The sequence below is a fragment of the Gastrolobium bilobum genome, unplaced genomic scaffold (genome assembly GCF_033153095.1).
Source record: "Gastrolobium bilobum isolate Gb01-03AN ecotype WA unplaced genomic scaffold, APGP_CSIRO_Gbil_v1 utg3672, whole genome shotgun sequence".
In the NCBI taxonomy this organism is placed as follows: Eukaryota; Viridiplantae; Streptophyta; class Magnoliopsida; order Fabales; family Fabaceae; genus Gastrolobium; species Gastrolobium bilobum.
Genome location: NW_026897371.1, coordinates 84,942 through 229,120, shown reverse-complemented (window position 1 = coordinate 229,120; position 144,179 = coordinate 84,942). Strand labels below are relative to the sequence as shown.

Below are 144,179 nucleotides of genomic sequence, written 5' to 3'. Positions count from 1 at the left end.
TTCAAGAACTCTACCCGGGTACACCCCTACATACTCGGGTAGATAAAAAGTTTCAAAATTTACCCGGGTAGGTAATGGTGTACCCGGGTAGGCTTCGCGGTCAACGGTCAAACAGGGGCAGATTGGTGTTATGTTTGTTGGGAAGGGTAAATTTTCGAAATAGTTTTGAATGAGGGACAATTTGGTAATTAATTATTAATTAAGGGGCATAAGGGTCAAAAAGCCCACAATCCTCACATCCCTTAGCCTCTTAGTTGTATACAATAGCGGAGCTAGAAATTTTTTTTTTATTGTCTGCACACTTAGAATAAAGAAAAAAATGTAAATAAAATTTTAAATATATTAAAATACTTTAATTTAATGTGAAAAAAGTAATCAAGAGTCAATTAAACTGTTAAAATAGAACATTTGGGTCCTCAAGAAAAATTACGGGCCTCAATTTAATCTCTTAGGAAAAAAAAGTCTACTCGTGATCCTTCAGAATTCAAAAATAGACTCACATAATCAAAATCATGGTCCTCCGAAATTTAAAAAGTTCCACATTAATCTCTCAAAAGGACTAACATGGGTCTATTTTGGAATTTAAAGGGATCACAAGTCGACTTTTTTTTAAGAGATTAAATTGGATCATGTAATTTTTATTGATAACCCAAAATATATTTTATTCTCTTTTTCCCCAAAAAATTTGTCTGTGCTCTTGCACACACACATGTCTGCAATTGGTTGTATAGGTAAGGCTTAATGCATTGTTCACTTTTCAAGCCAAAAAGACTCTTGTGCGAGAGGACTTATCAGTGAGATAAAATATAATGAATCTTCACTTACAAGCTAAACTTTTAAGTGAGATAATTGTTTATCATGGTATCAGAGAACCAAGGTGACCATGGGACACGAGTTTGATCCTCACCATCCTTCACTTTCTAATGAAATTAAGTTAGCACAAGGTAAAATAAAAAAAATAAAAAATACAAAGGGTGTGTTAGAGAGATACAATATAGAATTATTGAAGATCCATCACTTACAAACTTAAACTTTTGGATTAAAATGATTCTTTACATGATGTTAAGCTATTAGGTGAAATTATATTAATGATTTTAATTTACATTATATTTTTCTAACAATAAGAAAGAGCGTTGAGTAATAGTCCAAGAAAAGAAAATTCGTGGTTTAAGGAAAAAACATAGGGGTTTGATTTTCTTATGTTGTAGAGATAAAAAGCATGTGAGACCCATGTGTTAGAAAAAATTATATGTAAGACTCATATCAGCACGAAAATCAAAAGGTGTGTAGAAAAATTTTAATTCTCATGTTGAATGAGAATTATAAAACCCAAAAACATATTGAATGTACGTCATGCTATAACTTTAGTGGCGGAATTTTTTAATATATTTCAGGATTACTGTGGTCCTTTCATTCAAATATTAATGCATGTATTAATTTTTTTTCCTCTTTTCTCTCTCCTCAACTTTTTCTCTCACCTTAGTCCCATCCAATTTTTTTTTTCCCGAACCAGAGTAACTTCTCTCTTTAGTGGCCGTTAATTAGTAACTATATTGGAAAAAAACTTGAAGCAAAGTTCGTCAAGTGCTTGTATTGTTGTTTGATAAAAATATAACATTATCAAAAAAAAAAAGAAATATAACATTATTATTGTTTTTAAATCTTATTTATGCAAACTTTAAAAGAAAGAGTGAGCTAATTATAAAATAAAGAAAAATATTTGTCCTTTTAAATGACACAACTTGTGTCATTTCACTTTCACAAAGTGGTGAGACCCACACTTTTATTTTTTTATCCATTCTCTCTCTTTCATAATTTATTTCTTTCTCTCATTTAAAATGATGCAATTTTACATCCTTTAAAATGATACACATTTATTTCTATAAAATAATACACTTATTGTGTTTCATTAGAATAATTAATAACACAAGTATCTAGAAAACTTTATCAAAGTTTTGTTTTCTTTTTAGTAATGTCCACGTCTGACATAGTAGTTACGTACAAGGCAATAAGGAAAAAGTTTCACATAGGGCAGAAAATTAATAACAAAAAGAGTCGTCGTATATTGACCTAGGGTGACGCATGATCTATAAGGGATGTATTGGATTATGATTTAAAAAAAAAAAATTTAGATAAATTTTTTATAAATTTTAAAAGACTATTTAGAATTTGAAGGACTTTAAAGATTTTTTTAAAATAGTTTTCTTACAATCAAAATTTCATAAGATTGAATTTTAAAAATTTTAATAGAATTTATAAGATTTGAAAGGATAATATGGATTTATAAGATTTTAAAAAATTATATGAATTTTTAACAAACATTCAAAATTATAAGAGTCGATAAAAAAAGAAAGGTTATACTTATAACCTATTTTTGTTTACAATATTTTACAACCATATCTTAACCGTTAATTTTCGTCAATCAACGGTTATCATTCATTGCGAATTAAATATTAATTAATAATTTTAATTTGCGAAAATAATAATCGTAGGTTGACAAAAATCAACGGTTAAAATTTGGTTGTAAAAGATTGTAAACAAAAAAAAGTTATAAGTATAACATTTCCCATAAAAAAATAACAAAGAAATTCAATGAAATTAATAAAAAAATGTAAAACCTAATATAATTTTCTCAATTAGTAAAACATAATATAATTTTTAACAAACATTCAAAATTACAAAGCAATAGCTTTTCACATATCTAAAGTTATACTAGTCCTCCATGCATTAGCATTTTTTCATTCCTGCTCTTGGGTTTGACCAATGGGTTGAAAATAATCTTCTTCATTTGGTATCAAAGCTATGCATATATGATTATAAGACCCAACTTTTTTAATTATTAAAATAATTCTGAATTTGCATATAGAACCTAAAGTTCATAATAAAATTTAGTTTGAAATATTTTGCAAATGATCTTGAAAGCCTTGGGCGTTTTTTTTCTACGTGATGAGAGTTTTCTAACCATATATCATATGTATATTTTCATTGAATATTCTAAGAAAATTTCGAATATTAATTTTTGGGTTTTATTACATGAAAGTTTAGAAAATTCCTCAAATTTTTTTCAATCGATACATTGAAACCTTAAATTGCTTTGGGGCTTTTGAGAAACAAATTTTTAGTTATCCATTGACACAAAAATTGTTTGAAATCATTTTCTGTAGTGAAGAAATTCTGATCATGAATGTATTGTTACAAAATATAGGGTTCATATTATGAAAGTTTCAATCTTTCTTTAAATTGATATTGTTTCATTGATGTAAAACGAAAATTGGTTTGAGAATTTTAATTCCCCTGTTATTTTCCCATTGTTTTATGTTGTTTTTAATACAAAAACACACATTTTTGTGCTAAGAAAAACCGCGACCCATAGCTTGAAAATTCACTTTTCAAACTTTCAAAATTTCTCAAAAATGGCTCAAAAATATGTTGTTTTTGAGATAAATTATATTAAAATCTTGTTAGTTTGTTGTTTCTAAGTTGTTTTGTGATGAAAATCGCTAAAAAATTTGCTATTTTCGAGTTTTGACGAAGCTCCCATGGTGGAACCCAATTTCGAGAGGGTCAACCTGCCAAAGAAAGAAGAAAACACTGCAATAGAGAAATCTCAAAAAATCCTAAGGGTTAAGGTGAGATTATGAGAGAGCAACCTATTTATCTTTCTTACTAAAAAGTCTCACGAAATCCACACCAATAGAAAATTCATTAAAATCGTTATATTTTTTAATACCACAATATTATTTTTCCATTGTTTAAAATCTTGATTGAATACCAACGGATTTGGATGGACTCTAAAATGATCTTTTAAAATTCTAATCGAATACCATGTGACTTTTTTTCAATCCATTAAAATCCTAATTTTGTCCAAAAATAATCCATTAAAATTCTTTGAAATCCCAATCCAATACACCCCCCTTAAGTTTAGGCTATTGGGTTAATAGATGTAAGATTCGTAATATATAATTAAAAGAAGTTTTACTATCAATTCAGAGTAGGAACAAATCATGATCCGATCATATATATATAAATATAACTATATAACTCTTCTATTGTTAGAGAGTTATTCTTTTCTTTCATTTTTAATAAGGGATGATTCCATCACATGTTGTGTCTGTAACAGCAGACAAAATATCTGCTGTTGCAGGAGAGTCGGTTACCCTATATATATAAAAGAAAAACAAAGAAAAATAGCATTAACTTCAGCAATTTCATTTAACATCCAATGATTGAGTCAGCAAATTTTATGAGAAGAGACGAGAAAATCAAAATTCACACTAACTCAAACAGGACAACATGTGGTTCGATAAGTAATTAGATTTTAAGAAATTCAAATTTTGGATTTCTTAGAAAAGCAAAAGATTTTAAGAAATCCAAATTTTCTTTCATACATGAAGAACAATAAAGACGAAAGGAAGTGAACTTATTGTACACTATGTACCTTTATTTTAAGTTGAAAAATAATATAAAGGGTCATTTGATATAGGAAACAAAATTTGTATCTGGGAATCATGATTACTGGGAATATGGTTGGAATATTATTTTTCCGGGAATATTACCAAAAAGCTGTTTGGTAGGCCAAATATTACCGGGAATTTAGCTAACTTTCCTGAGTGTATGTTTGGTTGATAATAAAATATTGCTGGGTATATGAAATGAATTTACGAAAATAACATCATAATGTGTAACTTCAGCAACCATCAAGATCTGAAAGCAATTGCTAGGTTTCAAGCGTTCTCCACCACCAACTCGGGCTCCGAGGTGGATGACTCGGTCTCAAACACCAAAACTTTCGAGTTCGATGCTCACTCAGTTGAGTCTTCTAAGGGAACTTTGTCTATGGATGCTGTCGTACAAAGTTCTGATAAGGCCATTGTTGTAGCAGGTTGTAACGCCCGACCGCTTCAAGAATCAATGACTATCCCCACATACTAACACGAGACTTTTCAGTGTGCTTTTTCCTCACTCGCACACTTCCCGGGAAAACTTCCCAGGAGGTCACTCAGCCCAGAATTGCTCCAAGTCAAGCACGCTTAACTATGGAGTTCTTTCGATCCGGGCTACCGAAAAGCAGATGCATCTTGTTAGTATAGGTAGTACCAATTAATTCTTATAAGCTATCCCAAACTGTGCAGTCTCATACTTGCACAATCTTTGGAATTCCTCTCTTTCGGGTGTCAATTCGATTCATTCGTTCATGTAACCCCCCGCTGGAAGCCTGTCAGGAGCCGCTCCTTGTCCATGCCCTTTCGCACCGACGATCACTCCCCGCCCTCGTCAACGCTCGGGATGTTACATGCCCACCAGCTTCCGCTTGGTTCGTCCTCGAACCACACCGTACTAGAAGAGAGGCCCTGCTCTGATACCACTTGTAATGCCTGGCCGCTTCAAGAATCAATGACTATCCCCACATACTAACACGAGACTTTTTAGTCTGCTTTTTTCTCACTCGCACATTTCCCGGGAAAACTTCCTAGGAGGTCACCCATCCCAGAATTACTCCAAATCAAGCACGCTTAACTATGAAGTTCTTCCGTTCCGGGCTACCGAAAAGTAGATGCATCTTGTCAGTATAGGTAGTACCAATTAATTCTTATAAGCTATCCCAAACTGTGCACCCTTATACCTGCACAGCCTTTGGAATCCCTCTCTTTCGGGTGTCGATTCGATTCATTCATGCATGTAACCCCCCGCTGGAAGCCTGTCAAGAGCCGCTCCTTGTTCGTGCCTCTTTGCAGCGGCGATCACTCCCTGCCCTGGTTAGCGCTCGGGATGTTACATGTCCACCAGCTTCCGCTTGGTTCGTCCTCGAACCACACCGTACTGGATGAGAGATCCTGCTCTGATACCACTTGTAACGCCCGAATGATGTATCCGAGAAAATTGTTGTTACCTTTGGCCAGCGAACTTCAATTTACAGATGAGTCACAAGGTAACACCATTTCATTCCATTCTCTCATTCTTAATTTTTTTTAAATTACAATAATTTTTTATTATTTTATTTTTTCTATAATTGTGATCTTCTTTATTTTCATTTATGAACCTCTCTCTTTTACCCTGGAAATGATGCTAACCTTGCGGCTTTGTTGTCATTTAACGGCGAACTTGAACTTATACGAGCTTGGGCAAGTTTCACACACTGTGTGATGAACCACGGTGGAGAGTTGGTTACTAATTTGGTGAACCACACAAAACAAAGGCAACAAACACAACAATAATCGTGTGAACCTACCAAAGCCAAGTTTCCGTGGAAAGATTTGTTCGAGAGCAACAAAGTGATTCACAGCAAAACCATTTCTTCGCACAAATGATAAGTTAGAGCTCAGGAGGGTAATTTAGTCTGAGAAATATGTGAATGCTTTCCCAGGAGATGGGAAACAAAAAGTACCATGTCCAAGATGGTATTTTGAATTGGTATTTGATAGTGTAAAATGAAATCCAGAGAGGATAAAATTTTCCCGGACAAATTTTCTATTTTTTTTTTTACCAAACATGGGAATAAAAGATTCCCAATTCCACTTTCCTCTGGACATCCAAAATATTACCATGTACCAAACACACTATAGATAAATATTTAATAAAATTGAGGAAGATAATCATCCTTCCTAACCCCCTCCACTACTGAGATCGGATGGTTCTTAATTTGCTGGGGGGGCATGTTGGCATGATTGGGATATTGAAATTGAGTTCTTGTCACAAATATCTTTTCAGTGAGAACTTAAAACTGAGAAGAATATCTTATTTGATCATTCATAAAAAAGTGAAAGTTACATGACTAGGATCTTAGAAGTAGAGATATATATCAAGCAACTTTAGCAAGTAGCCGCAGCCATATTGTCCCAATAATTCCTACTTGAAACCCAAAAGCACTGTCCATACAAAGATCAATAGATTTGGTTTTAAATCGTATATTTATGGGTCCCTCTACGCCGGAATTTCCTTTCTCATATTCATTCTACAACTTTGTGATCTCAACTATGGAAAATGATCATATAAAGGGCAACTACATATGACATATACTATATGAAGGGATTAATGGCCTCTTTATTAGTATCTCAAAGAGGTGATTATAAAGGTGATCATATTAGTGGAAATCTGATTACTCCAACCCTGAAATTCTGCAGCCTTTCATTACTTTTGACACAATTAGGCAGCCTCTAATCCCAATTAATTTTTCTCTAGAAAGTTGCTTTATTTTACATTAAAGAAGTCACTTTCGTTTAACTTTGACACTTTCGTTTAACTTTTACACGCATTGGTGTAATTTACTTAGTTTCTTCCTTAAATTCAGCTAAAAAAATCAGATTGTGGGCTATACCGCTATGGTTATCTAGCTAATCATCTAATGCGCTATTAATAAACTCTTACTTTTGCATTGACTGATTTAAGTGCTATTTAATTAGCTAATGAATTTACCACAAAATAAGCGCTTATATAATCTTTTGGGAAATGTATCTCTTATGTCACTCCAAAAAAAAAAAAATCATCTTCTGCAATGCAACTGGCTTTTACTATATATTCCTGAAGGTACATAGTGAAAATATTGAAGTTGTAAAAAAATTTTCTCTCCTTAAAAGTTGTTTAATGACGTGGAGAGAGAAAAAAAAACGAATTTCATATTTTCATTATATACTTTTGGAAATACATAGTAAAAATCGGTGCTTGCAGAAGATGATTTTGTTTGCAATGAAATGAGAAAATTTGAACCCATAATCTTTCTAGAAGTTAAGAATGATATCTCATAAAAAAATCTTAATTATTAGACTTTAATTAAGTTATTTATTGTAACTTATTTTCTAAGCTTGGCCAAAGTATACAAGTAAGGAGCTTAGATTCTAATCTGGTTCTGAGCTTGGTTCAAGTGAGAAAGAATTGGTTTCCCTTAATTAAAGGTTTATAGTTCGAGTCATGTAAAAGGAAAAAATAATCTTAGAAGAGCCATCTCTTATAATGGATTTGACAGTTCTTGAACCGAATCAATTGAATAATCGATCAACCTTTACATATATTCAAACTATGAGATGGCTTGGGCGAATTAAAATTTAAATCAGAAATGAAAAGTTTTCTATCCAAACCCATTTTTGTGATTTCTTAAAATAAATTTTTGGCCCACTGATTTCTTTCATTCTTTGGGGTCAAGCTGGTGAATCAATTAATTCCCCAATTAACTGGTCAGATGTGAAGGCATGCTGTCAAGCCCAGGTACCCCATACGTGATAGTTGGTGCTCCAAGACATGCATGAACGACAAGAACCTCAATACAAAATCTTACCATAATTGGGCATTCTTGGATTTTGGTGACTGGAATTTTGAAAGAGTTAAGAGGAAAATTTCAATTTCACTAATTACCATAACCTTATCCCCTGGGAAATTTGATTATTAGCCAAGCATTCTAGTAACTGTCGTATCTATCAAGAGATAATCAATCCATTGCACAGACCAAAAAATAATCACCATCATGACCCAAATTGGTAGCATTATTTTACAAGTACAATGATAACGCATCCCAAAAGTCGTTTTAACAGGCAAATTATATGTTACAAGCCAAGCTTATTTTTCTTTGACTGCTAGTAAAACATGGGTTAGTTAATTTGTGATGAGGAGACAAACAAGAAGGTGCAGATGAAAGATGCTGAATCAACCAAGCATATTGACAAGTACGTAGGATGCAACTTGGCCACCACACATCTTACCAATAACATAATGTCCATTCTTTATGTGATATAGTACAGTACAACCCGCGCATGCCTTAGAACATTTGCATTAAATTCTTCAATTTTCTTCCTTTCTTTTTCTTCTTTATTTTCTTTTACTTATCTTTTAGAACTAATCATAACTAATCTGATTAAGGGAGGAAAATATAATGTACACAGATAACACGTAAAATTACAAACAAAAAAATTATTATTCTATCTTAATAATTTACTTTTAAATTTGTGTAATCACATTGGAATATCAACATTCTTCTATTTTTTTAATCTTTTTTAACTGTTATTCCTTTGTTTTCATAAACACTTTGGTTTTATAATAAAGAGATTAATATTTCTCATATTTTAGGAGATAATTTTATCTCCTACAAACACATAAAAGTATGTGAGTTCCTATTTTCTTTTCTATTTCTTCTCTTTACACGAGCTCTATATATTTTTATATGTATGTAAGAGATAAAATTATCTCTAACAATATGAGAAATATTAATTCCAATAATAAATGAAATATGGGCATGTGAGATGATTCCGTAGAAATATTTTTTTGGTTGTTGATTCGTATTTATAACTAAGGCCCAAAGGTCAGTAGAGGCCTATATAATTAACACAAAAGATTCATTACCGGATAAAGCATAAGGGCAAGTGTTTTTTTTTTTTTTTTGTTGGAATGAACACAAGGGCAAGTTTAACTAATATGAGATGCGTAAAGCCTGCCAATGCGTTATTTTTTCTCATTGGGCTAATAAAGCCCATGAGCTAAATACGCTCCAAAAGCCCATCCATTTTTGTGCGAGCACACATGATAAGGTAGTTAAAATACGTAAAATCCAAAGAAGAATAAAAAATCGTAAAATATAAAATCATAACGTAAAAAAATCATACAAATGTAAAAACCTTTAAAATATTGGTAAAATTATTTTGATAAAAATATCATAAAAAACATACCGTCCTAGTGATAAATCAAGATTTTAACCAGTGAAAACATCCACTTCATTTTTTATAATTTTTCATCATTAGTGTGAATTCGGACACACTCGTCAAAAGTTATGGCATTCCAAAATTTTATAATTTTTTTTTTTAAAATTTTGTAATGTCAATAGGTTTTGTGATACTCACAAAACTCTTTCTCATGTTACTTGAATCAAGTCCAATATTACGAGTAACCTGAGGAGGAGGTATCACATAAACTATTGACGTTATAAAATTTTGGAATTTTTTTTATAAAACTTCGGAAGGTCATAACTTTTGACTCGGGATGTCCAAATCAAGTGTTTTTTTTTATTTCACATCACTTTTCGAAAAGTTATGTTCCATAGAAGTTATGTAGAAGTTTTTTTTGAACATATACTTGAGTACATGCTCATATATTCGAGTATCTAGGTCATATACTCGGGTATATATGTTCATGAAGCTTGATATACTTGAGTATATGGTCATATGCTGTATATTGGTCAAACAAGGGCAGATTAGTGTATAATTTTAGAATGAAGGCAAAGTAGTACTTTTTAAATGAAAAAAAGGGCACATTGATCAAATAACCAATATAGTACATGCCTTAGATTTTTTGCATTGAATTTTTCAATTTTCTTCCTTTTTTCTTCTTCTTTATTTTCTTTTAAATATCTTTTAAAACTATTCATAACTAATCTGATTAAGGGAAAAAAAATATAACGTACAAAGATAACACCTAAAATTACAAACAAAAAATTTATTATTCTATCTTAATAATTTACTTTTAAATTCGTGTAATCACATTGGAATATCAACATTCTTCTATTTTTTAATCTCTTTTAACTGTTGTTCCTTTGTTTTCATGAACACTTTGATTTTATAAGAAGGGGAAGGGATGAATGTTTATCATATTGTAGGAAATAATTTTATCTTCTATATACATATAAAAGCGTGTGAGGTCTATGTAAGTCCTTATGAAGAGAAGAGAGGAAAAAAATATGAGTCTCAAATACTTTTATCTGTACGTAAAGATAAAATTATTCACTACAACATAAGAAATAGAAATATTAATCTCTTATATGGGCATTGGAAATATTTTGTTGGTTGGTGATTCGGATCTATAACTTGGGCCCAAAGGTGAGTAGAGGCCCTTATAATTAACACAAAAGGTTCATTACCGGATATAGCATAAGGGCAAGTTTGACTAATATGAGATGCATAAATGCGTTACTTTTATGTGTACGTAAAGATAAAATTATTCACTACAACATAAGAAATAAAAATATTAATCTCTTATATGGGCATTGGAAATATTCTTTTGGTTGGTGATTCGGATCTATAACTTGGGCCCAAAGGTGAGTAGAGGCCCATATAATTAACACAAAAGGTTCATTACTGGCTTTTTGACCATTATAACTTTTTTTAATAATTAATTACCAAATTGACCTTATTTATAAACTATTTCAAAAATTTAACTTCTCCATAAAATATAACACCAATCTGCCCCTGTTTGACCGTTGACCTTGAAGCTTACCCGGGTACACCCCTACCTACCCGGGTACACTCCTCCCTACCCGGGTATATTTCGTGAATCTGGAAAAATGTTTGAATTATTTACCCGGGTAGAGAGGGGTGTACCAGGTAAATATTCATATCTACGCGTGCACTCATTGCTTTTCAAGCCACAGACCTATTAGAAAGTCAATGGCTACTTCACCTTTTAATGCTGTGTTGGGAGATGTTTATGTTGATGACTTTATCTCAAGTTGCGGCAGTGTGCTAGGCTTCACAAAACCTTCTGGTGTGTACTTCAAAGATAGAACTCATAAAGGTTGCCTGAGAGCTAGTGTGAATCTAAGAAGACCACAACCTTTGTGTGGTCCTCTGAATTTTGGATGTTCCTCTTTTCATGGACCATGGCTGAAGAATTTCTCTACCCCTTCTTCTGCTTGTTGTTCAGCTGGGGCTGCACATGATGTCTCATTTGATGGTTGCACTCCTGATAAGCAACTTGCAAATTCCTCCGTTTCGCATGACCAATATGTGATTGTTATTATTTATTTTTTGAAATTCTGCTTCTGCATGAATTTTTTCACAAAACCTTCTGGTGTGTACTTCAAAGATAGAACTCATAAAGGTTGCCTGAGAGCTAGTCTGAATCTAAGAAGACCACAACCTTTGTATGGTCCTCTGAATTTTGTAAACTTTGACAGTAAGGGTGTTAGAGAAGGCTCACTCAAGTACAAAGGCCAAGGGTTCATCAACCGCTTGTATCATTGCCCTTACTGATAAGGTATTATATTTTTTTATTGTAAACTTTGACAAGAAAAATAGGTTTGTCCATTTGTGGGTGATCTTAATCTTGGTAGCACGTTTCATGTCTACTGAATATTAGATGGTTTGTTTTCTTCTCATATGTATCAACAGAAAAGTTTTCTACAATTTCACTTACCTACATCTGGAATAGTGAAAACCATGATCATGAATTCATGAACCACAATATAAATCTTTGGTTGACTTAATCAATATTACTTTAGATGTTGCATAGCCCAACACTTTTGTGTTTCAAAATGCATGCTATTTGAAATTTCTCAGAAACCAAACTAAGTACAGTACATGTAGAAAGTAGAAACTGCAAAAAAAGGTATGATTATTTACCCGGGTACACCCCTCTCTATCCGGGTAAATAATTCAAACATTTTTTCAGATTCAAGAAATATACCAGGGTAGGGAGTGGTGTACCCGGATAGGTCAAAATTTTCAAAATATACCCAGGTAGGTAGGGGTGTACCCGGGTAGGCTTCAAGGTCAACGGTCAAACAGAGACATATTGATATTATATTTTCTGGAGAGGTTAAATTTTTGAAATAATTTATAAATAAAATCAATTTGATAATTAATTATTAAAAAAAAATTATAATGGTAAAAAAGCCTTCATTACCGGATATAGCATAAGGGCAAGTTTAACTAATATGAGATGCATAAATGCGTTATTTTTTTCATTGGGCTAACGAAGCCCGTGAGCTAAATACGCTCCAAAAGCCCATCCAGTCTTTTGTGAGCGCGTGACAAGTGACAACATCCAAAACAAATTTTTTTTTTAATTTTTTTTTAATTATTATTCCACTTCGAATCTGCTCCATAATCATCTTCAGTGTGAGTTCGTTCTGTTTTTGCATTGAAATGGCGTTGTTCCTTTTCTACGAATCTGCTTCAGGTTTTGCACTGTTTGAGGCTCACGGAATCGACGAAATCGGTCACAACACCAATGCCGTTCGTAAATCCGTTTCGGATTTGAACAGGTTCGGCAAGGTCGTCAAGCTTCGCTCCTTCAATCCTTTCACCTCAGCACTCGATGCACTTAAACAGTGCAACGCCTTCGGAGACCCTAACCCTAACCCCTGTAAAGAACAACTTCAACCCAAAACCTTAAGGCGTAAAACCTTAATGTGTTGGGTGAGGGCATTTTTTTTTTTTTTTTGAAAATATTCCATCGGTTCATCGCTTCGCGATTAGTCCGATTCGGGGCGGGTCCAGGATTTAAGGCTTTAAATCCCTCCCAAAGGTGATACTGGGAGGTTCGAACACATGCCCTCACCCCACCTGCTTAGCTCCCATGCGCCAACTGAGCCACCACCATTTGGTTACGAGGGCATTTTTTAATGATTTATATTATATTCTCTAACACATCCCTTCACGCAAGAGCCCTTTGGACTTGAAGCGTGGATATGACACAAGCCTATTATTGGTTTGCCTTGTGCTGCACACTCGTGACCTCATGGTCACTGAAGCTCTGATATCATGAAGCTCTGATATTAGAGCGATTCTCACGACTCCCACTTTCAAGTGGAATTAAAAATTAAAAAATAAAAAGGCACAAAAAGGTAAACAAAAAATGGGCCTGTGCAATTTTTACGCTTCTAGCCTAAAGAGCTCTTCCGTGAGGGGGCGTGTTGAGATAAATAATCCCACGTTGATTATCTGGGCAACTAATGTGGCCTTTATAAGGCCTTAGACACTCCCACCCCTTGAGCTAGTTTTTGAGGTGGTGTATTCCAAGGTTCTTTAACAAACCCTAACCCAAATACAGTCTATCTACCTTTGCATGCAAATTGTTCTGTGCTGAAATTGTTGATTATATTTGGTGTTCAGGCTTATTGACTGATGAACTTAGAATTGTTTTGGAGACTAACTTGCCTAAAGTGAAGGAAGGTAAGAAGTGCAAGTTTAGTTTAGGTGTATCAGAACCTAAGATTGGATCACAGATATTTGAAGTCACTAGAATTCCTTGTCAAAGTAATGAGTTTGTGCATGAACTGCTTCGTGGCGTGCGCGTACATTTTGATAGGTTCCTTAGTGATCTCAAGGTTAGCATTTACTTACTCTCTCTTATTGTGCTTCTCTTAACCATGATTCCTTTGTGCTTATAGGAATTGGGAGAGATCCTTACATGTCTCATTTTAATAACATGATCACGCCATTTATAGTTTTTAATGACAAATTAACGGTTAGTATCGGTTTAGGTTTGCATAGAATCTTGATTAGTCTTAAGGATTAATTTTTAATTTTTAATTTTTATTTTTTGTGCTATTAAAATGAAGTAGAGAAAATAATAATTTCAATTGCTGATGATCATTGCTTTGTCATGATGTGGTGATGTTAAAATGAGAATGAGAGGATCCTCTCCCCCTATAGATTTATATTTCTCTCATTATTTTAATTAAATTAATTTTTTTCCCTAATTGAATCCCATAGTCAGGGGATATGTTAAAGGCACAACTTGGTCTGGGGCATAGTTACAGCAGAGCAAAGGTGAAATTCAATGTTAATCGAGTTGACAATATGGTCATTCAAGCAATATTCCTTCTTGATACACTTGATAAGGATATCAATTCGTTCTCCGTGAGAGTCAGGTAGCTTGTTTTTTATATTGAATGGTCAAATCTTAAATATAGAATTTTTGTGTTTGAAATTGTTTACTTCCTTTAAGAGAATTGTTAAACTTGAAGAGTTCATTTCTTTGTTGGTTTGTCAATTTTGTGCAGAGAATGGTATTCCTGGCATTTTCCGGAACTGGTGAAGATTGTCAATGATAATTATCTGTATGCCAAAGTTGTAAAATTTATTGAGGATAAATCAAAGTTGTCTGAAGACAAGATCTCTGGCTTAACTGATGTAGTTGGAGATGAAGATAAAGCGAAGGAGATTGTGGAAGCTGCCAAGGCCTCCATGGGTAGAATTCTCGTACTTGTATTGCATTTTAACTTAAGTCTCATTCTCTATCTAAATCTTCTTTCTCTTGATTTTCTTCAGAACAGGATTTGTCCCCAGTTGACTTGATTAATGTGCAACAATTTGCACAGAGGGTAATGAACCTATCTGAGTACAGGCGGAAGCTGTATGATTATCTGGTTGCTAAAATGAATGACATTGCACCAAATTTGGCCTCTTTAATTGGTGAAGTTGTTGGTGCGCGTCTAATTTCCCATGCTGGTAGCCTTACAAATTTAGCTAAATGCCCCTCTTCAACACTTCAAATCCTTGGTGCAGAGAAGGCCTTGTTCAGGTTTTTAATTCAACCTCCTGTTTTGAAGTTGTTCTTCTCATATGTTATATAGCAACTGACAAGGTTTCATATGTAAAACTGCAAGAAATTGTTATTTTCCATTATGGTAGGTCAGGTTCTTTCAATGGAAGAACTTCATTTGGGCATAGGGGGACTTTTGTTTTAAACCTATAAATGATACTCGATGACTTAGATGTTAATATCACATCACCAGCTTATGAATTCCTTTTATCAAGGTAGCAGTAGAGGAGAATAAGAGTACATTTAGTAAATGTGTTAGAACAGGACACAACATGACATGGGGTTCTATTTTATGTTTGGTTCATTTTAAAATAGAAAAAATTAAAAAAATAGGACGCGAGGTTAAAAATGTGGTAAATTTTGGTTCTACAAAAGGGGTGGAACCAAGGTGAAGAGAACATAACCTTTTTGTTCTATTTCGTTCTGTTGCGCGCCAAATGTTACCTAAGTAGGCAGGGTCCACATTTCCCTGCAGTCTTGCTCACTTATTCCACTCTTCCAAATCCTTGTCTTCGATCAGCCATATCCATTGTCTTGTCTAGCTTAATCCAATCTTTTATACGCTTGAGAAGGCCACCATTACCATTTATGTACAGGACAACTGGTGTTTCAGGCCATTTTTTCTTGACTAATGACATAAAACAGTAAATAATTCAAGACTTTGCAAAGTTCCTTTTTTAACTACAGAAATGAGGATGTTCTAACGTAAGTGAAGGTTTATGACCTGTGTTCCCACAATAAGGTAATAGTTGTCCATCCCTCAAATCCCCTATCATTCGGCCCCAAACTTTTCTGTCAATCCTCCCTGTGTTTTTTGTCAAGAAAATGATGGAACCTACTTTTATAAATTTGAAATTACTGAAAATATAAATGGAGACAAGCTCCTTATAAGGATAAAATGCAGAAAATAAACCCAGAAATCTCAACTCCCAGAGATCCCCAATTTTCCCACTAACCAATTCTGAATACATGCATACCTCACACTCCCACACTCCCTTATATCCTATTATTTGAGAATATTCTACAATATCTCCCTAACTAACTAACTAATTATCTCAACCCATCATTAATTATCTCAGGCCCATCATTACTCCCCTTCCAAAACTTACCTTGTCCTCAAGGTGAAGAAAGAGGATAGGTGAGAAAATATCCACCCGGATCCCATTGTTTGAAGAACATTGATCCCGTTATCTTGAAATTAACACGTTGCTTTTGTATCGCGTTGCACTATTGCAAATTGTTGTGCCTTTGTTGTCTTCTAATGCTAAGTTTTCTTCTGCATATTTGGGCACAAAACATGCTTTGTTTTCTCTGGCAGCTCTGGCCATGCAATAAACCCTAATTGAAGCATCATTAACCTCTTTGGGCCCATGCAACTCTTGGACCTTTATTAATTTCAGGACCCAGATATTACATTTTATCACTGCAAGTTTTAGGCCTTGGTCCCGTATACCTGTTGAAGTAATTTGAATTGATTGGATAAAGCCTTCTATTTTGCTTCTTGTCAACCACCATATCTTTTGGGCCAAGCCCAAAACGTTAAAATGGAAACCCATATGGCAGAATTCCAAGTCTTCCCTTCTTCTCTTTCCATCTCCTTCAACCCACTCAATTCTCGTACTATGAGTGGTCCTATGCTTCCATTCGATCACTCCATCATCCAGCGGCCACTGCTGTTGCAAATTCACGAGAATCAGATTGCCGTCTGTCGCTTGTGGGCTTGCTGGCAGCGACTGCAGTATAACCTCCTTCTTTACGCCGTTTTTACGTTGCTAATCTATTTCTTCTGCACCTTCTTCTCCTTCTTCGTCTTCTGTTTCTTTGGGGTCCTTGGTCAAGCACGTTCGGCCAGCAGCATATCTTCGTCAGTGATCTTCTCCGATGAGCAGCAAAACTGATGGCCTGAACTCCTTGTGTCGCTGCCCATGTCTCCGTTCGTGGTCGTTGCCACTATTCGTGTGCAGTCTCCCTGCTGGTTCCAGATCTGTTCGTGCTTCGTCTCCTTGTTCCATATCTGATTTCGTCTTCTTCTTCATCTTCTGTTTTTTCTGATCTGGCATCTTCGGCTTCTTTTTCTGAGCTCAGATCTGCTCCTTCTCTTTCTTCGTCTTCTTGCGTTTCTTCCTTTTCTTTTCTTTTCTTCTCCCGTTTCTTATGCACCTTCAACTTCGTTCGATGCTTCATCACTATGTCAATTTATTTCTTCCGCCTCTTCTACTTCTTTTTCTTCTTTGTCTACTGATGGGATGGAAATTTGTTCCTATTTGAGCTCATTTTGATGATAAAATTTCATCCGTCCGTTAACTGATGACCAATTTTTGCCTTAAAAACACGTTTCCAGATCCTGAGAACTAAAGCACCAGAAGGGAACGGATAATGATTTAATCAGTTGAGAATGCCAGAAAAGAGGAACAGTTTGACTTATTTGCATACCTGCTCCACTAACCCCCCTCACTGACCACTTTGCAGGAAACGTTAAAAAGAAGCTTCCAAAAAGTAGAAAGAAGTACAACAATCAAACAGGAAGAAACGTGTACAGAAGAGAATAAAGAGCAACCATTGGATTAGAGAAAAAGCAAGCATGGGAGATTCAGAAGAAAAAGGCAAATCTCAACCTTAAGTTGTCCCATCCAACAACTTGCTTCACATATCAGAGCACTGTTGCACCGCCTCTTCATGCAATCAAGGAACAACTAAGGTAGAATCACAAGTTTGCCATCCACTTTTCTAGCCTATAAATAGGACGTTCCAACACGAAGAAATCATCGAATTTTTTAAGAAGAGATCACCTAGGGTAGTTTAAATTTATGTTTTTCATTTGGATAGTTTTAACAATAGTTAAGTGACAACTCTTCCTCCATTTTCTATCCACCATTTGAGACACCTCACGAACACTATCCATACTTCTCCAGTTTATTTCCTTGTAATATAAACTTATTTCCTATTAATATATGTTTGTTATTTCTCCTCTCTTCCACTCGTTATCTTCATACTGAATCTCGGGTTTATGGGATTTCAGGTTGAAATAATTATGTTTATGTTTTCAGCCATGGGCTAAGTTATTTTAGAATGGAAAAACTGTGAAGTTCTTAAAGAACTATGCTCAAAACTTTTGTACTGAAGCTTTTGTATTTCTGTGATTTAAGTAAACTTAATTCTTTGGGTATCAATGGAAATTGAACTCATACTGAGAAAGGAATTTCCTTAAAGAAGGAATTTCAGACAACTTAATCATATGAGGAAGGTAGGATTGTGGAAACAATGCTACTGGTTGTCTTAGGAATAAGGAGCAACCTCGGTCTCTGAAGGTTCTGAACTTAGTAACTATTGGAGTCAAGGGAACCATAGGAATATGGAAACTTGTGAGCCATTTAAGTCCATGAGCTGAGGAATCAGAGTTGGCATTGAAAAGACCTGAACAAATTCAAAAGGGTTAAGTCTTAAGTTGAGAGTATAGCCATTTAAGAATGGAACAATGGATCCATTCCTTGTGTTAAAAACTGCTTTATTATCCATCCATTTTGTTGTCTCTTAAATATTGTTATCATTTAGTTCCTTGTGACAATATAACCAAATCTCCAATGAATTTTTGTCGTTCCTTCTTACATCAGGAAGGAATTAATACATAACGACGCGAGGAGTTGTTAAGAGTCAAACTAAACCTGCCACCTTAAGGGAACGTCCACAAGGCAGTAGGGAACGAGAGACCAAACAGTTCAAATACTGTATTATCTCATATTTAAAACTCTTTTCAAAATAGTATAAGGTATTATTTATCGTTCTATCCTCGTGGGAACGATAATTTGGGCACTAATAATCCCACTTATTACTTGATGCATGCACTTGCGCGACTGAGTTGATATCTAGAGAACGAATGTGCCATATAAATCTCGGGTAGATATTTATTTATAAATGCTCTAGTAAAATCCCACAATTTTGCATTAGGATTGAGACAATTCCAACACCTATACTAGTAGAGCGCTCATCCTCTAAGCCCACTCAGAGTTTCTGCATTTATTTGCTTTTCTTGAAAATGTTGTTCCATAGCAATTTGCCATCCCCAAGCATCATCTCCCTCTCCTTAAAATTTTGGAACCAGTATAAATCTGTATTCTTCTTCTTCTTCTTCTTCTTCTTTTTTTCCATATCTGGACCAGAAAGCACCCCCTAGATTGGAAGTGCTCTGATACCAAATTGATGGAACCTACTTTTATAAATCTGAAATTGCTGAAAATATAAATGGAGACAAGCTCCTTACAAGGATAAAATGCAGAAAATAAACCTAGAAATCTCAACTCACAGCAATCCCCAATTTCCCCACCAACCAATTCTGAATACTTGCATACCTCACTCCCACACCCCCATCCTTATATCCTATTATTTGAGAATATTCTAGAATAACTCCCTAACTAACTAACTAATTATCTCAGGCCCATCACTAATTATCTCAAGCCCATCAAAAAAGAGCTAATTTTGGTCTGCAGTTTCGGTGCTACTATTTTTGCATGCTGTTCTAAGTTCTAATTTATAATGTCTTTGCCTTTTCTATCCAGAGCATTAAAAACAAGAGGAAACACTCCCAAATATGGTCTGATATTCCACTCTTCTTTTATTGGTCGAGCATCTGCTAGAAATAAGGGCCGAATGGCTCGATATCTTGCAAACAAATGTTCCATTGCTACACGGATTGACTGCTTTTCTGGTTTCTTTCTTATTCTTTTATCAAATCTTATGCCTTACTTAGCACCTCATTGCATGTGGGTTGATTTTGTTGTACTGTAATGCAGAACAGGGTACTACTGCTTTTGGAGAAAAACTCCGTGAGCAAGTTGAGGAGCGACTTGACTTTTATGACAAGGGAGTAGCCCCTCGAAAGAACATAAATGTAATGAAGTCTGCTATTGAAAGTGTTGAAAATAAAGGTAGGGATGGAAGGAGGAGAGCTATCCCCTAGTCCTCCCACCCCCAATCCTCCTTGTTTGTTCCCTTAAACTTGTATAATATGCATTTGGTTGTGATTATACCTATATCTCAGGATTTGTGATTGCCATCATATGGTGGAATTTTTTTTAATTTTATTTTTTGCTGAGGCTATACGGTGTAGAGCTCAATTAGTTTTAACTTTAGAAGTATATATATGTTGTATTTCCCAATGTAATACATGTGTGATAGTGGAATTTTACTGATTTATATTAATTGTTCCAGATACAGAGATGGAAACAGAAGAAGTGCCTGTTGAAGTTTCAGGCAAGAAAGCGAAAAAGAAAAAGCAAAAAGCTGCTGTTGCAGATGAAGGTGACGACATGGCTGTAGGTAAGGCCACATAAACTACAAATGGTGATGCATTAGAGGATCATAAATCAGAAAAGAAGAAAAAGAAAGAAAAGAGGAAATTGGACCATGAGATGGAGCTTCATGATCAGGCTGTAGGTGATGGTGGCAATGGGGTTACAAGTGAGCATGATAGAGCAGTTAAAAAGAAAATTTGGTGAATTGAGATCATATAGAAGGTAACCTTTTATGCCTTCTTTATAACCAATGAATACAACTTTCCTGGCTCTTGGTGAAAATTTGGATCTACCCGATTGAAGTGTGGATGCATAACAAAGGCACTCAAAAACTTTGAGATGAGTTAAAGTGGGAGAAGTGCCATGTAGCAGCTCGAAGGGTGATTTCTGGGCAAGATTGGGAGAAGGAATTTTGTTGATCAAATGGACAGCGTGAGTAACAGCATAACTCCATAAATTGGTAGGTAGCTTGGCTTGAAAGTAGAGGGCACTGGCTGTGTTTAGGATGTGTTGGTGCTTACGTTCAACAATTCCATTTTGTTGAGGGCACTCGACGCAACTTGTTTGGTGTAAAATGCCTCTTTGAAGAAAGAAATCACGCATGAGAAATTCTTGTCCATTGTCACTGTGTAATGTCTTAAGTTTGGTGTTGAAATGGTTTTCAATGAAGGCAATAAAATGCTGCAGGTGCATACGCGTTTCTGTTTTGGTTTTCATAAAGATAATCCAAGTAAAACAGATCATCTACTAGCGTAAGAAAGTATCTATGTCCATGAATTGAAGCTATAGAGTAGGGACCCCAGATGTCAGCATGTAAAAGCTCAAATGCTTTGCTACTTTTATTGGTACTTGTACAGTAAGGCAATCTTTTTTGCTTAGCTAGATGACATATATCACAAGGGTTTGTATGAATACAAGGTATGAAAGAAAATTGCTTAGACATAGTACGTAAGACTTCTTCTGATATGTGACCCAATCGGTGATGCCACAAAGTTGAGTCTTCTTTATTCAACACATTGCATCTTGTTTCATCAGCAGCATAGCTTTGCTGAACTTTGTCAACCACGTTGTTAACTATCACATAAAGGCCATTTCTGAGCTCAGCAGTACCAATCGTCACTTGGGTATTTATCTGCTGAATCAAACAACCATTGTCAAGAAAATTTATGGAGCAATAAAGGGAATTGGAAAGTTTCGATACAGAAATAAGGTTCACATGGAACTCAGGTGTATAGAGTACATTAGTAAGGGTCAGTGTAGATGATATTGCTATTGTACCAGGATAATGGGCAATTATGCGTGAACCATTAGGCAAAATTATAGTAATTGGATTAATCTTTTGCAATGAGGAAAACTGAGATTTAATGTGAGTGATATGGTCAGTTGCACTTGTGTCGACTATCCACTGCACACCTAAAGATCTCGGTTGTGAAACTGTTTCTGCATTTGAGACTATAGCTGAGTTCATCGCATGTATTGCTTCATTGTTCTGATTCACATTTGAATTCTGTAAAAGCTCCATAATTTGCTGATATTGAGTATGAAAGAGATTGACTCCCGAGTGAGAATCTGTGTTCTCTGGTTCAGCTGAATCATTTTCTTGATGGATTGCTGCATTCGCTTGATTCGAAATATTGTTCCTTGTTCTATAGCCTGGTGGAAAGCCATGAACGTGGAAACAAGTATCAACTGTATGATTTCCTTTACCACAGTGCGTACACATGCGATTAGGAGCTGAGTTTCTTCCTCCATAGTTGAATCCTCTTCCACGATTAACATATCCTCCTCTGCCTGATCGACCACCATTGTTGAATCCTCCTCGATTTGCAGCAGCAAAGTTACGATCCCTAGTTACATTTAAAATTTGAGTACTGACAGAATCATTGGTATGATTTTCAGTCATGTATTGCCTTTCTTGTTGCACAATCATGGAAAAGACTTTGTTTACATTTGGTAAAGGATCTATCAGCATGATTTGAGATCGGACTGGAGCATATTGCTCATTCAATCCCTTCAAGAATCTGATGGCATGATCACGTTCACGGTAATCTCGCATCTTGGTGATTGCTCCACATACACATGGAATTGGACAACTACAAGTTGGCAATGGCTTGAGATTCTCAAGCTCATCCCACATGGTTTTCAACTCGGTGAAAAATTCAGTGACACTTTTGGATCCTTGTTGCAGTTTGTACATTTCTTCTTGAAGATCTGATGTTCGAAACAAATTAGATTGAGAGAAGCGTTCTTGCAGATCTAACCATGCTTCACGAGCACGTTCAATCCAGATTATAGATCTTGCAATTTATTCCGAGATGGAACGGTGTATCCACGCCATAACCATATTGTTACAGCGCTGCCACACTGAAAAATTTGGATCTTCTGCGTTTGGAACTTCAATGGTTCCATCAATGAACCCAAGCTTGTTCTTGGAGATTAAAGCTACCTTCATACCTCGCGCCCAAGTATGGTAGTTGGCTCCTGTTAACGGAGGAGAAACTAGCACCAATGAAGGACTTTCATTTGAATGCATAGAGAAAGGACTTGATGAATCTATGGCTTGATTCGCCATGAGAAGGAAGAAATTTTCAAGAAAGAGAGAAGCAAGAAAGAAAGATGGAAAGAAAAGAAATCTGAGACGAAATACCAGAGATACCATATTGAACTTGAGACTTTCCATTGAATTCTCAATTATGAGCAATAATACAAGACTTAAGTCTATATATACAATGATCGAAATAACTAAATACTAATAAAAGAGACTAACAGAAAACTAACATTCTATAACAGATTCCAACTAACTAACTGCATCAGTTTCTTCTCTTTGATGATTCGTTGGGCCACGTGGAGAGTGAGTTGAAAATGGAGCTTGAGTGTTGCATGGCTTTGTTAAGTGAGGACTTGCGTCCATGTGTAATATTACAAGTGAGCATGATGGAGCAGTTAAAAAGAAAAAGAAAAAGGATAAAAGGGATGATAATGGAGAAGTACTGGAGGCTACTAATGAGAGTAAGAAGAAGAAAAAGAAATCGAAAAGTAAAGATGCTGAGTAAACTACGCTGTGCAGTTTTAACTTTTGAAATCGTATTTGTCATGTTATGGTTTTGGATAATGATAGAAGTTTTTTCTGCTTTGAACTTGTGCCAGTTGTATATTGTTGTTGCTTACTTTTTATTTGGCATACAAATTTTGTCCTAGCAAGTTTCGGCATCATTGTATTACTTGGTAAGTCCTTATCATATAATATTTTTAATTTACTTTGTCTTTTAATTTTTTATGCCGTAACATAAAATTGGTCATGACAAAAGGCAAGTTTTAGAAATAGACCAGGGATGCAAAAACTTTATTTTTATCATTTAATATACAATTTATATATCTAATATTATTTTGTCTTTTCACTTGTTCTTGGGACTAGTTTTTTTTTTGGTACATGTTCTTGGGACTAGTTGATTTGCCGATCAACCGGGTTGGGAGAAAAACAAATTAATTTGTCAAAAGTTGTGGTATCTGATGCTACATTAGTCTCTGAATGGTAGAAATTATGTCTGAGGTTTGGAAAGAGCATTCCATAAAATTAGTTCACACATTAATTGACATCAGATAAAGATATTAGAGAGGCATGGAAAGTTTCATGCACGAGTGGGAAGATAACTTTCTTCCGCTCCTTATATGACGAATGTGTCTTTGGAGTTGGAGAGTTAGGAAATCATAAACTCTCATTTTAACCCATCTCAATTTCCTCTCGTTGTCCCCCAATAAATCAGAACACAACCCTAAAATCAGTTCCCCAAAATATGTGTTGAACTCAGTCAATGTTCTCATTCTCCCAAAATATAAGAGTTTGTGATTAGAAGCTTATAACTTTTGCTGAATGTCTAAAAATATGGTTTTCCAAGAGCTTATTCACTCTTCTAGCCAAAGATTCGAGACTTTTGTCAAGGCAACTTGCTCAGTATAAGGAATTAAGGGAAGCACAAGTATAAATAGTAACTAATTCTTGATGTCCATATATATGGGACATGATTTTTTTACGCAGGTGGCAAACTAAAAAGTTTGACATTAAGTTTTAATTGTTAATATCCATTAATTTAACAGTTATAATTTATTGAAAATTAATAATTAATTAATAAGTGTGATCCAATAAATTATAATTATTAGATTCACGAAATTAGCTATTAAGATTTGGTGTCAAAGATCTTATCTCAATATATACCTCTCTGTCTCTCTCTTTATATATATATATGGAAGAGTTATATTGATAAACAGCAAACACCACAATAACATTTACTTGTAAAATTCTCATTGAAATATGATCCCATAAGACACAGGCTTTCATTTTTTTGGAAGTTAAGACACAGGCCTTCTGTTATTGGTTTGTTCTGTCTGCATACTGCTGTACCTTCTTTCTCCAAGCATGCATGCATTCATTATTTGGTGGAACCTCTGAATTATTTGTACCCCACAGAGCAATGCATGTGATGCTCCTAATCGTGCATTGTCCTCCTCAAGTCTCAACCACATTATTGAGATACCCCTTTGGATTCTGATATTGACATTTTTTTTTATTGTAAAGAATATTTTAATATAAATATAATTGTTAATATCCACATAGAGGGATATAAGTACCGTAATTCTTGAACTCGCATCCGAACTCTGAATTAGTCCCATAGGCGGCTCAAAGAGTCGAACCCGTAGGAATACCAGATGGTTCTGATTCGCCTCAAAGAGGTAATTAGGATCAGTTTCAAAAAAAAAAAAAAAAAAAACACTTTCTGCTTTCTTAATTTTGTTTAAATAATATTAACTCACAATCTATTCACGAACAAGAAATATAAACAAAAATAGTAGTGAATAAAAGTTACAATATTATAGTTATCCATGAAGCACCGACACTTCAAAAACCCTGACGTGTCGTGTCCGACACTTCCCGACACTCTGACACTCCCCGACATTTCAACGTGCGTTGAAAAAATTCAAAGGTTGCGTTGCATTTTTAGTTCTATCAATTAGATTCGTTGGATTTTTATTATCATTTTATTGAATTTAATATAAATATTTATGATATCTTATGTATCTTTGCAAAATTAATGGGTATTATAAGTTTAGCTTTATTTTTTTATAAAATTATTGAATATTAAATATAATATACCCAACATATATTAAAAATATTATTCAATATCAAAACGTGTTCTAATGTGTCGTATCGTGTCTCGCGTCGGTATCAGTGCTACATAGATGGTTATTAGTGTTTAAATTTTATAACTGGCATCTTAAGGGGTGATACTAAAATAATTTAATTCATTCAATTTTTTCATAAAAATTAGTTTAGATAATTGAGACGGTATTTTATAAATACATAATTATCTTGAATATATTAACTATTTCTTGATTTTAAAGTTTATTAAAATTCTTAAACAAGACTAAACTGTTAATTTATTAAGAGTTTATAATAGAATCTTAAACCAGAAGCGATGAGACTATCATTGAACCACATCAGACCATCCGGTCCAATATATTTGATCGGAATATAATTTAAATTTGATATATTATCTCTGTAAAAAGTCTTACAGTTATATCCAATGATATGTTGCTATATCATTTAATAAAATTGACATAAATTCATTAAATAAAATATCTACACAATATATATTAGATGATTGCGTAAATTTTTTTACTAAATGTTTTTGTAACAAAATTAAACACTTTGTAATAAAGGATTTAAAGTTTGCAGGAAATAAAAAATTTAAACATCAGCATGCCATTATATAAAAAAAATTATAAAATTGTAAAATTGATATTCTAAATTTAAAATTGCAAAGAATAAAATTAAGAAAAAATCTATATGTGTGAATCTGTAATATATCTAGGCCTTATAGTTTTTTAAGTTACTTGAGATAATTTTATCTTCGACTACTAAATCATAATCGTATAAAGATGGATTAATGGTGATAAAGGAAAAAAGATAAAAAGAGAATTATAACTATTCAAAGGTGAATCAATTAATATAAGAAAATAAATAAACAAAATAACGTAGTTTTTGGTAGACGAAGATAAATATATCTCAAGCTGCTTGAGAAATATTTTTTTTCATTTATCTATATCTATAATGTAATATAAAAGTTATAGTATTTCTATAGTCACGTGGCAGCGCTTTCATTTGGTGTTGTGGCATCTTAACAAATTCATTCAACGTACCAATTCTTTCGCAACTGTTGTGAAAACTTCAATTGTCTAAGAAATGATGTTTTTTTTTCTTCAACTTCAATGCTTTTAGGTATGTACTGAAGTTGGAAGGCAAAAACACATAGTTAGAAAAATGAGTATTTTTATATGAAATTTAGCCTTTGTAGTTTTCATTTAGGTATAAATACTTTATTACATATTATGTATAAAATATTATATGTAAATGATATAAAGTTTTATATATTTTTAAATAATAAATAGATAGATAAATAATAAGACATCATAACTTCAATAGACAAATTTAAAGACTTGAAACTTTAACCTAATTAAATGAGCATTTTAAAATCTAAATCTAACTTTCTTATTTAATAAACTAAGTTAAAGTAAGCTTAAAAATAAATAAGTTGAGCCATCTCTCCATATTCCCATGCTTAATTAATTAAAAGAAACAATTAATTGTCAATTTGATTTTATATTAGTTTATATAGTTAAATAATTATCATAGTTATATTTATTCCCAAAGAGGATATCATGAACATTATACAGCACCATTGAATTTGCAACAACAAAAAAATGTGTATAATCTTACTATATGAAAAAAAAAAGGTCTACAATGGGATTATGAAGTCAGCATGAGAATATGTGAAGCTAGAGTTACAACATAAAAAAGTGGGAGGCATGGTCATTATGTAAAGAGAGAAAAAGAAAAAGAAAAAAACTGTTCACGTGAAAGTTAACAAGAAAGAGGTTTCTATAAATGGAGAAGAAGTTGGAAAAGCTAAGATGAAGTTGGAAAAGCTAAGTGAGAAGGGTAATAATGGAGGGTAGAGGAAGCTAGCTAGAGCTCATAATTAAATGACTTGTCTTTGAGGCTACATTCTTTCATTTTCCTCTTTCTCTCTATCGTTTTTTCTTCATTCTGCCATGGCTTCGGTGGTGAATGCACAAGGTGATCGATCATCTTGTTAATTATACTACATTATTTTGTATATATGCTTATGATCATCATCTACATGAGTTACACTACAACAACACTTGTTGGTTGTGTCTAGTTTGTGTTATTTAATGAATATTAATTAACGTGAGATATTAATTATTACATTGTAATGTTGTTGTTTGTTGTGAATATAATGTGTAGATGAGCGTTGTGTTCAGAGAAACTATTGGATTGAACATTCCTCGGAGTTATCTGTTGAGTCCATGATGCTCGATTCCAACGCCTCTGATCTCGACAAGGAAGAGAGACCCGAAGTGCGTTTCCTTTTATACCCTCTTTTTATTATTATTATTATTATTTGTTTTCAAAAGTTCGATTCTTAAGTTGGATGAAAATATGTGTTCGATCAGTATTATTTTTGGGAAGGGTTTAAGGTAGTGTTTGGTTTGGGAAAATATTTTTTTTACTAGGGAAATGTAATTGATAGGGAAATGGTTAGAAAATGAGTTTGGTAGGAAAATGTAAAAAAAGTTGTTTGGTTGACCCAAATATTATCAGCGAAATTTATTTAAATATGCAAAATCTATGTTCGAGAGAAACTTTGCACCTGTTTTTTCACTTCCCCAGTTATCTCAAAATACCACATCTCAAGTGGTATTCTGTAACAGTGAATTTCATCTAAAAATCAACACAAAAGTCATTTTTCCATCTATCCTATTTGCCTGGTATTTTTTGAAAAAATCTGAACCAAACGTGATATTTTCCAATATCCACTTACACTTTTCCATCAATTCCAAAATAAACCTTCAATCAAACACTACCTAAATCTTTAACCCTAGACTCATCTGAACTCCAGATTAGTCCAAAAGAAACATATGGAATTTTCGGAGAAAGATTCTCCAAAAAAAATAAAAAAGTTGGATACTTTGTTGTTATTAATTTTTATTATTATTATTTTGGATGGTTTCTTATTACCGAAAGATTGTGGGTTTATAAGAAAAATTATATAGTTATCATTATAAAATAAGTATGGTGTTACGAAATTTCCGCTTTCAGGGAAGAGTTAGACTCCCTATGAGATTTTATAGTAATCTTATAACTATAGTTATTGGTTGAAAATTAAGAGTTAAAATTATAATAAAATACATAAATAAAAATAAAAATAATAAATTTATTTCATTACATTTTTCATTAACAGTTATAATTTTATTTAATTTTTATTTTTCTTTAAAGTACATCAATCGTTTCAGAAGACGGATTGGCTTTCAAATTATTTTATTCTTAGTTCAGCTGACATTATGAAAGGCAACAAAGTCAAATTGTCACACATTTATTATTCATCTAGTATTTGTAATATATCGAAGAGAAAAGTGTATAACATTTTAAAGGATTTAAAATTGTGTCATTTTAAATAAGAAAAAGATATAGATAAAGAGGGAGAGAGAGTGGACAAAAAAAAAAGTGTGAGTCCCACCTTTTTGTGAGAGTGAAATGACACAAGTTTTGTCGTTTAAAAGGACAAATATTTTTCCCTATATTAAAATATAATAACTACTAGCCTATAAAATAGGTAGAAATCAAAAAGAAATTTATCCTTATCCTAATGTAAATCTAAATTATATCTTATTATTATCTCCTTAATCTGAACAATAAAAGAAACTAGGAAGGTCAGAAAAGTTGCATGTCGCATTTCTGTATTTACTTTATACGTGAATGTATATTTTCTCTTATGATTGTGAATTTAAACCACTATATTATTTGTCTTTCTGATACTAGAGTCTAAAAATTTTCCTGTGTGTACCTTTTTCAGCATTCCTTGTTTTCATTCTTTTTAGTCAGAATCAGTGCTTTTGTGACTCTTCTATTTTTAACTACATAGGTACTCTCTCTACTACCAGCATATGAAGGAAAATCAGTTTTAGAGCTTGGAGCAGGTATTGGTAGATTCACTGGTGAATTGGCTCAGAAAGCTGGCCAATTGCTTGCTTTGGACTTCATTGAGAGTGCAATAAAGAAGGTAACTACAATAATCTCTTACATGTAGAGATATAATATAAAATTATTAATATAACATTCAACAATATAATAGCTTAAGTTTTGGGGTTAAAATGATTCTTGATATGGTATAAGAGTTTTCGTGACCAAAGTGGTCATGGCCTATGGATTGTCCGTCCTTCAAATCCAATAAGCTCGTATTAGAAATACATAATATAAAACCATTAATATGGTTTTTATCTAATAGTTTAAACTTTTTGATTGAAATGGTTCTTTATATCATTAATGGTTATGTTTGTCAAATTAACAAATCTTGGTTCTACCTGTTGTGAAGTAGTAGTTACCTGAATCTAACATGTCACATAATCTTACTGCAGAATGAAAGCACTAATGGACACCATAAGAATGTTAAGTTCATATGTGCTGATGTCACATCTCCAAACTTGCATATTTCTGAAGGATCAGTTGATCTGATATTCTCAAATTGGTTACTTATGTATCTTTCTGACAAAGAGGTAAATTTTTATTTATTTATTTATTTTTGGTTAAACTATAGAAATAACTATACAGCATGGAATTCTCATGGTTTTGTTTTCAGTTTAGATATGTTAAAGGTAACAATATGTTAAAGGCTTTTATTTTTCCCTTGATTCATTTCAGGTTGAGGATTTAGCTGAAAGAATGATCAAATGGCTAAAAGTTGGTGGATACATATTCTTCAGAGAATCTTGTTTCCACCAATCTGGAGATTCGAAGAGAAAATATAATCCAACTCACTACAGGGAACCCAGAATTTACACTAAGGTTTGTTCTTGAGTGTGTATACATTATTCCCTCTTAGTACATGTCAAACAATAGCTTGACTAATGATACTTATACATGACATTGATGAGCTTCTTATTGTACATTTTATAAGGAAAATAACACCTTATTTAAAACTTGATTTTGGCCAAGGAGGTTGTAGCTCAATTGACAGTGATTTAAGTCTAAGTTTGATGCTTATATCAGAAATTCCATTGAAAACAAAGAGCTTTGGTTTTGATTATCCTTCCCATTTCCATGAAGGTATTTAAAGAGTGCCATATGAGTGATGTTACTGGGAATTCCTTCGAACTTTCTCTTGTTGGCTGTAAATGCATTGGAGCTTATGTCAGAAATAAGAAGAATCAAAACCAGGTAATTAAACAAAGGGGCTTCTATATATTTCTTTTAATTATAATCTCTTATTTCAGCTTATTCAATTGAATGACAATATATGATTAAAATAGTAACTCTGTCATGCAGATTTGCTGGACATGGCAGAAAGTTAGATCTCAAAATGACTGGGGGTTCCAGCGGTTCTTAGATAGTGTTGAGTATAATCATAAGGATATTTTACTATATGAGCGTGTTTTTGGCCAAGGCTTTGTGAGCACAGGAGGACTTGGTATGTCTTACCATTTTCTTTTCTCTCTTATTCCTTGTTATCCAATGGAGTATTTTCCTTTCATTTCAATTGGGCTTTTTGACCCTTCCGATACAAAATCTAAGACATATTATAGGTATAATTCTTTTGGCAAATTATTTACCAATTTCATGTGAGTGGAACACGAATGGGAAGTGTGCGCGTTTAAGTCGCACATCACCTCATGCGCAACTTGCGTAAAAATCAAAATGTGTCTGCCACATTTCGCGCTCTGTAAGACACGCATGGGGTGCGTGTGTGACTTGAACGCATACTATTAGGATGTGTGTTTTGCATTGTGCTGATTTTTGCACAAGTCGTGCATATAGGTGATGCGCAACTTAAACGCACATACTCTCCACGCGCGTTTCACTGGCATTAGATTGGTAAATAGTTTGCCAAAAGAATTAAACCGGTGATATGTTTGTATTTTTACATCAGAAGGGTTAAAAAGCCTCTAAATTGAGATGAAAGAATTATCTTCCTCAATGATATCTCCTTATCATATACCTGAGCCATGAAGTGGATGAAAGGTTTGATGTGTGCTTTCTAAAGGTAACATGAAATCATTGTAAGGGTTGAGGGAAGCTGAAATCCATAAATAACAGATTTACTAAGACTTAAATCCATGAAATCATTGTTCCCATATTGATTATTTCTCGTTCTTAGACTGGTTGATATACTATATCATACTATGGGACACTTTTTTTTTTCTAAACAATTTCATGTCTGTTGTACTAATTAGAATCTTGAAGGTGCCATTTGTTTGTCTTTGGAATAAATCATAGTAGATTTCAGATGTTACTAACGTACACGTTCTAATTGCTTGAACAGAAACAACAAGGGAATTTGTGGCAAAGTTGGGACTAAAGCCTGGTCAGAAAGTACTGGATGTTGGTTGTGGTATTGGGGGAGGTGATTTTTACATGGCTGAAAATTTTGATGTTGAGGTTGTTGGCATTGACCTCTCCATAAATATGATTTCTCTTGCTATTGAACGTGCTATTGGACTCAAATGCACTGTAGAATTTGAATGTGCAGATTGCACTAAAAAAACATATCCTGAGAAATCATTTGATGTAATCTACACTCGTGACACCTTGTTACACATCAAAGTAAGCAACCATCTTTGGTTTTTCAATTACTGTGTAGATTTTAGCAAGCTTTATAGCTTTTGAATTGATAACTGTTGATCAATTTTTCGTCTAATGCCACACCTTTTCCTGTCTGTAGTTCATTTCATATTTAAATTTTTTTATCCATATGCTTGAAAGATTCTTTCCTTTTGTTTTAAGATTTTTTTTTCTTCAATCTTCTGTGTATTTATACAGGATAAACCAGCACTGTTCAGATCATTTTACAAGTGGTTGAAGATTGGAGGAACACTTTTAATTACTGATTACTGCAAAAGTGCTACAAGTGAATCATTAGAATATGCTGAGTACATAAAAAAAGGACGATATTATATCCATGACATGAAAGCTTATTGTCAGGTATGTTAGCATGTACTATTAGTGTCATCATCTGGCTTCTATTATTCATGTTACCATTTTTGTTTACATGACATGCTCCTATTATTCTAAATCATCCACAGATGCTGAACAATGCTGGATTTGATGATGTCATTGCTGAGGATAGGACTAATTTGGTTTGTAACAGCCTGTGATTTACTTTGCTTGGCATTTACATTTTACTGTCCTTCTAGAGTTCTAACAAAATTATTACTTGTGTGTGTGTTTCAGTTCATAAAAACTCTACAAAAGGAGCTGAATTCCCTTGAGAACAATAAGGGCGATTTCATTGATGACTTTTCAGAGGTGGGCTTCTGTCTAATAAATATAAAACCATTAATATAGCATTCATTGAACAGTTTTAAATGACTGGGTTGAATTGATTCTTTATATAATTTTATATTTCTCTAACAATGACTATGTGCTACTTATTTTGAGGTACTTGTTTCTTTTAATCTTAAAGCATTGATTAGTGGAATCATTACTTTCAGGAAGACTACAATGAAATTATTGAAAGGTGGAAGGCCAAGCAGATGAGAGGTGCAGCTGGTGAGCAGATATGGGGCTTGTTCATTGCCAAGAAAAAATGATGTTTCATTCTCATGATATGTCTTCTTGTGACTATGTTTAGAGTTCAGTGTGAGCAGTTTTCCAAATGATGGTTTGGATAATTATTCTGTTGTTGTTCATGCCTAAGACTACATATTTGTGTGTTCTAGCACAGGATGAACGAAATTTTCTATGCATCCTCTTCTATTTGAATGTGATGTTCACTAATTATTTTGGCATCTATGCTCAAAATTGATTTCATTATCCTGTTATTGATGCTAATTAATAAAAAATGAATGGTTGAGATATCAAAAAAAAAATAAAAAAAATATGAATGGTTTAGATTTTAAGAACTGCTTACTCTATAATTTTCAAGAACTCTAGAGGATTTTAATCCTCATAACTTTATTAAGGTCCTCGATTTTAGATCCAAAACAAAAGAAGCATCAATTTTAAATTCATTCAATATAAAACAAAGGAACGGTGTTGTTTAAATATTATAAGAAGCGATTTGCATTTATCATTTCATATGACACAAGAAAGTTTTCTACACATACAATATTTTGTGGAACCCACACTTTTTGAAGCAAAAAAAAAAAAACTACGGCACGCAAAACGAATCTCTATAACATTACACAATCACTTTTCCTACAACATAACTTTTATAAAACCCTTATAAGAATTAAGAAAAATTTATGGATAGAAAAATAAAATATATATTTATTGAAAGAAAAATTTATAATTTTGACTGAGCCAATAATTAAGAAAATATATAATATTTAAAATTTAATTTTATATTAGGATAAAATATTATGTCTATCTTTTTTTCATACTTATTCTATTTACTTTTCTTTAATACTGTTAGATCAGAATCTCAACTAATATTTACTTATTTTATTTACTGTTGAAATTTTTATTTAACGATATTAAAAAGAAGTATATAAACTAGATATAAAAAAAATAAATATAATATTTTATCCCTATATTTAATTATCACTTATAAAACTAGTAAAATAATACTTAGAACTCACCTAAGAACAAGACCAGCATTTTTAAAAATAAAATAAAGGGGTTTATACTCCTTGTTTAACATAAGAAGAGTCTTTTTATAACACATATATTCATTTGGACTTATTAGAAAAAATAAATAAATAAATTTGGCACGAAAAACAATGTGAGATTAACGTGAGAAGAGTCTTCTATCATGTTGTATGAGTTGGATAAATCTCTAAAATAATACTCAATAAATTTTATGATGTCCTCTTTAGTTTTAGCAAATAAAAAAGTTATTTATGTTCCCTACGAAATTCAAAATGGATTCATTTAATTGAAATCGTAATTCCTCACAAATTCAAAAAAGATTCACATCAATCTTTACAAAGATTAAAATGGATTAATTTTGAATTTTTTAAACACCACGAATAATTTTTTTATTTGATAGAAACTAAAGGGGTATCGTGACGACCAGCGAAAATGGTATTTACTGCAAAGAGAAAGTGGTTAATGAAACGATGAATGAATGAATGGTGTGGAATCTAACAAAACAAACATAAAACACTGCAAACTCAATTAGTGACTGTGTCTCTGTTAGTTATCGTTGGTTGCTATGTCCGTTGAACTCAAACTCTCTCGTTCCAATCGTATCTATCGCCCTTCAGTAAGTAAAACCCTCACTTCTCTCTCTCTCTCTCGTATGTGAGTGTGTGTGTGTTTGTGTGCAATGAGACCCCTCAAAACATTCTTGGCGATTTGAATAATCAGGAAGTTCTGGAAGGCAAAATCATCGTCAAAACACAGTCTTCAATTTCCCATTATGGAATTCGCCTTACTCTCAAAGGATCCGTCAACTTGCAGGTGCCACCCTCAATGACCCTTTTGTTTCCTTCCTCAGAAAATGATGAAAAGATGTAAACTTTATGCTAAAAGTTATTCCTTTCCACCAAATTGAGCCAAAGGGGGGGGGGGGGTTCTGATTGGATTTTAGTCATGTCAGTTGTTCTGTGTTTGGAATTTTGAAATTTCTTTTTGCTGATTTTGCTGCCATGTTGTGTTGTCTATGAAGGTTCGTGGAGGATCAGCTGGGGTTGTTGAGTCATTTTATGGTGTTGTTAAGCCAATCCCAATTGTGTAAGTTTACCTATTTTTGTCTACTTTCTGATCCTGCATTATTGTATAGTATGCCCCCAAGTGACATGGAAGTGAACAAATTGCTTTTCAACATAATTGCTGTACATTCATGGGGAAATTACTAATCATCCAATTTCTTTCTTCTTTTTTCTTGTGTTAACTGATTAGTAGAATATCTTAGATTCTTAGTCATCCAAAGATCATGCTATGTTGCCCAAAAAGGGCCATGCTAATTCGATATTGCAATGTTGTTGATCCTATTTCTTCTGCTAGTGTTACACTGTTCACTTTATTACTGATTTTCTTTATTTCAAATTTTGGCCAAGATGTGTCTAAATATTTAACAATGTTTTCAACCATATTCAATTGACCCAATATATAGTCTTTTTGGATGAGTGAATTATAGTAGTTATCCTTATAATTACATGTTTTGTAGATGACTCTGCATTAGGATTACTGCACATGATTCTTGTGATTGGCTTGTAAGCAGGAATAGGACCGTTGAGGTTAAATCTTCTGGAAAGATTGGTTCGGGTACAACAGAGGTAGTATATCAATAGTGAATGAATGGGAATAGTGTCTTTTTAAAGCAATTTAATATGGTGTAATTACTTGTATAGAATTCTTTTCTGGTATTTCTTGAAACTAAATCATTTTAATGCATGCCTAAAATATTAAAGCACCAATTCTTTTATCTGCTGTCTACTGGATAAAATATTAAGCAACTCAAATGGAAGTTTTATTCTTGTGGTGTTTTGTTAATTTTGTATCTTTTCTTTTCTTTTCTTTTTTTAGATTTTTTTCTTTTATGTTTCCCAACTGATTCATTCTTCGGATTACATCCGGTTCTAGCACTTGTCAGACCCTATTAAAGGAGGCAGCTTTCCCAAATCTTTTTTTTCATTCCCAGGGCTCAAACTTGAGACCTCTGGTTAAAGGACCCAGACTCCTTACCATCTGTGCCAAGGGTGTTTGGTTTAATTTTGTATCTTTAAAGCGTCTAAATAATAAATTCAAGCTAATAAGCGGATAGGCTTAACTACTATATGATTCTTACTGCAATATCTGATATCTAGACAGGCATCCAACTGTAAGACATAAGCTTTTAATTGATGCTTTAATAGTTGTTTCATATATTACATTAAGTAGCTTTCTGTGTTACATTACATGATTTTATCCATTAAATGTGTGTTTTCTCTTCTAAATTTTTCTCGGTAAATGCAATGAAATTTAGGAGGTTTAAGCATAAAGAATTACAAGTATGTAATTTAGCATACAAATTACAAAGTATGTATCAATTTTGATGCCTTTTGGAATTATGTGTGCGTATGCTATTAAGTGGTCTGTAATGCTCTGGATTTGATATCATAGTTTTTGCTAAAAATATTATACCATGCCACTAAACTATTTGGGATATCTGTCTTAGAGTTTGAAATAGCATATCAAAATTTGTTTATGTAAGCTATATCTTAGTTCCTTTCTTAAATCTTTTCTGAACTTTAATAATTTACTGTTCTTGTCGCCAAAGCTTAGGTACTATATTTGGTCAACTTCTCTGTTTAATATTTGGCTTAACATGTAGATATGACCTATTTTCTTGTGTTCATATTTATTGTAAGTTTTGCAATCTTTATGGCAGATACCATTTTCATTGAATCTTAGACAGCCAGATGAGAATTTAGAAAGATTTTATGAAACTTTCCATGGAGCAAATATTAGTATCCAGGTAAAATGCTCTTATGCAGCTGATCTTTATTATGAAATTATTATTATTCTTTCTATTGTTTTTTTATCTCTTTTTTTGGCATTTAGTAGAGAGTTTACATTTGATCTACTTTGAATTAAAACTTTTTAGTTGCACTCTCACTGAACACAAAAGTGTCACATTATTATAGTAACCAAGGTTCGGTGAGGCCTGGCATAAACATTTTACGTTGTCAAAGGATCAAAATTAAATCATTTTGTAAACCTATTTTTCTCCATTTTTTTTCTCTCTGAATTTTCACATAATTTAGACGGTTGGTGATTGATAGCCTCTATAGTATTTGGTGTGTGTAGATATATCTCGTGGTTACTTGCATAAATCATTATCAGCAACTATGGAGTTCATTGTTGAAAGTGATAAAGGTATAATCTAGTTCTGTCCAATTCTTTACTTTTATACATTTGTGAATGATTATACGAAACTACTAGTGTCCCTCTTTTTTTGTTTGTAAAATTTCAGGTGATCTTCTACAAAGACCAATTTCTCCAGAGATGGTAATCTTTTACATTACCCAGGACACTCAAAGACATCCTCTACTTCCTGAATTAAAATCTGGTGTGTTGATTTACCTTTGAAGAGTACATATGTTCACTCAGTCTCATTAGAAAACAAAGAAGTAAAGAAAAGAAAATTTGTGCAATTTTTTCATGCCCTTAAAATCTCACAAATTGTAACTCATCATCTTCTGTGGTAATATTAAATTTGTTGTTTTATATGCTAACTGTTGAGACATCAAGGAAAAATTTCATCAGTATTACACTTGAGATTATTGTATGAAAAATGTTCCCGTGGCTCATGAAAAGATATGCTTGAGTAGGTGGATTTCGGATGACAGGAAAAATCTGCACTCAGTGTTCTTTGTCTAGTCCAATTAATGGTGAGCTGACAGTAGAAGCATCTGCGGTTCCAATTCAGTCAATTGACCTTCAGTTGTTTCGCGTTGAGTCCATTCTTCTTGGGGAGAAAATTGTGACTGAAACCTCTCTGATTCAAACAACCCAGGTAAGTGATGCTGGATTTGTACAAAGAGCATGTCAATTTAATATAAGCTGTTAATTCTCTTTTTATTTAGCAGATAGCAGATGGAGATGTATGCCGAAATTTGACTCTGCCTATCTATGTTATACTTCCCCGTCTATTGACCTGTCCAACAATCTTTGCTGGGTATGTGTCCTGTTCATGATAATTCTCCTCCATTGTATTTTGTAAGGGTGACGGTACATCCAAAACTAAACGCACATTACCCAAAATCCCCTCCCCCGATGCACAGGACTCTCCGACTTACGAAAGTAGGATTGAGGGTTGATTATACACAGTCTTACCCTTGCATTTTTACAAAGAGATTGTTTCTCATACTCTTAACTGTTGACCTTTCGGTCACAAAGAGCAACCTTACCACAGTTTCAAGACTCGCCTTTTAAACACATACTACACATGCATAAAAATATGGGCAGGGCTATATTAGCAATTTTCTACATAGATCCACATGTAATCCAATGATTCTACAATGTGTGACCTTTTTGAATTTGCACCTTTTTTGAATTTAGCATCCGTCATTTATAAATATCTTCTCATGAATTACTCTGTGCTTGTTAAAACTCGTGGATACTGCATACAGAATTTTAAGGACTCAGTTTGTTGTTTATTATATTATTACTTTTCATGCAGTCCCTTCTCAATTGAGTTCAAAGTTGCCATTGTTATATGCTTTCAGTCAGAGCTATCTAAATTGCATAAGAAGTCTGACCCCAAAACTCCGAGACTCTGGGTAGGTGCAGGTCCATTTTCCCTAGATGGCAGTTAGATTTAACATCATTTATTAATCTTCATTTTGAAGGATCATTTTGTTTTTAGCAGGCAGAGACTTATTCCTGTCTAACTATTTTCTTTTTTCTGAACTTTCAGTTGGCAATGGAAACATTACCGCTTGAGTTGGTTCGGACAAAGTAAGATGATGCATGGTTTCTCAAAATACGACTTGACTTGAATATGTGGGATAATTATGGCTTTAGACATGCAACATTTCAGATAGGTTTGAGTGGATTGGCTATTTGGCTTTTTAAGTTTCACGAAATGTAGCTCAATATTTATTCATGCAACATTTCAAGATGATCTAAGGCAACATTGGAAACATTTTAAGCCTCTTTACTCATGCAACATTTCAGATATTATATTACAAGACTAATTAGTCTCTTTTGGTTTCTGTGATCCGTTTAATTTTGCTTGGGTTACTGGTTCATAATTGTCGGATATTTTGAGTTAGCAAGCAAGGACCGTGCCATGAAGGCTGTTTAACAATAGAACTTCTGAGGCGTTTCACTCTAAACAATAATGTGACAAGAGTCAAATCTGTAGTTAAAAATTAAAACGATCGATGTCCAACTGTTTCTTAGAAAGCGGCATTTGTTATGTGATTTAACGTCTACATTTTGGAGTGATAAAACAGCACTTAATGTGCTCTTGAAACTTTTGAGACAAAACAACTCATAAAATTATTTAAACACAAGTAATTATTTTAGGAGAAACCAAAGTTCAGGTTATAACTCATAATATGCAAAACAAGAAGGCTACTTCATCTCAATACCACTCCCAACAATATTACTTCACTCAACTGAAAACTCAAACAACATGGAATGTTGATACTTCTCACCAGGTCGAACCACAACAGATGGGAAATTTGGCTGGTTTATGGCATTTGGGAAACCCTGTGTCTCCAGACATAACCCAGCATGCTTTCCATATATAGCACCTTCTTTTCCAGTAACACCATTAACATAGTTTGCTGTGTAAAATTGCACACCAGGGGCGTTTGTCCACAGGTTCAGTACCCTTGAACTTGATGGGTCTCTCACTTTTGCAGCATGTCTCAAAGCTTCTTTCTCTTCCCCACAATCAAGCACATAATTGTGGTCATACCCCATTCCAACCTCATTAATGGTGTTGCCTATTCTCTTCTCAGATGTAAAATCAAAAGGGGTACCTCTCACTGACATGATTTCACCAGTTGGCACAGTATTCTGATCCACAGGAGTGACATGATCAGCCCATATCTGAATTGAATGATCAAGTATATTCCCTGAGTTGTGGCCAGCTAAGTTCCAGTAGGTATGCTGAGCTAAGTTGATTATGGTGGGCTTGTTCTTTGGCACTCCTTCCATGTCAAGCCTAAGAGTTGTGGTTGAGGTGAGCGTGTAAGTTGCAGTAACAGTGATATCCCCAGGATAACCTTATAATAATAGAAAACAAAAATCAGATAAAGGGAAAGGAAGAGCATGATGACTGCAATATTTAAAAGTGAGGAAGAAAGAGAGAATCAACACTACCTTCCTCTCCATCATGACTTTCATACTTAAAAGTGATTGATGGGGTTTCACCTTTTTTATATTCAACTACTTCCCATACCTTCTTATCAAACCCAACGTTTCCACCTAAAATTTGGAGAGGGAAGGGATCAGGATAACAGCAAACAAAAATCATATATTATTACATGAATGTGATTTGTTTTCTTTAGAAAACACTAGAGATTCAATGCTATTTCAAATTCCATTTCAGAATCATGTTATTAATGAAAAGAGTACAAGAAGATCTATGCATAAGTTTTAGATTGTCAGTCATTCTTGAGAGTAACAGATAACATTGTATTGGCGAAGTCCATGTCAAGTCCATTTTCAAAGTCAACTTTTGATGGAATGGAAGAAATGGTCAGATGGATATGTTAAAAAAGTCATAGTTCATAACCATTTCAATATGACCCTAATCAAATGCATATATTTGAATATAAACACTCAATGATCCAGCACTTTAGATGGCAAAACCTATTTTTATGTCAGGATAAATGGACTGGAAGATCTAAAAGGATTTGTTTCACTCCACAATCCACAATTTACAATTTCAACATCCTGGATAAAGCAAAGCATGAATGAAGACAATGCCAACATAGATTTGATACCATGGAGACTGTTTGGGGGTTTGTTGATAGGAAGAGAGTACTGAACCCCATCAAGCGTAAACTTGCCATCCTTAATTCTGTTTGCAACCCGACCCACAATGCAGCCAAAAAAAGGAGCAAGACCTTTCTGCTTGCAAGCAACGTAAATTCAGCAAATCCATCATCAGAATAAAACTGAAAACTATATACATATAGCCTAATTAAGGTGACAAAATCTAGTCTTAACCATCCATATAAGATTGAATGGTCAAGATTAGATCTTCAAGCTCTCACTTGAATGGTCTCTCTCTCTCTCTCTCTCTCTCTCTCTATATATATATATATATATATATATATATATATATATATATATATATAGGGATAGGATCAACTTACACCGGTGTAAGAATAATAAATCTTACATCAAATCTTAACCGTTGATTTCCGTGCATCCCATGGTTGAGATTTATTGAGAATTAAAAATTAATTAATGAGTGAGACCTAATAAATCTTAACCGTTAGATGTAGAAAATCAATGATTAAGATTTGGTGTAAGATTTATTATTCTTACACCGGTGTAAGATGATCCTGCCCCATATATATATATATATATATATATATAGAAACATCAGCTTGGGTGGATAGGGGTGGACAGTTCGATGAAGTCATATAAAAGTATGATCAGAATAAGAAAAAATTACTAATAATATATAAAATTATATAATGAAAAACAATAAAATAATGCTAGCTATTGTTCAAACATGAAAGGTTGAATTTTGAAAAGGGAAACATAATACCCATCACTCACATAAGCGCTAATTCATACCAAAACTAAACCACCCAGTACGATTAACGCCCGAAATTAGAAAAAGGGAGGGATTTTGAGTAATTTGGACCTGATAGGATTCAACAGAGTCGAGGCCAAGAACAACGTCAGACAACACCCCTTTAAAAATGGAAACAAAGCCATCATCATCATCATGATCATCATGTCATGTATCAATAACACAAAAAAAAAAGAGCAATGAAATGAAAAGGAGAAAGAGAATGGAGATTGAAGAAGAACAGTACCATCTTTGTTGGGTACGGATAAGGAGGTGATTGTGCAGCCGAGATTAGTGATGAGGACCTGCATGCTCCCATTGTTGAGCTCAAAGATCTCCGCTTTTTGGCTCAGATCAGCCATTGAAGATAAAGGGTATGTGAATTATGCGATTGAATCGCCACTTAGTGAGTAACTCGTGATTCTAACTTATCTAAAAATTTCACCTATGTTCTTTCTCTCTCTCAATATATATATATATATATATATATATATATATAGTATAGCATTTGACTTTGACCCAAAAAGTCAATCACACCTGAAAAATCAAGTTATTATATAATTAATGTAAAGGGTTCAATTCTATATATATATATATAATTAATATTTTTTTATGCCGGTGTCAAATTTTAATTATTGATTTTTGTCTTAACGATTATCATTTATTGAGAATCAAACTTATCAATAAACTATTAATTCTCAATAAATTATAACCGTTAGACAAAAAATTAACGGTTAGGATTTGATATCAAATTTTAAAGTTTGACAAATGTATCAAAGAATCCAATCTTTTATATATATATATATATATATATATATATATATATATATATATATATATATAAAAAAAATTATAAACTAAGTAATTAAAGTTACGTAATAAAAATTATACTTGTATTTTAAATATGTATTTTTTATAATTTAATAATATTTAGCATCAAATCTGTAAACAGAGAAGTAAACAGTTACTTGTTGCTATGCATTTAAATTCAAAACTCAAGGGAAATAATCGTATGCGTAATTAAATGACGTGTCATACGTTATTTTATAACTGAAAGATGTTATCGAAATCTCGTGCGCGTTCAAACTTCAAACTTATGTTAGTGAATATGAAGTGAATTAAGTCAATTTTGTTGTTTTCAGAATCTAAACTTTAATTAATATTAAATGAGGTAACCGATGAAAGTTGAACGTGGTTAGACACACTTGTTCTTTCAATAACGTGATCTTATAATAATTTTAAAGAAAGTTATATTTTCAATAAGTATTTAAGATTTCTCATCTCAAATTAAAATGGATACAAATAGTAATAAAAGTTATATTTTATAAAATTTATGGTCATTTTAGTTAAAATTAATATTTTTTATTTAAAATTTAAATTAAAAAAATTACTTTCTCTCTCATAATTTTTATTATGTATCTTTTTTTCTTATTTAAAATAACACAATTCTATGTCCTTTAAAAAAATAAACACCAAACCCAATTTATAAAGTAAAGTAAGATGCATAAAGTTGTAGCTTGCTTTCTTTCCCTTTTGGAACATTAATGTAATTTTCTTTAAAATTATTGGAAAACTAATTTCAAAATATTTTTACTTTTAAAAAGTGGATAAGATTCTTGTCATAATTTTAAAAATCAGACAAGTCAAACCTTAAAATTAATTTTATATTTAAAAAAAAAACACTAATTCGTCCAAAGCCTATGAAACTAGTACACCTCAATAAAAACAAAAAATAAAACTCAGTGGCGCTTCGCAAAACTAAGATTATAAAGAAGGTAATTTGGGTTCTGCACGATAGTTATCACTGTTGATCATTTGTATAAATTTATGCAACTCAAGTACAAGGCAAGTAAATAAGAAATTATGAATTCATGATGCAATAATATTCCTTATTAGAAGATAACTTAATAGCATTTACACCAAAAAAAAGAAAAAAAAAGATAACTTAATAGCAAAAAAATATGCAGTTGACAGTCACACCAATAATCCTTGCTAGTAAATTTGCAGAAATCATGCCCTTCCTGCTGAACCAAAGAGATGCATCTTTTCTGCAACCACAGCTTTCATGGCTTCCTTTGCAGTAGCCATAACATGAACTAGATCTTTCTGGGGAGTAATGAGGGAGTCCATGTATGCCTTCCTTACTTCGGTGTTGACATTGAACTTTCTAACGCCAAGATTTATGCATTCCTGTCAGGAATCAATAAGTTCTTATGAGGTTAGCAATATAAACTGCAAAATATGTGATGTATAGCATTTGTACCTTGAGCTCAATGCTCATAACATGTGAATGCTACTTTGACAGACCAAAAAGGGTAATTTCCAAAATCTGATATGTATGCAACTGTACCTTAACAAGTTCTTTGGACAAACCAGACGCACCATGAAGCACCAGAAAAACTCCTTTCTTCAGGCTCAAATCATGCAGCTCCTAAACGTAGTAGAAGTCAAAATTACAAAACTGAAAAGAAAACCTCACGTATGGGTTAAATGACTATGCATCGAGAAATATTAGGCATCCCTCTCCTCCCAAACCCAAAAAAAAAAAAATTAAAAAAAAAAAAGATAAAAGAAGGAAGACTTAAAAACTAAGAAAATAAAGCAGCTTCAAGCAAAATCAATTCCATTGAATGACAATTCAGTATCATCAAACTTGTATGGATGTTATTCCACAAATACAGATTCAAAGGCCACATTGAACTAACCGTATTGAAGAGATGGTTAATTTATAGAATATATTCAGCAACCAAAAGTGCTTTTCACACACACTTCAGAGGTGGGAAACACAATTTGTTATCTCTTTTATAATCTGCCATTTTCTTTGTTTATCATTCAATAGGGACACTTCTACTCAAGTTGAATAAGGAACTATGAGAATTTTCTTCTTTTAGTATAGAAGAAATTTTATTAGATAAAAAAGAGAAGTACATCTAGGAGGGAAGATAAGATATCCTCCCAAAATACAAGAACTAAAGGAAAGCAGAGAGCCAAAGAAGCTAATATAATGCAACAAAGGTGTCCAATATTTCTACATGTTAGAAACGGAAACAGCCTTGAGCAGAGCACCAGTTTTCGTAGAGAAGTCATGAGCACACTCCTATCATAAAACATATGCAGGGGTAAAAAGAAGCCCTTCAAAATGCAACCCTAAGTAAATGAGTAAATGAAGAGTTTTTAAATACCTTTTGAAAGGAAAAGAATCCAAGTTTGGAACATTGAAAGGTTAAATGCAATCAATAACAACAACATTTTCTCAAAATATCTTACGTGTCCATGCTTCAAAATACAGAATAAAGATTTGTAAAGTATTTATAAGGATGTAAATAGGTAAATTTTTTAAAATATTGAAAAGACCATGCAGAAGTAGTATTCTCAAAATGTTTATAGGTCGCAGCACTTAAAGATCTAGAACATACAAGCATACTGCAAACAATATATATATATATATATATTGCAAAACAGGTTGAAATTTTTAAGTAAATAAGTGGTTAGTCCGTATTCCTTAACCACTCTTTGAACATTCTTCACTAATTGTTCTTAAATTGGAAATATTTAATCATGAAGTCTGGTTTTTGCAATTTTCCCAAAATTTATGGTCTTGAACTTTTTATTTCGGTTTTTTGTTATATATAAATTTATTAGTAAAATGCGTAAAGATCACAAACTGAAATGTACTATTACCTTAAGCAAATCAAATCTGAGATTTGGACCACTTGCAGGGTACTTTCCATGCACATTACCAATACACACTGCCAAAGCATCTATGCGAGTCTCATCAATGAATTTTTGTGCCTGAAATTAATAAGATCAACAGTAACAATATGAATGTAAAGCACAGAAGAAAATTTTGTGTTATTAGCATAGGGGAGATAGCAACCATATTAACATCTGTTAGCCTGGCTTCATATTCTTCGACAGTCAAATCATCTTCTGTCCCAGACAATCTTCCTAGCTCAGCTTCAACCAACATATCTTTTGAGTGAGCCAATAATGATATAAATTCCGTGTATGCAACATTTTCATTGAAAGAAAGATGTGAACCATCGACCATCACAGAACTGAATCCCTGGAATCATTGCATTCAACATATGCAGTTTTAGTTTAGAGAAGTATGAAGATAAAAAAGCAATAACTAAGTAACTAACCACATATGCATGCTGAATAATCTTTGAGATTGAAATGGTTCTGTAAGTATGATTGTTATGCAAGTAGTAAAACAAATTACCAGCTCAATTGCTTCCACAAGATCTTGCTTTGAAGTTCCATGATCAAAATGAACAGTAATGGGAACCTGCCACATATGAACGTTCATAAGCAGTGAAATTTAAATATACTCAAACTAATGGTTACCTAAGCCAAATAAATACCTCTGTGATGTCCTCACTCACACGTGTTCAGTGTAACTATTTACCAGATACTTAATAACATACATTTTGTATTAGCCTATAAATAAACATATGAATTTGAGTATTTCAGCATTAGAGATGTTTAAGTCGCGCTTGTTCATATCTTGCGAATAAATAAAAAAATAGATAAGGATGAAAACATTCAGCTCTTGGAGTTACTAAAATCTTTCAGAAGTGATTCTTTCCTTTACGTAAAACATGCTATTAATTTAATGATAATAGCAATGGTTAGCTCCAATACAACACCCTCATTTGTTTTATTAACAGATACTAGTTTCTTTGGATTAATCCTCATTATTGGAAACACTAATCTTAAAAACTATACAAATTCAGTTTTTAAGATTTTCAAAATTAAAAATTCAATATTGAATTTCAGAGATAAACTTTTTCAGTTTTATCAAACATCCCCTTGTTGCAGCTTGACACAGAATTTCGCATTCTTATTTAATTTAAGATCTCCATTTGCTTCATATAATATAATACCACTTACACTGGCTTGCTCTGCAGCAGAAATGCAACAAGAAACCAAGGGAATTCCTCCCTGCTTCAAGGCACCGGGGTGGATCTGAAAATTATATAGATAGTTCAAAATTAGTTTAGAGGAACCAAGTTTTTATAAGAGAAAATAATAGAAATTTGAGTCAACTAAAAAGCCGTATTTAACACGATGCGCATACACACAGAACAAACATATTAATATGAAACAATCAATCAAGAACAGGATGAACCTTAGTTGCTTCACAAATAATCCAAAACTCTTCATGAAATAAGAAAATATGAATAAAAGGACTTTGGATTTAATGGAGAATATTGGGCGGATTTCTATTATTTCCCCAAACTAGTTTGGTCACAGAAGTGTTATAGCAAGAAAGGCCAACAAAATGAACTCTACAAGGATCTACATATTAGCTAAAGAGCCGAAAGAAAATTTTCATAAGATTCTAACCCTGCATAGAGGAAATCAGGAAACAACCTAATCCCATATATGGGTTTATGTTTTTATGATCAACCAAATATCACAAAAACTTAAGTTATTAAGTGAAGACACGTGAATGGTTTTATATTATATTTCTAACATGACCCCTTGTGGAGAATGTACACTTGTACTAAAATTCCTTTTTCTTTAGAAGGATGGCGCAGCAAAGATCGAACCCTAGACCACTTTGTCATATAGATTCTGATACCATATCATGAACCAACTATTCAAAAAGCTTAAGTCGTCAAGTGAAAACACAAAAATGGATTTATATTACATCTCTATCAATTTCGAAGTTTTCTATGGTTCTCAAAAAAATTTGTTACCGTGCTAATTCTAGGATGAAAAGACACCACATATAAAATACAAAAAACAGCCAACTGAAACAATAAGGTTGTTTGAAAAGCACAATTAGGCATTTGTGGGCACAAATGAACAGGATCTATGCATCAGCCAGAGATTCAAAAGCAAATAGTGGAAAAAAAAAATTAATCCTCTATCTTGGTTTGAACTTTGAAGAGTCTATTAGTCACAAGTGCTCACCAAGCAGCAGGTTCAATTGTTTAGAAAATGGAACAGAAGCTGTCCCTTTAGACCTGGATCTCAATAGCCACTCTATCTAGTCTTTGATCTTGGATTCCACAGCTATGGACATCCAGGCCCCTTACTGTCTATATTAACTAGGTCTGTCAGTCTGGTAGATTCTCTTATGCATAATGGAGAAGCATATTTAAGGATTATGTGTTATGTGGGGATTATTATATTATTCTTAGGAATTTTAGCATTTCCTCTTATTTAAGAGACCATTCATTATTTTTTCTTTAATAAGTTATATGTTGTTAGGAATATATTATCATGTTAAGATTTCCTATTTAATTCATATTTTAGGAAATTAATATTTGATCAGGATTTTATATTTTATAAGGATTTATCTAAGAATTTTATTACCTTTGGCTTATAAATACCCCCTTTAGGTGCCTTATGTCATTCAAGCCTTTTCTTCATAATTATACAATATTGAAATTTCCTTTTCCTCAGAGTATCTGAAAGACTGCAACCCCAGTCAGAGGAGCACTCTACCACAGAGAAGTGTTCTAGATTTATTTTTCTAGTCAAAGGAGTCCTCTGCCCTAAAGGAATACTCTAGGCTTATCCTTCTACATCATTCTCATTAACAGGCAGAACTCTTGATTTACATTTAGCTTTACGCTCGGTCTCATCCACCCTCTCTTTTTTGAGCTATCACGTTACTAATGTTCACGACAAAGAAAAAGGGATACATACAATCAATATTTTGAACTGACTGTTTCTGACCTGTAATATAGCAGGACTTTGTTCTTCCTCTGCAGCAGAAACAACAGCCTCAACTCCTTCCAAATTATAGACGGTAAATGCTCCAACAGCATATTTACCCTTTTCTGCATTCTTTATGCCACCCCACCCCACCCCAAAAAAAAAAAAAAAATATCAGCATTAAAGGAAACTCAGTGGCAAAACCTTGAACCAGATGATCCTTACGTTAAGAATCTCTTTTGTTGATGAAAGTCTTATTGGACGAGTCCAGCACTTCACAACTTCTGCTAATGCTCTGCTGTCACCAACATTACCTACCAAAGGCAGATTATCTTTGACAGGTAAAGATGAAATATATTGATGAATAAAGGATGACAGAATTCACAGCACCAGAAACTCAGATTTAGTCAGAACTGTAATTAAGAAAAAAAAAAAAAAGGGAAAATGAAGATTACAGCAATTTTACCAGGGAATACGATGTAAGGAACTCCAGGATGTCTACTTTCAGGGCCTAATTGCCACAAGGGAATACCGGCCAGTGCTTGTCCAACTATCTTGGCACATCTTGCACCAAGGGCTTTTGTAGCAAGGTCTGAAGAGGTAATACCACCCTAGAAAAGGTAATATTTGTCAATGTTTGATTCAAAACTTGGGACAGGCCAAAAAAGAAGGATATGAGACCAGGTTTTATGGTCCCAAGCTATGATTTTCTGATTAAGTATCAAACAAGCATGAAAATATATTATTTAGCTTGTGAGAAGGAGAAGGTGAGATGGATAAGCAATAAAGAATTTTTTATTCATAATAAAGAAATTTTAAATATTATCTCTTACACAAACTCAAGAAACATATTAAACAGCTGAAATGTTTTTAAAGGAACAAATTTCTTGCATTCTTGAGCTTGAAACATAAACTTGTATTTGTGTCCCTCTGAAATTTTTTTAATGAACTTATTCCTCAACAATACATTTCTCATGTCAATCAACCTAAAGATGATGCATATCTAATAACATGATCTTGATGCAAAGTGTGTCTGAATGTTAAGCTCAAAAAGATAAGAATAGTGCGACTATGCTGGTGAATGTTTACAATATTGACCCCATGTATAAACTAGTGCCATTTTTCAAAAAAGATTAAATGACAGTCGGACAAAGTAAATATCACATTTTCCATGTCAAAATGCAGGTTCACTGAGTCATTTAAACATAGAGTACCTTTGCAATTATATAACGAGGTTTTGTAGTTATTCTTTTCACTATTTCCACCAAAGCAGAACTCACTTTGAAGTTAATGTCCAAACTTTCAGAGGCAGCTGCACATTGGAAAATAAACAGGAAGATTAGATTGAGGGACATAAAATTATATTACCCCCATTTAAATGCACTATACTGTTCTTTGAATGGTCAAAAGAAGAACAGCAGTAAGCTATCTTAGAGATGATATTGAATGCTAAATCAGCTCTAATCCCCAACGAAGCAAGAGGTGGAGAGAAGAAATAACAAGCAAAATAGAGAAAGACAAACTTTTTCCAGTTATGAGATTTCGGCTGGTCATTATAAGAGTATCTTTATGAGCTTTGAGATATATATCGGCTAATTCAGCTGTTCTACTGATTTCCTCATTCCTCTCCTCAATAGGCCTCATTGCAAGTTTTTCAACAGATACCTATTACAAAGAAGCTCTTATCAGACCAGCAAATCAAATTTGAACATAAAAGTATTTGCATAAGGCATATTAGCTAAAAAGAATTCATTGTCATTCTCCCCATGAGAGGACTAAAAATCAACAATTGAAAATGATGAGAAGAAATTTTGGGATGTTGATCACCTCAATGCTTCTTAAGAACTGACCACACTGTAATTTAAGCTCTTCAACCTGTGGATTACAAGCATGAGATGAGCCAAATTGAGAAAATGGTAATGCTTGGTAGATTTGATTTCAGTAACACTTAATTTCATTTTTCACCTGTTTTGTTGTTTTTGGAACATACGATCCCACAACTATCAAACCACCATTTCTTTCTCTATCTATTCCTAGATCCTTTGGCAATATTGGAGGCTTAGAGATAATCCCAATGCAGGCAGAAACAAAACTAGCAGCAGTGCGACACAAGAAACGTTTTCCCATCAATTCGGCCTGTTAATAAGAATAAACAGCAGAAGAACATTTACATCTGTAACAAAACATGCAAAAAAGGGCCAAAAAAGCACAAAGGCGGAGGAGGAAGTTTTGCCTTGATCATTCCAAGTGCAAATACAGTCATGTCTCTTTCACTAGCTGCATTAACTACACATATTGACCCCTGCTTAATACAATAGACACAACCATAGTAAGTAGATTGAATAAACCTACTTTTTCATAATATCTTTGATAAATTAAAGCTACATGTTCTCTTCTTAGAACTTAAAAATATAGAAATTAAAGTGCACAAACTATATCTTTAATTTTGTATACCTTTTGCAAACTGCATAGATGCTGACAAACTGCATCTGGGCCCCCTTTCCTCAAAAGTTGGATAGAAATAGATACAACGCTGCTTGCAAGTATTTGGCCATTTGTCTTCTCCTCTACCCACTATATTTGGATAAAAAGCATCTAAAAAGTTTATTATTCTTACAAGACATGAAAATATAAATTACATTGATCAAGTCAAAAAAAGGGATAAAAAGTTTTCACATCACGTAGGTTTGAAGATTTGTAGCCAAAGGCAGCATCTTTGGCAAACTCTGTGTCCCCTGCCGGAACAAGCCTGCAGACAAAAAGTTAAATAAGCAGGACTCTAACTTCATAACCATTTGTAATTCCTTATAGCTAGATCATGAATGGCGAGACACACGTATCAGAATCAGCAACAAAGTGCACGTCTTCGATAGTGTAACGGCCTCCTTGAAGGAAAAAGGGACAAATTATCCATGCATCCATTTCACCCAATACTGAAACAGCAGCATCTGCTTCCTGTACACAACAGTCTAGTGTCATTTTAGCAAATTGAAGCATAAGTCTCAAGATCATTGATTAAAATATAATTATTTAGCTAAAAAATGTTATCCTTGCCTCTGGAAAATGACCACGCAAAGTTGAATCCCCCCTTAAAACTACTGTATAATCAATGTTGTCAACTGATTTCGCTGCAGTATCTAGGTTTCCGCAAATCTCTTTTATCAATGCACTGGCCTGTCAAAGATCAAAAAGAAACTTACGAAATCAATGGAAGTTGATATTACTGATCATTGAAATATCCAATAGCTTGAACTCTGGATGGGACAAACAGATCATACATCAGTATCCTTTGGAGGCATTTTATAGGACGATACTTGGATACTTAAAGTGCCGCAACTATTGCAGCTCAAAACGTTATTCAGCTCAAATCTTGCATGTCACTAATGAAGATACTATTTCTTTGTATTTCAATAGCATGCCTTTTCATTTACAGGGCAAAAATAGGACTATATGTTGTGCTTTGTAACCCATAGACTTGGCCTATTACACCTTTGAATAGAATTCAGAATTTCTCATTCTTGGTCATAAGTGGATTTCATACAAAAGAGAGATCAGAAGAGGAATTTTTCCCTCTCTAGCTGAATAAATTTATGGATTTATTGGTGAATTTGGGTTAAGATCTTTACCTTTTCAGAACTAAGTGACCTTGAGTTCGTCAAAATGAAAAAGCATTGTGGACTTTTTCTAAACTGCTCTATCAGCGACTCAATACTCCTGAAGAAGAACATGTCCAATTGAGTAATAACTTGAGATTTTTCTTCAGGAAGAAGATCTAACTAGAAATTATTGTTAGTTTGGTTTGAGATAGAATTGTATGAGATATTATTAACAGTATCATTGATTCTGCCTGGCAATTAGAAAATGAAATACACTTACCATTCCGTTAATACCTCAATATCATGAACAGTTTGTGTTCCTGTAGGATCATCATCTAGAACAACCAAAATCTTTGAATTGCCTTCTTTCAGTCTCTGTATATCAAGAACAGGATCTTGGGGCCACTCAGGTGGAAGAGAATGCAACACGACATCTTTCTGAAGAGCCTGGAGTTTTCCTTCAACTTTAACACCAGTTAGTGTCTCATAAACCTGTATAAAAGTTGACCCAGCCCTTCTGAATTATTCCAGTCCTCATGTTACCATAGATTAAAGAAATTTTGATCATATGTAAATAGGGTGTGAACAATCTTAAGATAGGAACGAAAAGACTAGAATCTTATGTTTCTTAATTTCTTGACAATATGATCTTAGAATTTCAGAAATTTAATGTTTAAAGCAGGAACAAAAATTATAGCCGATGACTATAAAGTTGTAATTGCCAATGATTAGGGGGGGGAAGCAGAGGAGAGGGGGAAAAAGCGAGAAGATACCAACAAATAGACAAACTAATGTAGAATAACACGATATCCTTCTACCAGCAAGGTTTCTATTCATATTATTACTAGGCTGAAAAAAACCTATAGCTTAACAAACCCAAAGAAGCATCCAGCTCTACACATTGAGAAGGAAGCAGCTTTAAGAGCAGTTATAGAAATATTTCTTGTTAAGTTAATATGTTTGACATCTGATATAGTATCCAAAAATGTTTTCTCAAAACCAACAAACACAAAGCACACGCAAAACACTAGATAAAACAAAAGCAAAACTAAAACTGAGTTTACGTAACTGCCAGACAAAGCTTTTATATAAGTAAAGCCGAAAGCTGATATGTCCTCATATGCACCACTAAACATTCTCTAAGATTATTTAGAACCTATATCCCCAAATTACGTTACTAATTTCCTAGAGCTCCTTACGATGGCAGAGCCTAAATTTGTTGTTTTTATTATGCTAATTGCATTCTCATTAGATTTCATGGTATCAGAAATAACTAAATATCAAACTTTAGAGTTCTGCCAACCAACACTAGTTGCTCATACCTTGACCACACCAGCATCATCTTTCCGTCCCCAACCAGCAGCAGAACCTGTACAGCAACATTACATATTTGATTAAGCAAGCACTTCTCCTTACAATTTTCTGAAAGTCCATTTTTTATTCGCCGCTATCTTCATTTTGTATAATTTGCTGAAAATTATATATAGTTAACTTCTACCATTTGCATGTTTTTTAGGTACCATAACAACATAAGCATTTGAGCTTAAGACCTTCTGCAAACTATTTAAATTAATTACCAGTAGGCAGTAGCCCACTCCTAGCGGTGTAGTATTTACTTATCGGAAAAGATGCATCCTTCAGCATGTTAAGATGCATCATATGCAGAAAAACATCCACAAGTTGTCCAACTGTTTTGAGATGCCAGGATCTCAATTTAAGTAACATGAGGATCATTTGAAAATAAGAGCTTAAATAAATAGATCCTACATGCACCATCATTCGTCCATCAGATGGACAAGCTAATTTCCCTCCCTCTTTTCCTTCGTCCTTTAGTTTAATATGATTTAAAATAAGGCTTCCTATCCCCTCCCCCCTACCCCAAAATAGAATGAGGCTTTATTTGAATTTCCTTTTTTTTTATTCAGTCAATTAAAATCTGCAATAGGAATGAACAAGTTGAAGCCAAGAGACAGTATATATCATAAAAGATTTAAAATAATATATAGCACCTGACAGATACAGTTGGTGAGCAACTGTTGATAGGTGAAGTGGAACTTTCAAAGAAGATGATTCACGAGTAACAATTCCCTGTATATGAAGTTAGATATAACTAAAACAATATTTAATGTTTATTTAAATAAATTGTCCCCTAATGCCCCAGCTAAACAGAGAAAAAATAGATTCATTCTGACCAGGTCCTTCACGAAGATATCAAGTGCTGAATAAGGTGTGTAGTCATTGTCTAGCATGTGTGGGACACGATTTTCTAACATCCTGAAACATAAGACATCTTTTAAGCTTAGCAGTTACATTTTCTATTCAAATCTATGAATGTGTTTTTTGTATAAAAGAAGAATGTAATACAAGAAAATAAGAAGAGAAAGGAGTCAAAGGACAAATTGAGGAAGGACAAGAAATGCTCCAAAAATAAGAGATGAAAATAAACAGCAATCTGTGACAGATATTCCTTTGAAATAGCCATGAGCGGAGCACTAGAGATAAGTCATAAACACAACCATAACCTCAAAAGATGGATTATGAACTTAACAAACTGCTCAAAAAGTACCAAGAAGAAACTCCAGGTGACTTAATTTTACTTTTCTCATTTTGTCAGGGGAAGAGGGGAGAGGAGAGAGCGATTGCTTCATGGAAGAGACATACCAGGATGTTCCCCCACTAATTGTGATAAACTCAAACAACAGTCTTGTATTCAAACCCAACCGTGCTGTAAATGCCATTGCCTCAGCAGCTGATGCTATATGAACTCCAGCAAGCAATTGGTTAACCATCTTTACACCACTAGAGAACAAAATAGACCAAAATGATATTATTATACATTATTCAAACTAAAGTTATTACATTCACTCAATTTCACTGTCACTTCCAATCAGATTTAACATTGCATTACCTGTTTCATGCATGTGGAAAGAAGTATTAGTATTAGCCAAAGGACAAACAATGGATAAAGAATGATTGACTTATAAATTAAAAAATACCTTCCAGAACCACAACCACCTTTGATAACATAAAGCTTCTCGCTCAAGGCTGATTTCAAAGAATCAACATCAATTAACTAGAAAGTTCTTTCAGAAATCACTGTAACCCCAGAACTGGAATTAACATTATTCACTTCTATGCTAATTTCTTATTACCTGCTAAGACTAAACCAGCACTCTTAAGAGCATCATCAGTTCCTGAAGCCATTATCTGAGAAATATACATGACTTCAGTGACTCAGTCCACAAAATCTGAAGACAAGTTTTAAAATAATAGCCAAAGATGTATTTCACACCGTAAGTGTTCCCATTGAGGCCCTCTTAACACCACCAGAAACAGGGGCATCCACCAACTTCAAATTCTTACCTTCATCTGCGTTATTTTCATGACAATAGTTACACAACCACATCCTTCAATAAAGGCATAAAAACATGCTGTCGAATAAACTCTGTAAGGCATTCAAGATGAAGGAATAATATTCCTTACAAACATCTTGTAATAACTCAAGAAAAATTATAATAAAAAAATTAATAAACATAATAATAATAATAGTGTATACCCTTATGTGTATCATTATTTGAAGCCTTCAGTTCAACATCACTAAGAAAGTATTTCCATAAGTTTTTCAAGCACAAACCTATTTGCTTAAGATTTTGAAGACAAAATAGTATTCCTTATTTAAAAATGGAGGTAAAATATACTTCGACTCTATCTAGTTGCATGCACTTATCCATTTTGCATGACGCAGGTAATGCAGAAGATAACTTTCACCTCTTCAAGATTTTATAAAACTAACATGCCTTCATACCTCTTGCTTGACCAGAAACTTTACCCAATTAATGAATTATGCTAGTTTGCCATGTACTTGAAAGAGGGTAATCAGAAAATATTATTAATTGTGTAAATAATCTGTACAAAGAGGTCTCTATTTATAGAGAATGAAAACCCTAATACTTGACCTAATACTTGATCTAATGGGCTTGGCCCAATACAACAAATACTAATAATAATAAAATAACAAATATTTACAACACTCCCCCTCAAGCTGAGGAATAGATATTTATCATTCCCAGCTTGCCAGTAAGTTCTTGAAATCTGTCTGAAGGAAGTCCCTTTGTCAATAGATCAGCTAACTGACCCTCAGTGGGAATGTATGGAGTGGTAATCAACCCGCTATCAAGTTTCTCTTTGATGAAATGGCGGTCGACCTCAATATGTTTAGTCCGATCATGTTGAACCGGATTATAAGCTATACAAATAGCGGACTTATTGTCACATAGCAGCTTCATAGATCCCTCACATTTTATTTTGAGATCATCAAGTATAATTTTCAGCCACAGTAACTCACAAATGCCTTGAGCTATAACTCGAAATTCAGCTTCTGCACTTGATCTGGCGACCACATCTTGTTTCTTACTTCTCCATGTCACCAAGTTACCGCAAAGAAACATGCAGTAACCAATGGTAGAACGACTGTCAGTCACAGATCCAGCATAATCAGCATCAGTGTAAACTTCTAAAGAGAGATTGCCATCACGTCGGAATAACAATCCTTTACCAGGAGTAGCTTTAAGATACTGCAGAATTCTCTCTACTGCCTGCATGTGTTTCTCCTTTGGATCGTGCATAAACTGACTGACAACACTAACAGCATAAGCTAGGTCTGGTCTAGTATGAGCCAGATATATCAATTTCCCAACTAGCCGTTGATATTGTCCTTTATCAACTGGAGGACTCTCTTCTTCATAGCCTATCTTGTGATTCTGCTCAATAGGAGTATTAGAGGGTTTACACCCGAGCTTTCCTGCTTCTTTGAGAAGATCAAGAACATATTTCCTCTGGCTAATAAAAATTCCTTTCCTTGAATGAGCTACTTCTATCCCTAGGAAATATCTCAGTTTCCCAAGGTCTTTGACTTCAAACTCAGAGGCAAGCCGTGTTTGCAGAATCTGTTTCTCCACAAAATCATCACCTGTAATAATAATATCATCAACATATACAAGGAGCACAGTAATGGGAGTGCTTGAAGAAAAGAGTGTGATCTCCTTGATTCTGTCTGTATCCTAAGGTCATCATAACCTTAGTAAACCTTCCAAACCACGAGGTGACTGCTTCAATCCATACAAGGCCTTTTTTAATCTACAAACTTTATTTTCTCCCTTCACAGAATCAAAACCAGGCGGGATTTCCATGTAGACTTCTTCTTCTAACTCACCATTGAGGAAAGCATTTTTCACATCACATTGATTTATATCCCAATTGTAATGGGCAGCAAGGGATAACAAGACTCTCACCGTATTCATCTTTGCAACTGGAGCAAATGTTTCTTCATAATCAATGCCATAGGTTTGAGTGTAACCTTTGGCAACTAATCGAGCCTTGTATCTCTCAAGAGTTCCATCAGAATTATATTTCAGGGCATAAACCCATCTGCACCCTACTGCTTTCTTTCCATTAGGTCTATCAATAACCTCCCATGTTTTATTTTTCTCCAACGCATTCATTTCCTCTTGCATGGCTTGAGCCCAATTCCCATCTTTCAAGGCTTCATGTACTGATTTTGGGATTGCAATAGAGTCTAGTGCTGAAACAAAGCTTTTGTGCTGCACAGAAAGATTAGCAGAGGAAACAAAATGGGAGATATGGTATTGAGTACAAGAGGGACAGGAGGGACAAGATTTCTTTGGACAAGCTCTTTTTCCTTTTCTAAGAGCAATGGGTAAATCATCAGAATCAGTAGTAATAGGTAAGTCATCAGAAGTATTAACATCATGATCAAAAATATGAGATTCAGGACTTACCAGTGGTTCAGACGATTGAGGTTGCTGCTGAGGCAATGTGGGTTGTTTCCTTCTTTGATATACCAACTCAGGTGTCATAATCTTCCGTATCTCTGGTGTACTTGATGTATCAGTCACAGGAGGATTACTCACAGGAGGATCAGACACAGGAGGAACAGACATAGGAGGAACAGGACCAAGAGAAGGATACACTGACACAGGTAAAGGAGTAGACACTGAACATTCAAACTCAAAGAAGGGAGGTGATGAGATTTCTGGTTCCCCCTGAAGATGAGAACCTTGGAAAAAGGACTCAGATTCCTGAAATGTAACATCCATAGAAACAAAAATATTTCTACTACCAGGGTGATAGCACTTGTAGCCCTTCTTATCAGGAACATAACCAAGAAAAACACATTTAATAGCCCTAGGGTCCAACTTACTGCGATGATGTTTATGAACATGAACAAAAGCAACACACCCAAACACTCGTGGAGGAAGACTCATAGTTGGAATAGAAGGGAAAAAAGAAGTCATAGAGTGAATAGGACTTACATGGTCAAGTACCCGAGTGGGTAAACGGTTGATCAAGAATGCTGTAGTAAGAATAGCATCTCCCCAATAGTATTTGGGTACATGTGTATGAAACATTAATGCACGAGCCACTTCAAGAAGGTGACGATTTTTTCTTTCAGCAACCTCATTCTGTTGAGGGGTGTCAACACAAGTAAGTTCATGACTCATACCTTGATCTCGTATAAATTGGGAAAAACTATGATTAACATATTCAGTACCATTATCTGTTCTTAGTCTCTTGATTTTTTTACCAAATTGGGTCTCAACTATTTTATAAAATTGAAAGAACAGTTGTGGTACCTCAGATTTTTCACGCATTAAGTAAACCCAAGTTATACGAGTGCAATCATCAATAAAAGAAACAAACCATTTATTTCCAGAAGCATGAGAGACTTTAGAAGGACTCCAAACATCAGAATGAATAAGATCAAAAGGTTCAACACTCTTAGTATTACTAGAAGGAAAAGACACACGATGATGCTTAGCAAACTCACAAACATCACAATGAAAAGACTCAACAGGTTTAGACAAAAACAATGACGGAAATAAAAACTTGAGTAAACTAAATGGAGGATGTCCCAAGCGCTTATGATGAAGCCAAATCAAAGAATCAGCAGTTGATTGACCATGAGACATCAAGATGTGATTTGTTACTTTATTTGCGGGAGGTTGTGACACCAGATAGTACAGCCCACCTTGCTCTTTAGCACTACCAATCGTCTTCCACGTGGCGAGATCCTGAAAAACACAATGGGTAGGGAAGAAGGTTACAGTACAATTCAAATCTTTTGTGATTTTATGAATAGAAAGAAGATTCGTGGAGAGTTTAGGAACACGAAGAACATCTTTAAGATGTAAGGACTACTGTAGGTTTATGTCACCAGAACCCACAACTGATGTATGTGAGCCATCAGCTACGGCTATTGTATGAGTTCCAATGGTAGGATGATAAGAAGTAAAGGAGTCAGCACAACAAGCCATATGATCAGTAGCACCAGAATCAACAATCCAAGAATGTTTAAAATCATTACATGAAGAAAGGAAAGAATAAGTTTTGGAGCTCATACCAGTCATAGTCAAAGCACTAGTATCAGATGTCTTACTTATAGAATCAAGAATGGTTCGGAGCCGTTCCAACTCATCTGGACGAAATGCAGGTTGGGTCTTATTAGGTGTAGGAGTTATTTCAGAGGAAGTAAAATGCGCTTGACCACGCAACCTTGCCATCTTTACTAAGACAGTTTGCTTTCCATGGAGGCGAAAACATAGATCCTTGATATGACCTGTTCTTTTACAATAAGAACACCATCGATCATCTCTTCTAGAAGATGCACCATCAAAAAACTTGGTAAAGGAACTCCTTTGAGAAGAGGCCATACTGCACAAAACTTGTCAAAGAATAGCACCAAGTATCCAAAAAATACGGAGAAAATACCAAACGACGTCCGATCTGAGAAAAAATCACAGATCCAGAAAGAGGATGAAGAGACGATCAGAACACTGTTGACCAGAGCTGGAAAGAAGCAGTCACGCGCCTCCACGCGCCGGTGGAGGTGTCTGCGAGTGGGCCTCACTCGCCGGGAGTGTGGCAGCGCGTGGGAGCGCGTGCGGCGGCCGCCGGAGCTGGGATTTTAACCGTGAGGTCGTCCGGAGGTGGCGGTCCCTTCTGTGGCTGAGCGGAGTCCAAACGGTCACCAGAAAGTACTGTTCCAGTGATGAACAGTAGTGGGTTTGAGTCGTTCTTAAGAGATCCGGCCGTCAATTGATTGTAAAAGGTCCACAGACTGATAGATCAGAGAAAAAAGGTTTGAAAACAGGTCCTCTTGGTCCAAAAAAGGTCCCCGGAAAAATTTCCGGTGGCGGCTGATTGGCGGCGAGAGGAGGAAAGGAGAAGCGGTAATTGCGGAAGCAGAGCCCTCAGGATCGAGAGCTCTGATACCATGTAAAGAACCTTGGGATACACCACCCCAAAAGCTAGCTCAAAGGGTGGGAGTGCCCAAGGCCTTATAAACTCCACATTAGTTGCTCTTCAACCAATGTGGGACTATATATCTCAACACGCCCCCTTGTAAAGAACCTTGGGATACACCACCCCAAAAGCTAGCTCAAAGGGTGGGAGTGCCCAAGGCCTTATAAACTCCACATTAGTTGCTCTTCAACCAATGTGGGACTATATATCTCAACATGCCCCCTCACGCAAGAGCCCTCTTGGCTTGAAGCGTGGATTATGCAACAGGCCCAATCTTTGGTTTACCTTTTTTGTGCTTCCACTTTAAAGTGGGGGGCGGTGAGGATCGAACCTCAAGCTCTGATACCATGTAAAGAACCTTGGGATACACCACCCCAAAAGCTAGCTCAAAGGGTGGGAGTGCCCAAGGGCTTATAAACTCCACATTAGTTGCTCTTCAACCAATGTGGGACTATATATCTCAACACAGGTCTTTATAGGATTTACAACTAGGCAAATCAACTTTGCGATCTAGTTTTCCTTCAACTTGCATGGCACACAACTCTCTCATCAAAATTTAAGCCACATTATAACAATAGCAAACTGACAAGCCTGAAATTCAGTTTGAACTTGCATAAAAAAGGAAAGGAAGAAAGAAATTCAGATACTTGATAGAGAAGAGAAAACCATCTCATTGGAATAGTGACATACTATGCAATCTGCGCTCTAGCTGACTCATATATGCAGGAGAAACAGTAGAAGAAAGAATGATAGATGCTCCCGGAGGAAGAACTACATAGAGCAGAAAGAAGAATCAGTACAATTAAAAAAATACATAACAATGTACAAAAAAAATACGTAACAATATGGATAATTTAGATACTTATGTGCACCTGAAACTGCACCATATTCTCCATATAAAGCATTCTCTGCTTGAGCTTCGTTCGTGACCATGACTATTAGAACATCAACATCTGGAAGCAGTAATATGTGAATAATTTGTTGTAAAAGAGGGCTCCAATCGTGCTTTAGATATTTCTATTTGTAGGAATGTAGCAAGTTCTCTTATATAACAAAAACATACATCAAAAGACAAAATGAAAAAAAAAAGTTCAATATAGAAGGCAAAGGCCACTCTTTTGCCTTCTGCTCACACACACAACTAGTTACCAGAAAAGATCATTAAATTCTCTACGTGCTGACATAGAATTGCTTAGTTCTAATACATAAACTGCCAAAGTTTTGTTTTATCATATTCCCAGTCTGTTTCTTCATTATTTGTATTGCAAGCAGCTCATATCAATCCTGTTAAATGTAATTGAGAATATCAACACACAAAAAGGCCATATGCAGGACCAAGAATGTAAAAACAATACAAGAAATCTTGAGGACATTCTTGATCCTAAAATAATTCAGCTTCCAAATAAAACAGGTGTCAGCTTCCAAGGAACTAAAGACCAACCAGGACAACTGATACGAGAAAACTATCTGTCACAAAGCTCTGATTAACGACTAAGTAAATGATTGACTGGTTCATCAGCCTACTTTCAGTGGCAACGTCAGCACACAACAATGATAAGCTATTAGCTGTTATGATTGATCTATTGAATCTCTCAATAAATTTGTCTCTTCATTCCTGAATGCTACAAATTTTCTCTTGTTGAATTCTACATTTACATCTAATCTAATCTTTGCCTGTCGACCATGGGTGGAGACTAGAAAAGAAATAACAAATGAGGGAAAAAATCATCAAAATTTAGACACTATACAATTCATTCATGCATCCTTTCACATTATAACTGTGTTCAATAATATGATTTGAACTCGCATACTAAAAGACATAAGAACTTCTCACCAAGTCATCAATTTTGAAATTCATCATAACATGGGGATTCAATAATAGACTGCTTTTAAGCAGTAAAGAATGCACTAAGAACAAAAAATATGGTATACTTTGACTTCATGTACATGATGTACCAGTTGGAAAACAATTCCTAGTGCCATGACCAAAATCATGGGCTTTTTCACTTTTACACCATGGAAGACAAAGCCCTTAAATCATTCATCTTATTACTTACTACTGTACCAGGATATTCACAGGTTATAAGTGTGTATCAAGTTTATTCTTTTGGGTACATAGTGTGCATCAATTTACCTTTACTCACTTCTGCTGGAGAATTTCCAATCAAGCCACCGGCATTTGCAAATCGTGTTAGAGTTGGTTTATACACCTAGATATAAAAACAAAAACAAAAAAAGGATTTGTAAAGATTCTAGTAGTGGTCTTTCTACACTCTACAATGATATTCAAGTAATAGTTTGATCTTTCTGTAACATCCAGATTCTAGACCATATAGAAATATGCAACCCATTCTGCATATATAAATGTATATCAGTATCAATATACCAACATAAACACAAAAGATGACAAATGTAAAGAGACACAGTGCATGCTGACGCATAAACACAACCATGTATTCTAAAACATCATTGTAAACAGGATCAGGTAAGAACCAGCTATAGTAAAGAAATCGGTGCTCATCCACCTTGGGCCAGATGAGCTTTAACATTAAACTTTGATGTATGTTGCCACTTCACTTACTATTTTCCTAAATAATTAAGAAAAAAATTCAGGTACCTCATTGTTTTCACTCAAATCCCTAACAAGAAATATACAAATGATATCAATTTCAAATATAACTCATGTCAACGTTTCTAAGTGCTTCCAAAATATTATGCTTGGACCTGACTTTTGATTTTATGATTCCTAATATGTAAAACAGAAAATTTATTAGTGGATACCAATGTTATTAACAATGCAGACAAACTTTTGCATTATGGGCGAAGATTATCACCGACTAACCACTATGGTATTATCATCAAATTCCCAAGAAAATTTTCCATTTATTTAATGTAATATAGCTTAAGATTCTAAAGTGAGAAATTACATCATAACCAACAACGCAGAAATTTGAACTCAGCAAATGAGTTGCCATGCCAAATCCCATAGCTCCAAGGCCAATAAAACCAACCCTTCTCCCACTCCTTGAAGCAGTAGTAAATTCAGATGCCAGTTGTTCAGGGTTATATGCATCTGCATTTGCAGCATCTGAAATTTTCACCCCATAAACTTTTTCCCAAACCTGTCAAGAAAATGATGAAGAAAAAAATGACACTACAGCTTCTGGAAAAAATTGAAACCGCAAAAACAGATTTCCATAAAATTAACCTTAATTAATGCTGTACCATCATCATCTCCACAACCAACAAGCGAAACCCCTGAAAAATGAATTTTCAAATCATGTGAGTTGCAAATAGGTTTCTTTTAAAAAATGGAGAATTACCAAGCAAATGAGTATTATATAGTTTACTGAATTTTGTACCATGAATAAGTTGTTGATGAGTAGCAGCCAAAAGTGGAAGTGGAAACGTAAGTGACTTGGCCATATCCAAAATGATTTCCTTGAACAAAGCAAATTCCATTACTGTTATGAAAATGTTAAGAAAAGAATAACAATAACAATAATGACAACTGTTGTGATATCTTATCTGATTTATAGAGATATTGTCCGCAGTTATTCCCTATTTATGTTACTGTATGTATATCGTAGATTGCTTTCCTTATTTACATTAGTCAACTACCACTAGTTTGGTAGAAATGTATATTTTAATAATCAAATTCCTATTAATTATGGGAGAATGTCTGCAGTATATATATCTATATATATATATGGGCTTTAAATTTATGCAACTGTGGCAGAGAAAAAGTATCCATCAATGACACAAAAAGTGGGACTCGCTAATATAAAAAAAAGCAGCACACTATGTACTAACGGAAATACAGTGTGCAGCAAAAAAACATTTCTGCCACAACTGCAGAAATGTTATTCTGTATATATATATATATATATATATATAGGCAGCTTGCCTCTAAGGAATATAATACATATTCTATTCAGAAATTTTATCATTTCATAACAACAACAAAATAATAATAACAATGCATTGTGTACTCACACAAAAAAAAGTGCTACAAGGCAAACAAAATGTCAATTTGAAATCAAGAGTCACATTACTAAAATATTTGACTCTTTTCCAACCAAAAAGAAATAACTACGTGGATATGAAATCAAAATTTAAGGCATTAAGTTCATATTTAAAAAGTTAATTAAATTTCATGGTAATTGTCAGCAAACAATTCACCCAAGAGCTTAAGTGGAGGCCAAGGATTGGTTTATATCAGATGAAATTTAGAATTCTGAATCTGAATATTATTTCCTTGAATATTCATGTACAAATGTTTGCGATATATAGACTAATGTGAATAATTATTTTCTTAATAGAGTTGATTCTAGGGAAATAAGGAGTAAATAAGACATATAATCTATCACATGTCTTCTCTATAATATGTCCTATCATAATCCATCTAATCAAAGGAAAAAAAAAAAAAAAAAACCTGCAATAATTATACAATTATTCATTCTATATTTTCAGCAATATCTCTTGGACATCCCTTCATACAAGAGCTCTTTGATGTAGGAGCACGAAAATAGCACAGTCCCACTCAAACCTTGTTCTGGAACTCTAATTTAATTAGAAGAATAGAGGTGGTTGATATGGAACTGACCACTTGGTCATTAAGACTCTAACGCCATGTCAATCAATCATCCCAAAAGCTCAAGCGACTCAAGAATGATTTACATCTTTAACAGTAATAAATAAGTAATTCAACTCCAGATCCCAAACCTTGTTCTGGAACTCTAATTTAATTAGAAGAATGGAGGTGGTTAATATTGAACTGACCACTGGGTCATTAAGACTCTAACACCTTGTCAATCAATCATCCCAAAAGCTCAAGCTATAAGGTGGAGACTCAAGAATGATTTACATCTTTAACAGTAATAAATAAGTAATTCAACTCCAGATCCCTTTGCATCATATCAACATTGTATACAATATGTCATAATATATTGATTATATCTTAAAATAGTTTAGAGTATCTTTGATGATCTCTTAGGATTGGTCTCCATATTTCCTTATAGTTCATGATATGTTTCCTTATTTTAGGAGTTCAATATTAATATAAATAGGGGTTATAACTTTGTCTTTTATATCACATCATTCACAACAATCAGCATCACTTTTATCCCAAACATTCACAAGAATGTCAATATAATTTCATTATTTTGAGTATTTGTTTTCCTCCTTCTATACCTAAATCCCTATAATTTCAAAGACTACAATCAAAATGAAATCTCCTGAACTGAAAGGAAAAGGAATTTTAACCAGAAGAAACCATCTGAATGGATAATTTCCATTCTAAAATTTTGCTCCTTGTGAGGTCATCAAAAATGATTTGAAGTCCACATCTAAGGACTTTTATAACAGAAATTTTATTAAATCATACAATAGTAGACTGCTCCCACGTGGATATAACCATTAGACAAGACAAAATACAGTGAAAATATTTGAATATTTAATTGCTTCTGATCTCTATTGATCTTACCAACTCCTTAACCAATGTGTTTAGAATTTGATGCTTAACCTCTCCCCTTAACAAAAGAGGAACATTATTCTTGAATACCCTACAAAATAAATGAAATTATCATCACTGTCTAATAATGGAGGGGTCATTTAAATAAGAAAATGTTTACACTAAATTGTAGAGAGCACATTTGATTATCAGATAGTGCAAAAACAATAACATTGGGTGTATAGACAACAAAGAACATTTGTGATAGTTGCAAGCCTCCTTTTCAATATTTTTTCTCAATCTTCCTGGCTTTTAAAATTCTTTTTCAAATAAACAAAAAATAAGGAGGTATGCAATCCAAAGCGTCCACAAGATTATGTGTCTGTGCAAGGATTGTTTACTGAAGTGTTAGCCATTTCATATTGACTAAACATGTACCATGAATTTCCAGCAGCATTTGAAATTATATCATAGATTATCCATGGATGAATTCCAGCTTTGGCACCAAGAGAGAGAGCCTCCACTGAAGCAATGAAATGCATGCCTTCCAGCATCACGGTAACCATTTTAACCTTACTGCAACGGAAAAGGGTGGTAAAATTTAATAAATTTAATACAGCCAACAGAATACGCAGCTAATAACAGTAATTTTTTGTTGGGATGCACAATACAAAGTAACTTGAGGTTATTATCTAAGTTAATCATGAAACATGTAGCAATTCACTTCATGGAAATAAAACCTGCAAGGCCTGGTCAAATAGAACAAGTGTATTTAAAGAATTTTATATAATGGTAAAATTAGATTTGGGAAGAGCAAAAAGGAAGTAAACCTGCTGCCACCAATTTCACCCTCAAAAGTGAAAAGCTTTTCACACATTGCTGTCAACAAAAAGCAACAATTAACTAAAATGAAAATAAAAATTAAAATTAAAAAAAAAAAAATAAAAGACATTTTTCCTTATGACATATCAAGTCGGAGTACTGTATAATTAAATAGATCTCAAAACTTTACCTGAAAGAATAGGACGTGCTCTTGCAATGGCATCTGGTCTTCCTGATGATGCAATCTGAATAATTCAAGCAGCAGCAGTCAATGCAAGATAGACTAGCTAAGGAGATAATCATAAGCAGGAAATTTGTTCTAAGTCTACACCTGAGCAAGAAACTACAAATATAATAATATTCAGACAATAACTTACAGTGACTTTTCCATTCAAAGTATCAGACCTCCCATAAGAGACATATGCGTCAACAACATAAGCTATCTCATGATTTTCTACAAGATAAACAAATATGGTTTTGGGCAGTAAGTAACACCCTAGCACTAAATTCCCAAAAAAACAGAAGTTTGAAGATATCATTCTAGAATATATTTACATTGAGTGTACAATGGATATTGTTGATAGATGAGAGAAAAGCTACATTACTAAAATACAGCAAGAGGAAATACAATAATAATTGCCACTTCTGTGCCTCATGCAACAGGGGAGGGGAGAATACACCAGAAAAACAAACATTGAAACATATTATGAGTCTTTAGGATGATAGGATCTCTAGCACAATAAAGAATGTGAAATTCCTTAAGGTTTAATTCTTCCTTCTGAATGCGGGAGAATAAGCATGCTTTATAGGAACTCCTTTTACAAAGAATCAAGCATCTTATAAAGCAAAAAATATCCAAGGCATCTATTACCTGCCAAATCCTTCTCCAGTTTATGGAGAACTGATGGCAATATGGTTGAACGCAGAATAAGAACTGTATTTGGTTTTAGACCTGCATATTCAAAATTTATTATTCTTTTCATGAACCAAAATCCAAGGAAATAAATGATGTTTAATGTCAAAAAGCTCCATAGAGACCTTTTAAAGCACCCTCATCCCCATAAATTATATCATTAGTTTGATCCACGTGAGATATTAGAACAACCAAAGCTGCTACATCTGCAAGTGAAAAAGAGAAATATATGCATTAGGGAGTCAATGTAACAGTGTAATTTACATAAATCGTGCAGTCCATGGTGGAACAGTTATAACAGCAGCAATATTCCATTCATTTTTTCGGAGAGAACCAATTATAATTGTAATAATTAATCTAAGAGTTTTCTTTCTCTACGTTATGTTTAGTTATTAATTAAGACGGCGAGCTAGAGCAATGACAAAGCTACTCCTTTGTGACAGAAAGGTCACAGGTTCAAATCCGAAAAATAGTCTCTTTGCAAACATGCAAGAGTAAGACCGCATATAAGGATTTCCCTTATCCCTACACTCACTAGTCAAGATTTAATGAGGAGTCGTTATTAACTGCCAAGTCATGTAAAATAATGAAATGTTGAACTCCAATCAACATAAAATATGGAATACCAGATTGTTTCCATACAAGCCAGATACAGACCGAGCTTGTTTAGCTTGCAGTTCAACAAAACTTGAGAGACAAGTTGTCTATAAGATTCATTTTATGAAACCCTAATAAGGGATAGTTGTTTTAAAAAATATTCAATTTGAATTCAATATACCTACTTAGTTTCAAGTCTAAAAGTTAAGAGATAAGCATCTTGTCCAAGCACTGGGAAATTCCCCAACCAATCCATTCATACAAGCTTCATCTTTTGTTGGTTATGGCCACACATAAATAAAAGATTCTTTCTTCAGTAGAAAAATTTTAGCTTGCGATTGATGACATGCTGCCCAAATGACCTCGCCCAATCCCTCAAATGATATTTATGAACTTTAAGTTCATAGCCAAATTTGATTTTAGGCTTTCAAAACTACATAAAATATTAAATTTGAATGATATCACATATTACAACTATTATAACTCAATTTAAATGGGGTATGGGGTACTGCAACAAACCAGAGAAAAGGTTGTCAGACTATGTAAAGTATAAGTGTAGTATATGAAATAGTCAAGCACATAGCTGAAATTTCAATTTACCTCTCCCAGCTTCTGAAGGGCTTGAACATCTAATTCCTCCAAGCTTCACAAGTTCTTTTATTATGGGATCACTTATCTGCAGAACAATTGATTTTAATTGGAAAAATAATAAGCAAACACAAAATTGTTGTAAAATAAAAAGTCTAACAACAGATTAACAAAAGAAGCAAAAACAAATAGAAGAATATAATCATAAAGGATATCTGATTTATTGACACAAGTTAGCAAGTCAATATCTCATGAATTACATTTGTGTTACCATATTGTAACATATTCTCATCACAAGATATTTAATTTATACCCTTGACAACTAAAACCCTTGTCAGCGCTCACTATAATGTTGAGACAAGACGAGTTATTGTCTTAACCTCAATGATAAATCCTTGGACATTACAAGCAATGTTTTGAATGTTTCATATAGGAATTTGAAGACCATATTTTCATTCATTGACAAATTTAAATTGCAATTAGCAAGTTCAAGTAATTAAAATATGCTCAAATGAACATACATTGTTTATATAATTAATTGTTTCGTTTTTATCTTTACTTTTGTTAAAAAGATTTTCTGGTAGGTACATAAATTGGAGAATAACTTAAAAATATTAAATTACTACATTCTCCACCTATGCCAGATCAGTTGGTGGATGTTCAAGTAAAAGTCCTACGAAAACCTTCCTTTGTAAGTGCCACACTATAAAACTTTAACCGATAACTAAATTTAATTATGGAATCAATATTACAATAATCTATGTAGCACCGATACGACACACGACACGACACGACACTCCGACACGTCAATCCTAAAAAATTATGGATTTCGACACGTTGGGACACGTTTTAATATTAAATAATATTTTTAATTTATATAGTGTATATTTCATTTAATATTTAATAATTTAACAAAAAAATGAAACTAAATTAATAATACTCATCAACACGTTATAAAGATGGAAGCTTTAATAAAAAAAATAAGAACTGGGATGATAGAGAGATATAATATCAGATAGAGAGATCAAATCATATGAGAGAGAGATCAGAGAGAAAAAGATACAACAAGAGCGTGATAGGAATTGACAACAATGATGCTGAGATGATCTCTTATCTACTTAAGAGGAAAAAAGACAAAAATATAAAATTGATATGATCAGGTGGAAGCTTTATTAATATATTTTAACTTTAAAAAAAAAAAAAATTTTAAAAAAAATTTTAAAAAAAAATTAAAAAAAATTAAAAAAAAAATTACGAAAATGCCATTTGACCGTGTCGGACACGGTCAAATTCGCGTGTTGAAATGGTCAACGTGTCGGAAAAAGTCAACCGCGTGTCCGACACCGTGTCAGAGCGTGTCGCCGTGTCGGAACGTGTCGAACCCGACTCTTCCTGTTTTTACAAGTGTCCGTGTTTCCTTGACAATAATCATATCAAAATATTTAAGACTATCATGCCCCTATATATATATATATATATATATATATATATATATATATATATATATATATATATATATATATATAAGATTTACCATATTTTGATAATGTATGTCATATGTTTGGCAAAAGGAATTCATCAATTTAGGCCTTAGGTCTGTAGCAAAATTACATGCGCCTTAATTTCTTTTTTTATTACTAAAAATTGCTTAAAAGGTTAATACAAACTTGTCCATGTTGTGTCCCATCATGTCACAGCCAGGAGAAAAATGTACGCTAAAATGGAGAAGGTATTCAGTGGGTCTGGACTATAGCGGTCCTTTCTCAAAATAGAAAAAAAAAAAAGACGGAGGGGAAAAAATCAAAAGGAAAAGGGTAGAAATAGAAGAAAATTTTCCTATTATAGAAAAGGGACCACTGAATAAGTGGTCAGCCTGGAACATATTAAATTTTTCCACTAAAATAATATATCCGTGCTTCACAGCTTATGTGTCAATCATATCAAAATATTGAATAATATCAATTTTTGCAATTGAATAAATATCATTTGATGTCTTCGGATTTGACTAAATATCGTTTGATTTATGTGTTACCTCTATAACCTAAACAATAATTAGTGTCACTCTAACAGGGAAATTTGACATTTGAGTAAGATCATAAAATAATAACATTATTAAATAAATTGGACACTCAAGTAATCATCGTCATATTTGAATTCCTTTTATGATATATATTCCGATATTATGCTTATCTTTTCTTATGCTTATTCTATTTATTAATTTTTTTACACTGTTAGATAATAATATTAAGAGAAAGGGTATAAATTAGTTGAAATCTTAATCTATATGTATTAGAAAAAGTACATAGGATAGTAATAAAAAAAAAATAGTCATAATACCGACCGTGTATAACACTCTTTTTTTATATTAAGGATCCGAAGGTGGTTCCCCTTTTTAAAAAGTGGAAGAAAAAAAATTCACTTTATTTCTCCCTTTCATTTATATTCCCAGAACTTTTTTTCGTTTTCCATTTCACCGCAATGAAAGAGTATATATTAACGGAGAAATTTTTTTTTTTGTCCGAAAATCTCAATTTTCAAAAATATAATTTTTATATTCAGTTTACAATAATATCCGGAAACTTAAAATTTAGAAAAATTCAGTTTTTCAAAAATCCAGCCAAAATCCTTGTACTAAACGCCCCCTAAGAGTTTTCTTTTTCTACTGTCAAAGTAGATAATTTATCTATAATGAGCTCAAAACGACGTCGTTTTGAAGCAGAAATAAAGATATTTTTGTAATTATAATTTATTTCAGGATTATAATAGTCTTTTTTATTAAATTTTTTTAATTTTTCAACTCAAAACAATGTCGTTTTGAGAACGAATATAAATAACTTATCTACGTTCACTTTAGAAATATTAAAGCCATATATTAATTTGATTTTATTTTGGTTGAGAAGTCAATTTGACATTTTGACGCAAACAAACTTCTGAACATGTCCAAAACCAATTTCTCAACGTTGTTATTATTTAAAAAATAAAATTATAAATACAGACACGTGTATTTTTTTTCAGAAGCACGTGTATAAGATATATGGTTCGAGTGTAAAAAAAGTGATAGTAATAATTATAGAAAAAGTGTCTGACATTTTAAAAATATAAAATTATATTATTTTAAGAGAAAGAAAAAAATTAAAAAAAAATTAAAAAAAATGTGTGTCTCACCTCACCACCTTTCTGTGAAATTATGAGATTGAAAGAATATAAGTTACGTCATCTTAAAGGATAAATATTTTTCCATTAATCATATTTAACCACAATTGATATAAAGATTTAAAAAAAATTATTTTGGAAATCTAATTTCCCCGTAATTTTATTTTGTATACACTTTTATTTTTTTATTTTTTGGATAACACACTTTTACTTTCAAAATGCCCTTTGTGATATTCTTGGAATTTCTACTGTTGGTAAAATTTTACACTTTTGAAAGACAAAATTTGAATAATATTTTGACGTAACAAATAGATTTTTGGTAACAATTTTCCAGTAATCATAATTTTTTGCCACAAAAAATTTATCCTCCTGTATTTGCATCATTTTTAGAAATTAAAAAAAAAAAACTGAAGAAAAAAATGTGGAACATTCTGATTTGGGTGAGAAAAGTCTAAGAAAGAAGAAAGAAAAAGAAAGGAACCTCAAAAGCTTGGACAGCATAGCCATGGCGAATAAGCGACGCTACCATCTCCAATCCCAATTCATCCAAGCCAACGAACCCGACGACTTTCCGTGACGCCATTGCAGATTGCAGAGACACTTAGCTTCAACTTCGAATCTGAACCTGATCGAGCAACTAAAACTGAAATCAATTTCAGCACTGAACCAATACTTCACCGATCAATGATTTATATAAAGACACAAATGAGTAAAATTCAAAATCGAAGTTAATTGAGGAAGATGACCAACCTGCACTGAGTTAAGAGAAGGAAAAAGCAAGGAAATTACGCTCTTCGCTTTTTTCTTATATATATATATAGGGACAGAGTACTACTGTTACTCCCAAGTAATCTAATATAGGATACTGTGACACCTAAGTTATGTTACACCCATGTGACACCCAGTCAATCTCACCGTTAGATCGATTATGTTGATCCAATGGTTATATATATTTTCATCTTTGTATAGACATGATTTCCCAAATTTAATATTTTACATTTATTTCTACCTTTGTATGATTATGATTTCTCATATTTAATGCTTTCACTTTAAATTTGGGAAATCATGATCATACAAAGATGAAAATAAATATAACCGTTGGATCAACATAAGCGATCTAACGGTGAGATTGACTGGGTGTCACATTGGTGTAATATAACTTGGGTGTCACAATATCCTATCTCATCTTATTATTATACTTTAACCGTTAATTTGTACGAATTATTAATTAATTAATAAATTTAATTTATAAAAATAATATCTTTGATCGGCAAAAATTAACAATCAAGATATAGTAATCATATTAGAATAACGATATTGTAATAACCAATTAGTATTACTATCAATGTTATTACCAATTAATTTTACCGTTAGATCGATTATGTTAATCTAACGATTATATTTATTTTCATCTTTGTATGATTATGATTCTCTATATTTTATACTTTATATTTATTTTTACCTTTATATGGTTATAATTTTTCATATTTAATGCTTTCACATTAAATATGGAGAATCATAATCATATAAAGATAGAAATAAATATAATCATTGGATCAACATAATCGATCTAACGGTGCAATTGATTGGTAGTAACATTGGTAAAAAAACTAATTGGTTGTTACAATATCTTATTCCATAATATTATTTGGTTGTAACAATATACTATCTCATATATATATACTAGTTGATTACCCGTGCGATGCACGGAGAAAAAAGAAATCGGTTTGTTAATAAATATATATATTCATTTTTTCTGCAGTCAATGTAAATAAATAATCTACATTGAGCCCAAAAAAGACATCTTTTTGTGAATTATAAAAAGTTATTCTATTAATATTAAAAAAAAAAAGTAAAATTAACCTGTTTTTTCAAAAAAAAATTAGTATAAAAAATAACATTAATTTAATTACTCAATGATAAAATTGTTATTAATTTAATTCTTAAATCAGATATTCTATTAATGATATTTTAATGGTCTATAATACATATTTTGATTTGATATCACTTTTCGTCATTGATAATTAAATTAATATAATTTTTTATTGAGAAAATCAAATTATTATTATTGTTACATGTATTTTCAAGTGGCTTAAATAAAAATTTGCTGCATATTCTATTAAATCAATTTAATTACTTAAATAATTTATTACATGTATTTTCACGAGGACTTCTGGCACGTGACTATCACGGCATCATTACTGGGAATGGATCTCATGGAAGATCAATTTCCATCATTCAATGCAGAAGAATGGGAATTAACTGTAATATTTTAGTATAGTTTTTATTTAATAATCTTTATTTCGATTATTCACCAATTCCTTAGACGCTATGTCACGCGTGCTCTGAATGAAACATTACTAGAAGATTCATTCAGAGATCATGATGATGCTTGCTGAGTCACTTCCTAGTCATCAATGCCAACTTGAGTCGTACATGGCATTTCTAGCCAACTCATGTACAACGAATAACGATATGTACTGCTTTTCTTAATTGAGATTGTAAGTAAATATTAATCATTCATGACTAGATATAAATCAATATTCTTTTCATAAAAATCAAAGACACCAACACCAAGATAATTTCTTTGAATAGTAATGATTCAAAATGACATTTTTGTAATAAAGGCTCACGAAAAGAAAGGGCACGTGTTAAAATGACATTTCTTTTCATTCTGTCTACTCTTATTTTGTCTACCTTTATTTGTCTTTTTAAATACCGTTAGATTACAATCTCATTCAACGGTGAAGATTTGCAGAATAAAATAAACATTTTCCCTTTTCTTTCTCCTTAGAGCTCGTTTGGTGGACAGGATGGGATAAGGGTAGGATATGATATGAGGCTGATAAGGGCAGGATATGATATGAAGCTGATAAGGGCAGGATATGATATGAGGTTGATAAGCCTATATCATGTCCTATGTTTGATAAGCACTTGATTGACAATCTGATAAGTTTATGTAGAAAGAGAAAAGATAAAGAAAAAACAAAATATAATGCAATAAATATAAATATATTGGGTAGTGTGGGAATACATTGGGTAGCGTGAGGATCTATTGGGTATCCAATATTGGTATCATATCCTATTGAATCCTAACCCAACTCCCCCAATAGGATAAGAAATCATGTATTGGATAGGATAAAATGAGACAATAGGATAAGCTAATCATATCCTATTGACCCACCAAACAAGAGATAAAAGTAGGATATTGTTAAATATCATAGATACAAGAGGAAATGATAGTAATCCTTGTTATATTAAACTACACAACATTGGTGCTATTATATAGCAAACCAGTTGAAGAATACAAACAATGTGAGACTTTTACACTATTAACACTAACACTCTTAACACTCCCCCTCAAGCTGTAGCATATAGATCATATGCTACAAGCTTGATACATAAATAATACTCCCATTAGGAACCAAAAACAACAATGCTACATCAACGAAATGAAATGACTAAGTACAACAAATCAATTGGAATGACCATCAGTCTGAAGAGCTAATAAAGAGACAGTGCTGGAATGGACATCAGAGCATGGATGGTGCCGGAATTATCATCGGCAAAGACAACTGAGCTAACCAGGACATCAGCATCAAGATCCCTCTCAGACATTTCATTTAACAATTGGTAAGCAGCCGTGGTTTCCCCTTGACTATGCTACAAGCTTATTACAAGAAAGACCAAGTAACATAACATCAAAATAAATCTCCTAAATGAGAAACCAAAAATCAACAATGTGCTAAAAATGGCGTCGAAATGAACATCAACATGGAAGATGCCGGAATGATCATCGGCAAAGACAATTGTGCTGGAATGACCATCAGCAACATGGACAGTGCTCCCCCTCAAGAGGAACTTCTAAACAATGCCGGAATTATCATCGGCAAAGACAATTGTGCTGGAATGACCATCAGCAACATGGACAGTGCTCCCCCTCAAGAGGAACTTCTAAACAGTGCCGGAATTATCATTGGCAAAGTCAATTGTGCTGGAATGACCATCAGCAACATAGACAGTGCTCCCCCTTAAGAGGAATTTCTAAACAGTGCCGGAATGATCATCGGCAAAGACAATTGTGCTGGAATGACCATCAGCAACATGGACAGTGCTCCCCCTTAAGAGGAACTTCTAAACAGTGCCAGAATTATCATCGGCAAAGACAATTGTGCTGAAATGACCATCAGCAACATGGACAGTGCTCCCCCTCAAGAGGAATTTCTAAACAGTGCCGGAATTATCATCGGCAAAGACAATTGTGCTGGAATGACCATCAGCAACATGGACAGTGCTCCCCCTTAAGAGGAACTTCTAAACAGTACCGGAATTATCATCGGCAAAGACAATTGTGCTGGAATAACCATCAGCAACATGGACAGTGCTCCACCTCAAGAGGAACTTCGGTGTCGGAATTAACATCAACAACTTGGACAGTGCTCCCCCTCAAGATGGATGATGAATAGTATAAATACTCCATCTTGGGAAGAAAGAAGATTAAAGAAAAACAAAGCTTCGCGGAATCGGAAAAGTCGCCGGAGACGGCGGTGGGTCGTCGGAAAAGTCGTCGGAGACGGTGGTGGATCGCCAAAAAAGTCGTCGAAAAGTCATCGAAAAAGTCACCGGAAAAGTCGCCGGAGACAGCTGTCAACGGTGGACGACGCGGTCAACGGTGGTCGGTCAACGACAACGGTGGTCAACCCAACAACTTCCCAAGGATCATTCTTTTCTGATGTGACAGATCAGTCTAAGCTGCAGTCACAGAGCATACTAAGAAAAACCCGAAAAAGAAATAGCAACGGGAATCCCTCAAGGAGGGTGATATCTCTCTATAACCATATTGAAATTATGGAAAATAGAACTAAGTTAAACGGATTAAGATTCCTCTTGTTAGGCTCTGATACCATGTTAAATATCATAGATACAAGAGGAAATGATAGTAATCCTTGTTATATTAAACTACACAACATTGGTGCTATTATATAGCAAACCAATTGAAGAATACAAAGAGACACACTCAATGTGGGACTTTTACACTATTAACACTAACACTCTTAACAGATATGATAAGTTATCCTATCATATCTTCTTTATCATGTGCTCCAAACAGGCCCTTAGTGTCTCCCACACTCTTTCTCTCTTCTCCCATTTCTCTCTATAGATTTGCGTAATTTACAACCTGAATTTTTATTTGAATCTAAATCTATGCAATAATTAATGACATGATAGTTCTGGAGGATAAGTATAATTTTTAAAATTTCTTGAATTTGATATAATTGAACAAGGGATAAACCACAAAATTACAAAAAAACGAAAACCACGAATAACCCTTCATTTGAATTAATCCAGAATTACCATAATGTTTATACTTTGTTGTTGAAATTTGAAAAGAATCAACGTATCTCCTTCTTCTTATCTTGTTTTTCACCTTGAAATGGAGGCAGAATCTATGTTCTCTCTATGTTACGTCCAACAACAGGCCTACCTAGTTTCATAACATAGGGCATCTGGGTTTATTTCTTTTTGACACCCCATTTCAATTTTTTATGTAAATGCTCATAACAATGGTTGGGTTGGATGAATTGAGAAAAAAGCTTACACCTTATTTTGCTGCTGAAGCGCCATTGAAGAAAAAGAAAGCAGAGGAGAGAGAATGAGTGAGACGCAGTGGTAGAGAGAAGGGATAAAAGAGTTTATTTTATATCTCCTCCGTTGAATGAGATTATGATTTAACGATATTGAAAAAAGTAGACAAAATAAGAGTTGGTAGAATAACCTATATATATATATAAATATATATAAACATATATATATATATATATATATATTACACATGGCACTACTTTTGCACAACTCATTCTTTTACATAACGCAACCAGCAACCCCCACACACATGCATTGGCGCTAAAGGCGCCATACACACGGTAGCACTAAAAGCGACCTTCATCCTTTGGCGCTTTAGGCTTTGTTTGAGAGTTGATATTAGGAGGGGAAGGAAAGGAAAAGGGAGGATTTTAGTAAGTCTTTCCCTTGTTTGTAAGTTTAAAAAAAAGAGGGGAAGAATTTGTGAATTTTTAGTAAGTCTAAATTGACACTACTACTTTTACACTTTTCTATTTACTTCCTATTTACGCTGTACTTTACGCTATTAATTAGTACACAGTTCTTTACATTATATTGTTTGATTCCAACACTTTGGAGGACTAAGTAGGGTTTACTCAAAATTTATTCTACACCGGCAAAGGAATGAAAACCAATAATCACATAAAATTAATTACAAGATTTAAAAAGGACAAAGTACAACCTAAGAGTTGATGGTTCAGTATTCTCCTAGCTAGACCAAAGTATTTAACCTATCCAAAGATATTTAGATATCAGGATTTGTTCTGATAAGAGGATAGTGAGTTCGATTCTATCACAATTCAGGAGTGAAGAGATATAAATCTGATTAATATTACAAAACGTAGAAAGGATACTTGATGACATAATATACCTCCTGACCTGTCACCAGAAACTCCTCCTGGAAAACAAGGGAAAAAATAGAATAAGTATGGTATTAACATTATTTCTTGTGATCATTTTAGCAAATGAGAAATATGACATGGGAAATAAATTTTAATTATATGGGCACCAATAAATTACTCATTGTATTAAAGTACGGATAGCCATGACTACCTCAAGTTAATATTTTTAAGATAAATAAGACATACAAAATGAGATTTTCTACATTTTTTTAAGCCCAAAATAAATAAAAATGATTTCCTTCCGAGTACAAATTTAAACAATATCCAGTACTAACTAGAAGACTGGCCTCCTGATGAACTGGAAAGGTACATTATTGAAATTGTGACAAGGGATTTTTTCCACCGAAGAGGTAATGTTCCTGATGTGTATAGGGGTGGGCATGAAGGAGATTATGCAGAGATAAATGAAATTACTGATGAAGGCAAAGGAAGTATTGGGGAAGAAAATCCAAATCAGGCTTGTGTAAGTGGGATTCGGAGAAATATGACAGTGGTAAAAAGTGATGAAACTTCTCAAACTTTTATACTGTTTGTGCCTGTTATTATTCTTTTAGTATATCTAATAATTGGCATTGTAATATGCATTGCAACTGGAAAATTGGAGGGCACTCATACAGATGAGCTTCTTCTAGATGTTGCATACTTTACGATAGTAACGGTCACCACGACAGGATACGGAGACCTGATTCCCAGCACCAAAACTGCCAAGTTGTCAATAAGTATTTACATTTTGGCAAGTATGGTATTAGTGAGTATTTTGGTTTAAGAAAACAAAAAGTAAAAAGATATCCTGAAACAAATAAATCTCAAGAAAAAATTTGAAAGAAATGGAAGAGGTGTTAGAATAATATAGGAGATGTCTGACCCAAGAAAAGATATGTCGTCTTTTATCTTAGTGAAAATTATGCTTGAACACCTACAAAGCCAGCAAACTTATCAACACTAATGCTAAAACCAAGCAAATGCACACTCTTTACTCACAAAACATTCTTAATTTCTTGGGGGAATTATAAATTATGATGTAGAATTTAGTTAGGTTAGTAAAAGTTTTGAAGTTAATGTATAACTCAGAAAGAAGAAAGATAACGAGGATACATAAGTAAATACAATAAAGTGAGTGGATATTCTCTTGTCAAAATTTAAATGTGACTAAAGAAAAGAAGAAAAAGAAAATTAGAAAAAGAAAAAAAGAAAAAGAAAGCTTTTCGTTACTCTTGCTCTCTACTATTCGTTGTTGCTCATTTGGGAGAAAGGCACCCCTCTCAAACAAAAGCCCTCATTGCTTTCAAGTTGGTTTTCTCACTAAGTTTCCCCATTGCTCATTGGTTTTCTTATTGCTTCACTGTGCAGGGTTTTGCCTGTTACGAAATGTCCACATTTGGAGTCGCTGCTCAACATTCACTACATTAGCACCACTCACAATGTTTTTTTGTGCTTTGTGACACTTTTTATTGCATTGTTCACACACACATATATATAAGGGTATTTGATGGTTGTTTATTTATTATCTGATTTATATTTTAAAACACACACATATATATATAGAAGGCTATTTGTTGGTTGTTTATTTATTACCTGATTTATTTTAAAACTGATAATATTGATTAACAATTTAGTCGAACAATTTATATATTTTGTCGAGCTATAAATTATTTGAATATGTCAAATTAAATACTTTTATCCTATTAATATATTTTATTTTTTTAATAACTAATTTTCTTAACTGATAATAATAATATGAGTTCATTTTATAAATTAAATCATCAAAACAATGCTTTCCTCATTTTTTTATAAAAGAATAAAAAGTTTACATATTATTATTATTTCAAATATAAAATAGTTATTTATATAGGAATTTTAAATTCATGCAAAGCTCTTTATTATATTAAATAATGCTAACGTGTAAATCTGTTATTGGCTATTGTATACAACGTTACTCTCCTCGCACGCCCATCAAGTTGACTATTTCGGTTTCTTGGACTTTCAACAGAAGAAGACGACGTCGTTTCTTGCTCGAAACCGAAGCAAAGCACTGAAAGCGAGTGTTCTCACTTCTCAGGTCGGTTACCACTCCTCCAACTCTCTAACCCCTCTTTTTCTGTTTGGATGCCGAGAAAATTTTCTAGAAAATTTCCCGGAAAATTTTCTCGCCTCGTTAGGATTGCGAAAGAAGACTGCAAAAAAATCAATGCAGCGTTTTGAATTGCAGTTTCTTTGTCTGTGCGTGTGTTTCTCTGAGCTGACAAACTGATAGTGAATTCAAATTTCAATCGCTGGAAGCAATTCTCTTAGGTGTGGATTCATAGTTATTGTTTGTAACATTAACATACGAATGTTTCTGTCTTTGCATTCGGTTACTGCATTACATAAACATGCTATTCTCCCTGTAGTGTGAGTGTGAGGATGGTCTTGTTTGGAATGTGTGCTTATTGATGATGTTTATTGTTTACTCTGGGATTCTGTATGGTTGTGTGAAATCAACTTTTTTTTTAGCAAGGGGGATTTCTTTGTTCATTCTAGAATTTCAATTTCAATTTTTAGAATTCAATTTTTATTTTTTAATTGTTTATTTATTTTTACTATATATATTATTTTTTATTTTTCAGTAATATTTGAGTTCATACGTCACCGACTCCAACTAGTTTGGAATAAAAGGTGTTGTTGATACTGAAGATGATATTGTTTATTATTTTTTAGGTAATTTGGTTTGGGATAAATGTGATGTTGATGTTGATTCCTACCCATGAGTAATTAATTAATGGAATTTCAGTCCTGCAAAAAAATAAGGAATAGAAGAAGAGAGAAGGAAAGAAAAGAAAAATTGGGCCAAGTGACTGTTTGAGTGAAATTTGTGACTTATACCTTCTGAAGTCTTACTAGTTTCTATTGAAATTTGTTGAATGGATGTAGCTACTAATGGTTCACGTTTTCTTGTGCCTTCCCTGTTTTATACTCAGCTTGTTCTCTTTGTAATCTTTTACCGTGTGTATTTCTTGCCTGCTTTGTTTTGTTTAACGAATGAAACTTCTATCCCATCACAAAAATGGTGAGAAAAATTGTAGGTTTTGTTGAGGGCATATACTGATATTAAAGAACAAGGACAGAACTAAGTCTTCTGTTTGTAACTCGGCCATGATTGCGCAGAGTTTTGCAATGAAATTATAACTCTACTTTTTAGCTTTTAGCCCCACACATGTGAACAGAGACAGGGAGAGAGGGGGTGAAAAACGATAAATGAGCTTTCGTTGATTTATGTTTTCATGGCAGAACAACTTCCATTTTTATATTTTTATTCACTGACATAAAACATCTGTTGAAACCAGTCCTAGTTCTTTAATGGAGAGTTCTGATGAGGAAAATGATGGAGTCTCTGGGAACCATGTACCTAAGGAACTGAGTCGTTTAGCATCTAATGGTGTGAAATTTGTTGATGAAGTACTTAATGGTCAAAATGAACTTTGTCTGGAGAATTTCCGCATGGATAAACTTGTTTTTTACAAGTTGTGTGATATCCTGCAAGCCAAGGGCTTATTACATCATACAAATCGAATCAAAATTGAGGAGCAACTGGCCATATTTATGTTCATTATTGGACATAATCTGCGGACAAGGGCCGTTCAAGAGTTATTCCGTTATTCTGGAGAAACTATTAGCCGTCACTTCAACAATGTTTTGAATGCAATAATGTCTATTTCGCTGGACTTCTTTCAGCCTCCTGGCTATGATGTTCCTTCAGAAATCTTTGAAGATCCTAGATTCTATCCATATTTTAAAGTAAGATTTCTAGAAAATAGTTTGATCAGTATCTTGTTTGGGGTTTATTCTATCTCACTCTTTGAATATTTTTTTATAGGATTGTGTGGGAGCAGTTGATGGTATACATGTACCAGTGACAGTTGGTGTAGATGAACAAGGACCTTTCCGCAATAAGTACGGTTTACTTTCACAGAATATTCTGGCAGCTTGCTCATTTGACCTCAAGTTCCATTATGTTTTGGCTGGCTGGGAAGGTTCTGCTACAGATTTACAAGTTCTTAATTCAGCAATCACAAGGAGGAATAGATTGCAGGTCCCTAAAGGTAATATTTATTTGTAAATGCAGTTATGATTTGGATCGTAATACTGTTGGGATTCTGTCTCTTGGCAGATGACAAGGTCAACTTTTAACTCTTAGTTCTATGAAGCTAAAATGAATATTTTTTTTTGGTAAACAGCTAAAATGATTTTATTTATAGGGTTTTATAAGAGTTATGTTGTAGGAAAAATGATTGTGTAATGTTATAGAGATTCGTTTTGCGTGCTTTAGTTTTTTTTTTTTTTTTTTTGCTTTAAAAAGTGCGGGCCCCACAAAATGTTGTGTGTGTAGGAAATTTTTTTGTGTTATGTGACATGATAGATGTAAATCCCTTATTTATATATGATTAGGAAAACTATGCTTTTTATCCTTTAAATTCATGTCAATTTTATTTTTTATAATAAAAGTTTTATTTGTTTCAAATTTCAATGATGTCCTAAATGAGACTAAAAAGTTGCAATGTTTTCCTGTTGGCTAACCCGTCCAACTATTTAATGATTTTTATCGTGGGGATTAAAACTAGTTAATGAAAATTCATTACATGTTGCCTATGTGGCACTTTCACCGCCCACTAGAAACATTGATATGGAAAAAATTGCTTCCAACTCAGAAAAAAATTATGTCATTTGGTTTATTATTATGAAATTACGCATGGTTTGGTTCATCACTTCTTTGTACTGAGAAAGAATTTTTTTATTTTATTTTTTAAAAAGTCTTTCTTCATCTTCCTCTTCCTTCTCTCTCTTCCTGCACTATTTGGACCGGGCTCTTCTTTCTCTCCTACAAGTGAAGCGGCAAGCCCCACCTTGAAAATACTAGATTCATCCTGTCAACTCACGAATTTTCAAACTTGATGATATTTCTGCTCAATTCCTCAATGACTCTCGGAATATATCTCCCTCAAGATTCTTCTTTCCATTTCTCACATGGAGTCTGACATTGGTTGTATGGACAACTAAGGTGGGGTTTATAAGGTCTTGGGCACTCCCATCCTTTGAGCTAACTTTTGGAGTAGTGCATCTCAAGGTTCTTATCAAATGGTATCAGAGCCTTCCACTATGTCTCCCGGTTGCAATCAAGCGGTGCGGGTGGTGACGCAGGCATTGCAGTGTTCGCCCGGGGCTAGTAAAAGATTAGCGCAAAGCCATCCCCCGTGTGGGCGTCGAGGCTGTGGAGCGTGGTGGAATGTTAGGACCCATTTGCAAGGTATGGGACTTGGAGTCCCACATAAGTTGTATGAGAAATTAATGTGGGGTTTATAAAGTCTTGGGCACTCCCACCCTTTGAGCTAGCTTTTGGGGTGGCACATCCCAAAGTTTTTATCACAGTCCCTCTACTTGCCACAGGCAAAGCTCAATTCTGTTCAGGAGTGGCTGTTTAATTGGAGACTAGTGATATTGGAGCTGAGCTGCCAGGTCAATGAAGTTCAATTCTGCTCATTGTTGGGTTTACTGGATGTTATGTTATCTCTGCAAATGTCCATTAATTTGGTTTGGAAAAATTTAAAATAGCACCTCTAAAGGATTTTCTTATTACCTATTCTTTAACTGCAGTAATTGAATTTGATAGAGAGAATACATGTTTTTTTATTATTTTGCTGATATGAACTTTTATTTGGTTGTAGTTGTAAGAGATTGATACTTAGAAGGTGGCAATGCCACTTAGGTGACTGGTGATCTATTGCTATGTTTTCTCGTTGAGTTAGTCAACAGGAAAACATTGCAACTTTTTCTGTTAAATTTAAGACATGATTGAAACAAATCAAACTGCGACAAAAATGAAACTTGATGCAAACTTTTAGGGACAAATGATCAGTTATTCCCTATGATTACTCACTTTTAACTTTTACTTCAAATATTATATTAAAACACTTTTTATGATACAGGTAAATACTACCTCGTAGACAACAAGTATCCAAATGTGCCAGGTTTCATTGCTCCATATTCTAGTACTCCCTATCACTCCAAGGAATTTCCCAGTGGTTACCATCCACAGGATGCAAGTGAACTGTTCAATCAACGGCACTCATTATTGCGAAATGTCACCGATCGAACTTTTGAGGCTTTGAAGGCACGATTTCCTATATTGATGTCTGCTCCTCCATACCCATTACAAACGCAGGTGAAGTTAGTGGTGGCAGCTTGTGCATTACACAATTACATTCGCAGTGAGAAACCAGATGATTGGCTTTTCAAGATGTATGAAGAGGAGGCGAAATTTCCAATGGAGGAATCACTACCCCCATTAGAGGTGGAAGTACAACCAAATTCAGATGTTGAGGCCCAAACCGAATCACTGGATCTTTCTTTTGATACTGAAGAAATTGCGTTTGATTCTCAGTTAAGGGACTCCATTGCAACTGAAATCTGGAATGATTTTATCCATGATCTGCCCCCCATGTAAATTTCTTTAATCAGGTTATATGCTCAGGCTTGAAGTTTCAAGTTTCCTCAGGATCTTGAGGCCCATGATGTTGAGGCCCAAACCGAATCACTGGATCTTTCTTTTGATACTGAAGAAATTGCGTTTGATTCTCAGTTAAGGGACTCCATTGCAACTGAAATCTGGAATGATTTTATCCATGATCTGCCCCCCATGTAAATTTCTTTAATCAGGTTATATGCTCAGGCTTGAAGTTTCAAGTTTCCTCAGGATCTACAGGATATAGGAGATTATGTGATATATACATTCATAGTGTACATTGGCATTTTGTTTATAAAACATAAATATACCAGTGGATCACATGTCATGTCATCTTATAAACTTTTTGCCTTTAATTTTTATAAGGTGGATCATACCCTTCAATTTTGGGGCAAATGAATTTTCCAATCCCTGTTGAAAAACTTCCTGATCGTTAGAGTATGTTTCATTCAGATTTTCAATTGTATATTTTGCTTTAAGATTTTCTTTAAAAATTAGTGGTTGCTCTTTTTCTTTAGATTTTACTAACTTTTTCTGTCCAAATTTAATAAAATTGTTTGGAAGGTGTCTTTTGCTTTCTTTACACCCTCTCAGCACCAAGATAGAGCTCGTGTGGCAGACCATCATATTCATAAAGCCAAAAGAATATACAGCTGGTGTACAGTGTACTCAAACAAATGTTCATGGGACCATTATACAGAATATGTTGACATATATTACCTGCATACGTGACATTAAATGTAAGGGAAAATGAAGGGACCAAGACAGGTAAAAGACTTAGCTTGCAAGGTTAATCATGTCAATGTCATGTTATTGAGTTTTGGTACTTTGGATCCAGTCTTTTTTTGGGTGAACTTTGGGTTCAGTCTTTCACAAGATATTAAAATATGAAATATTCCTCTCTCTTCTTTAACTTCTGTGTGAGTTTTTGTTATGGTAATCCATGAACTTCAAAACATTTTCAATGTGTAGTACTAAAATATTAAACTTTTCATTCAATATGAATGAGGGATCTTCGGACCTGAGAGTTTTCACATGAATCAGCAACCCCCAATTGAACTGTAAAGTTAAAGACAACTCACAAGCCCCACATGAGCTTTTAGTCTAAACTGCTAAACTAGGAAGGACCATATGAGAATGATGTGGTAGACCTGTGTCATGTATGATGGCATCACCGCTTTCCACTTTATGCAAATTTCTTGTGATCTTATATGGCATGACCCTCTTTAAGTATTATGTTTTCAATCCCAAAACAATGTTAAAAGACTTATGATTTATGAACTCTTTACGAGTGAGCTTTTGCTCCTCTGCATCTATTCTAGTTAAATGTCAAGGGTATCTTGCCAATTGCAGACCAAGATCATTAACCTTTTAGTCACCTTTTATTTGGGCCATATAGATGTATACTATATCATTTTGGACATTAGATCATGTGATTATCCCTTTCAAGCTAGCTTTGGCTTGAATTTAAGATTTGAAGCATCATTTTCTTATAATTTACTTAGACTGTCAATGAAATTTAATTACATCAACGTTTCTTCTTGGCAGAATTTATCTTATATGTTGATATCTTTAGTCATTTCCTAAAGCATATTATAATGGTTCATATTATGAGTCATTTTTTACCCCCTGCACCCATTCAAAAATCAAAACTATACTACATACTACAGTAGGTATTAATCTTTCAATTATTGGACTGGCCAATTTTTTTAGCTTTAATTACATGAACATTTCTTCTGGACTGAAGCTATAATGTTGCATAATTTAATATTACTTTGATCTACTTAACCATTCCTTAAAGCATATCATAATGCTTCATTTGTTACTTATTAATTTAAAATGATGTGACTGTAATCTTCTAGCTTATTATAGGAGACTAATATGACTCTACTTGAATGTCTAAAAGGTTTGCACCCCTCTATCCACCTAGGGTTACTAAAGGATATAAAAATAATTTTTTTTTAAAAAAAATATATTTTTAAGGGAACCACATAAAAATAATTGATTTGTTTCTCGTTGTTATTCATCTTCAGTTAAGAAATAAGAAAGCAAAATAAAAGTTATATGAAAGAAATTATATGAATGACAAACATATTTCTTTTTAACATACACTGCATTTAACTATGCGTTTGTTTTTTTTTTTTTTGCAGTCATTGCAGATAAATTATCTGCAATAAGTTCAATATAATATTGTTTTAGGACAAAAATTATGATGTTTTTGTAATTTTAATTTATTGTAGAATTATTATAGTCTTTATAATTATAATTTTTTAATATTTTAATTTTAAAACAATGTCATTTTAAGAATAAATGCAGATAATTAATCTGCGTTAACTAAACAAAATTTTGTCCTCTTTGACTATTGTGTCTAAAAGTCGGCAGTACAAAAAATTCTTTTCTGAACAGAGAAAAGAAGAAAATGTAGTAATCTTTTGGACACAATAACAATAGTCGAGGCGTCTTATTCTTACCAATGTATTATCAAATGTAACCAATAAGAATCTAAAAAGTTGAGAGAGACAAGAGGAGAAGAGGACTAAGCAATCAGAAAAGCATTAATATTAGGTGTTAGCTTGACCATTATTCATTAGGAAATTGTATGATGTCCTTTTTTTTTATTAGTAAAGACATGATGTCCTTTTGTACATGGTGTTTCTACCTAGATGGTACTGTTTTGTAAGTATCGTATGATTGTTGTGTATATTTCAATAACTTAATATTTTTGTCCTTAAAATTTGTGCAAAAGGATCATTCTTCAAACTATATTCAATTTTCCAAATATAAACTGTGAATTTGATTCATAAAAACAAGAAACAACTGTAAAAGAATAAAAAACATATAGGTTTATAATTGATAATTAAAAAATCGTTGAAATTATAATAAAATATGCAATTGTATACTTATATTTTTTTTAAGTAAATGATTTTTCAAATTTAATTTGAACCAGTAAAGCTTATTTCTATTCCAAAATTAACTCACAATATATATATATATATATATATATATATATATATATATATATATGAAATAAGATCAATTTACACAATGTAAAATTAAAAAGTCTTATACAAAATCTTAATCATTAATTTTTGTAAATTTAATAATTATAATTTATTGGATCATATTAATTAATTAATAAATATTATTCAATAAATTACAACCATTAGAAAAATTACAAATGGTTAAAATTCACTATTAATTTTTTTATTGAATTATTATAACTTCTACACTTTTTTTTTAAAGACGTATCTTTCACTTTAGAGGAATTAAATAAAGTGCATAAACATTGTTTATACAACTTAAAATAACCTACATAAACAGTGTAATATCCAAATTCCAATTCAAATACCTAACATTTTTCTTTCTTTTTCAGGCAGGCATGTAGCCATAGCCCACCACCATTGATAGTGATAATACTAAGCCCTGCTACAGGCAACTTATACATCATTTTCCCAAACCAGAAACACCCCATGACCCAGCTAGGTGGCAATAATCATTTCAAATTCCTCATTTCATCCACCAATATCCTCTTTTTTTTCCCCATCCATTCCTAGTCACAAATGGTCCATATAAACCCTCAAATTCAACATATTAATAGTTCCAAATTGCCATAAACCACTTTTTATTTTCCCCCAAAAACCTCTACATTCTACAACACCCTCAAAAGATAGTTTCTTTCTTTGCTCCCATCATCCCAAAACCACAAACAACACACAACAATGCTAGATCCAGCAACTGAGTTGGTGCCACCACCATCTTCACCCACCATCTCTTCCATTTCATCCTCTGATCTTGACACTGAGGTATCATCACAAATTCACAATCACAATCACACCCTAAATTCTCAATTTTTTTTTAAAATTTCCATCAAACAACTTGATTATTTTTTTTTAATTTTTTTTCGCACCCCAAAATTTCAAGTATGTTAAAGTTTTCATTTTTAACATGAATTAATTTGAATTTTTTGTTTTTTTGTTTCTGGGGTTTTGAAATGATAGTCAACAGGATCATTCTTCCATGACAGAAGCACCACATTGGGGACTCTAATGGGAGTGAGCTTCCCAGCCATTGCATTCAGAGTCCCATCACAGCACCGGGACCCACATTCCGCCGCCGCTGTCATAGGCGTTTCAAATAGGGCCTCCGCCGCCGGAGCCGCCAAGAGGAAGAAAAAGACCCACGCCGCCGCCGCTGCGGCGGTAGCTGAACGGCGGAGGAGGTGGTGGCAGCTGTGCAGGGACGGCGACGCCAGGCCGGCTTCGCTCGGCGAGTTCCTGGAGGTAGAGCGGCGGTTCGGCGACGGCGGGTTCTACGGCACGGCGGCGGAGCTAGAGGGAATGGTGGCGGGCCATCAGCAGAGGAACGGCGGGAGGGTTCTGTTCGCCGACGGGAGGGTTCTTCCGCCGTCGGAAGACGTTGACGACGGAGAATCGGCGGCGGAGAGCCTCTGTAACAGGTTTCCGGTTTCGCTCGCCGGAATATGCAGCGGCGGCGCTGGATAGATAGGAATGTTCATAGAGCTTTTGAATTTTTATGTTCTTCATAATAAATTTTATTTTTGTTTTATTTTTTAAAAAGGAAATTTTGTGGTTTTATTTATATTTATATTTTTATTAATTGTTCGTGTTGCTGCCTAATTGCCAATTGGTAGATTAAGATTCTTTTTGTCTGTGGTTTCCATGCAAGAAAAAAAAAGCATGCTTTGGCTTTTGGACTTTTAACTTTTTCTCCTTTTCTTCTTTTAATGTAATTATGTATATGGTGGTCCACGTTATAATCATATTAAATGGGTTTAATATTTCTCCAATGAGATAAAGTAATCTCCCGTAATTTTAAAATAATGTCATTTTAATATTAAAAAAAAAATTATAATGATAAAGATTAATATAATCTGAAAATAAAGTTAAGGTTATTTTACCTATCTCTTTTTCTGTCTACTTTTGTCTATTATTCTCCAACACTATTAGATCAAAATCTCAACTATTTTTATTGTTTCTTTCTTCTATTAAGATTCTGATATAATAATATTGAAAAATGTTAAACAGAAAAAGAAAAAAGAAAAACCTATCCAAAGCTAAAAGGAAGTATAAAAATATATTTCTCCCTTGAGATGAGATAATTATCTCAATGAGTGAAGAAACATTAAATCTTAAATAAATACATAATTATTAGGTGATAGCTAATTGATCTTAATCGTATGCTTCATTTGCGCCACAAATCAAATTGATTAGTAAAGCGTGGATAAGAAAGTTTCTTTGTTGAATAAAATCAATATCCAAGCAAGTTTAAAAACAAAAAGTTTGGAATTGCTTATATATAAGAGCCACAGTTCAAGTAGTATTACAATTAAGCCTATGCAATTTTAATTTTGTAGTTAAATCCCTTCAAGTCCCATTTGTCTGAAATTTGTAGTTTAATCAAGTTATAAATGTCAAATTCGACTCCATAGTAACCCCAATCTTATTCAAAAGGGAGAGATGCACCATTACTAGTAGAAGACATTAAATGTATAACTTAAGTATATATATTGTACTAAATCACATAATTTTTTACTGATAATCAAGCTCTATACAGGGAAAGAGATGCTCTAAAAAAATATGAGCATCACACTCCAACCAAATATTTAGGAGAATTTCATGAATCTGAGTTGGGAGAAAATGCTACAAAAATAAAGGGATAAACCCAATATTTATCAAGCACACCAAACAAATTATTCCAAAGGAAAGTAGCTGCCTAACAATGTAACAATGCTGCTGTTTGTGAACTTGGTTTGATCATAAATGCCAAGAGAAAGAACAGCATGGGGATTATGAACCTGCAATACATCATTTGAATCATGTTAAACATCTTTTTGTGGACTTCAGTTCTTAACTATATATAAAATTTAACCAGAAATAGATTAACCGTTAATCTGAATCATGGACAAAAGATGCATAGATTATATCTTAAACCAATATATTAATTTATTTATTTTTCAATAAAGTTACCTTCCTTCTGATCCAGCGTTGATATTAGTAGCAACAGTTATCCAAGTTGAGTGGTCGAACTGTATGTCTATATTGAACAATGGAATCAACATATCTGCCAGCAGATACACAAGAAAGTAAATTCAATATGCAAAACTGTGTCCAAATTTTCTACCCTCATAGTTGAATCTAAAAATAAATAAATGAAAAACCTATCCAAAATACAAAGTTATTAAAACTGTAGAATTAGCAATAACACTGGTGTTGTCTGGTTGTTAAAAGATCACAGAGATAATATTATTGGAGAACAAAATGGTGTAGATTAGTAATAGCAGCACATAGAGCTATAATGTCATTTTATTTAAGTTCCTACTTTTTCATTGTATTATACAAGGGTTATAAATATACAAGATCAAGTATAAAAAAACTCAACATTTCAGCTAACATCTATATCAAAGAAACACTTAATAGGCAAAAAAATTTGCAAAGGAGGATGGAAAATAATCACATAAAGACAAACAAATCAATCAATGGTAACAGCCCAATGTTAAAAATAAGTTTAATAAACATATGAATTGAGCAAGGACAGCTAGCCCTGGTGTAGTCCAACTTCTCTGATAAAAAACAAATTTGCATTTGCTAAGCATTTAGACAAACCCATCATTAGTAAAAGAAAAATTTTGAGTGTAGCTAAAGTATCTCACCAGGTTTTATCAATTGTTCAGACCTCCAGCAATCATTTCTTGAAGCAGTTCCTCTGCCCTATCATTCTATTTTTTTTTTCTTTCTAAAAGAAAGGCCGATATTTCATGGAACAAATGTTCTTAGCAGAGTCCATTGGTAATGTTATATGCAATAATTTTCACACAAAAACTTGAACCAAAAGATGCTGAAAAAAATCTCTCATGCAATCTTCAGTCTTCAACCTATGTAAAAACCATCAACCAGTGAACGGTGAATTGGTGCCAATCAAAACAAATTCCTTTTTGATATGCCGTGAAATTAAAGCAGTCACCTTGTCAAGTGATAGGTTGCCGTCCGTTATTATGCATGTCATCACCGAGCTCTCATGCATATGAAATTCTCCAAGATTTGCATAAGCCTGAGCCATTAATAAGAGAACTATGAGTTTATAGTATCAATAGTCAGATTGTTGGGACAAATTTCTTTGAAGAGATTCATGGCTTCATTCATCCTTTTACCCATGTCAAGTTGTGAAATTCATTAATCAAGATATATGACTAAAACATCAGAAGTCGATCCCCTTTCGAACATTACATTAAATAATCCAATTGCCTAGGGAACATGTTGGATTTTGGAAAAACCGTCTAACAAGATATTGTAAGTGATAACATTAACTGGTGGACAGCCATGCATTGCATTGAAAAGCTCCCACGCACTAGAGATTCTCCCAGATTTACTCAAGCCATAAATAAGAGAATTATAAGTCACAGAATCTGGAATCAAGTTTTTGCAATGCATTTCTTTGAAAAGGTTCATGGCTTCATTAATCCTCTTACTCTTGCAATACCCATTTATCAAGATGTTATAACTCCAAACATTAGGAGTCAATCCCCTTTCAAACATTTGGTTAAATAATGCAATTGCCTTGTCAATATGTTGGATTTTGCAAAAAGCATCTAACAAGATATTGTAAGTGACAACATTAGGGGGTGGACCACCATCATGAATTGCATTAAAAAGTTCACATGCATAAGAGATTCTCCCAGATTTGCACAAACCATCAATAAGAGAACTGTAAGTTACAGTATTAGGAGCCAAATTCGTGCAATGCATTTCATTGAAGAGGCTCACAGCTTCATCAATCTTTTTACTCTTGCAATACCCAATAATCAAGATGTTATGACTCCAAACATCACGCACAATACCCCATTCAACAACTGCATCAAATAATTTTCTTGCCTCACTCACATTATCGTGTAAGCAATATCCACTCATCAAAGTGTTGAAAGTAACAATATCTGGTTGCTGACCTCTTTCAATCATCAAATTACACATATCTTGAGCTTCTATGAGCATTCCTTTTTTACCTAATGCATCAATTAATACATTGAAGGTATAAACATTTGGGTTGATGTTTTTATCAACCATTTCACACATCAACCGAGTAACTTCTCCCCATTGACCCATACTACTAAAACCATGAATTAGAGAAGTGTAAGTAAAAATATCAGGAGATATTCCCCGGACATCAATTTCAGAATATAAATCACATGCCTCAGTTACAAGTCCATCTTTGCATAAACTGTCAATAATCATATTATACATTACTATGTTAGGCTTAACCACTTGTATTTCCATCTTTTGCAGCAACTGCATGGCATCTCTTGTTTGTCCTATTTTACACAAGCCATTGATCAAGGTGCCATAACTAACTTCATCCAACAGAAATCCTTTTGCTACCACACCGTCATGAAAGTCCATTGCTTTCTTAATCTCACCATTGATACAAAGACCTTTCACGAGTGTAGTCAATGTTATGGTATTGGGTTGATAACCCCTCTTGAGAACCATGCCCAACACAGAAAAAGCAAAACCCATCTGACCCAAGTGGCAGTAACAATTAATCAAAATACTCAATGTGACTATGGAAGGAGTGATTCCTCTCAACCCCATTTGTTTAGAAAGTGAGATAGTAGTTGAATAATGCTTCATCTTCACTATTGACCCTAAAATCATGTTAAATTCTACAACAGATGGAAGCGGATGCAGAGTAATCAAGCGAGTGAACATGGCCACAGCATCATCAATGGCATCAAACCCAAATACTATTTTCGCATTTTGTCGTGGGGTACGAGAAAAAAACCTCAGAATTGATGGAGTAAGAAAGACACTAAATTTGGGGATAGCATACCTTAACCTTATCGCGGTAGCAGTATACAACATTGCAACCTTCTTTCCAAAGTCGAAGAAGGATGTCTTTCTTCGACGTTTCCATTCAATGCTTCTTCCCAGAACTCTTCTCTCCAAGCCTTGGCACAACAATTGGTGTTGTCGCCATGTGAACAATAGATCACAGGTTGGATTCATATGATTAGCCTCTTTCAAATGCAAGGTAAAGCTGCCTACTATAGACCCACACAATAGGTCTAACCCTTCCTGTGCATAGCAGGAACTTTATAGCATGAGGCTTTCTTTTTTATTATTATTTATTTTCATTCATTTCATTGAGGTAATTAGGCAAACAATCTGCACAAAAAATGAGCAGAGAGGAAAAACAATCAGATGAAATAAACATCCTTAGGTGGATGACAAAAATATAATTAAAAATTATAAAAGAGAACATATATAGAAAAGGGATCTTTTGACTCCAGTATAAGACTAAGAAATCTTACTCTCATATCCGTCGTGATTTCCGTCCATCTAATGATTGTAGTTTATTGAGTTATATCAGTTAATTAATTATCAATTCCAAATAAACTACAATCGTTAAATGGATGAAAATCAACGGCTGAGGTGAGAGTAAAACTTGTTAGTCTTATACTGGAATTCTCTTATTTGTAAATGGGATGGATGATAGCTTAGGAATGAGATTATGGATGATTAAAAAAAAATTAAAAAAATTGGCTTTCATTATGACAATAATAAAGTAATGAGATAGCATGTAAACGCCACCAGTTGAAGGTTATGGGTATGACTAAAAATAAAAAAGTAAATTTCTGACTCAACCAAAGGCTATAGCTGATACAGGTTAATGAACCACTGAATTTGTGTATATAACAAAGAAGTGAAGTTCATGGTGTTTCAACATATACAAATAAACCAAATTTATTATTACAAGCTTGCTGCAATATAAGAAAAGTACCTTCTTTTAGGGTGGGTGGACCGGGTTCAACCGGTTCGTGGAGGTGGAGGCTCACTTCGTTCTCCTCTCTTTAAAAATCACACAAGACTTTGAATTGCAGAGAAAACGGATCGGATGACAACCCACAATCACGACGTGAGAATTTTGCAAATATAAGATGGTGGAAGAAAGGGGGTTAGGGTTCGTGAATCACAATTAGTTTTTTTTTTTTTTTTTTTTATATATATACAGAAGATAATTTGAAGTCTTATGGTTAAAAAATATTAAGCCCTTATTATTATTTTTAGTTTCTTAGCATAACTTTCTTATAACCTCATATTTTTTATTAAAAAATAATCCTTTAAAGAAGCTAATTATTTATAAATAAATCATCAATGATGATTATATCACTTTCTATACCAATTTTTTTTCTCAATCACATCTGATCACCTTTAATTTTTCATGAATGATTAAAATCCTTGACATAATTATGTTAAATAGAATATCACAATATCCACTTTCCTTTTGCTTATTTTCTTGTTTTTACTATATAAACTTGTTAAAATTATGGGAAAAAATGTGTCATTTTAAATGACACACCTTACATTCTTTCACTCTCACAAAGAGGTAAGATCCACATCTTTAAAAAAAATTTCCCCCACTCTTTTCCACATGATTTATCTCTTTTTCTCACTTAAAATGACACAATTTTATGTTCTTTAAAATGATACAAAATTATTTCAACGTTAGTTAAGAAACCTTAAATACTCTCTACTAATACTTCTATTTATTTATAAAATAAAAATGTTTTTGAGTTCTTATATGAGTGCTCATAAACTGGGTTAAATTGAGTTTGACCAGACATAATATGAGCTCACTTAAATTAACTTATTTAAAATTGATAATTCCCCAAAGGAACTATTTTTGAAAAATAAAATAATTATTATTTCTTGAAAAAATTAAAATGAAAGATAATTATATGCACATAAACTATTATATTTGACTAGGCAAATTTTTAATTTTCTATAAACATCCGACACAGACCTAGTGAGAGACTATGACCGGATTGGGACACCAAGATTATATATAGAAAGTTTAGGAAATATTTTACATCATTTATTAAAAATAAAAAAATAATTCACTTAATGCCATTCATCCAACCCCTCCTTTATAATAAATGACACATGAGTCTATTTTTTAATAATTGTTCCTACCCGATTTGAATCAAACTGGTTGAATAATTGATGAACTAATAGACAATATAATAATAATAAAAAATAATATCATAGGTAAAAAAAACCATTGCCATCCAAAGCTTCTGTGGAGGTTTCTCTTTAGGAGCCAAGCCAGGATTTGATCTCATTTATTGAAATAAGTTGAATAATGAGTCAATAACATTGTGGCATAACCCTACAATCAATCCAAATATATTCTCTTACAACTACTAACAGTAGTTATTTTCTAATAAAAATTTGACCTTTCAGATAATAAATATCCTCATCTGCATCCCCTTTACATCAAAATTTTAATCATCTTTTTTATTGTTTTTCAATAAATATTATCTCACTTTGATTCCATCATTGTTATTGAGGTGGGGGTAACTTTCTGAGAAGACTTCACTTGAATAGCTACAAGTTTCTTGAAAATGATTCTTGACAACTGAAATTTGAAGAAAAGATTGGGAAGACAATACTCCAAGGAGATAGATCCATCCAGAAGCCAAATTAAGGGTATGTGTCTGTATGTTTCAACTATAACAACAATGAGTTTGCTATCTCCGTTTAGTTTTCTGTCTTAGCCTCTTAAAAGCCATAAATGTAACTGCTGCAGAAAGAGAATACCTGTCCCAAATACAAAACAATGTCAATGTTTAGTTTTACTTATGCTTTCAACCTAAAGCAATCATAAAGCTAAAGCAATACAAGTATAGATACCAGCAAAACAACTACAATACATAAAAGAAAACTTTTAATTTGACAAAAAAATGCATCAGTTATGGAATATATCTATATCCTAACTACCTACCCAAGAATCCCTTAAAGGATAAATACCCAATTATCCTAAAGGCATGAAACATTAAAGCTACCAAGGATAGAATCTCTATCCCTACAGAAAGGAGTTGAATCCTACTACAACTGGGAGATCTACACAGCTCAAGAGGTAACCCATACAAGGCTTAAGATCCCCGGGTACACACATTCTGAACTCATTTACTACTTCAGCCCACACTGTGCACACACCCACGTCTTAGCTATAAGCCTATTGCTTGTGCGCAGTAATTGGGATATTGGCTATAAGCCAATTACGATATCTGACTATAAGATATCTCTAAGCGCATATCTTGCTATATTATTATACGGTTCTCTAGGACCGAACAACATCAATATTCAAAATGCAAGGAGAGAAAAGTAAGTAGCAAACCATGTCAATGTGTAGTTTAGGTGATCCTGAGGCATAACCGAACTTTTGATCAAAGTATTGACATCCTTGGGAACAGGGTAAGGATTACTTGGATTGACATTTTCATTAATATCTTCAATATAGATAGTATTTTCTGGAAGGCCGCAAGCACGGGCGATACCGGGAACATCAACATAGAACCACTGGGAAGACTCAGGATCATTTGCAGGAACAAATATGCTTGGCTTCTCACTTCCACGAACTACACCAACTACTTCATTTGGTGTAACAGGAGGGACCTGGTCCTGTAAGTTGCACAAAAATAAGATTGAACCTCCATTTTCTGCATCTAACAAGGTATAGGAACATGACTAAAGGGAGAGAGAACCTCAATGATAACAGGTTTTTTAGACCAAAATCTCCACCAAGATTTAGTTCTATCAGCCTGTGAAGGGGAAGCAAGTGCATCTGCAAACTGTTCATCTTGTGAAGCCTCTAAAAATTTGTCTTTCCAACTGCGGGGAACCCATCCTCTGTTGACTAGAATTGGAAAACCCACACTGGATGAAACAATACATCAACATCAACATCAACAACACCTTTATCCCAAATTAATTGGGGTCCGTGGTAGATGAACCCACATGAAAAATACAAAACGGTTGAAAAAAATAAAAATAAAAAATAAATAAAAATAAATAAATAAATAAATAAAAATAAAAAAAATAAACAAATAAAATAAAAATATAAAATAAGATAAAATAAAATAACAATATATGTATATATAAATAAATAAAAGTAAAAAAGAAAGGGACAAGAAGAAGTGGGGGAAATGAAGGGAAAAAGGACTAAAAAGGGACCATCTGGAACATAGGAATAACAGTGGGTCTAACCCTCCACCATACTTATAGCTTTTCTCCATTCCGTTCTAAGACATACTGTCCGCCAATCTATATCCCACTCCATTAAATCTTGTTTTACTACTTTCCCCCAAGTAAGCTTCGGTCTACCTCTGCCTCTTTTTGTGTTGAGCTCTTGGTAACAAACTTCTGTTCTTACAGGAGCATCCATGGGTCTTCTCATCACGTGCCCAAACCACCTCAATCTATGTTCTCTCATCTTCTCGGCTACCGGTACTACTCCGAGAAGCTCAGTACAAATAACACAATAAACCCAATAAACCAGGGAAAAACATTTTCTCATTTTAAAGGAGAAAATTTTTCTCCTACTAGTGACTCAGCATAAGTGGGTCCCACTTTGAATTTTTCTCTCTCTCCACTATTTTGTAGACCCCACTTATACTATGAGTCACTAGTAGGAAAAAGATTTTCTCCTTTGGAAGAAGAAAATGTTTTCCCATAAACCAGAGGCACCAAAGCATGCAAAACCAGCAATTGACAGCTTATGATTAAGAACAAAATGATTGTTGATAATATGTTATAGCCATGTTAACTTAGAAGTGTTAGCACTTAAAGATTATGCTTTGTTTAGAACAAATCCAACATATTCTAAGCCTCAAAACTCAAAAGTTTAGCAAAATTTAGCCACGCGCAGGGGACAGATTGCACCCATGGATATTTATATTGACGAAAATAGAAGACCAATGAAATGAAACATATGTATTGGGCCATAACAAGTGAATAATTTTTCACCGAAAGGAAAAGCTTAAAGTTCATTCAGGACTAATGAAGATTGGTACGATGCAGTTTCAAAACAATAAACATCTATTATAAAGCGAAAGTTGGTATATACTACACAGTGCAATAAACATACATTTTAGAATAAATACTACTATGGAACATTAAGAGCAACACTTTCAACATCAATAAAACACAGATAATGAATTTTCCATCCTTTGATCAAATGGTATTAAAAACAGGAAAAAATGATAAGGAAAATTTTCAATCCATAGTTATCAAATGCGGATTGCGGCCTGATGCAGCCAACCCTCAAAACCACTATAACATTATTACGGGTTGCAGTTCCGGAAATAGCACAAAAAATATATTTATTAGAAAAACAAATTATATGTATATATATATATATGTGTGTGTGAAAAAATAATAACACCTAAAAAAAATACAAATAATAAAAAAATATAAAGGTAAATAATAAATTTAAAAAAAAAAATAAAGGCAGAGTTGACATGTTATCTCTTAGCAATAAGTGTCCAAACTTTAGCTATAGTTGTACTACTTTTAGTTGGAACTATACTTTACTGATTTACCATATTTATCTTAGTTACTTTAATGTTTTACCTTAGTTACCTTTTAATGATGCATTTTTTTTTTTTTTTTTGGGATATAGAAATAGTTTTACCCACTGTTACTATAACCAGGTTACTTGGTTACCGTGACTTGTGAATCACTTATCTGACAAATGTAATTTTCTTTTCTTTGAATAAAGATAGTTCAGAATCTCTTTCTCTTTCACTTTTTCTCTTTCATCCGTTCTCTCACAGTTTCTCTTTTTCTCCTTCATCTGTTTTCTCTCTCTCTCTCTCTCTCTTACTATTTCTCTCACTTTTTCTCCTTTTCTTCGTCAGCTGCGCTCTCTCTCTCTCTCACTCTTTCTCTCACTCAAAGCTTTGCTTCTTCGTTCATGGCTTTCACATTGAACTTCAATACTATAAGCGAGAAGTAGAGAAGGGAAAAAAACGAGCGCGATAAAGAAAGCAAGAGAGGCAGAAGAGAGACGCACAACAGAGAGGCAGAAAGGCAGAAAGAGAGAATGGGTTAGGATTAAAACCATAAAAAGACACTATTGCGGCGAGATTTGGCCGCTATTGCGATCTGGTGCAGCGTGGAGAGGATGGTTGCGCAACTGGCGCGGCTTGCGGCGCAATAGCGCCGCTATTGACTACTATGTTTCAATCCACTATATGTGTAAAGAGTTTTACAGAGTAAGTGAACCATGTAATGCACCTTTTTACAAGATTTTCAGAAAGTGAAAAATTTAATTACTCAAATGATGTAGTACCTTCTAATTTAGTGCTGTACTGTATAAATTTAAACACTTATACCTGATGAAATTTAAGCTTTAATAATAAACAAAATTTACAAGGTACTATAAGAGATTAAAAATTTCTAACTACTTGACTCATTACTTAATTGATAAATCTATTAATACTTAAGCTTTACCTGTCAGGATGACTGTGAACTGGCATAAGAGGTGTTATGAGATAGTAGCCATTTTCAGTAACTCCAGAAATGCTTCTTGAACGTGGTCCCACATAGATTGATTTTTTATCATCAAAAACTCCTTTGCACACCACCTTTCTAAATTCCAGAGAATCTAATTCCTCACTTGATGAATATGCACTACTGAATTTTAATGGTTCCATTTGCAACCTTTTCTCCCGATATTCCAACATTTTAATCTGTAACATCGAAAAATGAAAGAAATTATCAATGAGCTATTCTACATAGCTAATACCTAAACATGGAATCTCATAAGTCCATATAAACCTAAATCAATCCCCAAAACTTTATCCAAATATCCATAACAAATTACATTGAATATGAATGAGATCAACATCTGCTACCATAAATCTCCATCATCCAATATATGTTACCTATTAATAAAGTATTAATGTTTGATTGTAATAAATTTCTTATACCATCATGTGTTTTAAGTCATCCATGTATCACAGAGATGTAAATGAAGAAGGCAATAATCCACAACATGAGCCTATGACTAGAAATTTCTTTGATGGGTTAAAAGATGAGTGACACAGAGATAAATAGTAAATACAAAAGACGAAGCGCAAAATGCCAAAATATTATAAAGCCTTAATGCATCAAACTTATTGAAGTTACCTAGATCACTAATATCAACAGAAACTGATTCAAAATCCCACAATCTTGAGAGTCACAAATAATTGATACACATATCCAGGTACAGGAGCTTGGAGAAAGTTCATGAATTGGTACACATATGTCAAAGGATGCAATACAATAGCACCGCACATCACATTTAAAGACCACAATCCGCCAAGCTTGTAGACTGAGTCCTTTACTTGATCATCATCACAAAGCACAATTTCCCCCCCTCATTCACTAGCCAACACTCGTTGCAAAAAAAACACGAGTATTATAATAATGGTGATGTTACTCTCACATAATTTTCTCTCAAATAACTCACATAATATCAATCAGCACCATTACTTTCCTCCCTCCTCCTCACTTTCTCTCCCCCTTTCTTCATCAAAATCAATGGTTAAAAATTCCATATGTGAGACTATGTGAACAAAAATTATGTGCAACTAACATTTTCCTAATTACCATGAATCAAATGCCAAAAAGACACACACCTTGTCTTCTCTTCTAAAAATCTGCCAAGTCCCAAGGCCAAATGTGATTGCCCCAGGTAGAAACAACAACCATCTAGATGCTTTTCCTTTCAGATACCAAAAATTAAATAAAACAAAACCATCAATAAGCATTAGAAAAAAGTTTTAATTTTTATGCAAGGGTCTTCCCCATTGCCAAAAACAAGATTGACCCACATGGAGAATCCATCAAAGGAACACGAATGAATACATACCCTTTGATTCAGAAGAAGAGGAAAGTGTCGGGTCGGAATCAGAAGCGGCGGAAACGGCGCCGGCGGAGCTGAATGGCCTAACTGCGAGGAAATGGCTGGAGCTCTCACAGCCGCAGACGGCGGAGGCGGCGCGGCGCAGCTCCGCTAGCGTTCTGGCGGCGGAAGCCGATGATGCCATTCGGACATGTGATGTGAGAGAATCAACAGGGAAGAAGCAAATAAAGCTTCGACCAGGGTTTTGTGGGTTTTTAATCAAACTATTATTATTCTTTTTTCTTTGTTAATTTTAATCAAACTATTAAATTTAATTAGACTGGGTTCTCTTTGCTTAAGTTTTTTTTTCTTTTTATCATTTTGGTATTATTTTTTTAAAATAAATTTTATCAAAATGACATTATTTTAAATAATTTTTTTTAAATAATTATTGTTGATTTTAAATCGATCCACCAATAACAAAAATAGATTATAAGAGTGATAATCTTAAAATAATTGTAAGTATAACAGCACAGTATAATAAATATAAAATTTTTAAAAATGAATGTTTATGATTGTCGGATTTAATCCAGTTAAAATAATTAAAATCTAACGTCCAAATTAATTGAGGTTGAAGTTGAATTGGTTCAGATTTAATAAAAATTAATCTCAACTCATATTTTCAAAATTGATTTAGGTTAGGTCCACTCAAACCAGATCTATAATTATCTTAATTGAATATTAAAAACCTTTCAAAGTAATTCGGGTTAAATTGTAATGAACCAATCCATATGAGTATATGACCATGAGCTAAAATGCTAAAGAGTATGTTATCAAAAAAATAAAATAAAGTGCTAAAGAGTAATTGGATTTCGCATTGAGATTAACACATTAATTACACAAGTAAATCTCACTTTTATTCTCTATATATATAATAGTTACTATCTATGAAGTACCGACACTTCAAAAAATTTGACGTGTGGTGTCCGACACTCCAACATGCATTGTGGAAACTCAAAAAATAGTTCAAAAGTTGCGTTGCATTGCGTTTTTAGTTCCAACTATTAGATTCGTTGGATTACGATTATTATTTTATTGAGTTTAATATAAATATTTGGGATATCTTATGTTTCTTTACAAAATTGATGGGTATTATAAGTTTAACTTTATTTTTTTGTTAAATTATTGAATATTAAATATAATATACACTACATAAATTAAAAATATTATTTAATATCAAAACGTGTCCTAACATGTCGAAATCTAATATTTTTTAGAATTAACGTATCAGAATATCGGTGCTACATAGGTTACTATTTTAGTTTTAAAAATATTTTCTTATTAATTTAATTGCTTAATAGTTTAAAGTATCAATATTTTTGTGGGAAATAGAAGTGTACGTTATATCATACAATTTCTTTTTTCTACACACTTAAAAATGTACGGGACCCAATACAATTTTTTCTCTTTTTTTATATGCAATATGACCCACAATATTTATCTGTCTACGGCATGAAATGCAACATTATATTCATCAAACCTTATTTTTGTTCTTACATTAGTGTCTCCAGAAAGGTTTTTGGGCAAGTTTAAAAAACCCCTATGGTATTATTTTTAATCACTTATATTTCTATATATTTTTTAAAAAAAACCTTAACCCATACCCCTCCTTGATACTGTTAAAAAATTAACTATATCTATTCTATCCTTCTTAGAAGAAGAAAATCAAGTGATAAAAAAAAAAAAAAGATATACTTACCATCACAAAAGTTTATCACCCTATAATCAAACTAATCATCATTAATTTTCGTCAATCTAACAGTTATAATTTATTAAAATTTATTGGGTCACACTTATTAATTAATTATTAATTTTCAATAAATTATAATCATTAGATTGACGAAAATCAACGAATATTAGGTTGTTGTAAGAGTGATAAACATTTTTTGTGGTAAGTATATCATGGCCCAAAAAAAAAAACCAAAAGAAAACCTAGAACACTTAATAAAAGAACAAAAGAAAAAAAACAGTAAAAAAAAAATCAAATGTGTCAAAATAAAAAAAATGTATAAAAAAAAGAAAATAGAACAAGAACAAAAAAATAGAAAAAAAATAAAACCAAATATATTAAAAATAACAATAGTGACTGAAAAGACTAAAATTAAAAAAAAAATGAAAATGGTCCAAATGAAAAAATATATATACTGAAGACAAAAAATTAGAATAAAAAATAAATAGAATAAAAAAATCACTTTTTGGTCTTTTTTTCAATATATTTAGTTTTATTTTTTATTTTTATTTTATCCTTGGTCTATTTTATTCTTTTTTATTTATATATGTTTTTTTTTCTATTTTTCTATTTTTTTTTTACTTTTTGGTCTATTTTATTCTCTTTTTTTCCTCATTTTTTTAGCCTTATGCCATCCTATCTACTAAAGAATTTCATAAAAAAGTTCAAAAATCAGAGAATAAAATAGAGATATAAAAACGCCCAAACGTATCTAAATAAAAATAATAAATAGACCTAGGACAAAAAAAATAGAAAAAAGTAAAAGCAAATATATTAAAAATTCATAACTGCGATTTCTTTTTAATTTTATTTTTTATCTTAATTTTTTCTTCTATTTTTTTCTCTTCAATATTTTTTTTTTTTTTGCATTTAGACTATTTTATTTTAAATTTTAATTTTACTTTTTTTTGTCACTGTTGTGATTTTTAATATATTTGATCTTATTTTTTTTATACATTTATTTTTTTATTTAGACACATAACACATTTGATTTTTTATGCTATTTTTTTATTTTAGTCTTTTATTAAGTATTATAAGTTTTCATAATATTTGATTTTCTTTTTCTTTATCACTTTATTTTCTTTTTCTAAGAATAGTAGAATAGGTATATTTATTTAATTTTCTAACAGTATTAAGGAGGAGTGTGGATAAAAAAACCAAAGGGAGCTAAGTGATTAAAAAAAGCGCATAAATATAAGTGATTCAAAGTAATACCACAAGAGAGTTTTGAACTTTTTCCAAGGTTTTTTAATGGACGTTAACGTGATCTGTTATCTGCTTGAATCGGCATTGACGTGGCTGACAGAAAAAAGTTGAGAAATTTCATGTTCACAATGGCATTTACAATATTTTTCAATCAATTATTATTATGCTATTAAAAAACATTTTAATTAATTATTATCATAGTTAAAAAATTCATAAGGTACATAATTAGATCATATTGTGAAAATGAGATTATATGTATACATACTTAATAATGAATCACCTTCCAAAAACAAAAATTAATATAAAAATTGGATTTGATCAATCAGGTAATGGAAGTAAATAACTGCTAGTGCAAAAAATAAAATGCACTGCAATACTGACAGTTCTAGAAACATGTTCATCACTCATTTTGTAATTCATGACATGAAAATTCACAAAACCAAGCTCCAGAGATAAATTTTAGCAGTGAACATAGGAATTGTTTTGATCAGTATCTCAATTGAGGCTCACTCTATGATAAATTATCTAAGCCCAGTATGCGGAGAATGCTAGAGCAATCAACAAAGCAACAAAGCCATGTATTCCATATGGAGTTATCATTTTTGTTGAACTTGTTGCATCTTCTGATGTATCCTCTGCAGGAAGTATGAGACCTAGAACAAGCAAATATAGTTTAGTTATTAACATGTTGATGTCACACTTGTTGACATGTCTACTAAGAGCATGTCTATTGTTACTCAATGGGTATAGTTAAGTTGACAATGCAAATTAGGTGGAAAGGTGGAAAGATAATTTGGGTTTGATTTTCGTCAAATATATCTTTGAAAAGGAGCGAGAAGCTCTAACTATGATTAATCCTCGACTCGAATTAATCCTATGAGTTGAAGCTTATGAGGATATTCAAGGGCCGAATCACCTCAAAAATAATTAAGATCGGTGTATCAAAAAAAAAAAAATACCGTGAGCATAACTAGCAGAATCCCTAAAATTTTGATTTTTTATTATTATTATAGGTATAAAATAGTACCCTTTTTAAATAATAATAAATTATTAGTCTTAATAGTTAGTCCCTTTTTGAAAATATTTGTAATAATTAATCTTTTTGGTTAGTTCTAATAACATTTGCAACTTTAATATTTTATTTTGCAAATTTTGAAGGATAAAGAAAGTAGAAACATAGTCCTACTGCTAGGTGATGATGATTTACCTTCTAATGATGATGGGCTTGCAGCTGCAGTGAAAAGAAACAAAACAAGTTGAAAGTTAAAACCGAGCCATCCATGTTGGGTACGAATGAATGGAAATAGTATGTTTACCGAAAAAAAAAATGGAAATAGTATTACACAATTAAATTAGAGTTTGAAAAATTAAGAAGTGACCCACAATAATTAACTTGAAAAATCCTCAGCTCGGAGGAAAAATTATAAGCAAGAATAGATTATAACTTCTCTTTATATCTAATGAGAGAACAATCACGCCCGTTCTCGAATACAGTTCCCCTTGTACAAAATAGAAAAAAACTCATAAGACGATATATGAATTTTTTTCTCTAAGAATGTGTTGTGGATACCCACTTAGGCCTAGCATGATTGGGTTCCATGTCACTAAGTCTACAGTCTAGAACTTTCTAGAGGACACCCATGGCAAGTCATAGAGGCCCATCATTGGGACATCTTCTTATCCCTGCACTGTTGTCCCTGTACATTGACAGTGGGCAGCGTGTCTTGTCTCATCACTCACACATGGAGAAGGATGGTCTTCTCCAACCTCTACTCATGTTGTTACTCTGCCCCTTAGTAGAGCTATTCAAGCCTCACACACACTCTCCCTTGATACACATACATGAGAAGCTTCACTAGTGCTTTATTCTCTACCATTGCCACTATGAGCATCCCCTATATCAACATACTTCCCCCTCATGAGACACATTTTATGTACACCAATATATATATATATATATATATATATATATATATATATATATATATATATATATATATATAATCGCAGACCCAGAAAATTTTGTTTATATCTACACATTTAATGTAAAAAAAGTTTTAAATGTATTAAAAATAAAAGAATATAAACAAAAAAAAAAAAAAAACTTCAACTTAATATAAAAAAAATAGTAATCACCTACCAAAAAAAATAGTAATCAACAGTCAACTAAATTATTATAATAGAATGATTACAACCAAACATAAATCAATTAGAGAATAAACAAACAGTTATGACTAAAACATTCATAGATGCATCAGCAGAATTGAAAATTCTGAAATAACTCCTACAATAATTACTCCTAGAGAGTAGTCAATAATTTCTATAAAATACTAAAATGGACAATCCATTTCTATATAATTATGTACTATTAAATATATTGTCGACATATACCCCTGCCAGAACATACTTTGAGTTTAGAAGAATAAACAACCATGCACAGTTAGTAAGATAATTTTTTTCCCATAAATTATTGTGTGTACTTGCAGTCATCAATAACGTGGGTCCGCCAAAATATATATATATATATATATATATATATATATATATATATATATATATATAGGGTTTTATAAGAGTTATGTTGTAAGAAATGTTATTGTGTAATATTATAGAGATTCGTTTTGCGTGCATTAAATTTTTATTTATTTTTTTGTTTTAAAAAGTGTGGGCCCCACAAAATGTTGTGAGTGTAGGAAAGTTTGTTGTGTTATGTTAAAGGATAAAACGAAAACCCATATATATATATATATATATATATATATATATATATATGGGTTTTATAAGAGTTATGTTGTAGGAAAAGTGATTGTGTTATGTTATAGAGATTCGTTTTGCGTGCCGAAGTTTTTTTTTTTTTTTGCTACGGGCCCCACAAAATATTGTGTGTGGAGGAAAATTTTTGTGGTCATGTTAAATGATAGATGATAAACCCTATATATATATATATTAAAAGAGGTTAATTTTTCTTCAATTGAGACGGAAAAAGTCTCCTATCACTTTCACACAAAAAAAAAAAAAAACGGGTCCCACCAAAAAATAAGTGAGTCCCCATGCAATAAAGTTAGTTTAAGAAATTACATTATATAGACAAAAATTTTTTACAGTAATTGCAAAAATGATTTTATGGTATTACAATTGCTCCTAATTTTTTTGCATCATCAATCATGTCTCCTTAGAGTCAAAAGTTGCCAATTTTTTTCAGCATCATCAATCGTGCCACCCTTGTCTCCTTAAAGTCAAAAGTTGTCAACCTCCTTTATGTTAAAGTCAAAAGGTCTATATATGTATAATATTGACAACACTCTATTTTTCAACTATATCGGATTACACTATCTCAGGGATAATAATACAGTATATGTAAACAATATCACATGTACAAACAGTACAATATACTCGAACAAATATCATATATTAACAATAATGCAAATGTATACAACCACACATGCAAGCACTAACCTTGAATGATAACTAACAACCAATTGGTTGTGATATAACTGTTGGGTACTAGAGTATGGAAACAATATCACACACCGACACACAATATTTAACGTGGAAAGCACTAAATTGATAAAGGAAAAACCACATACGAGAATAGAAGAATTTTCATTAAACAAAAGAAATCAAACTCCTCTTATATTCAAGGAGAGAACAATTACACTATCTTTTGATATAGGAAAATATATCTCCCTACACATAATAGGAAAAACACTCACGCGACCCTATATGAATTTTCTCTCTAGGAATGTGTTGATAAAATTAATGAAGGAGACTTATATTTATAGGTGAATTTTACAAGTTACACATTGGTTGCCTATATAATTAATATGTGATTTATAAGATTTTGGACATTTTTTCCTTTTGAGCTAGCTTTTGGGGTGATGATCTCAATATCCATAACAATTGGTGCTTTCATTGAAAGTTGAGATCACAAAAAAGGCTACCTATAGGCTGGATTAAGGTGTCATATCTTTCAAAGAGGTGTTGTACTGAATACTAATAGATGAGCGAAGCCACCAAATGGGAAAGGACTACCACCGGGTCGGGTCAGTGTCGATAGAGTGAAAGCCGCCGTAGACGTCGGCCTTAAAGTGGGTGGCAATGTTACAAATCCCATATTGGTTGTATAAGCAACCAATGTTGGACTTGTAACAGTGAGAGTCTTTTTTTATGCACCATCAATCATGCCAACCACGAACTCCTTAAGGGGCATTTGGTAGAGGAGAAATTTTTTGTTCCTGGGATTCACGATGCCCAGAAATATGTTGGGACAGTGATTTTCCCAGAGATATTATCAAAAATCTATTTGGTATGCTAAAATATTCTCAAGAATGTTGGTTCAAGTTTCCTGATTCTATATTTGATTGATTTTAAATTATTGCGGAGAATGTGTGATTTTACAAAAGTAACCTTATGATTAAAAATTATTCAGCCTCATTTTCATTACCAATATGAATCTTTTGATTTGCCATAATCTCCTCCATCCTTCCCATCATCTAACAAGCTACCACCTATATAACCTTCATGCTTAGCTACAAATTAAAACGAAATGGAAACTACAATCATAAATTAAGGGGGGTGTATTAGATTGGAATTTTAAAGAATTTTAATAGATTATTTTTGGACAAAAAAATCCATTGGTATTCAATGAGGATTTTAAAGGATTGAAAAAAGTGACATGGTATTCGATTAGGATTTAAAAAAAACTATTTTAGAGTCCGTCCAAATCCGTTGGTATTCAATCAGAATTTTGAACAAAGGAAAAACAATCTTGTGGTATTCAAAAATCTAACGATTTTAATGGATTTTCTATTGGTGTGGATTTCGTGAGAGTTTTTAGTGAGAAATATAAATAGGATGTCTTTCTCACAATCTCATCATAACCCTTAGGATTTCTTGATATTTCTCTATTGCAGTGTCTTCTTTTTCCTTTGGCGGGTTGACCCGCTGGAAACCAGATTCCGCCATGTGAGCATCGTCAAAGCTCAAAAACAGCATATTTTTTAGCGATTTTAATCACAAAATAACCCAGAAATAACAAACCAACAAAATTCTAATATAATCCATCTCAAAAACAACATATTTTTTAGAGTTTTTGGAAGTTTAAAAAATGATTTTTCAAGCTATTGGTCACGATTTTTCTTGGCACAAAAATGTATGATTTTTGTATTAAAAACAAAATAAAATAGTGGAAAAACAACATAGAACTAAAACCCTCAAACCAATTTTTGTGTTACATCAACAAACAAGATCAATTTAAAGAAAAATTGAGACTTTCATAGTATAAACTCTATATTTCGTAACAATACATTCATGAACGAATTTTCTTCGTCATAGGAAACGATTTCAAATAATTTTTGTGTCAATAGATAACTAAAAACTTGTTTTTCAGAAGTCGCAAAGCATTTTAAGGTTTCAATGTATCGATTGAAAATAATTTGAGAAATTTTCTAAACTTTCATGTAATAAAACCTAGAAATTCAAATTCAAAATTTTCTTAAAATACTCAATGAAAACACGCATATGATATATGGTTAGAAAACTCTCATCAAGTAGAACAAAAACCCTAAGGTTTCCAAGATCAATTGCAAAAAATTCTAAACAAAATTTTATCATGAACTTTAGGTTCTATATGCAAATTCAGAATTATTTTAAAAAATAAATAAAAATTAGATCTAATAATCATATATGTATAGCTCTGATACCAAATGAAGAAGATAATTTTTTAACCCATTGGTCAAAACCAAGAGCAAGAACGAGAAAATGCTAATGCATGGAGGACCAGTATAGCTTTAGATATACGGAGAGATGTTGCGTAGTAATTTTGAGTATTTGTTAAAAATTGTATTATGTTTTACTGATTGAGAAAATTATATTATGTTTAACTTTTTTTATTAATATCATTGCATTTCTTTGTTATTTTTTTTTACTCTTGTAATTTTGAATGTTTGTTAAAAATTCATATGATTTTTTAAAATCTTATAAATCCATATTGTCCTTTAAAAATTTTATAAATTCTAATAAAATCCTTTAAAATCCAATCTTATAAAATCTTGATGGTAAAAAAAGTCTTTAAAGTCTCTCCAATTCTAAATAGTCTTTTAAAATCTATAAGATTTTTCATCTCAAACAAAATCTTTTAAAATCCTAATCCAATATACCCCTAAAACACCCAACTATGTTCCATGGTTTTGTTCTTCACTACAAAATATCTAATTACTATATTTTGTTCCAAGTGGGGTGGGCACAATATTGAAACGGATGAACTACATGATTAGGTATGAAATTATTATTGGTAAACACCACAAATCAAAATGCAAAATTTGATACATAATTTTGCGTAATAAAAATGCCTTGATTTTTATTCACCACACAAATTAAAACACCAAAGAGTAATCGACGAGCTCTAGAAGGAGATTTTAACACTTTGGACAATGCACCAACCACACCTTGGTCGAGTCCGCCATTGGCAACTAAGATACACAAAGGAAAAAGGGACTAAACAAACAACATCATCAACAAGGAATAGACCTTGAAGCACATGAAAAATGAGAGAAAAGCAACAAAGCAAAGCATGTTTGAACCAAAAGTGAACGCTTGGTTTCTAGGAAACAAACGTTAGAAAGGGAAGCGTCGAAGGTGATGGTGGGGATGTCGTGAAGCAAAGCTTCCGTTCTAAAAGTCTAAAAGTGAAAACAATAAGCTAAAAGAGAGAAAAAGAGAAAGATAACTCTTTTTTGCTTTTTCTGACAGTGTCAAAGGTGGTGGTGGCAGAGCGTGATGAAGCAAAGAGTTGCGAAAGTGGTTGTACAAAAAAATTTGGGAAATTTTTTCATCCGGTAGTATTCTTTAATGGGATTTTTCTTTACAAAAATAAATCACGAGAATCTGATTTTTCTAACAAAATTTTCACAATCCACGTACCAAACATAAGTAAATAAGATTCTCAATATCAATTTTTCCATAATCTAAAATTTACCAACATACCAAACGCCCCTAAAAGTAAAAAAATTGTCAACCACTTTTACCTCAAAGTTAAAAGATGCCAACCATCTTTACTTCATTGTCTCTCTCAAAGTCAAAATGGTTTTACCTTTTCTATTACTTCACCTAATCCGTGGGTTATTCCTAGACAGCCCAATATAGAATGCTCAATATATGGAGGGAGGAGAGGGTGACTTCCCCACACTAAGATGAAAAGTTCATCTACATATTTGCTCAAAGAAAATTATTTTATTAACCATAAGGATTCATCAATTTGATAAAGATTGTTGCAAGTCCTCTGTCTTATGCAGCAGCATGATGGCAAATGCAACTTCTTAGTTGATTAGGATATCATACAGTGGCTTGCATTAATTACTCGGATTATATCACCAATGAAGGGTTTAGATTTAGTACGTGTCATTTTAAAGAATGTAAGTTGTGTCCTTTTAGTTTTTTACGCTATGTACTCTCAGTAGTACATAGTTATAATATGAAAAATTATTTTTTTTTTCACTTTCCACGTCAGCTGATGTGACTGAGAAGAGAGAAAAAAAATAACTTTTCATATTATAACTATGTACTACCGGAAATACATAGAGTAAAAAAACTAAAAAGATACAACTTACGTCATTTAAAATCACAAAAAAAAAAAAATCCCTTTAATGAAAGAAAAACTCGAAAAGATTCCTAAACCAAATTAAGGGTAACAACAATTTCCTATTCTAAGTCTCATTCAAATAGGTGGTGAGGACAACCTGGGAAACAAATAAAACAAAGGGTAACAATGAAAATTTGATAACCTGTACACATTTTCAACAGATTAAAAGTTACCTCCTTTATGGGAGAAAGAAAAGAACCAACAGCAAACATGATTCAAAGACACAAATCAAAATGCAATCATCTCTCATAAGAAAAAAAATAATCATCTAATTAGAGCAGTTAATATATCAATTATGATATGAAGAAAAATAAACACAACAAACAAACAAACCATTACAATAATACAATAGATATTGCAAGATGAAAAATAATGAAAAAAAAGACTCATTAAAAACCAATCAATACCTGTGCTGCACTTAGAAACATCAACATCTACACCACAAGCATTGGGAAGCTTCAAGACATCATCCTTGGAAACATTGATGGATGTAAGGAGCTGAGGGTTGTTAAAGAAAGTGCATAGACAATCTGTTTCATTTATTTGCATCTCACTCAAGGGAACACAACAAGCAGGAGTAGGGTTATTTGGAGACTTCAAGAATTGTTGGCATGGAAGAAGCTTCTTCATGCATTGTGCATCTTTGAGAACTGGAACTTGTGCAAGGCCAGGAAGAATCTGGTCTAGATCAGAGAAACCAATGTGAATGAATGAAGATAATATGAGGAAGAATGAGAGAAGGGCATTGGAAGCCATGATGTTCTTCACCATTAAAAAAAATATATGAACAACATAAAACCAAAGGGAGGGAAGGCTTTGTTCCCTCTATTCATTCCTCCCTAGTATCTCATTTTTGGTGGAGGTTAATTATATAAATTAGAGGGAACATTCTATTTTTAAAAGGGTTGTTTTGAAGAGGAAATAGAGCCAGCCATCTTTGTTTATCTTAGCCATTACACCCTTTTCTTTCCCACTCTTTTTGCTAGTTTGGGAGAATATGTTTTGTATTTGACACTTCATTTCTCTACAACATTGGAATTTACAAAATTCAGGTGTAAGAGTTTTCATATAAGGTTAAGCAAAATAGATAAGCATGTTATTAGGATTTTATATAACATTTTTATTATCTTTGGATTATTAATAGATTGTAAAACCTTTTATAACTCTGAATTTAAAGAATACGAGTCATCTTGTAAAAGCTGAAGTGTTTTGAAGGGTTTCTTTGTAAGCAAAACATAAAATAGATATTCAAGAAGATAAAAATAAAAAAGTTGGAAAATGCATTCAAGGTTTCACATTATCTATGTACATATAAAAATAAAACGAAGATCTATGCACGTGAGGCTATGATACAAGCATGATAATTTGATGGTGCTACTTTATTAACTTTCTCCTTCCAATAAACTAACCATCCTTTGTTTGGAAGGAAAGGATAAAATCGAAGAAAAAAAAAAGGCAAAGCAAATGAAAAAAAAAAAAACATTAACTTAATATCGATTTAGTATAAAAAAATTATGCTATTAACGACAAAGAAAGTATATACAACATATTCATAGTTAGAAGCTTTTTCAATTATGATAAAAACGACATTACATGATTTATTAGTTATGTAAAATTCATTACATCTCATCATCTAATCCCTACCCCCATGATACAAAAAGAATAAACGAAAAACCAAAAGTCAAACAAAATAAAAAATAGTTTTGGTTTTGTTCTGCTTTCTTTGTATTAAAACTGATTGGTTTAGTTCGGGTTTAAATTTCCATTTAAGAAATAAAATTGAACAAATTAAACTCAAGAAAATCAAGCTTTTACAATTATATATTTTTTTGATAATTTACATACTTATAGATAATTATACTTTGTTATATTATAGTTTCTATTAAATTTTTTTACTCTAATTTACTGTTTTTATTTATTAGTGTTGCTTTTATTGATATTTAAATGAAAATCGTTGCTGATTGGGTCATATGAAAAGAAAAGAAAAGTAAAGCCAAATTTGTATATTTAAAAAAAAATGTGTTTGATGACAAATAGACTACACTAAATTAAATTGAAATAGTATTGGTTTGATTTGGTTCCAATTGGAAACAGATCAATGGATTCTCAACATAAGAAAATTTATTAGTTTGATTTAAATGAAATTTTCCCTCCATGCAATGTGGATTTTGGAATATCTCAATTCATTATATTAAAATTAACTTTAAAAGAATATAATCTTTGTCGCTTGAAGTTTGACCTGAATGCCAAAAATATTCTAACTAGATATAAATATATTTTAATGTTCAAGCTATATATATAGGTTATTCCTGATCACACTTGACCTAAAAAGGCATATTCATGAACATCTTGTGAGCATAGCAAATCAATGTGTTCCTTAAAAAGGATGAACTACAATGCAATTTCGTATAAACGACTTGCCTCTTACTCCTTTAAAAAGGATGAGTATCATGCAATGTCTTATCAGAATAAAAGATGAAATAAGCTTTTGAGTTGCACATGTATTTTGCTTCAACATGGCCCAAACTAACAAAGCTAAAGTGCTTTTTGTTTTTTCCAAGGTGGTATTCATTCTTTTGCTAGCTTATATAATTAATTTTTATTTTATTTTATTTTTCATTACTTGTTGACAACTCATGTAGTTTCAAATTTTTGTGATAGACTTATAATAAAAATTAATTAACACTACTTTCTTTAATCCATACATGTTCCATTATAATTGGAATAAGACGGCAACTCTATTTTTTCTTTTAATACCAATCGGTATTTGAAATTCTAATGCTCCTACTAATTATTTGATTTCGAATTCAAATCTTTTCACTTTTTGTATGTGGAAGTGATTATCAAGAAATGAATCCATTACCCTTTGGACAGGTCAAATTCTAAGTTCTAACAGCGACATCCCTAGACTAATAACTCTTGGATACCACAACTTGATTTTAGTACTAGTCATGGTTAATGTTGTATGATTTGAGAACTTGAATACAGTAAATAAAGTTGAAGATAATAATGACCTACATATTGAAATGATACACTGCTCTCTATGTAGGGGTGTAAATAGACTAGGCTGGTCTATAGAGGCCTACGACCTAGCCTATATTAAACCAGACTTGGTCTATTGTAAGTAGTAAAATAGAATAGGCATAGACTTTTAAAAAAAGCTATCTAGAAAACAGGTCATAGACTTTTTTGTACATGTCGGGCCTATAAGCCTACAGGCCGGCCTATATCATATTATTTATTTAAAATATAATAAATAAAATTATTATTTAATAATTTTGAATAATAAAATAATATTATTTTAGTTATTCATTTAATTGTTGAATGTTTAATAGGCTTAGACAGACTAACAGGCTTAGGCCAAGCTTTTATTTTTTGAATATAGGTCAGGCCAGACTTGTAATTTGGAGTCTACAAGGCTAATAGGTCAGGCCATACCAAATATTTTTTACACAAGCTTGGCCTATTTAACCTAGCCCAACCCATTTACACCCATAGCTCTATGGACTCTCTGCATGCATGCGAGCATAAGGAAATTTTCGACCTGTTGGAAGAAACTAAGCTAATTTTCTTTTTTTTTGTTGGTAACTAATCCTAATTACCTCTTTAAGGCGAATCAGAACCCCCGGTATCCCTACGGGTTCGACTCTTTGAGCCGCCTATGGGACTAATCCAGAGTTCGGGTGCGAGTTCAAGGATTACGGTACTTATGCCCCTCCCCAGATGGTGTTGGTGGGATTCGAACCGAAGTCCTCTCCCACCACTCAGTCCCGATGCTACCACTAAGCTAATTTTCTAATTAGCCATGTGACAGCTAAAAAGATATATATCATTGATCAATCTTTGCTTTGCTATTACACAAGTCAAAATTGAATTTGAATACTAACAGACATAACGAACCTGAAGATTATTCACTATTATATTTATAAAAGAAATAATTATACAGCATGATGAAAGTTATGAAAAAAAAAATTCATATGTTGACTTGCAAGATCTTCATAGGGAAGTAAACTACTACAATAAGTAACAATTATAAAAAGCTTGGGAAACAAAACAAAATATTTAGGACCAAAATACCTAGGAGATTTCTCTGCCAGAAGGAAAAAAAGAAAAGAATTGATCTTACAATTACATAAGTGTATAGCTAAACTTCCATACATGCTCTTCTTAAGGGCTAGTTAATGGCAGGTAGAGGACAGCAACCAGAGGAGTTCATGGAGAAGCTAACACTGTCTGATCCATGAGTGCTGCATTCTGGTGATTTCTTGCACATACAGTATGGTGATGTGTTCATCACCCTGAGTAAGAACAAAAGCATGCTTCAGCATCATAAACTCCCATCACAAGAGAATTTAATAACATAATGATATATAGGGTCATTGAATATTTCATATTATGTTAGTCTAGCCCCCAAAAAGAAAAAAGTAAACGCTAGAGGGTCATTGAATTTTTCAAACATGCTTCCTATTTTGTGTTGTGTGTGAGTGTGTAATTTCCAACCACAGAAAATTCATTTGGCACCAACATATTTGGCCAAACAACTTCAATGGTTCTTGGAAACACGTATTCAAAGAAAGAAAGAAGTTCATAAATTTTCTATTACCTTATATCATAATCAAAATAATAAGTGATAAAGAAAAATTAAGATAAACCAGCTGCAGCAATTACCTTTCCTTTCTCTTCTCCAAAAACCGAGCCAATGATGCTTTACGTGCCTGAGGCAAGAATACTGGTGGAAACACAATAAAACTTTGTTATTTATCACAATGCCTTACATAAAGTAGTATAAGATGGATACTAGCTACTAAAAAATATAGAGACCAGGTATGAATGTACCTGGTTGAACCATTTTTGAAGCTGAAGATCCTACAGAACCAACAACAATAGAAGACTCCAAATGGTTAGAAGGGGTAGTTGAAGGTCCTCCTGGTCTAATTATTGTGGGTTCATTGTTGCTAGAAGATCCTCCCCCAGGCTGAGAACTGGCATGAGAGATCAGTGGGAGAGGGCTTGGAAGGGGTGAGGGATAGGATTGGTTTCTAATGAAACCATCATCTTTGGAGGGAATAGAGATTGCTGGTTGCAACTTAGCTGTGGAAACTGTCATGTTCTGAATTGGAGCAGATAATTTTCCAGCCAGTAACATGATAGCCTGAGCCTGATGGATGGTGAAAATCAGAAAACTAGAAATATAAGTATATAAAGAAGAGTAAATACCGTTTTAGGTCCCTAACAAAAAACATGGTTTCCATTTTAGTCCTTTACAAAAAAAAATTAGTCAGTTGGTCCCTATGAAATTCAAAGTGGACCCATTTTAGTCCTTTTGAGGGACTAATATGGGTCTTTTTTGAATTTGTGAGGGACCACGATTTCAACTACATGGGTCCACTTTGAATTTGTTAGGGACCTCGAGACTAATATTTTTTTGTAAAGGACTAAAATGGGGACCGTGTTTTTTGTTAGGGACCAAAAAGGGTATTTACTCTATAAAGAAAAAGGCCTAATTTGAAGTTTTAACAGAAATAAGACAAGTTTAGAAAAAATATATACCTTCTCAGGTGATATGTCATCATAAACACATACTGAACCATCATAGAAAATGGTCAGCTGAGAAGGTATGCCAGAAGATTTGGAACAATTCCTACAGAAAAACACAAATTTCAGGTGTGCTACTCCACATTTCTCAACAAGATCATATCACACTTCAATATCTTTAGCAAGTAATTTCAGAGAAATCGAAAAATTTACAATTTTTTAGATGTTTTGAATTTACAATACCTTAAGCCAGTAGAGCCAACAATGGAACCTACTGATGGAAGAACAGATAGAGGTGTGCCAGAGGATTTGGAACCAAGAGGTTGTGGTTTTATGGCTGAATTGACCATGTTAAGTCCGGTAGTAGGAAGATTAGATTGAAGAACAGAACTCACTTGATTTGAATGGTTTGAAACTGTGAATACTCTTGCTTCCTGATGGCAAGCTGAATGTGCATCAGAACACTGCAGAGCATAAAATGCTATTCCATGTTTGTTTCCTGCTTGCTTGCCTATGGACAAATTTTTCTACAAAATATCAAAGTAAGAAAGAAAATTTAGTTGAAGAAAAAATTACATAGAGCATAAAATATGACAGTCACACTTTTCCTCTTCACTCATCAGTCATATCATAAACCACTAGGAATCCAAAGTAAAAGTGAAAGATAAAGGGTGAAACATTCAAATGTTATACTTAAAGGTGAAATTTCTTTGCTGTATGAGATTAGGCCCCTTGTAGAAATAACATCTAGTGTTTTAAGTTTAAAGCATTTCTTTACTGAAGAAACAAACCTGGGTCACACCCAAGAATGGATTCTGGTCAGATTCAAAAGCATCTTTAGTTGATATGTTCATGTATCCTGATGAAGCTAGTGGATCAAGAATAGTCTTTCTAGGCCTATCTTCTTGAGTGGTCTTGAAGGAAAGGAATTGAGGAAGGGCTGAGACCTTGTTTGAGAATGGCCACTGCATGCCTGAACCTCTAACTGCAACAAATTAAGGACAAAATGGTGTGGAACACTGGATCAAGCTCATGAGAGATGAAAACATGCAAAAGAAAATCAATCTGTGAATGAAAATGTTAATACATTGCATAGATACCTCAAAGATAAAAACAAGTTTAGCACTTTGGTGTGATATAAGTAACCAAATAAAAAAGAGTTGATTAATTGCTTTCAAGACCATGAAACAGCAGAATGATGATATTCTTGATGGTGATCTAAACTACTAAGAAAAATGTTCTCATCATGCTCACTAGGAACTCAAAGTGAACTAAGCAAAGACACATCAAATTTGCAAGAAAACTCTGAGCTTGTTGCAAATACCATCAATACATTTAGTATTAAATAAAGGAGAAGATGTCCCACAACCTATATTAGTCAGAAAATAATAAAGGTACAACTAATGACCTGAATGTTTCAGAACAACTTCAGCAACATCAATGAAATACTAAAAGAATTACCCTACAATAAACCTATTTGGTACAAGCTCTGGTAGCACTTTCCTCATAAGAAGCCAGAGTCCTTGTATTATTCACATATTATAATTATATCACATGTGACTATGTTAGTTTTATTGCAACGTCGGCAACATCTGGCAAAAAATGATTTAGAATACAAATTTAAAAAACCAAAGTAAGAAAAAAGTATATTAAATTCTTATGAAGCCTAGCAATATTTAATCATAGTCCACCATTTATTAAATGTTATTATTCTATTAGATTGAAATACTTTATTGCTTTATGTTGTCACTCTTTGTTTATTTTATTAAAATATTTCCTTCCGTAAGTATATTTTATGTAAACCTTATTGCACCAGTTAGTCACTACCATCAAAGATGGTCCTTTATTTTTCTAGGCCATTCAACAGTTAACACGTAGCATCACTCATGGCCATGTTAACAATACACACCCACAAAAAAATACATATTTACTATCCATAATATTAAATATTAAAATAGATCTGATTATCCTAATCATTTAAATATTGTACATCAATCTAAAACTGCAACGGAAGCAAGAAAAAGAAGTAGCACATTTTACAATAAAATAGAAAGAAAATAGCACCAGACAACCAAGACCACGTTTCTACTATGTACCAACCTTCTAACAAGAGAAGCATTTATTATTTATAAGCAATACAAGTGCCTTTTTCTCCTTCAACCAAAAAAAAATAAACTCATAGCACACAAGAAAGCAACTATGCAAGTTGCTCAAGTCCCCACCATATATCAAAACATCAACTATACACCATAAATACCATATGGACCCAGCTACAGTACTCATTTTTATAGTAGGTTGCAACTTGCAGGTAAAATGCCTTCACATTATAACCTTAATCCATCAGAAAAGTTAAAATTCTTGATCTTATCCATTAAAGGGAAAAACTAAAAGCAAACCAACAAAAGACCCCCAACAACAATTTCTGGTATTTTCTACTGCATATGGGTTGAAATGCATTTTCATTTTTTGGGTACATGTTCTTCCTTATTTTATTTCTGAGAAAACAAACAACAATTCATTGATAGTAGAAATCATAACAAAAGGGTATAAAAAAAAATTCCAAAAATGGAAATGAAAGTATCACCGTTATCACATCACAGTCATACCACTCAAAACTCTCAGATTTCAAATTTTCTAACAAATAGAACACCCCAAAAAAAGAAAAAGAATAATTGAAAAACTTTAGCAGTTAAGCTAATGGAAAACTTTCAATTTTCATATCAACGTGAAAAGTGCAAAGTTTCTATATTTGAGAAAAAAAATAAACAAATAATGAAAACAGCTACCTTGGTCTTTTGGGTTGTTGGCAGCATCACCATATTTGGAACTCAAGCCAAAAAATTCCCTCTCCATATGGTAAAAAAAATCAAAGTTTTGCTATTTGTAGCTATAAAAAGAATAAGACTTTAACAATTCCAGAGAGAAAAAGAAAAGAAATTTGATGTGTTTGCAGCAAATGGTTGCTTCTTCAGCTGGGAAATGAGTAGAAGAAGAAACAGAGACAACAAAACAGAGAGATATAGAGAGAGAGAGAGAGAGATTGAATGAACAAAAATAAAAGGCTCGTGTACACTGTTTGAAACATGAAATCTGGACAGTTGAATTAAAAGAGATTCGATTCTACGTGTCACTAGTTGGGTCGGGTCGGGTCGGAAACGGGTCTGACCATTCAGTGAGACAGTTACCACGTGTGCCCACCGAACTCGGTTCTTAATGACTGGTTGCTTTTTAAGATAAAATAGAAACCAGCGTTAATGAAACTGGATCCAATTTTTTTTATTTTATAAAAAATATTTTTAATTTTTTTAATTTAATGTAATAATTTTAATTTTAATTTTTTAGAAAAAAAAAATATACCCAATAAGTTATCATAAATTTTTTTGAAAAATATTTATTATTTTTTTGTGTTATTTAAATTAAATAAATTTATTCTGATTCATATTTGTTAGATTTTTTTATTCTTTCTTTTACAATACTCTCTCCTTCTTTTTCCCTAGTGAATGAGAGAGAATCTAATAAGTCAATAAGTAATCAAATAGTGGTAGCTCAGTGAATGAGAACTAAGCAGGTCAGAGTGAGAGCATGTATTCGAATCTCTCCAGTACCACATTTGGGAGGGATTCAAAGCCTTAATCTTGGACCCGCCCCGAATCGGATTAGTTGCGAAGCAATGAACCGAATGGAATATTTTTTTTTTAAAAAATAAGTCAATAAGTATAGACTTTAATGTTTTTTCGATGAATGTAAATAAATTATCTATATTTACTTTCAAAATAATGTCATTTTAGATTAAAAATTAAAAAATTTATAATGAGAAAGATTATTATAATTATAAAAATACCTTGATCTCTGCCGAAAACAATATCATTTTGGGTTCAATGTAGATAAGTTATCTATATTTACTGCAGAAAAAACTAACCCACAAATACATATCATAACACGGTTGGTTTATTTAAAATGATACAAAATTGTATATAAATAATTTTTACTAAATTTTTTTAACCTTCTCTTATTTATTTTTATCAAAAAGAAAATTCCTTTTTTATTTTTTATTTTCAAACCCTAGATTCAAACATGCCTAATATGTCCTGAAAGACTAAATTGCGTATTTTTGTTTAAAAAAATATAAGAGGGTGCTGGTGTCACTTGTCTTGGGTAAATATTTATAGGAGTAGGATCTGTTTACAAAAAATTTTTAAATTTTTTTGCAAATTATATTATGTTCTTCTGGAAAAACATAATGTAACGAGTGTTCTTCCGGAAGAACATAGTGTAGTTTTTAAGAATTTGTAAAAAAAAATGTTTGTAAATATAACATATCTCGTATTTATATGGATAGATTAATTAATTAATATTTTAGTTAGCACGCACATGTTGGGCTATTAATTAACTTTTTGTTTTTATTTTAATGATTAAACGTTTCACGAAACAAAGTAGAGAGATTCTATACGACTGTGGGCTGTGGCAATGGCAGCTTGTGTGTTAATATAATAACATTCAAAACCTTTATATTTTTTTAATTGGTCGAGGCTTTTTATACAAATAATGCAAATGTTGATTTAATCTAATTTTGCGTGCTTAATTTTCATGGTTGATTTAGTTCTCTACTTTAATCATTACAATCATTTTAATGCATTATGTATTATGTATTTTTTATTTGGTGATGAAGAAAAGACAAAAGCAACTTTTGACTATAGGATTTGAAACGGAAAAAGAAAATAAAAAATTAAAATATTAGGCACTCTCATCTTTTCAGCTAGTTTTAGGAGTGGTGCATTACAGGGTTCTTATCAAATGATATCATAACCTTTCACTATATCTCCAGGTTGCAATTGTGGGCACGGGGGCTGTGGAGCGTGGTGAAATATTACAATCCTACTTCAAGATATGAGATTTGGAGTCTCATATTGATTATAAAAAAAATCAATTATGTAATAATAAGAAGAGGGAAGAAAAGAGGGTTGTTATCAAAATTAAAGTAAGAAAAGGAAAGAAATAGAGGTTGGTCGAGGAGGGGATGAAGATAATATAGAATTGAATCGAATGGAAATAAAGAAAGGGCACATGGATAAGAATAAAAGTAGAAATGGTAATTAAAGAAAGAGAGAAGAAGCATGTGCAGGAGGAAGAGACAGCATGTGATTGGCGAGTCTTACTACTTTGTCCCCACGTGCCAATAATAATAATAATAACCTCGTGCCCTTCATTATTATTATTATTATTATTATTATTATTATTTATTTTCTCTCTCTTGTTCTTGACCCTACCTACAATCATGTATTATTTGTCATTTGGTTTTGATACCACATCCACATGATCACATCAGTGACGTAAGTAACATTGGAAAATGTTATAGAAAGAGGAACAAAACTTTGGTCGGTTCGGTAGATTTTTTTCATAAAGAAGAAAGGGAAAAAAACAAAATTTAATGTGAAAAAAATGTATCCAGTTGATACATTTATGCACCCAAGGAACAAAATTTTGTTGCATCTGATCTACCCAACTTGGTCTTTTTTTCTAAAAAGAAAAAAAAAATTAGTATGATGACTTTTTTTTCAAAAGTAGAAAAAAGATGTACCTAATTAAACACATCTGATACACTAAAGTTTTGTCCTAAAATTTATATATTTAAAGTTAAATTTTTATATTATTAACAATCCTTGATTAGATAAATAAAACATAATTCACAAAATGCGTGTGTTATTAATATTTCTCTTTTGAGTCATACAAGGAAATTTACCCACTTAAAATTAGGAAAAGAAAAGTGATGAAGTACCTTAAAATAGAGTCTTAGATTCATAATTCAGATAAAGGGGTAAACCCATGTTAGGACACTGAGTTGGGCTTCATGGGCCTTATTATTCTCATGATACCTTTTTATAAGGCCTTATTCCCAAGCATTTAGGCCTTGTTGATATATCATTTCCTAAGTGTATCATTGCAAGAAAAAGGGTTGCTAGTCTAATTAGTGTCTATATTTATTTAGTTTTTGTGCTGGGGTAACTCAATGTTAAAGAGTTATAATTTTTTTCCTAAAAAAGTTAATTAGGGAAGTAAGCAAGCTTTCTAGAACAATGTAAAATAATGTCATATGTAAACAATAAGTTCAACATCATTATGATTTTAATGCCAAATAAATGACAAATAAACAACTAAACAAGGTCTATAGTGGAAACTTTTCCTTTAATTAAGACAACAAATTTTAAGCATACTGAGAAGCAAAAAACTTTTTTATCCTTTATGAATTGAAATTCGCATATCATAAGGCAAAAAATGTCAATATTACAAATTACATAATAAAATACGAAAAAATGCCAGGCGGGTCTAGGGAGAAGCCGTGGCGGGGGGCCACCACCAATGGGCTAAGGCTACACCAACCGTAGCAAGTGGATCCGACACCATGTCTCAACCCAAAACCTTAAGGCATTGGGTTCATGGGTCCCTTCCACTTATATACTCTTCACTTAGCCCATTACCAATCAATGTGGGACTCATCACACTTGAATACTCTAACAATCTCCCCCTCAAGTGTGAAACCCACCATTGATATGCTCCCCCTTAACCGAGTACTCCAAGCGCAAAGTACTCGACCCGCCTCTAGCCAAACACCTGGCTAGCTCAAGCACAACCCGGCTCTGATACCACCGTTAGGCGGGTTCAGGGGAAGCCAGTGGCAGGGGGCCGCCACCAATGAGCTAAGTTACTCCAAGTACACCAAGTGGATCCGACACCATGTCTCAACCCAAAACCTTAAGGCATTGGGTTCATGGGTCCCTTCCACTTATATACTCTTCACTTAGCCCATTACCAACCAATGTGAGACTCATCACACTTGAATACTCCAACAATCTCCCCCTCAAGTGTGAAACCCACCATTGGTATGCTCCCCCTCAACCGAGTACCCGAAGCGCAAAGTACTCGACCCGCCTCCTAGCCAATCATCAGGCTAGCTCGCCAGGCGGGTCCAAGGGGAAGCCGTGGCGGGGGGCCACCACCAATGAGCCAAGTTATTCCAAGTACACCAAGTGGATCCGACACCACATCTCAACCCAAAACCTTAAGGCATTGGATTCATGGGTCCCTTCCACTTATATACTCTTCACTTAGCCCATTACCAACCAATGGTGGGTTTCACACTTGAGGGGGAGATTGTTGGGATATTCAAGTGTGATGAGTCCCACATTGGTTGGTAATGGGTTAAGTGAAGAGTATATAAGTGGAAGGGACCCATGAACCGAATGCCTTAAGGTTTTGGGTTGAGACATAGTGTCGGATCCACTTGCTACGGTTAGTGTAGCTTAGCCCATTGGTGGTGTCCCCCCGCCACGGGCTTCCCCCTCGACTCGCCTGATAGTGGTATCCGAGCTGGGTTGGGCTCGAGTTAGCCTGGTGATTGGCTAGGAGGCGGGTCGAGTACTTTGCGCTTCGGGTACTCGGTTGAAGAGGAGCATACCAATGGTGGATTTCACATTTGAGGGGGAGATTGTTGGAGTATTCAAGTGTGATAAGTCCCACATTGGTTGGTAATGGGCTAAGTGAAGAGTATATAAGTGGAAGGGACCCATGAACCCAATGCCTTAAGATTTTGGGTTGAGACATGGTGTCGGATCCACTTGGTGTACTTGGAGTAACTTAACTCATTGGTGGTGGCCCCCCGCCACGGACTTCCCCTTGACCGCCTGACAAAAAATAATATTTTTAAATCTATTTATGAATGTATAATAACCAATCGTGTCCAAAATTTAGCCTGATCGGTCGTGCCCAAACGTAGACGCATTAGGATGTTGGGTCACTAAATTTAACCTATAACAATAAACTTATAATGGTGCTTTTACGTGACTCAGTTATAGAGTTTTAATATTGTAAAGTGACTCAATTATAAAGTTTTTAAATCTAATGACGAAATTAAAAAACTTTAAATAATATAGAAATTTGCAATTTTTTTCAATTGTAAGGCTAATTTCTCCAGTGTTGTCATACTTGCAAATCAATTTAATAGAAGAAAATTACTTCACTAACTACATTCTCATATATACGTTTTCAAGTATTAAACTCTACGTCATCGTTAGAAATAATAATAAAAATAATATGTCAGATTTACCTAGTTGTTTTTTTTTAATAAAACTAATTATTATAATTTAAGTTTTTAAAAAAATTCAATTAAAAAACTAACCTATTAGGTAAAGAGAAGTTCACGATTTCAATATCAAATTAAATGTTCTTATTTTCTTCGTTGAGACAAAACATATTGTCTTTTTAACACATTAAAATACGAAATTGTGTAATAATAAGAAGATGGAAGAAAAGAGGGTTGTTATCAAAATTAAAGTAAGAAAAGGAAATAAATAGTGGTTGGTTGAGGGGATGAAGATATTATAGAATTGAATCGAGTGGAAATAAAGAAAGGGCACATGGATAAGAATAAAAGTAGAAAGGGGAATTAAAGAAAGAGGGGGAAAACATGTGCAGGAGGAAGAGATAGCATGTGATTGGCGAGTTTATTTTGCTTACTACTTCGTCCCCACGTGCCAATAATAAAAATAATAACCTCGTGCCCTTCGTTTTTATTATTGTTATTATTATTAGAGGGGGATTATTGTAACACTCCCAAATTTCTAATAATTTTAATATATTCTTATAATAGTATAATTTGCTGAAATTCATATTTATTTATTTATTAGTATCTCATAAATATTGCGGAAGCTAGACTACAACCGATTTGAGTAATGTTACCGCTGCATCTATAACAGGACAGGTGCAAGACTAATTTTATCATACTCATAAATATTAAAACTTCAAAAGTAAAATCAGAGTCTAAGGTTTAACTCAAAATATGTCATATACATTTATTAAATCCTAAGCATCGAATTTATAATATTTAGGCATGGCTCGAAATATTTGAGGCGTTATCCTCACCAAGGAAGCACGGACACTTGTAAAAACAGGAAGAGTCGGATCTGACACGCTTCGACACGGCGACACGCTCCGACACGGTGTCGGACACGCGGTTGACTTTTTTCGACACGTTGACCATTCCGACACGCGAATTTGACCGTGTCCGACACGGTCAAATGACATTTTCGTAATTTTTTTTTAATTTTTTTTTAAAAAAATTTATTTTTTTAAAAGTTAAAATATATTAATAAAGCTTCCACCTGATCATATCAATTTTATCTTTTTGTCTTTTTTCCCCTTAAGTAGATAAGAGATCATCTCAGCATCATTGTTGTCAATTCCTATCACGCTCTTGTTGTATCTGCTTCTCTCTGATCTCTCTCTATTATGATTTGATCTTTCTATCTGATATTATATCTCTCTCTCATCTCAGTTCTTATTTTTTTTTTATTAAAGCTTCCATCTTTTTTTTTTTTTTGATAACAAAAGCTTCCATCTTTATAACGTGTTGATGTGTATTATTAATTTAGTTTCATTTTTTTGTTAAATTATTAAATATTAAATGAAATATACACTATATAAATTAAAAATATTATTTAATATTAAAACGTGTCCCAACGTGTCAAAATCCATAATTTTTTAGGATTGACGTGTCGGAGTGTCGTGTCGTGTCGTGTCGTGTCACGTGTCGCGTGTCGTATCGGTGCTACATAGATCCTCACTACCCACTATTAGCTCCAACCTTCACGACCTGCTTCACTGAGGGTCTCTGCTCTCCCGAAGGATAATCGCAGCACACAAACACAACAACAAACCGTCAGCGAAAAGTTGGTAATGACAATCCAAAACTCAATAAGAATAATCATAACTCAATCAACTCAAGCATCAATTACGACATTTCATTAATGATAATCATAACTCAATCAATTAGCATAATTAGCTCAATAATCAATCACGATATTTTGTTGGGTTTAAATTTAACCTCTAGAAAATAATATGATTAATTATATAATTATTTTTGGGTATAATCCTAATTCTTTAATGAAAAAAAGTGGAGATGATGAATAATTGATAACGTGTGATACAAAGTTTTTTGGCTAAATTTCAAATTAGCACCTTGTACTTTGGTGATGTTTCAAAAAACCACCCTTTTATTTGGATTGAAACAATTAACCTATGAGTACTATGTGAATCCACCAATTAAACATATACGTTAAATGTATATCAAACGCTGTTAAGTAATCCCCTGCATCTGGTTTAATAAGGTGAGTTTTTAAAGATTTCTCAAATCCCTTCTCTTCTTCAACTCGAAGCATTTGATATACCCTCTTTCTGCAAAGATTGGACCCTTTTTTTTTTTTAGACCCAGTAGGTAAACACGACTCTAATTTTCTCACCACCATTATTCAGCGTCTTCTTTCCATGCGTCGTATTTCTTGGTTCCTGTGTTTGACTCGAGAGGGAAAAAAATCTTAAAATTGATGTTTCGTTTCCATGTCTATAGTTATTCATCCTAAAACCACATTAAAATATATGAAAAAAATGAAAAGTTATGACAAACTCAAATCAATACCTGCATGCCTGAGGTCCATTTCAAATCAGGAACATTTGAATACTTTGATTCAACTATAGTAATACATGTTTAACTTTTAATTCCATTGTTCATCAATAATAATATCAGATTGCAAAATCAATGACATTATATTAGATTCCACAACTAAATGAGTGGATTAATTCAAAATCATACATCTATTTCAACCAGTTCAACATACATTTCAATCAATTCACCAAACTCGTTGAAATCTTTCAAAATCATACATTACATTTGTTATGGACCAGAGAAAGGCCCACAGCAATATGAAGCCCAACCAACGTCAGCCCAGAGGTAAGTTCTATAAATAGGACTAAAGACCACAGGTATGACTGATCTCTCTAACCCTATTTGATTGAAGACACGACAGTGCACACACACGACAGTTACGCACAATCATATTCCGCGTTGTCGACATTTGTGTTTGCATCCGGGTTCACATGTTGGGTTTAAGATTGCGACCTACCTTAGGCAAGGAACTCGGCTATTTATGCCTACTAGGCTTACAGAGGCCAGGAGTGACTTCCAGGGGAAGTTTTCCCTCTCAAGGCTAGGCAAGGGAGCCGAAATAAACAATCAGCCAGATGACCAACTTCCGAACTAAAGCATAGCAGTCGGACTGGACATCCCGGCAACCTGAAGACTCAGTCTACCGGGCTGGGGGGCAACTGTTATGGACCAGAGAAAGGCCCACAGCAATATGAAGCCCAACCAACGTCAACCCAGAGGTAAGTTCTATAAATAGGACTAAAGACCAGAGGTATGACTGATCTCTCTAACCCTATTTGATTGAAGACACGACAGTGCACACACACACCCCTTCTAGCTAAAAGCCATCATATAGTGTGTAGTGATCAGCTGTCCCCAAAATACCTAATTCATAGATATCTAAAGAAAAAACTCTAGATCCAACATCAAAGACCCGACCTTCTGTCGGACATATCTGCTTCAGGCAGAACAACATTGAAGCAATATGGCCTTGTCAAGACCCATACGAGTTTTCAATTTATCAAACTATACAACAGTCTAGAAGTGTAAAATAAAAACCAAATATGTCTCAAACTACACAACTCTTGTTATCAACAACCAGAAATTGCACCCATAGTTTGCGCTTAACAACCAAACTAAATCTTGTGTTGCAGCCTAAGTTCAATCTTCTGCTTTATCGTCCTTCAAGTTAAAAGCTTCCTCTATGTCAACCACCTTAGAACCCCTCAACCAGCATATTATAAGCAACCTTATTGGGAACCAGGTTCAGTAAATAATTTTATCGAACAGGTACCAAGCATCAAAGGGTGAGTGTTAGACGGTTTCTGACTTTACACAACCCATCGAAACTCATCAAGTTAGAATTCGAGTCCATAAACACAAACAAATGGTACACCCTTTCCCCCTCCATGGAACTCATTAATTCAAACACCAAATGAATAGCTTTTTCGCCAACTGAATAGTTTTTCCATAGAGGTCCTTTACCATCACAATTGCCTACATAACTTTTTCACAGGAGAAAGCATTGAGTCTGAACAGAGGAACAAATAATAGGCTGAACAGTGTAGGTGAGAAGGAGTTGGGGTTAAGGTTTTTTTTGCTTCCTCGGTCTATAAAGAAGGGTCTAATGTGAAAATCTTGAAAGATTGGAGAAGAGAATAGATTAATGGCGAAATTTTTTTTGAAAAACCTTCGAATAATTACTCAGATGCACCGGATTACTCAAAGGTGTTTAATATTTACTTAACGACGTTTAATGTAAATTTAACAGATATATTTAATTGTTGAAATGATATAGTATAGGTGGGTTAATTGCATCAATCTAAAGTTTAGTGTAGTTTTTTTGAAACACCACCTAAATACAAGGTGGTTTTAGGTAATTTAGCCAAGTTTTTTTTATAAGATGATTGGATAATGGATTATGTGTGATATGGATCTTACTTTTGATAAATGTTGGGTATAAAAATACAAAAATTATAGACAAGTTGTAATACCTTAAAGTTCATAGTGTCCTATGTCATTTTGTTTGCATGCTTACTTTTATTTGTGAGCGGCACAAACTTTTAAGTTTCGAGGACGAAACTTATTTTAAGAGGGTAGAATGTAATAACCAAAAAAATAATAATAAAAATAATAAATTAATAAAAATAAAAATAATATATACCCTTATATGTATAATGATGTTACACAAAAGATAAGAATGAGTCAATCCAGCAATATCCTATTTAATAAATAAGAATGAGTCAGCCATAAGTCAGTAATATCTCATTTAATAAAAAAGAATGAGTCAGTCATGAATCAACAATATTTTATTTAATAAATACAATAGATCAAGATGAGTTAAGCCCATATCATGAGCCTAACATGGGAAGGAAAACTTCAGCTATAAATAGAGGCTAAACCTAACCAAACCAAATCACTTCCAATTTCATGCACCTCTCCATTTCTCTTCTCCTCTTATCCCTTTTCTTCTTATTCCCAACTTGTAACACCCCAAATTTCTAATAATTTATAAAACAATCCTATAATAAATAAATTGTCAAAATTCATTTTTTTTTCAATTATTGTTAAGAACCTTGAGGTCACCACCCCAAAAGCTAGCTCAAAGGGTGGGAGTGCCCAAGACCTTATAAACACCACATTAGTTGCACACACAACCAATGTGGGACTATATTTCTCAACACGCCCCCTCACACGAGAGCCCACTGGGCTTGAAGGGTGGACAACATACAAGCTCACCTACATGTGGAAATTCCACTACAAAGAAAGTGGGAGGCGGTGAGATTTCGAACGCTCTGATACCATGTTAAGAACCTTGAGGTCACCACCCCAAAAGCTAGCTCAAAGGGTGAGAGTGCCCAAGACCTTATAAACACCACATTAGTTGCACACACAACCAATGTGGGACTATATTTCTCAACAATTATAATAATAGAAATATTGCAGAAGCTAATCTAAATCTAATTTGGGGTATGTTACCGCTGCACCTGTACAATGGACAGCTGCAAGGCTAAATTTATTACATTAAAATAAAACCAAAGACTAAAGTGCAAATAAAGGAAATATGTCTTATGCATTTATTTAAATCTCATAAAATTTCTAAACTTATGAACTAGCTAGAAATATCCGAGTCGTGATCCTCACTGCCCACAGCTAGCCCCATCCTTTGCAACATGTTTCACTGAAAATCTGCTCCCCCGCGCCGCAGGATCATTGCAGTCAAACAAACACAAAAGTCAGCAAAGCTGGTAATCCTAATCAAAATACAATTAATGTAATTAATAACAAATTAAATCAAATATCAAATAGTGTTCAAATCAATTCCACATTAATCAAATCAAATATCAATATAATAATCAAAATTCCATTATATAATATTTATCTTTATTAAGTTCATTTAATATATTTGGTAATTATCAACTAACATATTTAGCACAACATTAATCATAATATGATAATATTCACAACTCAATGACATTCTTCATAATCAAATCAAATAACAAATTTCATTAATAATGTTTAAGTTCATTATATTTAGTGGGAAGAGAACCATGGTAGACCCGGGAAACCCTGCCAGCACAAACAAATAACATTGGCCATAATCAATTCACATCTTCCTAGTGTGCACACCTCTTCCCAAAGTTGCTACTAGTATCGCGGGGAACCCTGCCAGACACCACTTTGGGAAGAACGGATACAATCTTTTTCACATCAGTTTCACATTGGAGGCATAAAGCCCAAAAAGTTGTGTTCATCACCTTGGGAAGTACCATCCCAAAGCTAACTTTCCACCGTTAATTTATTACAAACACACACAATCAGGAAAGATTCAATCATAATTATTTATTCTTTAAGTATTATCATCTCTAAATGAGTTACTCAAGGGCATTATAATTTTCCAAAGTATCATAATTCAAACAACTATTATCATACATTTTTGAATTTATATAACAATTCAAATCTTCAACATTCATCATAGTAAAATCCAAATCCGATCATCATCATAACTTTCCAATTTATTCAAGGATATGATAATTCAAATCTTCAACATTCATCACAGTAAAATCCAAATCCGATCCTCATAATAACTTTCCAATTTACTAATTCTATTCAATGCAGAATATTATCATAATAACTAACTATGCTGCTGACAACTAATTATATTCAATGCAGAATATTAACATACTACCTAATTATGCTGACAACTAACTATTCAATGCAGAATATTAACATACTAGCTAATTACGCTAACAACTAATTCTATTTCTATAATTACGTAAACATTAAATGCTTAATATTTCCAAAACAATGTTTGTTCCTCTAGTCCTTTCCTGTAAAGTTTGAACGCAGGCAATTTTCGTTAGTTGTTTGCTTTGCCATGTCAATAAACAAAAGTCAAGACCAAATTTTATCTCATGTAAGAATTTATCTTCCAATACCAACTTTTATTCATGAACAACTCTATTGCTCTCTCTAGGGTTAAAAGTAAGAAGAGATTAAAGCTTCTCATACTTGACGATCATGGCGCAGTTGCCAACACTATAACAAACATTATGTTCAAAGAGAATTCGAAAGGTTGAAATAAGTTAATTTGACTTATTTGTTTAACTATAATACGTAATGTACATATAATTTTATTTATTTTTAGATAAACAACATGTATCATCCACGAGAGGCAATCCTGTTCGGAGTGGGTCCAAGATTAAAGCTTTAAACAGCTCCCAGAGATGATGCTGGGGAGGATCGAACACATGCTCTTACCACCACCTGCTCAGCTCCCATGCACCAACTGAGCTACCATCATTTGTATGTACATGTAATTTTACTATAATATGTAACATACATGTAATTTTACAATTCATTTAGTTCTATTTTATACTTTTTACTTACCACCGCCCCGTGCGAAGGCATGGGTCCTACACTAGTTCATTTTGATTGATAAAGGAGTTACAACTACTTCAAAATTATGTTTGGCACTCTAAAGGCACTGGGTAAGGAACACACCAATAAGATTGGTAAAGGAAAAACAATTACCAACAAGAATGATAATGGAAAAGGCATAATTATGCATTACTATTCGTTGACACTCCTTTGCATGTTGCTGTATCATTTGCTATTATGGTGTGCTTTTTTTATTTTGCATTGTTGAAAAAACAAATGAAAATGCTAGATATTCAAAACCATTTTGTCAGAATGCTTAACTCAATATATTGGTGTTTATTGACCGTATGAGTTAGGTTATTAAACCGAGCCCACTCAATTCTTAGTCATTTATGTTATCTTGTATTTATATGAAATGCCAAAAGGCATGCTTTAGTAGTTGTCGAATTAGCACTTTAATTTGTACACATTCAACCAGAATAATAAGGTAAATTTGCATCATCAAAAATCATAGAAACACAAAAAGCAGCTAAGATGGTGACAATTACGATTACCCTATTCGTTCAATAACATGGATAACCAAGTTTAAAAAAGTAAACAACTTTCATACAATAATATGAGCAACTACAACTGTAATATCATCAATCTTTCCACCTTTTTATGATTAACTCCTACCATTTTACAAGCATCTTCAAAAAGGCTTCTACTAAGTTTACACATGGAAAGGCACCGAGCCACTTGTGTTATTTCTTTAGCACAGTCTTGTACATCCATTAATCTTCCTTCTGCATTCATCATTTTCAGAATCACTTCAATCTCAAATGGAAACATGTTATGAAAAATACCTCATTTCCTAACATTACAATATCCCCTGGCTCAACCAGAACCTCATACTCCATAGCAGAGTCAGGAAAATCACTCTTCAAACCATTCTCCAACTTATAGGGTGTGTTAAATTTGTGTTGCTGAATGGGTGACCAAAACAACATCATGTTGTTTCTAAATAACATCAACTCACTCTCACCAATGTTAACGCCATGCAAGACATGTTTCTCGACACTTACAATGGAAACAATAGAGGACCCTTTCACTTTGGTACTCATGAAAGTATGATTCAAGATTATTTTTGGGTGAACAAAGTCTTTGGTTCTTATTTAACAACAATAATGCGTTTGTCATGAGTTCTTAAGCATATTCACCAGCGTCTATACCTTTCCTAGCCCAACCACCAACACCATCAGCAACACCAATGGTTTGTTCTTCCCCACAGCTGAAATGAGCATATTCTCCCAATGGCTTATTTGAATTTATCTTTGGATAGTAAAACCCTCCCGCAACCATCTTCAATCTCTGAAACTCTTCTCCAACAGCACCAATATCTTTGTCTTCAACACGACGCTTCTTCTTTGAAGGTTCCAATGAAACAGATGCTTAATGCTTCTTCACATTCATCTTTGAAAGTTTCAGAGAAAAAAAAATGCTGCAAAGATAGACAAGAAGAGTTACAAAACCCGCTTTTTACAAATCCTAGTGCTATTACCCGCTTTTGGAAACTATAAACAACAATAATTGCTTCCAGCTTTTTTATTAACTCTTATTAATAATATGTTACTTTCTGTTTCTTTTCAATTATTATGAGGTATAATTTCGAGTAATATAAATATTTGGATAACATTTTTCTTTCTAATTTGACTTTTATTAGGTTAACAACTTCCCTATTTTTTATACTTTTTTTTTCTTGTGATACGAGACCATTTTCTTTCATTTGAAACTACTAGTCTATGACTCATGCCTTCGCACGGGAAGGTGGTAAGTAAAAAGTTTAAAATAGAACTAAATAAAGAGTAAAACTACATGTACATTGCGTATTATAATGAAATAGTAAACTCTGTAAATTAATGTAAAATAGTTCAACAAATAAGACAAATTAACTTATTTCAACCCGTGTTATGAAAATCGGACTGGACCGAGCGATAAACCGACCATGTGACTGATCCGGGTAGAGTGATAGATCGAAAATGCGAAAGAACAAATGTGACCCGGTGGGAACCGGCCGATTTTCCTTAAATCAGTGACACGTCAAGTAGAAAAAAAAAACTCATTTGGGTGAAAATGATTTGTATATTGCGCTTGAGATCTTGGAGTTCATGGATGTCTTTTTTTGAAACTTATCCTCCCATTCGCCATTGGCAAGACGCCAAGAACGAGTCTTGTTCATAAAAAGTTATTTGTATTATTTCAGCAAGAAGCCAAGCTTTACGGTGCACCAATTACTCCGATGAACCAAGAAGAAGAAGAAAGATATTAGACAAAGAGTAGAAGGAAGAAGAAGAACAAAAAAATAAGAAATAAGAAAAATAGTAGATGGACAAACAAAAATATGATAAAATTGAAGCAAGAGAATATGATGGATTTTACTTTAAAAGTGATTTTGATTGTGACAAGATGGAAGTGGTAAGGATTTCTCCTGTTAAAAAATTTGATTAAATATGTGTTGGAGTCCATTTTACATTGCCTTGTAAAGTGGAATGAATTGTTTGCCTTGGAAAGTGGAATGTGTTATTTTCTTTTAAAACCCTAAACCAGTATTGAATTTCAATTCCCAAAATTCACAAAAACATTAAGCGGGCTGAGCTTACGAACTCAATGAATCAATTATAAACCTTTCATCTATTAGGCCAAGCAAAATGTTGTGGGCTATAGTTTGGAGGCCCGGTATTATAACCCTAACCCATTCACTAATGATTTATTAATATCAAAATATTTCATTATAATTGTACTCCTGGGATTTAAATTTGGCACCTAAAGGAAGAAAAGCGATATTTATTTCTACTAAAGTTAGAATATTTGGAACTTATATTTTTTTTACATGTATTTAATTATGTTTACAATTTTTCAATATAAATTATAGATTTGCATATACTCACCGGGTTATGCAGTTCAACAAGTGACCCACTGGTTGAACCAGTGACCCAGTACCTCGATCGAGTCAATAATCGGGCCGAGTTTAATAACATCGATTTCAACCTTTGGAAAAATTCTTTGAAAACAATGTTTGTAGTAGTATTGGCAATTGTGACATGATCGTCAAGTATGAGCACGTTCTTGGAAGAAAGACTAATTATCCATATTTTTCAAAATATTTGGATATGCAAATTTTACTAAATCTGAGAGCGGATCAATGGAATCATTGATCAATATTTCATTTGGGATATTTATGACAGAGAATCCATCAACATTGTCACCAATGTTACCGTCACCAACATCAAGAAGCCATTGAGAGAATATTTTAATCTCCATGACATCATTATCATAACCTTGTAAATAGCGTCGCATGTTTTTTTGTCAAGGTCGACATCTGACAATATTGCCATAGATTTGAAGAATTGATTGTTGCATGTACAATTTCTTGCCTTCCACCATGATGAATAACGAGCAAGATTTGTCTGAAATCACTTCAATCTCAAATGGATACATGTTGTCAAAAACACCATCACTTCCTAACATCATAATATCCCCTGGCTCGACCAGAACCTAATACTCCGTAGCAGAGTTAAGAAAATCAATCTTCAAACCATTCCCCAACTGATAGGGTGTGTTGAACTTGTGCTACTGAATGGGTGACCAAAACAACATTATGTTGTTTCTAAATAACATCAACCCACTATCACCAATGTTAACGCTATGCAAGACATGTTTCTCAAGGCTTACAATGGAAGCAATAGAGGACCATTTTCACTTTGATATTCATGAAAGTATGATTCAAGATTATTTTTGGGTGAACAGAGTCTTTTGGTTCTTGTTTAACAATAATGGTGCGTTTGTCATGAATTCTCAAGCATATTCACCAGCATCTATACCTTTGCTAGCCCAATCACCAACACCATCAGCAACGCCAATGGTTTATTCTTCCCCACAACTAAAATGGGCATCTTCTCCCAATGGTTTCTTTGAATTTATCTTTGGATAGTAAAAACCTCCTGCTACCATCTTCAAGCTCTGAAACTCTTCTCCAACAACATCAACATCTTCGTCTTCAACACGAAACTTCTTCTCTGAAGGTTCCAATGAAACAGGTGCTTGGTTCTTCTTCACATTTATCTTTGAAAGTTTCAGAGAAAATAAAATGTTGCAAAGATAGATAAGAAGAGTTGCAAAACCCGCTCTTTACGAATACTAGTGAGATCACACTGTGAGGTATAATTTTGGGTAATATACACTTATTTTTATGGTTTGGGCTTAAGTTTGTGACAAATTATGAAATAGCAAACATAAGTAAAAACTTTGTAAATAATTTGTCTTATTTGTTGAACTATTTTAAATGAACTTAGTTCAACAAATAAGTTAATTTTGTTGAACTATTTTGCATTAATTTATAGAGTTTCCTATTTCACAATAATAAGTAATGTACATGTAAATTTACTGTTTATTTAGTTTTATTTTATACTTTTTACTTACCACTGTTTTGTGCGAAGGCACGAGTCATAGACTAGTAGTTTCAAATGAAAGAAATTGGTCTTGTATCACAAGAAAAAAGTATAAAAAAATAGGAAGTTGTTAACCTAATAAAAGTCAAATTATCAAGAAAAAGGTTATCCATATATATATGTGTGTGTGTATCAAGAAAAAGTGAAACCATTTAAACATATAGGACGTTAATTCAAATGAGGAAACAAATAACCTATTAAATAAAAATTAAAAATTGACGTAAACTACATTGTCACAAACTTAAGCCTAAACCATAAAAATAAATATATATTACCAGAAATTATACCTCACAATAATTGAAAAGAAACGAAAAGCAACCATATTATTAATAAGAGTTAAAAAAGAAGTTGTAATCATTTATTATTGTTTATAGTTTCCAAAAGCGGGTAATCTCACTAGAATTTGTAAAGAGGGGTTTTGCAACTTTTCTTATTTATCTTTGCAAAAAGAAAAAATTCTCTGAAACTTTCAAAGATGAATGTGAAGAAGCGTCAAGCACCTATTTCATTGGAACCTTTAGAGAAGAAACGTTGTGCTGAAGACAAAGACGTTGGTACTGTTGGAGAAGAGTTTCAAAGCTTGAGGATGGCTGCGGTAGGGTTTTACTATCCAAAGATAAATTCAAAGAAGCCATTGGAAGAAGATGGCCACTTCATCTGTGAGGAAGAACAAACCATTGGCGTTGCTGATGGTGTTGGTGTTGGTGTTTGGGCTAGGAAAAGTATAGATGTTGGTGAGTATGCTCGAGAACTCATGACAAACGCTACTATTGCTATTAAATAAGAACCAAAAGACTTTATTGACCCTAAAAAAGTCTTGAATCATGCTTTCGTGAATACCAAAGCAAAAGGGTCCTCTACTGCCTCCATTATAAGCCTCAAGAAACATGTCTTGCATGGCGTTAACGTTGGTGATATTGAGTTGATGTTATTTAGAAACAACATAATGTTGTTTCGGTCACCCACTCAGCAGCACAAATTCAACACACCCTATTAGTTGGGGAATTTGTTTGAAGAGTGATTTTCCTGACTCTGCTATAGAGTATCAGGTTCTGGTTGAGCCAAGGGATATTGTGATGTTAGGAAGTGATGGTATTTTTGATAACATGTATCTATTTGAGATTGAAGTGATTCTGAAAGAGATGAATGCAGAAGGAAGATTAATGGATGTACAAGAATGTGCTAAAGAAATAGCACAAGTGGCTTGGTGCCTTTCCATGTGTAAATTTAGTGGAAGCCCTTTTGAAGTTGCCCTTAAGAAGGTAGAAGTTAATCATAAATGTGTAAAGATTGATGATATTACAGTTATAATTGCTCATATTATTATATGAAAGACATAACTTTATATCATTTAAAATGATAAACACTAATGAGATGGGTTAGGAAAGTGTAAGTCACGCGCACGATTTTAGTCTCTGTTAGGGTTACCATGGCAACTGAAAGCAAAACTAATGACGGCAACAAAGAAGATTCATCGGAGGGGAGGGAAACACTCAGGAAAAGTGTGAAAAGATCTAAAGCTGGTGAAGAATTCATTTTGATTGCTCTAATAGAGGGGCAATATGAGAAAATATGTCAGTATCTTCAGCGATTGAAAAAAAAAGATCCTTTGTGGATGCACTGAGATCAGAGGACAACGTTCAGGCTTCTGACTAAACCTAAATGGAGGATATGGAAGAAGAAAGCGACATCCCTCTTGATCCCAAGTTGGGAGAAATTACCGAATGAGGATTTCAAACTATAATTGGAATGGACGGATTTGTGAAGTTTCGATGTAGCAAGGAAGCGAAGCAGAGAATGAGAAACCTTGAAAGGACGCTCTGATCGTAAAAGCTCTTGGGGAAAAATGTGGGAGTCACTTTTATGAAAAATAGACTTCAATCTCTCTGGGCAAAAGCTGGAACTATAGTGGTGGCTGATTTGGGCAACAATTTTTTTTCCGGTTAAGTTCAACAATTTAGAAGATCTCAACTTAGCCATCACAGGAGGACCTTGGGTGATTTTGGGACATTACCTAGCTATAAGAAAATGGAAACCTTGCTTCAAACCGGAGAAGGCTAACATCCACAAGGTGGCGGCTTGGAGCAGGCTCCCAGGTATCCCACAAGATTCTGTGAGTATCCCTTTCTTATTCACATTGAAAATACCTTATGTAAAGTTATTAAAGGTGATAAAACAACCTCAACTAGAGATAGAGGTAAATTTGTCAGAGTTTGTATTGATTTGGATCTTTCCAAACCCTGAAGAGGAGAATACTTCATTGAAGATGAAGCTTTTTGTGTTGAATATGAAGGTTTATTCCTAATTTGTCTGAGATGTGGGAAGTATGGTCATAATGGGGATTCCTGTCTTGACTATGTAAATCAAACCCCTGCTACTTCTGCTTCTGCTTCTGTTCCTGCCCCTAATGAACATGCCCCTTGTACTACAACTCTGAATCAAGGGTTAGGTCATTGGATGGTGGTCCAAAAAAAGAAGAAAAACCATTCTTCCCCTAAAAAAGGTAATCCTGACTCTAGAAGGTTTGTTTTAGATATTTCAAATAAAATGAACATTCCCTTTTCAAAGAAGCAAAATGGGAAAGAGAAGGGAAATTCTTCCACTGTCCAGCAAACCCCTAGGGGTTTTTCTCAGCATGGTGGGCAGCACCTGCAAGAGAATAAAAATCCTAAATATCCTAATTCCAACCAATATGCCAAGAAAACTAATTCCAATATGGAATATAGAAAGATCCAAACATAAAAGATTCCTCTAGTCTTAAGTCTGCTCAGTCTGGAGATCCTACAGACTTTGTCTTCTCATATGAAGGTAATGATCATGTGGCTTCTTCTGTTGCTAAGGAAAAGGTTTTGCTTAAACCTATTAAACCATACAATGTTCCTAAAATCCCTATTAAAAACTCAATATAGGGACATCGAACTCTTGTTATGCAGATGACATGTCAGATAAAACTATTAGTTTCGTTGCTCTGGGGACACCCTTGCTGACTGAAGTTGCAATATAGAATATCTCCCCGAATTTGATTCCCAACTTTAGTAAGCATCAGTCAAATGAGGGTTAAATTACCTCGGATCCTCCTGATCCCATTGTTGAGCCGAAGCCAACAGCTTCTAATGTTGTGGAGAGAATGGACATGAAGAAAGATACCATTGGGACAACACTCGAACTTATAGATGAGAGTAGCCAGGAACTCAAAAATCCTAGACTTTTCACTAGTAACCAATGAACTGTCTTGTCTGGAATTGCACGGGTGCTGCTAAAAAAGCTTTCAAAATTATAACACCTTGCATTCCTATGTTTAAATATTAAAATATTAAATGAAGAATTAAAGAGAAGGATTAGTAAAAATCCTGAATATAAGGCCAAAATACAAAGAAATGGCAAAACGGTAAATTAGTCACGCACACAACCCTAGGAAGGAAATTTAGTAGAAGGTCTCAGATGATAAAAAGAACACTGGAAATGGATTCAGAACGAAAAATTGAGTGGATAGGCAAGTTTCAGAAAAATCAGTGAATAGTGTTTTTACCGGGTAAAAATATCGCGGTACGATTGCACCGTAAAACGTGTCAATTGAGTTTTGAGCTCTAGGTTTTAAATATGAGTTATAAATGATTTATAGAACTAGGGAATATGATTTCTGATGAAATTTGATGGAAATAAGTAAGTTTGGGGAAGCGTGCTAATGATACGCGCAACAGCTTAAAACAACATTTTCTCCGAACGACCGGAAAACTCTGGATTCATCTGATCAAGGGTAATTAGAGGCCAATGGTCAATGTTAAAAATTAAAGTTTCTAAATAGGTTGTGAATTTACGAACGTTTAGTGGAAATTCAAATTAGTTTTAAATTGCGTGAGGTGGCGGTGGAACCCACCTCACTTAAGTGGACTTAATCCACATGGCATGACACAAAATTTCAGCACCTTCTCTCTCCTCCCTTCCTCTCCACCAGCGGCCTTCCTTCATGGATGAGCAAAAATGAGCTTGAAACTTTAATTAACCATAACTCCACCAATACTTAACTAAATCCATTGATTCTTGTCTTGAAATTTGTTGGAAATCATCATCCGAACACAACCCACCGATTAGTTTTCGTTAAAACCCTCTCCTTTGAGAGATATGAGGCAAAACCAGCAGCGAAATTCAAGGGATTTTTGGAGTTGATTGCTCAAGCCATTGCTTGGGGATCACTAGGAGGAGTCTTGTGACTTGATTGTGGGTAAGTTTCAACACCTCTCATGGTTGATTTGATGAGTTTGATTTTCATGAACCCTAAAGAGGGCTTGGTTGATTGATGTGTTTAGAGAGCTCAAATGGAAAAATGTTTGTACATGAATATGTCTTAGAATAATGTGTAGTATCCATAAATGCAATAAAAATTATTGATGAAAAATGTGAAATTTTAACTCCAGAAAAATTTTAGGATGTCAACACTTTGAGTTTTGGAAATGTGTTAGGATTGGATTGATGAGTTGTTGCATGATTGTATGTTGATATAATGAGATTGTATGAGGTGTGGAGTGGTTAAAATTGAGTGAAAAACTTTTGGAATTGCCTATGTTACAATTCGGCCATGAAGGGAATTTTAGGGATTTGATGTTGTTGGTGTAACAGCCTGTTGTACACCGGTATTGTTAACATTAATTATGATATTAAGCGCAGTTACAATCACAGCAATTCATTTATAAAAATACGAATAAACTTTTTTTGATTATTACACGAGCATTTAAAACTATAAAAAGCGTAATAATAAAAATCTGTGACCGTAACTGTAAACTCTTGCGGAATACTTATTTAAACTATTTTTATGTCTTACTTTACTTATTATAAGTTACTAAGGGGTTTCCATAAACGCACTTAGCCAATTTCTCAACTTTACGTTTTTACCTTTCCGAACATGGTTCACTAATTATTTTTCTGCGAACACACCGCTTAAAATCGGACTTTCCTCTCGGGTTATATTTTTTTTTACTTAATTTCCTTTCTAAAAAGCCATCACACGCTTTAATCGGAGCTTGTTTGCTCTGGTTATCGCCGTTTGAAGTTGGATAACAAAACAGCCAACCAACCCCAAAACAGCTCAAAACCTCTCTCACTCCACGAATTTTTGCAGCAATTACACTCATCCAATTTTTCTCAAATTTTTATACTACAAACTAGGCACCTCAACCTTCAATTTGATATATCATAAGCTTAATCTGACTGAAAAACGAAGCGGGAATTAATTTCCCAAAAACTGCCAGAAACAGCCCCTGCATTAGGGGGTTCTGGACAGTCCGTATTCAATACATCCTACAGGGCTTCTTACAACCCAGAATTTTCTCATATTTTAAAACCATGTAGGGGACATCTCAAGCTTTAAAATAGCGTATGGTACGTCCCTATCGGACCCCTATGGAGGGAGATATGCTCTCCCGAAATTCGTCTAAAATCTGTCAATTCTACAGAAAATTCGCCAGAATTTCCTTTGTTTTTCCTATAATCCCCAAATTTGCACAAGCTCACTAGTACCTCAAATGTACCTAACAATCCAATTGGTGGCACACACAAGGACCAACAATGCCTTGGGGAACTTACAACCCAACTCAGTTTATATTTATTACACAACACAGCTCACTTTAAATCCTTAAATGGTTTCAATCAACAAAGTCCCTTTTCATGCATATTTTCAACATACAAGGAACCATAAACCTACAATAGGCCTAAAGCCCTTCCATCATAGTATATCATGCATTTCTGGTACATTTACAACATTTAACTTACAAGTTACAAGTTACAACTTCAACTTTAAATTACAATCTTCCAAATATTACAACTTTAATTAAAAATCGAAACATAAGCTTAAATGACATAACTACTAGACTTAGCCAAAACGACATGAACAAATATGCTAATGAACTCATCCTACATACATATGAGATGTTCATGCCCTAAGTATAGCCTAGGCCACATGGCCAACAAAATGCAAAATGGTAACGGTGCTCCCACTAGTCATCCTACGGGCTTCTTGCCCGCCGCTCCACTGCCACTGCTACCTCCTGAAATAGTTCCCCAAGATGGGGTGAGATATACGGATATATCTCAGTAACCCAGAGGTTCTGGATAAAACTCCGCCCAATGGTTCACTTCGATGCATATAAGTAATATAAAACAACCACTTTCAAAACGGGATATAGCAATGGATTTAGAGAAACTGGGGAATATCGGGATATAAAATACGACAAAGCGGGATGGTAGCTACCAATACCACGCAACGTCCTCGGCATATATAAGCCTACGGGTATCATCCAAGGTGTGTTCCAAGAACCACAACCAAGGTACCCCTTCCATCCATATACACCCGAGACTTCCTAGTGTGCTCCTACCCGGATGACACACCACGACTCTAGGTCAACTGGAACTCCCTCTTGGAGACCTATCCAGTGGAAGTCCGTACTTCCCGAAGGCTACACTGTCTACTGGCCAGAGACTCGGTACATAAGTACCCTCATAAATGCTACATGCATGCTCACGCTGTTCTACACTACTCATATACACTTCCTACCAA

At 33.3% G+C, this 144,179-nt stretch overlaps 11 protein-coding genes across 18 annotated transcripts; 5 read left to right on the top strand and 6 right to left on the bottom strand.

Annotated features, from left to right (window-relative positions):
- The first annotated feature begins 12,839 nt into the window (after positions 1–12,839).
- Positions 12,840–20,719, top strand: LOC133306354 (nucleolar protein 56-like). Its single transcript, XM_061506662.1, has 8 exons — positions 12,840–13,042; positions 13,807–14,023; positions 14,412–14,569; positions 14,702–14,889; positions 14,970–15,222; positions 19,797–19,945; positions 20,031–20,165; positions 20,449–20,719. The coding sequence occupies exons 1-8, from the start codon at positions 12,840–12,842 to the stop codon at positions 20,568–20,570; spliced, it is 1,425 nt and encodes a 474-aa protein (XP_061362646.1). The 3' UTR covers positions 20,571–20,719.
- A 6,919-nt stretch (positions 20,720–27,638) lies between these two features.
- On the top strand, positions 27,639–33,191 carry LOC133306344 (phosphoethanolamine N-methyltransferase 2-like). The gene is made up of 12 exons (XM_061506646.1): positions 27,639–27,663; positions 27,853–27,965; positions 29,531–29,668; positions 30,024–30,161; positions 30,307–30,450; positions 30,712–30,822; positions 30,931–31,072; positions 31,925–32,205; positions 32,422–32,583; positions 32,685–32,738; positions 32,833–32,907; positions 33,093–33,191. The coding sequence occupies exons 1-12, from the start codon at positions 27,639–27,641 to the stop codon at positions 33,189–33,191; spliced, it is 1,482 nt and encodes a 493-aa protein (XP_061362630.1).
- Positions 33,192–34,668: 1,477 nt separating this feature from the next.
- Positions 34,669–39,241, top strand: LOC133306355 (uncharacterized). 3 transcript variants are annotated; one of them, XM_061506664.1, is made up of 11 exons: positions 34,669–34,807; positions 34,912–35,004; positions 35,213–35,277; positions 35,768–35,822; positions 36,917–37,003; positions 37,320–37,404; positions 37,502–37,597; positions 37,860–38,044; positions 38,118–38,206; positions 38,757–38,810; positions 38,948–39,241. In XM_061506664.1, exons 1-11 carry the CDS (start codon positions 34,757–34,759, stop codon positions 39,027–39,029), a joined length of 942 nt encoding a protein of 313 aa, XP_061362648.1. In that variant the 5' UTR covers positions 34,669–34,756; the 3' UTR covers positions 39,030–39,241. The 3 variants fall into 3 exon arrangements, with proteins under 3 accessions (XP_061362648.1, XP_061362647.1, XP_061362649.1); XM_061506663.1 differs by having other exon boundaries at positions 38,711–38,810; XM_061506665.1 differs by having other exon boundaries at positions 36,917–37,010; positions 37,336–37,404; positions 38,711–38,810.
- A 219-nt stretch (positions 39,242–39,460) lies between these two features.
- LOC133306352 (uncharacterized) lies at positions 39,461–42,243 on the bottom strand. Its single transcript, XM_061506659.1, has 5 exons — positions 42,042–42,243; positions 41,867–41,916; positions 40,992–41,118; positions 40,366–40,470; positions 39,461–40,268 (listed from the first exon to the last, which is right to left on the bottom strand). Exons 1-5 carry the CDS (start codon positions 42,154–42,156, stop codon positions 39,646–39,648), a joined length of 1,020 nt encoding a protein of 339 aa, XP_061362643.1. The 5' UTR covers positions 42,157–42,243; the 3' UTR covers positions 39,461–39,645.
- A 1,395-nt stretch (positions 42,244–43,638) lies between these two features.
- Positions 43,639–72,560, bottom strand: LOC133306347 (uncharacterized). Of its 2 annotated transcripts, XM_061506650.1 has the most exons (43): positions 72,394–72,560; positions 68,772–68,847; positions 68,518–68,520; positions 67,700–67,780; positions 67,533–67,613; positions 67,039–67,115; positions 66,852–66,906; positions 66,670–66,718; positions 66,278–66,415; positions 65,873–65,951; positions 63,750–63,828; positions 63,596–63,645; positions 63,315–63,509; positions 62,522–62,597; positions 61,260–61,340; positions 61,078–61,158; positions 55,358–55,434; positions 55,218–55,272; positions 55,062–55,110; positions 54,727–54,864; positions 54,258–54,339; positions 54,075–54,153; positions 53,388–53,434; positions 52,346–52,557; positions 52,096–52,183; positions 51,524–51,643; positions 51,306–51,424; positions 51,146–51,218; positions 50,924–51,043; positions 50,703–50,771; positions 50,435–50,605; positions 50,297–50,344; positions 49,993–50,134; positions 49,684–49,781; positions 48,936–49,080; positions 48,695–48,783; positions 48,491–48,601; positions 46,691–46,765; positions 46,020–46,085; positions 45,672–45,860; positions 45,476–45,586; positions 44,145–44,225; positions 43,639–43,984 (listed from the first exon to the last, which is right to left on the bottom strand). In XM_061506650.1, exons 1-43 carry the CDS (start codon positions 72,493–72,495, stop codon positions 43,805–43,807), a joined length of 4,137 nt encoding a protein of 1,378 aa, XP_061362634.1. In that variant the 5' UTR covers positions 72,496–72,560; the 3' UTR covers positions 43,639–43,804. The 2 variants fall into 2 exon arrangements, with proteins under 2 accessions (XP_061362634.1, XP_061362633.1); XM_061506649.1 differs by lacking the exon at positions 68,518–68,520.
- A 7,889-nt stretch (positions 72,561–80,449) lies between these two features.
- LOC133306353 (uncharacterized) lies at positions 80,450–85,188 on the top strand. Of its 2 annotated transcripts, none has more exons than XM_061506661.1 (4): positions 80,450–80,495; positions 81,760–82,210; positions 82,290–82,515; positions 84,397–85,188. In XM_061506661.1, the coding sequence occupies exons 2-4, from the start codon at positions 81,773–81,775 to the stop codon at positions 84,912–84,914; spliced, it is 1,182 nt and encodes a 393-aa protein (XP_061362645.1). In that variant the 5' UTR covers positions 80,450–80,495; positions 81,760–81,772; the 3' UTR covers positions 84,915–85,188. The 2 variants fall into 2 exon arrangements, with proteins under 2 accessions (XP_061362645.1, XP_061362644.1); XM_061506660.1 differs by lacking the exon at positions 80,450–80,495 and adding an exon at positions 80,520–80,728.
- Positions 85,189–88,462: 3,274 nt separating this feature from the next.
- Positions 88,463–89,469, top strand: LOC133306360 (uncharacterized protein At3g17950-like). The gene is made up of 2 exons (XM_061506670.1): positions 88,463–88,735; positions 88,931–89,469. Exons 1-2 carry the CDS (start codon positions 88,652–88,654, stop codon positions 89,432–89,434), a joined length of 588 nt encoding a protein of 195 aa, XP_061362654.1. The 5' UTR covers positions 88,463–88,651; the 3' UTR covers positions 89,435–89,469.
- A 1,030-nt stretch (positions 89,470–90,499) lies between these two features.
- Positions 90,500–94,889, bottom strand: LOC133306351 (pentatricopeptide repeat-containing protein At5g16640, mitochondrial-like). 4 transcript variants are annotated; one of them, XM_061506656.1, is made up of 5 exons: positions 94,725–94,889; positions 91,914–94,108; positions 91,603–91,824; positions 90,920–91,013; positions 90,500–90,747 (listed from the first exon to the last, which is right to left on the bottom strand). In XM_061506656.1, the coding sequence occupies exon 2, from the start codon at positions 93,947–93,949 to the stop codon at positions 92,195–92,197; it is 1,755 nt and encodes a 584-aa protein (XP_061362640.1). In that variant the 5' UTR covers positions 93,950–94,108; positions 94,725–94,889; the 3' UTR covers positions 90,500–90,747; positions 90,920–91,013; positions 91,603–91,824; positions 91,914–92,194. The 4 variants fall into 4 exon arrangements, with proteins under 4 accessions (XP_061362640.1, XP_061362642.1, XP_061362639.1 ...); XM_061506658.1 differs by having other exon boundaries at positions 91,603–93,287; positions 93,393–94,108; XM_061506655.1 differs by having other exon boundaries at positions 91,603–94,108.
- A 1,207-nt stretch (positions 94,890–96,096) lies between these two features.
- On the bottom strand, positions 96,097–101,824 carry LOC133306358 (surfeit locus protein 1). Its single transcript, XM_061506668.1, has 6 exons — positions 101,646–101,824; positions 101,413–101,498; positions 100,241–100,479; positions 97,492–97,663; positions 97,125–97,408; positions 96,097–96,544 (listed from the first exon to the last, which is right to left on the bottom strand). The coding sequence occupies exons 1-6, from the start codon at positions 101,821–101,823 to the stop codon at positions 96,475–96,477; spliced, it is 1,029 nt and encodes a 342-aa protein (XP_061362652.1). The 5' UTR covers position 101,824; the 3' UTR covers positions 96,097–96,474.
- A 3,314-nt stretch (positions 101,825–105,138) lies between these two features.
- LOC133306343 (non-specific lipid transfer protein GPI-anchored 9-like) lies at positions 105,139–113,008 on the bottom strand. Its single transcript, XM_061506645.1, has 3 exons — positions 112,660–113,008; positions 105,821–105,844; positions 105,139–105,266 (listed from the first exon to the last, which is right to left on the bottom strand). Exons 1-3 carry the CDS (start codon positions 113,006–113,008, stop codon positions 105,139–105,141), a joined length of 501 nt encoding a protein of 166 aa, XP_061362629.1.
- A 3,149-nt stretch (positions 113,009–116,157) lies between these two features.
- Positions 116,158–120,849, bottom strand: LOC133306356 (protein TIFY 6B). Its single transcript, XM_061506666.1, has 7 exons — positions 120,574–120,849; positions 118,579–118,772; positions 118,031–118,314; positions 117,803–117,893; positions 117,089–117,410; positions 116,921–116,981; positions 116,158–116,550 (listed from the first exon to the last, which is right to left on the bottom strand). Exons 1-7 carry the CDS (start codon positions 120,638–120,640, stop codon positions 116,427–116,429), a joined length of 1,143 nt encoding a protein of 380 aa, XP_061362650.1. The 5' UTR covers positions 120,641–120,849; the 3' UTR covers positions 116,158–116,426.
- Positions 120,850–144,179: the final 23,330 nt, after the last annotated feature.

Coding starts and splice junctions, on each gene's coding strand:
- LOC133306354 (XM_061506662.1), top strand. CDS start 12,840: ATGGCGTTGTTCCTTTTCTACGAATCTGCTTCAGGTTTTGCACTGTTT. Junction 13,043..13,806: donor CAGTGCAACGCCTTCGGAGA/CCCTAACCCTAA, acceptor TATTTGGTGTTC/AGGCTTATTGACTGATGAAC. Junction 14,570..14,701: donor TCGTTCTCCGTGAGAGTCAG/GTAGCTTGTTTT, acceptor AATTTTGTGCAG/AGAATGGTATTCCTGGCATT.
- LOC133306344 (XM_061506646.1), top strand. CDS start 27,639: ATGGCTTCGGTGGTGAATGCACAAG. Junction 27,664..27,852: donor TTCGGTGGTGAATGCACAAG/GTGATCGATCAT, acceptor TATAATGTGTAG/ATGAGCGTTGTGTTCAGAGA. Junction 32,206..32,421: donor ACACCTTGTTACACATCAAA/GTAAGCAACCAT, acceptor GTATTTATACAG/GATAAACCAGCACTGTTCAG.
- LOC133306355 (XM_061506663.1), top strand. CDS start 34,757: ATGTCCGTTGAACTCAAACTCTCTCGTTCCAATCGTATCTATCGCCCT. Junction 37,405..37,501: donor CATTGTTGAAAGTGATAAAG/GTATAATCTAGT, acceptor GTAAAATTTCAG/GTGATCTTCTACAAAGACCA. Junction 38,811..38,947: donor CCAAAACTCCGAGACTCTGG/GTAGGTGCAGGT, acceptor CTGAACTTTCAG/TTGGCAATGGAAACATTACC.
- LOC133306352 (XM_061506659.1), bottom strand. CDS start 42,156: ATGGCTGATCTGAGCCAAAAAGCGGAGATCTTTGAGCTCAACAATGGG. Junction 41,917..42,041: donor ATCCGTACCCAACAAAGATG/GTACTGTTCTTC, acceptor CCATTTTTAAAG/GGGTGTTGTCTGACGTTGTT. Junction 41,119..41,866: donor ACTCTGTTGAATCCTATCAG/GTCCAAATTACT, acceptor GCTTGCAAGCAG/AAAGGTCTTGCTCCTTTTTT.
- LOC133306347 (XM_061506650.1), bottom strand. CDS start 72,495: ATGGCGTCACGGAAAGTCGTCGGGTTCGTTGGCTTGGATGAATTGGGA. Junction 50,772..50,923: donor ATCTATGCAGTTTGCAAAAG/GTATACAAAATT, acceptor TGTATTAAGCAG/GGGTCAATATGTGTAGTTAA. Junction 48,602..48,694: donor CAACAAAAGAGATTCTTAAC/GTAAGGATCATC, acceptor GGTGGCATAAAG/AATGCAGAAAAGGGTAAATA.
- LOC133306353 (XM_061506661.1), top strand. CDS start 81,773: ATGGAGAGTTCTGATGAGGAAAATGATGGAGTCTCTGGGAACCATGTA. Junction 82,211..82,289: donor GATTCTATCCATATTTTAAA/GTAAGATTTCTA, acceptor ATTTTTTTATAG/GATTGTGTGGGAGCAGTTGA. Junction 82,516..84,396: donor TAGATTGCAGGTCCCTAAAG/GTAATATTTATT, acceptor TTTATGATACAG/GTAAATACTACCTCGTAGAC.
- LOC133306360 (XM_061506670.1), top strand. CDS start 88,652: ATGCTAGATCCAGCAACTGAGTTGGTGCCACCACCATCTTCACCCACC. Junction 88,736..88,930: donor CCTCTGATCTTGACACTGAG/GTATCATCACAA, acceptor TTGAAATGATAG/TCAACAGGATCATTCTTCCA.
- LOC133306351 (XM_061506655.1), bottom strand. CDS start 93,949: ATGAATCCAACCTGTGATCTATTGTTCACATGGCGACAACACCAATTG.
- LOC133306358 (XM_061506668.1), bottom strand. CDS start 101,823: ATGGCATCATCGGCTTCCGCCGCCAGAACGCTAGCGGAGCTGCGCCGC. Junction 101,499..101,645: donor CTCTTCTTCTGAATCAAAGG/GTATGTATTCAT, acceptor GGTATCTGAAAG/GAAAAGCATCTAGATGGTTG. Junction 96,545..97,124: donor CTAAACTACACATTGACATG/GTTTGCTACTTA, acceptor TATTTGGGACAG/GTATTCTCTTTCTGCAGCAG.
- LOC133306343 (XM_061506645.1), bottom strand. CDS start 113,008: ATGGCTTCCAATGCCCTTCTCTCATTCTTCCTCATATTATCTTCATTC. Junction 105,845..112,659: donor TGTTTCTAAGTGCAGCACAG/GTATTGATTGGT, acceptor TTTTCACTGCAG/CTGCAAGCCCATCATCATTA. Junction 105,267..105,820: donor AAGCCCATCATCATTAGAAG/GTAAATCATCAT, acceptor TGCTTGTTCTAG/GTCTCATACTTCCTGCAGAG.
- LOC133306356 (XM_061506666.1), bottom strand. CDS start 120,640: ATGGAGAGGGAATTTTTTGGCTTGAGTTCCAAATATGGTGATGCTGCC. Junction 118,773..120,573: donor CAACAACCCAAAAGACCAAG/GTAGCTGTTTTC, acceptor AATTTGTTGCAG/TTAGAGGTTCAGGCATGCAG. Junction 118,315..118,578: donor CATTCTTGGGTGTGACCCAG/GTTTGTTTCTTC, acceptor GATATTTTGTAG/AAAAATTTGTCCATAGGCAA.